Source organism: Panthera pardus, unplaced genomic scaffold, assembly GCF_024362965.1.
Source record: "Panthera pardus isolate Hobbes unplaced genomic scaffold, ASM2436296v1 HiC_scaffold_20, whole genome shotgun sequence".
Classification (NCBI taxonomy): domain Eukaryota; kingdom Metazoa; phylum Chordata; class Mammalia; order Carnivora; family Felidae; genus Panthera; species Panthera pardus.
Window position 1 is genome coordinate 2,807,953 of NW_026526766.1, and position 144,179 is coordinate 2,952,131.

The window sequence follows — 144,179 nt, forward strand, 5'->3', positions numbered from 1 at the left end:
CCTTCCTTCACCCTGGGTGGACGTATAGGCCTACGTCCCGTCTGCCCCCCACCACCACGCCCTGCCGCCCCCAGGGAAGGCCTCTGGTGGCCTCGTGGCCCTGTCTCAGGCCTCGCCTGTGGGCCGTCTGGACCAGACTCTGTCCCCGGCCCTGGTACCTGGAAGGCGTCGCCCCACGTGGCTCCGGGCTCACCAGCGAGGCCTCAGGAGCTGGGTGGGCATGCTCCCGGGCTCCATCCTGTGTTCTTGTTGTCCTGAGATGACCCCGTTTCTCCCCCGGTAACTGGGAATCATGGTTTAGCAGCTCCCGCCTGTGGATGAGGCTGGGTGGCCAGCATCCCACATGCCCGGAGAGTCCCCGACGGACGTTTATTTGGGTCTGTGTCATGTTACAAGAGTGAACGACGGGCGCTCAGGCACCGAGTCTCCTTCCAGGCGGCTGCAGATGGCAAGTCGCTGCCCGTGGCCGCCTCTGCCTCCGGGGAGCCCCGGCCAGTCTCACGCTCCCCGCGTTTTTGGTGCCTTCCTCCGACTCTGCCGCTGCCGCTGCTCCCCCTCTTAATCGCTGGGCGCCCCTCTTTTGTCTCTGCAGGCGCCTGCTCTCCATGCCCTGGCCGGGGTCCCGCCCGGGGCCACCTCCGAAGCCTGAGCCGGGGCGGTTTCTCTGGAAATGGACGTGCCCAGGGCGCCCTCTGGTGGCTCCCGGAGCTGAGCCTCGGTGAGTCCCGGTGGCGATGGCGGCCTCGGTCCTCGCGCCGCGCGCCAGGCCCTCCCCCGGGAACGAGACCCTGCACCAGCACTACAACTACGTGGGCAAGCTGGAGGGCAGGCTGAAGGAGGCCCCCGAGGGCAGCACGCTGACCACCGTGCTGTTCCTGGTCATTTGCAGCTTCATCGTGCTGGAGAACCTCATGGTTTTGATCGCCATCTGGAGAAACAATAAGTTCCACAACCGCATGTACTTCTTCATCGGCAACCTGGCCCTCTGTGACCTGCTGGCTGGCATCGCCTACAAGGTCAACATCCTGATGTCGGGCAAGCGGACGCTGAGCCTGTCCCCGACGGTCTGGTTCCTGCGGGAAGGAAGCATGTTTGTGGCCCTCGGGGCGTCCACCTGCAGCTTGCTGGCCATCGCCATCGAGCGGCACCTGACGATGATCAAGATGCGGCCGTACGACGCCAACAAGAAGCACCGCGTGTTTCTTCTGATCGGGATGTGCTGGCTCATCGCGCTCTCGCTGGGCGCCTTGCCCATCCTGGGCTGGAACTGTGTGCACGACCTCCCCGACTGTTCCACCATCCTGCCCCTCTACTCCAAGAAGTACATCGCGTTCTGTATCAGCATCTTCACGGCCATCCTGGTGACCATCGTCATCCTGTACGCCCGCATCTACTTCCTGGTGAAGTCCAGCAGCCGCAGGGTGGCCAGCCCCCACAACTCGGAGCGCTCCATGGCCCTGCTGCGGACCGTGGTCATCGTGGTGAGCGTGTTCATCGCCTGCTGGTCCCCACTCTTCATCCTCTTCCTCGTCGACGTGGCCTGCAGGGTGAAGGAGTGCGCCGTCCTGTTCAAGGCCCAGTGGTTCATCATGCTGGCCGTGCTCAACTCCGCCATGAACCCCGTCATCTACACGCTGGCCAGCAAGGAGATGCGGCGGGCTTTCTTCCGGCTGGTCTGCACCTGCCTGGTCCGGGGCCGTGGCGCCCACTCCTCGCCCACCCAGCCTGCCCTCGATCCCAGCAGAAGCAAGTCCAGCGGCAGCAACAACAGCAGCCCCTCGCCAAAGAGCAAGGAAGACCCTCCCCAGAGAGTCGCCTCGCCCTGCATCACCGACGGAAACAAAACCCTGCAGAACGGGATTCTCTGCAAGTGAGAGCGCCTGCCTCCAGGAGCAGGGGAGGGGAGCCCCGCTCTGTGGCCGCGGCCGTATCTGTTGCACGCCTCGCCCCTGGGAGTTCCAGAGAGGGGACTCGGGAAGTCCACTCGCCAGTGGCTTGCCCGGCGTGGACGTCCCGTGAGGAGGGGGACCCAAGGACCCGCCAGCGTGTGTCACGGCAGACCGTGCGCTCTGTCCGTCTTGGCTCGTCTTCTGAATGCACCACGCTGCGACAGTATCTGCCACCTTCCCCTGAGCTCCCCTGGCTGCTCCCCGCGGGGCCTGGACAGGGAAGGTCTCGGGCCCCACAACGTGCAGGGTGTTTCTCAGAACGTCATGATGATGTTTGGTAACTTCACTCTACACTGTGAGCAGAGTGGATGCCTGTGTGCTCGTCATTTCTGTGTCACGGAGCACTTGTGTCTCTTACGTCTTCAGATGTGTGGGTCTGAAGGATCCTGGGAGATTGGGCGATCTGGTGATCTCTGGGAGCCGTGTCCCTGTTCCTCTGGGGCTCCTGTGTCCCTGCACATCCAAACCCACATTAACCAAATTCCCTGATTGTTTGGGGTTCCTACAGATCACAGAAGAGCCAGGGGCTTCCAGGAGCCCATCCCCAGACCAACCGAGAAAGGGACCCACGAAGGAGCAGCAGATGACAGACGCCCCCCCCCCCCCCCCCCCGGCCTGAAGCCGGAAACAGTGGTCTGTTTCATGCAATGCAACATTTGTACTGAATTAGGAGAGGTTTACAGGGCTGTGTTGAGTCTCTTTCTCTCTGATCAGAAAAGCTCGGAGGTGGCAGCCCCGTGTTGTCTCACTGGTGTAGCTGGGGAGGTCGGCGGTCTCCACCCTCCCCAAAGCTGACCCTGACAGTGACAGCCAGGAGCGTGTCCGCGTGTGCTCTCCAGGGAAACGTAAGGATACTGTAATCTGCCTTTGCAGCCTGGGCTGACCCTGTGTCCCTGATCGCCGTGTAAAGGGATTACTTAGGAGGTGTTTCCGTGCACGCCCTCCCCAAGGACCCCACCCGCAGGACAAACGTGTGTGCATCTGTAGAGATCTCATAACCATAGAGCTGATGGCTTCTTGGTAAAAACAAAACGAGCAGCCTTTAAAAGGACCCTTACTCGGGCGAGCCCACATCGCAGCCCCTGGGGTTTCTCAGGTTGGCTGGGAATTTCTGGCCGAGTCAAGACTCAGTCTCAACACGTTAACGATTTGCAAGAGAAGCTGGCTCCCTTGTGTCATCTGATGCACATTCCCCACACCGAGGAACGTTCCGGTGGGTCCTGGGTGGTTTCCATGTACTGACCAAAGACTAGCCTCGTTTTTGTTGCTGAGGAGAGAAATTGTACTTGTAAGGAGATGTCTTCGGTGGCGTTTTTGGTGGCTTCTTTACGTCACTGAAAAGGGGCTTCTTTCTGAACTCAGATAGCATTTCTAGAAAAGTGAAGCATTGAGGTACTGGGTTGAGAACACAAAGCCGCATTCCAGAGAGCTGGAGTGTTGGGCATCGGTGCTCGCCGGGTGACGACGTGACTTCAGGACCCGGTGCCCTGGCTCTGAGGGGCGTTGTGGCGGGGGGGGGGGGTCTCCTCTCTGGTGCTAATGTTAGTGACACTCGCTCTACAGTCCCGTCGAGAGAACACGGAACTTTCAAGCAGTCTGAATGAAAAATACGCCAAAAAAGGAACGGTGTTTGCTTGCTGTATGCAGAACGTGATCGGCCATCAAGACCGGTGTGCACGGCCCTCGGCAGCTTGCGGGGGCGCGTTTAGGAGTTGAGACGACAGAGCCTGTGCTAGATCTCACTCGGTTAGTAACCTTCACGGTGTCCCATGTGTTTGTTAAAAAAAACCCAAAAACCAAAAGCCTGCATATAAACTGGTCATCGGGGCGCCTGGGTGGCTCAGTCGGTTCAGCGTCCGACTTCGGCTCGGGTCATGATCTCACAGTTCATGGGTTCAAGACCGGCATCAGGCTCTGTGCTGACAGTGCACAGAGATTCTCTCTCTCCCATTCTCTTTGCCTCTTCCCTCCCTGGCTCTCTCTCTCTCTTTCAAAATAAATAAATAAACTTAAAAAAAAATAAAAAATGAAAAAACAAACCTGTGGCTGGGGGTCAGCGTGGGGGCCCGTGTGCAGGGTGGCCACCTGGTTTCCCACCTGGGGCCACTGTCCCTCCAGGACGGAAACGGCTCTAGGAGCCCGTGCCCTCCCCCGCCCAGTCCCCCCTGGGCAGCTGCCCTGGGTCAGGGTTTGGAGGCGGGTCAACCCTTAACCCTTCCACGGGGAGAAAATCACAGGTCCCGGCAGAGCGTGGCCGACAGACGGGCGTCTGGTTCCGCTCTGTTTGCAGCAGGAGAGAGTAGGTCAGAACCCGTCCTTCGCCCCGCGTCACTCCTGACGAAGGGCCACGTCTAGCGCGTGTGTGTGTGCGTGTGTGCACGTGTGCTTGTGCGTGTGTGTCCGCTCTGTGTTAGGCCCGCAGACGGCCTGACTGGGGATGTTCATGCTGATGTTGGTGGAGAAACCTCACTGCACAAGCGAGGACCACCGCGGCTCCCCTAGAGCGGACGCGGCCAGAGACCCCGTCAGGAAGGCCGACGCCAGACCCCGTGTGCACGCCACACCGTCAGGGGCGCGAGGCTGTGCAGGTGCTGCTGTTGGAAGAGGCACGCGCTCCCTTCGGAGAAGCTCCAGCCCCTCTGCCTCGCGAGGCGACGCAAGACCCCCGCCCACGGGAGAGGCTGGCCTCGCAGCCCTCCGTTGTTCACACCTCGGTGACAGTCACTCCAACGGTGAGCTTCGCGGCAGGCGCTGCTCTCTGCCCCGTGACCTGTGCTGCCCAAGAGGCTGTCCTGGGGGTGGAACCCGGCGCGCTTCATAGAAAACCCCTCACTGAATTAGCAAGTGCGGGCTCTTAAATTGTGTCTGTGAGGACAAAGCCTCACCACCCAAACGTTTTGGCGTCTAAGTCGAAATATCAAAGGGTTTGCTGCACAGAAACGCACACACCTGTCTCCCGAAGATGAAGGCACATTTTCCCATGACCAGTGAAGAAGGGCACCATCGCCAACACGGCCGCGACACCCGGTGCCCCGGGCCACGGCGCTGATGCTCGGGGACGCCACGCGGCCCCTCCGCCTGGCCGCCACAGATGCGGCCAGAAGCCACGTCGCTTCCTGGAGGAGGTTAGAAAGCTCGAGGCTGGTTTGAGAATGCCACTCCTCAGAACCCAAAGGCGATTCTGTCCCAGCATCAAAGCAGAAAGTGGCTCATCGGCGACACGCCCAGGCAGAGACTTTCACGGCAATTCTTTCTGGTTCCGCAAAAGTCAATGGAAAACAAAACACAGGATTCTCAAGTGATATTTATCAATATATATAATTTCCCATCCAAATGCTTTTTAAAAAGTAATAAATATCTTATTATTACACATTGGATTTACACGGAGTTCTTTCCTAATCCTTGGACTTCTAACATCCCATGTTTAATTCTTGTTTAATTCTCAGTGCAAAGAAACATTCACATACTTAAAGTTTTTACAATATTTATTCTGGAACAAGTTTTATTCAAAAGGCAAATGAACACAGAACATTGCACTCGCAGCTGACACACAGTCATTACAGAGAAAGGTAACTCAGCGTTCAAAGACAGAGATGCCCACGTATTCCTGCTTTGTTGACCATTTGGTCGGGTAGACAATTTGGTTGTGGTAAGGATGCCCCGGGTGCGTGGGACACTCAGGACCACGCCTGCACTCTCTGTGTGCACGCTTTGCTACCTACGGCGTCTCAAGGTGAAGCAACGACACAGAAATGTAACCTTGTACGAGGTTTCGTGCCTGGCACTTTCTTCCGTGAGAATGGTTCTCCCAGCTTGGGGAGGAGCCCTGGAGAGTCATTTATTCAGGACATCTGGGGAGGCAGGGGGCCTGAGGGGTGCAGACCCCAGTCCCCAGCGCCCATGCCAACACCAGCCGTGGGGCATGCATGAGAAGGGTGCCCCGCAGGCTCTGAATGTCCCCTGTGACCCTCCCGCCCCACCCGCCTCCAGCTCGCACAGCCTTCAGACCCCCGGGCCCAACCGGGAGCCCCAGCCTCCACTGTCCTGTTGAACCTGGCCACGCCGGCCATCAGGCCCGTCTGACCCTCGTGCCCCGGGTGTGTTTGTTTCCTACCGGATGACAGATTCCCGTCTCTCCCGGGAGCCCAGCACAGAGCCTGCCGCACAGGAACCTGTGCACAGACGGGGCCAAGACGAATGCCCGCCAGCTGTGGGGTGCACAGCTGTGCCCAGGCAGACCGCTCGCCCCCGAGCGCACCTGTCCCTTCCTGCCCGTCGTCTCTGACCTCGGAAAGACACTGCCGGATGCAAGCAGCGCGTAAGACTGGACTTGCTCGTCCCCGATCGCTTCTTCTTCCCTTCAGCCTCCTGCGCTGTCTCCCTCCTTCCTGGTCTTCCCTGCTGGCCTCCCTTCCCTCCTGCCCCTCGGTCACTTCCACAGTGCCCACCCCCGCCCTCCTGTCTGTTCGCGCTCCCCCTTGCACTTGGGTCCCACCTCCTGCAGCATCCAGGACGCTCCTCCACGAGTCTGCAGAGGCCAGGACCTGTCAGCCCCCAAACTCTTCACGTCTGCTTAACTTCCTCCCTGTCCCTGTTGCTTAAAATACCAGAGCCCGGGGAGGGGGGCCGAGGTGCCCGTCCCACCGCCCGCCTGCGCACGCGCACATACACGGGTGTGCATCCGCCGTGATCAGCGCAGGTACGTGCGCGCGCGCAACTGACATTCAGAGTCCTCGTACAAAATCGCAGTTTTTCTGGCTGCTATAAAATGTGCCAGTTTTAAAACTGTGCATTTGTTGCTTGAAAACTTATAAATATTTATAAGCCCCATTATAAATAAATTGTGGCTGGCAGACGGCACTCTATCCGCCAGCAGCGATTGCTCGAGTTCTCGATGCTTATCAATCCTCCACTTTTAAAACTCAGAGCACGGGCTCTGGGATCTAGAACACGAAGTGGTAGGAAAACCTACTCGTAAATCGGAGGGGAGCCCTCAGTAGGGGAGGGCTGGCAGCTCACACCCGATGGTGGTCCACACTCCCTGTTTACCAGAAATACACATTCCTGGGCCCGCGCAGCCCTCCTGGGGTGGGGCCTGGGGCCTCCTCGCTGCCCCTCGTCTCCAGATCTGCTTGGCCCCGAGGACTGTGTGTCTCCGCCTGGGATTCCCGGCCCGGGGAGTGTGCACAGGGCCCGCTTTCCACCTGCGCCCGGCTGGCAGCCAAGCACAGCTGGGTACGTGCTGAGTTGTGTCCACCCTGCCTCCTGCCGCCCCTCACTCTGCCACACCAGGGTGACTGGGCCGATCGTGCCCTCCTCCTCCTCCTCGACTTCCTTCCCTTCCCCACCCCTGGGGCATCGCCGGGAGAAACGACAGCCAGTCAGACCCTCTCGGGGTCTGCGGCTGAAGGGCCCCAAACAGAAACACCTCCTCGTCCCGGAAGGGGCACGAATGCAAACCCAAGCGGGAAGAGCTGTTTGCCATTTCCCATCGGGGGCTGAGCGTTACACACACTGTCAAGGACCCTCATGAGTCCTGCGCTCTGTCCTACGTTCGGCCACTGACTGTCCCCGCGCTGCGGCAAGTCCCCTGGCCCCAGTCCCCCTCACTGAAGAGCCGGGTCTGGAGCTGCAGGATCCTGATCCCATAGCCCTCCCTTGCTTGTGACCCTCGGGGGGCGGGGCACGGCACATCCGGGTTCGTAGCACGTGCCGGCAGAGTGGTTTTTCCGCTTCATCTTTCCCAGGACCATTTTTAAACTTTCACTACACAGCCTGGTATTCTGAGACACGTGACCCAGATTTGTCTGCGACACGCGGTGACCGAAGCGCAGTATTTCCACAATCCCCCTCCCCCCTTCCCCACCGCCACAGAAAGGCGAAGGGGGGGAGCGTGCACGCAGGGGGGCGGGGGGGGGGGGGGGGGGACGCACGCATATGCTACTCCGCCAGCCATAGAGCCCGTCACACGTGTGCACGAAGCATCCCAGGGATCAGCTGTCCTTCCTCTTCACGTATATTCACCACCACCTCCCATCTCATGGCGGGGACACCGCACAGCACTGTGGTGCAGGTGGCACGCGGACCAGCGCTCAGAGAAGCCCCAGCAACCAGTGTGAGGCCTCGTGGCTCTGGGCCGCCGCCCGGGGAGGCCTGGGACCTCGTGGGAACTGCCTCCACCCGGTGACCAATTCCCGGAAATAAGGACCAGGGCCTCAGGTTTCAGGTGTCACTTATGAGAAGGACGCCTCCCCCCACCTCCACCAGGCATCTGATGCCACCTGAAAGGAACTGTCCATCTCAGGAGCCCAGGACGGGCAGGGCCAGCAGACACGCGGCCACAGTGTCCAAGCACAGGGCCCTTTCCGGGGCTGCACTAACTGCCGCCCTGACCCTCCCCCCGCCTCCCGCTGCTGCCCCTCCTTGGAAGTCAGGCCTCCCTCTTCCTCTGCAGGCGGCTTGTCACTTTCTGTCTTCCCTGGAAATTACCCCGGTGCCTTCCTCCCTGCGAGACCCTCAGGACACCGTATGTCCTGCAGCTGGGCCTCTGTCCATCCTTCCACCCCAACAGCCGAGACAGCGATAAGCAATCCTTGTTCAAACGAAACGGGGGGGGGGGGGGGGCAGCAGAGTGGCCAGCGGGTCCTTGGGCCGTCGAGTATAGGAAGCCCAAGAGTGGTGGCCCAGGCACAGGGGTGGGTCGGGAGATGCTCACATGCGTCAGCCATCAGTCCGCTGAGCGCCCAGGGCCTCAGGCATCAGAGCTCAGTGAAACCACTGGCCAGCAGCCCCACAGGGACCCTGTGGGTGCTTCAGAGGGACAAACGAGGATGTCATTTGAAAGTACCGCTGATTCACACACATGGAGGTGTTGGGGGGGGGGGTCTCCAGGGCTGCCGCACCGGTGCGGCATCAGAGGCCCTCCGGGCCTGCCTTGTACACCCAGCACAGCCAGGGGCAGGGGCCCAGCAGGGGGGCGCAGGCCTGGTGCCACCATGCACCCCAGGGGCAGCCAGGCACAGCGCACAGAGAACATACCCGGGGTGCAGAGACCCTGGGACACACAGCCCTGCCCTGGGAGAGGTGCAGGCTGGGAACTGGGCGACGGGGACCCAGGCTGGCCCGGGGAATCCTGAGTCCCAGGCACAGCAGAACCCGGTAACACCAACGGAGCAGGACAGCTCGGCCGGCTGCCCGCCCACTGCGTAGCTTTGAAGGTGGGGTACCCACCCCGCCTCAGTTTCCCCGCCTGTGAATGAGGCCCTTCACATGGCCTTGAAGGGGAGCTGAGATGACATGCTTCACAGGGGAGGGCCAAGGAAGAGAGACTCGAAGGCACCCCTGGGTCTCCAGGTTGCTCCGGTGGCTACGAAGGGGCACGATTTCCCACTGGCACTGTTCCTTTGTAAGCAAACCCTGGAATCTGAGCTTAAAAATACATGTTTTGAATTAATATTGAAACAAGAATTTGATCTCCCGCCAATACTTCTAATTTTCTAAATTGATTCTCATGCAAAGAAAACATGATATATATATATATATATATATACACATATATATATATATATATTGCTTATCACCACTGAGACAGACATTGACTTCACAGCAGAGAGCTCCCGCACCTGCAGATTACCATGTGTCACATCCTCAAGAGGGAAAAGAAAGCAGGTCACGTGTTCAGGGCTTCGGGGTCCCCAACCAGCCCTTCCTACTTTGCCCTGAAACATTAGCATTTGGGAGGTGCCCTTAACACGACACAGTGGGGCACTAAAAAGTCAGTTTACCCATCTTTATATGTGTGGACGCTCCCACACCGGGGTGGGACCTCCGGTACGTCTGCAGGGCTGCAGGCCTCTGGGGTACGGGGCACAGGGCGGTTCCCACCCCCGCCCCGTCTGCGTCGTCACAGGGCAGGAGCCTGAACAATGCCACCCCAACCCCCTTCAGCTCCCACTGCTTCCGAGTGACCTGGGGCAGAGTATCCGCACCGTGACTGAAACCAGAACTGTTCTTTCCAGGAAGAGGCGGATGGTCCTATGTTAGTTCCAATCCACGGCAGAACATTCTAGAAGACTGAAGCCACCATCATCTTGGACCCACTGGACCCTCAAAGGACAAAAACTCCTAAGAAGCCCCACACACATCTGTGGAGCTGCCCGACTCCCCCGCCACCCACAAGCTTCACCCCATCTTCCATCCTGGACACACACACCCCAAGAACAGAAATGGGGTTCATTTAGCATTAGAACTTCACAGATTCACTCAACAGAATTTTTTAAATCCATCCTTAACGCCTCACTCTTGAAGCATCGAATTTATTACCGTCCCACTCTAAGCGCGCGGAAAGTCCTTCTGTTGCTCTGACCCAGGGTGCCTCGCCCCGTGGGGCCGCACGGGACGGGGGCCTGTGCCGTGGCACCAATTAGAAGGGGCCGGCCGACGAATGGATCCTTCTATCTTTTAAAAGACAGCATCTGTTAAAATCACACGGTAACGTCAACACGGGCGTTTTTTAAAAGTTACAGGCACTGTTGACCTCCTGACACCGAATGACCCCGTAAGAAATCCCAGTACTTCAGCTCGAAGGAAGGGGCCGAGACAAAGAGCTCCGTGGGGCACGGGCCCTTTCCACGGAGCAACTGGGAAATCTGCTGCAGAGACAACCAGCCACCTAACCCACCGACCACTCGAGAAGCAGGAAACCTCCGACCGATCCCGCGGGCCCGAGTCACCAACCTCAGGCAAACGTGGGGCAAGAGCCACGGCCACGCACACGTCTCCGGGACGGAGCACACGTGTCAGATCTGCCTTCGACACAGCTCGTACCGGTGCGTTTTTCGCGGTCGGATTCAGGGCAGGGACGGTTTTCTAGCAGCTACTGCGGCGGCCTGCCATCATCGATTGGCTGGAAGGACACAGAAGCCAAGACTTCGCCCCAGCCAGCCCCCCCTCCCCCGACCCCGCCCCACACAGTAACACAGATGGGAGCAATGGAAGAGTTTGCCAGTGAAGATGTTGGTCACCGAGGCTCCTCTGGTGCCACATCCGGCAGTAAGATCTTTGAGACCCTGGACAACTGAGGTCAAGGGGGACGGGATTCCCGTGCTCAGGCACCACCAACACGGCCGGGTTGACAGTTCGGCGGCCCCAGGTGTCAGGTGTGGGAGCCGGGAGCTCACGGTGCAGTGCAGACGGCCCGGGGGGCGACGGGGGGCGTCATCGCGGAGGGAGGGGGCGCCAACACCCCGCGGGGCGGCCCCCGGGACCAGAGCTAGGCCCTTTCGGGTGGCAGCCCGCCTTCTTCTGCGCCGACTCCATATTTTTAAAACCCTCCTGCCTGCTTCTAGTCCCCGTGTTGTGCTTATCGGGTAAAACTGCAGGTCATATCTTCCTAGGGGAATTTCTCAGGAGAACGGGTCGGTTGAATTAAATTTTTTGCCCGGACAACTAGAGTCAAACTGTTTTTTCCATTAAAAACATACAGCACAGAACATTAGTCTTACATCTTTCTTAGTCTTAAAAAATATAAATATAGAGGGCTAATTTGTACAGGATGTATAGGTATGTACACCTTTAATATGCACACGAGAAAATCAGGACAAGTTTATGAAACTTGCACTTTTCGGACACCTTCCTCCTGGGGCATTTGGACAAGGCTCGGAGCCCGTGGGCGGCTGCCCGAGTTTCCATAGCCCCTGTACCCATCTCCCGGGAAGAACCAGGTCTCCTGACCACCGGTGCAGGGTCAGGACGGGGTGGCCGGCCGGTCACAGGGGCTTCTCCACCGGCTGCTGGAGACAGAGCTCGCTTCCAGCAGAGACGATGGGCAGGCTGTTCTCCAGGTGGTGGTTGATGAGGTGGCTGATGCTGTCGAAGACCCTGTCCTTCGTCCGGACCTGGGAGGGACACAGAGGGCAGGATGCATGACCCACGGGCAGAGAAAAGAGAACGCACGTGCTTGGAGCCAGCCCCAGACCACGGGAGCCGGAGCGGCGGCCTCCCTGGGGCCCCCGCGCTCTCTCAGGGACACGTCTTCGAAGTCCCCAGTGATCGTCACTGGCCGGTCATTCAGCCTGTCACCTGCCATGTGCCTTCAGCAACCACCCTGCCCTCTGCTGCCAGCCTTTTCTCTCCTGCTCCTCTCCTGCCCTCGAAAGACCCGTCTGGCCGTCCTGCACTCGCACCCAGAGGGGGTCCACGTAGCCCTTCCGTCTCCCGCACTGGGGGCGAGCCTGTCTGGGACGCAGGGGCGGCACAGCACGCTCCTGGTTTCTTGGTGCAATGCCCGCCTGCCAGCCTCCGAGCAAGTGAACTCTGGGGGTGGGGTGGGGGTGTGGGGGAGGGTCACCACTTCCCGCTGCTCACCGGGCCTGCGCCTTGGTCCCTGAGCTGCTACACTCCCAGTGTAGACCACACTTGAAGAAGGCAGAGGACGCCTGGCCAGAAACAGTCTCCCGGCTGCTGTGGACACAGCCCCCGTGGCCTCCTTTGAGGGGATGGGAGACAGGCCAGGGAGAAGGTGCCTGGCTACACCTGATGGCCCTCCAGCCCTTAGATGGTCCTCATGATGGCTTTTGGACGCCCTGGGTGTCTGACCTCTCTCTCCAGCCTTATTTCTGGAGATCCCCCCTTCCCTGGGCCACAGCTCTCCCCCACCTGTCTCTCAGGGACTCTGAGGGCACATCTAGTTTCTTCCTCCTTACCTGTCCCGTATTCTCTCCTTTCCTCTAATCCCATCCTCACCCCTGATGTGGCCACTCTTGTCTCTCCCTTCCACCAACCTACCAATGGGATGTCCTATTCTGAACCTTCAGCCTTGATCTCATTCTCACCCCAAATCTATAGTCCAGGTGTGCCCATTAAAGCCCCCCCCCACCCCGGCCATCTGCTCTAGGATCTACAAGATAGCAGCCACAGGCAACAGTAGAAACTTAGAAATGAGGGTTCTCTGTTCTCCTGGGGTCCCACACTGAGGTAGGCCCCCTTCCCCACAGGTGTCTGTAAGCATGGAGGGACAGGGACCCACTGGGCCATGGGGTTCCTGACCCTTGGGCACTGAGCCTCACCAAGGATGTGACCCAATGGGCACATTAGGAAAGGAATCTCTTTGCAAGAAATTTTGGCATCTTTTCATCAAGGCTGTTTAATCCTCCTGAGTTCTGTAGAATCCCCACCCCAGAAAGACCCTGAGGTGACATGGGCAGGCCCCTTTCTGGGAGGTGAGGGGCACCCAGGACTCAGCCTGAGACTACTGTTGGCTGCTGCCTTGACGCTGACTTCTTATTCCCACTTCTTAGTGATGAACACTCATCGAAGTTCTGGGGCAGCAGGGGTGAATGAAAGAGGGTTTATGACAGGGCAGTGTCTGGGATAGCAGTCTTAGCATGGACTCACGTCCAAATCACCAGACAGTGTTCAGTAACCCCGTGCCCAGGCCAACCCCACCAGGAGCTTGGGGTGGGGCTCGGCCAACCGGCGTGTCTCTCGATCCCCCCCCATGATTCCAACATATTGCCCAAGCTGCCCCCTGGTGGGCATCTTTGGGGTATGAAGGCTGGGCCACAATGAACACACACATACAAACAAAACCATGAAGAGTCATATGATATAAATTTAGTGCCTAAATAGGCCAGTTCACTCCATTCACATCAATGCTTGCTGAAACTCCAGTCTGGCTTCTTCCCAGAGAACCTGCAGTCCACAGAGCTATCTGTATGGACCCACTTGCTATGTGGGTCAGAAAAGAAGAAAGAGCTGAAATCAGTATTCTAAGCTTTTACCTTAGGAAACTAGAAAAAAGAACAAATTAAATCCACAGGAAGCATAAGGAAAGAAATAATGAAAAAATTAGAGCAGAAACCAATGACATTAGAAACAGGAAATCAATACAGAAATCAATGATCCCCAAAGCTGGTCCTTCAAAAAGATACATAACAATTGATAAGCCTCTACCCAGGCTAAGAAAAAAAATGAGAGAAGACACTTACTAATATCGGAAATGAAAGAAGGGTCATCACTACAGATCTCATGGAATTTAAAAGGATAATGAAGGAATACTATAAATAACTCTATGCCCACAAATTTGATAACTCCTTAAAAACGGATCCATTTCTTGAAAGACACAGCTTCACAAAACTCTTACAAGAAGAAATAGATGGTTTGAATAAACCTGTGGCTATTTAAAAATTGAATCAATAGTGAATAATCTGCCAACATAGAAAGCACCAGGCCCAGATAGGTTCACTGGTGAACTCTACCAAACACTTAAAGACAAAATTTACCAAGTCCCCACAATCTCATTCAGAAGACAGAAGCAGAAATAATATCACTTAACTCACTCTATGAGGCTAGTACGACTCTAACATCAAAAGCAAACAAAGACGTTACAGGAAAAGAAAACTACAGACCAGCACCTCTTATGAACACACATGCAAAAATCCTCAACAAAACACTAACGGATTGAATCCAACAATGTATAAGAAGAACTATACACCATGACCAAGGGGGATTTATCCTGGGTCTGCAAGGCTGCTTCCCCATTCAGAAATCAACACAATCCATCACACCATTAGGGTGAAGACAAAAACTCCATGATCTTATCAATGGAAACAGAAAATTCAACCAATTCTTGGTAAAAGCTCTCAGTAAACTAGGAATATGGGTGAAACTTCCTCCACTTGATAAAGACATCCACAAAAATCCTACCACTAACATCCTACTTAATGATCAGAAACTTGAACAAGGCCAGGATGTCCCGCCTCACACTCCTCAACACCATCATGGAAGTCCTCGTTAATGCAGTAAGACAAAAAAGGAAATAAAAGGCAAAGACAGCATTTTCAGTGAACGATGCTGCAGCACTGGGATGTCCACATATATTTTACAGAAAGCCTAGATCAGAACTTACACCCTTCAAAAAATTAACTCAGAATGGATCACAGACTTAAATGTAAAATGCAGAATTATTAAACTTTTAAAAGAAAACACAGGGAGAACTTTAGCGACCATGGGTTTGGTGATGACTTTCTAGATAAGACATCAAAGGCCTGATTCGTGAATGAAAGAAACGATAAGCTGGACATCAAGATTAAAAACGTCCGATCCACAAGTGACACCTTCAAGACAGTGAGAAGAGCAGCCACGGACTGGGAGAAGGTATTTGCAAAAGACACATCTGGTAATGAACCGGTCTCTGAAATATACAAACAGCTCTTAATACCAACATTAAGAAAACCACATTTTAAAAATGGGGCAAAGACCTTAACAAACACCTCAGCAAAGAGGATGCACAGGTGGCAAACAAGTACGTGAAAAGATGCCCTACAGCACAAGTCATCAGGGAAACACAAGTTACAACACTGAGATGCCACCACACACCTATCAGAATGGCCAAAATCCACAACACCGACAACTGCCAATGCTGGTGAGGATGTGTGCAATGAGAACTCTCGTCACTGCTGGTGGATTGAAAAACGGGACAGATAGTTTAGAAGATAGTTTGGTGGTTCCTTTTCTTTTTAATGTTTGTTTATTTTGAGAGAGAGAGAGGGATAGAGAGTGAGCAGGGAGGAGCAAAGAGAGAGGAGAGAGAGAGAATCCCAAGCACACTCCACACTGTCAGCATGGAGCCCGATGAGAGGCTCGAACCTGAACCCTGAGATCACAACCTGAGCCGAAACCAAGAGTTGGATGCTTAATCGACTGAGCTATGCAGGTCTTGTAAAACTAAACACATGTGATGAAGGAGGTGCTGGTAGCTGAGGTTTGGGGGCAGGGCGAGCTGCAGGAAGGAATCCATGGGGCAGTTGGGCAAGGGGGTGGGGGCCGTACCTTCTGCTTTAGGTATTGTGGGTTCAAGTTGTCTAGGGAACATTTAAATTAGGTGCCCAGTAGTCAGAAATACCATTTAGAGATATTGTACGTTAACAAGTATACTCAACCAATGACAGAATGATTACATCCGTCCCCTTCCAAAAGGTCACACTAGCTGTGGCAAAACCATCAGACAAGATAGTTCCTGATTAAAATCTGGTTCCATTGGAACGGGTTGCACACTCAGACCTGCTGCTCTTTAATGTCTCAGCTTGGGCTGGATCCACTGGCGGACCCTCCACTCCCAGAGGCTCAAGCCCAAATACAACCTAACCCAAGCGGGATGTAGACCCACCCACCCACATTGCTTGGCCTCTCCCAGGTTTGAAATTAACGTGAGGCTCAGGTCCTTCTTAGACCCAACGGACACAGTGCCAGGTTCACATCAGCCCTCTGGGGCTGCAACACCAAGAGTCAGGCTTGGGACTGTGAGTGCCAGCTGCTTACATCCTTCCAATCAACACCTTGCCCACATGGGCACTCCTTTTCCCCAACAGCAGGAGGAAAATTTAGAGACTCACAAATAACCTAACGTCCCACCTGAAGACACTAAAAACCCTGAACTGACCAGGAGAAAGGACAGCATAAAGATTAAAGCAGAGATAAAATAGAGAATGGGAAAATAATAGAGAAAATCAATGAAACCAAAAGCAGCTTCTTTGAAAAGACCAACACAACAAATTTGACGAAGTTGGAGGACTCACACTTCTGGATTTCAAAACTAATTACAAAGCTACAGTAATCAAAACAGTGTGGTACTGATATAAAGACAGGCATATAAGGCAGTGGAAAAGAACAGAGGGCCTAGAAATGAGCCCCTGCATATGTGGTCAAGTGATTTTTGACTAGGGTGCTATGACCATTCAACAGGAAAGGGACAATTTTTTCAACAAATGCTGCTGGGGAAACTGGGTGTCCACATACAAAAGAATAGAGTGCCTGTAGCTGATGCCACATACAAAAATTAACTCAAAATGGATCCAAGATCTCAATGTAAGGCCTAAAATTCTTAGAAGAAAACTCAGGGCAAAAGCTTCGAGGCACTGAATCTGCAATGGTTTCTTGGGTATGGTACCAAATTCCCAGGCAACAAAAGAAAAACCAGACAATTTGGATGTCATGAAAATTGTAAAGTTTTGTGCATGAAAGACACTATCAACAGAGTAAAAAAGCAACCTACAGGATGGGGGGGATAAATTTGGAATTTGTGTATCTAATAAGTGATGAATATCCAGAATATATAAAGTACTCTTAAAACTCAATAATAAAAAATAGACAACCTGATTCAAAAATGGGCAAAGAACTTGAACTGCCATTTCCTCAAAGACGACACATAAATGACCATGTGACCAAATGACATGGCCAATAAGTACATGAAAAGATGCTCCACAACCCTCATCATCAGAGAAATGCAAATTGAGATACCACCTCACGCTCATGAGAATGACCACCATCCCCAAACCAGAAAATAGCAGGTGTTGACCAGGAGGAAGAGACATTAGAGCCCTTGTGCACTATTGGCAGGAATGTGAAATAGTGCAGCCGCTGTGGGCTGTGTGATGGCTTCTCAAAAACATTTTGTTAATGAATTCTCATATGACTCAGCAATTCCCCTTCTAGACGTGTACCCAAGAAACTCAAAGGAGGGTCTCAAAGAGATACCTGTGCATTGTATTAAAAGCAGCGTTTCCTGCAATAGTTAAAATGTGGAAGCAACAAGTCCATCCACACATGAATGGATGGGCAAAATATGGTCTATCCACACAATGGAATATTGTGCAGCCTTAGGAAGGAAGGAGATCCTGACACGTGCTCCAGCGTGGATGAACCCTAAGGACAGCATGAAACAGGCCAGTCACAGAAGGACAAATGCGCTGTGACTCCGCTTACATGACGTCCGTAGAGGAGTCAAATTCATAGAGACAGAAAGTGGAATGGTGGATGCCAGGGGCTGGGGGTGGAGGGGACAGGGAATTATTTAATGGGGACAGAGTTTCAGATTTGCAAGACAAAAAGAGTTCTGGGGATGGATATTGGTTGTACAACTACACACACACCACCCACACCACTGAACTGTACCCTTACAGCTGGCTTAGATGGTAAATTTTATGTTCTGTGTATTTTACCACAACAAAAAAAAAAAATGAAGAAAAAGAAGAAAAACATGGACAAAGGATTCGAACAGACGTTAGTCCAAAGAAGTAAACAGCCAATAAGTATCTAAAGAGATGCTTGACCTTATTAGTCACGAGGGAAATGCAAATCAAAATCACAGTGGTCTGTCACTGCCCGCCCACACGGATGGCCAGAATCCAAACGCCAGATAATAACAAGGGTGGGAGACGGCACGGAGAAATCGGGGCCCTCGCACACTGTTAGTTGGAATGTAAAATGGTGCGGCTGCTTTGAAAAAAAACTGTGTGACGGTCCCTCGGGTGGCAGATTACAGAGCCACCACACGACCTAACAAATCCACTCCTGGGTATATGTCCAAGAGAAATGAAAACACACGTCCACACAGGAACTTGGACGTCATGTTAGCGGCAATGTTCGTAACAGCCAAATGTCCATCACGAATAAAGCATGGGCTGTCCGTGAGCGGAATGTTCCTCGGCCACAGAAAAGAATGAGGCGCTGACACCCGCCACAACGTGGATGACCCTTGAAAACACTGCACTCAGTAAAAAAGGCTAGTCACAAAGGACTAGGTATTTATAGGATTCCATTCAGAGGGAGCTCCAGAAGGGAGAAACCCACGGAGACTAGGCGACGGGAGGCTGGTGGGTGACAGCTGAACGCAGAGGCATTTCTCTTGTAGGTGGTAAACATGTTCCAGACGGACTGTGGTCATGGATGCACACGTCTGTGAATACACTAAAACCCACTGGATCGTACTCCTGAAACGGGCCTGTATGTAAGGTATATCCTGCTAAGGCTGCCTTTAAAGTCTCTGTGTCTACCAGTTTACAGAAGAGCCAGGGGTCAGGGCACAAGTGACACAGGGACACCACAACCCAAATCACAGTGTGGGATATTCTACAGACAAGTTATCTAGTCGTTCAAGGAAACCACTGGAGTCCACGGAGATGGAGGGAAAACAGAGTAAGAGTCTTCAGAGACCTCACAAAATGAACCACGTGGACCACGCTTGAATTCTGATTCCAACAAACGTACTATACACACAACATCTTTGAGATAATCAGGGAAATTTGAATATGTTGAACGACTATCTTTAGTTTTGTTGGATATAACAACTATGTCGTGTCGTTGTTGCCTTCATACCCTTATTGGTGGAAATGATGCTGAGATATTTACAAGAGGAGTGCACTGCAGGATGCCTGGATATGCGATCAAATGTTTCAGAAAGCCCCTCCCTCCCCTTCTCTCCAGTCCCTTCCTTCCTGACTGAACGGTTGGTCCAAATGCCAAGGAAGACAAGTGCTGTGCTCTGGGGGTGGGGGGGGGCAGCCACGGTGGTCCCCAGTGGGAGACTGGAGTCCAGGGGCAGCGAGGAGTGTACCACAGGACAGGTGACAGGAGGACACAGGACAGGAGGTGGGTGGCCCGCGTGGGCATCAGAGCCAAGAGGGGTGGTCAGAGCGAGCTCAGGGGGAAGGGAGCCCCCGGGGAATGGCTGGGCGGGGAACCGGCGCCCCCGCAGGGCGGGGGCAGGGGCGGCCGCTGTGATGGGGGTGCACCTCACACGTGGGGGGTTAACCAAGTCGGTGAAAATACGAAGGTAAGGGGTCAGGCTTCTCATCGCTGGAGGAGAGACTTAGAAATGCAGGAAAAGACAAACGGATGAACCCTGTGATATCAGACTGGAATCGGAAGAATTACCACGAGCGTACCGCTTGTAACATCCAGAGATGGACACGCAAATGGACACAGACACGAGCGTGCGCGTGTGCGTGCGTGTGCATCTGTCGGCACCAATCCGTCCATCTCGAGGACACGGGAGAGGCAGCACCCCCACTTGAAGACCCTGGTCTCCCCGTGAAAAACAAGCAGGCCAGGCCTCCAACGGCAGTGGAGGAAGACGGTCCCGTGACGTCCGTGTGTATTTGAAGCAAAGACAAAGAAGAGCGTCGAAGGGACGCGGTGAGAAGCCACCGAACAGTCAGGCAGCTGTGAATCCACATGGATGAAAACAAATTACTTAACATCTAGAAAGGTGGATTCATGTAGTTTCAGGGTACCTCCTCCCAAATATGTAATAATTACAAGGGAAGGCGAGAGTGTGCAGGGGCGAAGCCTGCCAGATGCCCCCTTCGTCCGGCATCCAGGAGAACACTCACGGACACCACTCCCAGCGAGGTGTCTCCGTGACGGCGTGACCCAGACGCATAATCTGACCCTGCCTCGGAGGACAGGTCAGAAAACCGGACTGAGCAGGAGCCTGCGGTGAGGGGGACTGAAGACACAGGACAGCCCAAGGCGGTGAGGGATTCTGAACGGATCCTTTCCAGTAAAGGCCGTTCCAGGAGCGGCCAGGGGACAGGAAGGGGGTCGGCAGGAGCAGGCCGCAGTGGCGCCATCAGGGCGAAGGCGCGATTCTGTGTGCACCACACTCACACTCGGGGGCCGGGGGCGACGGAGACTTTGGGCAGGGTACTCGCAAATCATTCCGTGGGAGAACGCTGTCCTCTACTTCCAAACGCTACCGTCCCCTCTAAAATAACGGACGGGTGAATCGAGATCGGAACAATATTGGTAAACTGTGCAGCGAATACCGGGACCGCGGGAGTTCATTACGCTTCTGTCTCTATTTTGTGCATTCAGAAAACACTAAAAGTGCTGTTGACAGAGACAGAGGGTAAGACAGGGAGGTCGCACAGACGCGACGAGCGCTGCTGGGGAGAGACAGGCTTGATGTATTTACAGGCGCAGAGACAACCTGGGAAATGAAAACACTTGTCAAAAATCGAAAAATGGGCTATGCTTTAGTTTCCAGGGAGAATCAAGAAAGGACACCTGTTGGGGCACCCGGGGGGCTCAGTAGGTTGAGCTTCCGACTTCGGCTCAGGTCATGATCTCACGGTTTGTGAGTTCGAGCCCCTCGTCGGGCTCTGTGCTGCCAGCTCGGAGCCTAGAACCTGCTTCGGATTCTGCGTCTCCCTCTCTCTCTGCCTCTCCTCTGCTTGTTCTCTCTCTCTCTCTCTCTCTCTCAAAATAAATAAACGTTAAAAAAGAAGAAGACATGACACCACCGAGAGCAGTTTGAGCACCAGGAAAGGACTCCGAGAGGGAGCCTGAGCCTGGCCGTGAGCACCACCCCGCTCCCCCGGGATTGGGTTGGGCTGTCACTTCTCATCAAAGACCGCAGGTAACATCCGCTTGGTCACACTTTCCAGGTGTTACGCTGGTAAGAAGTGAAAAGACACGACGGCCTTACCCGCCAGCGGCCAGTGGCCCTGCTCGTACATCCCTAGTCTATCCTGCACTCGGACCGGTAAGGCAGCCCGAGTGTGGCTTCTCCCACGAGGCCACTGACCGTCCCCACCGTCTCCATCCCCTTCTTCTCCATGGAGCCCCCGGGTTGAAGGGACAGGCCTGGAAGATGGGGGCCCCGGGATGTGAGTCGCCGACCCAAGGACCCGAGGGGCAAGAGTGGGTGAGTGGGCACCGAGCTCCCTTGGCTCAGACCAGTGAGGCTTCCCAGGTCATTCAGCACCGCCTAGTCTGCCGGAGACAAAGGAAAACTTAAAATAACAACAAGGCTTGTTTGACTGGAGGGATGGAGGGGGATTATTTTCTTAGTTACTCTCAGAATAAAATAAAATCCCAATAAGTGTGGGGTGTTGGCCGGTTGCTGTTTTCCGATGTCCTGAATGCAAAGCCCCAGCACGTGCTCTCAATGCGCCACGTTCCCGAGACCGCGGTCAGGAAGCCCATGGAACACCCAGCCACGGAACAAGCGCAGGTGAGGTGCAGGTGCGGGTGCGGGTGTGGGTGTGGGTGCAGCAAGCGGCTCATTCTAAAGCAAGCACAGCACCCGGCCCACCCTGCTGGCCCTACCGGCCAAGGGGATGGACCAAGGACAGGTGCCTCCGGGCATCATCTTAGACTCAAGAGGGCTAACTCACCGTGAGGACGTTCCAGACGCCACCTCTGGCACTGTTTCTGCAGAGACCGTCGGTGGGGTCAGAGCAGCCGCTGCCCCACACCTGCCTGGGAGCTCAGGAGCCCCGCCTCCACGCTCCTCGGTCACCCGTGTTTCCAGCGACCCCGGGAGCCCTCGTCTTGCACGATCAGTGTGCAGTGGGAAGGCACGCAGGTTCGTACACGCTGCAGTAAATATAGCCTCAGAACTGTTTTGCATCCTTATTTCTCCGAGTAATCTGTTCTGCCAAGTTTCCCCCTTTATAGTCAGAGACCAACCAATTACCATGAAAATCAGATGAATAAATATTGAAGAGAATGTGTTCATCGTCTATTTTGGTGTCCTAACAGCAAGGAAGTGACATTACGTTCGTAATTAAGTCTTTCTCAGCTGAAGCTCTCCTCCACTGGATCAATTAAATTCGATCATCAGATCCAGCAAAAAGCCTCCCCAAAGAACACTTATTAGTTGGTGCGACTGATTTTCTCTGAGGTGCCAGATTTCCCCTCAGAAATTAAAGTCTTGTAGACGGCACAGCTGGGGTCGTGGCTTACAAGAACACCTGCTTCAACCACATTCCTTCAGCTTCCTTCCCTCCCACCTTCCAAATTATCTTAAAAAAAAAAAAAATGTTTGTAAGTAGGCTCCACACCCAAGGTGGGGCTTGAACTCACAGCCCTGAGATGAAGCGACAGGTGGTCCATCAACTGAGCCACCCAAGTGCCCCTACACGTTACCTCGGTACTGGTTTGGGAATGCGGAATATATTAGTAGTAATACTACATGTCCTTTTTTGAGAGAGAGAGAGAGAGAGAGAGAGAGAGAGATGCAAGGGGAGGGACAGAGAGAGAAAGAGAGAATCCCAAGCGGGCTTCATGCTCAGTGCTGAGCCTGATGTGGGGCTCGATCCCTTGACTATGAGATCATGACTGGAACAAGAGTCAGATGCTTAACCGACCGCGCCCCCCAGACACCCCAATACGTGTCGTTTCGTAATCATCAATCAATCCTTTGTCTACAAGGACTGAGTATATGACCCATTAACCATCTTTGCTCTATGAGATGGTGTAATGTAGCTAAACTGTTAACTTCTCTTTTCTCAACAATACCTAAATGTTGCAACTGAAATGTTCGCATTCTCTTAGCCTTGCTCAGATGTTTTCTTTCCTATTTTGTCTCAGAAAACAACAGACGGATTGGTAGCAGCCCTTGCAAAGGGAAACCTCTCTGGGCTGATTCTGTTTAGAGACGCCTATCTGTGATGAGGCATCTGTAGCAGCAGGGGACCCTCAGCTCCCACGTGGCCTGCGGGGGCCCTCGGCTCCCGTAAAAGCCCGAGGTCGATCGGTGCCATCACGTGCTCGTTAAACACCTACTATGTGCCTGGCACTATTCTACGTACTGGGCGTAATGCAGTGACTAAGGCTGCCACTCTCACAGGGGTGACAGGGCAGTGGGGGGAACCAGTCAGCGAACCAATGAACAAATAAATGAGTGCTTGTGTGTGACAAGGCCTTGAAGGTCACAACGAATCGTGGTGCAGAAACAGGGGCTCTCCAGGACACTCTATGTGACATACGAAGAGGGACGGCCTCTCTGATTTGCAGCCGCCCTAGCTTGTTATAAGGTGACTATACCCCTGGCCCCCAAACCAGACCAGCATACACAAGCAAAAGGCAGCCAAGGCAACAAAGACCGACCTCACGGGTGAAGGGCAGCCAGAAACACCCAAGAGGAAGTGTCGGGTGCCCAAATCCCGCAACGCGGCCCGTGACGGCTGCGTCAGGACCAAGCAGGGCATATGCCAGGACGCAGCGTCAGAAGGATCTGCCTGTGTAACTGCCCCCTCCCCACGTTAACAGACTCCAGAAAAAAACCCCCCATGATTATTGTCATGATGCTGAAGCAGCATTTGACAAAATCCAATACCTATACGTGACAAAAGCAATCCGGTAACTAATTTCTATGAATTCCACACAAGCAGAAACTGTCCTCTTAAACCTGCTCACGGACGTATCCCAGGTGTCAAAAGCAGCGTCCAGATTTAGCAGTCACTTGGTGCACAGCTGTTGAGCGACTGAATGAATCAGAGAATGAAGTCCTTTCTTCGGCTGACGAAGACAACCCTCCAGAGCTTACGTCACCCTCAGTAGAACAAAACCCGCCAACATCCCCTTTCAGGCGGGGGACGAGACGAGGGCGCCCTCTCCTGGTGAACGCTCCAGGGCGCCCCGGTGAGCGTGCCACGGGGTCAGAAACCGGAAGGCAGGAGACGTGACTGTCCACGTATGCCACGGCCTGACCGCCGTTCCGGTAAAACCGCTGCCATCGGCAAGATTTCTGGGCACAAGATCATACCACATTCCTCTCCCTGCAGCAGTCACTGTTGAGAAAACGTGGCCAAAATCACATACCGCTTGTGCCAAGAATTCAAACCAGACACTCCAGCGAGTAACCAAAGGAAACACAAGAACTTTCCGGAGAGAGTTTTTAAATTCTAACAAGGGACAGCTTAAAACTAAATAAGTAGAGACTCATGCCATGTTCGTGGATGTGATGATTTAATGCTGAAAACCGTCAGCTCTCCCTGAAATTAATCCGTGAACTCAACACCGGTCCTACCAAAATCCCAGCACGCGTTCTCGGTGGGGGCATAAACGGACTCCAAAACCACAGCAAAGAGGGATAGAGGTCCGAGAACAGCTTAAAAAGAGAATGCTAATAGGAGTTTCAAGAGGAAGGACTTACACTGCCACATGTTAAGACCGTTTCAAAGCCAGAGTGACCACGCGATGTGGTACTCATATCAGGACTAAACAGTCCGCTCAACAGGACAGGACAGACTCTCGAGAAAAACAAGGGACACAGAGCACCGAGAACGTTAACTCAAGGCGTATCCATAGGACAGAAGCCTGGCTCACCACCTGGAGATTTAAGGAATGCTGGGTCCCTGTCTTATGTCACTGTCAAAGTAACTCTAGTCAGAATTAGAACCTAATTGTGAAAAATAAGCAAACACAGAAGTCACAGAGGAACAACGTGCATCTACGACTGCAGGTCAGGAAATCTTTTATGTTTACTTTTTAAATGTTTCTAATGTTTATTTATTTATTTTGAGAGAGAGAGAGTATGAACAAGGAGGGGCAGAGAGAGAGGGAGAGACAGAATCCCAAGCAGGCTCCGCACGGTCAGTGCAGAGAGCCCGATGTGGGGGCTCGAACTCACAAACCGTGAGATCGTGACCTGAGCCGAAATCAAGAGTCAGATGCTCAACCGACTGAGCCACCCAGGTGCCCCATGAGGAAATCTTTTAAAACTCAAGACCACAGGGGCACCTGGGTGGCTTAGTCGGTTAAACATCTGACTCTTGATTTCGGCTCGGGTCATGATTTCATGGTTCATGGGTTTGAGCCTTGTGTCAGGATCTGTGCTAACTGTGGAACCTGCTTGGGATTCTCTCTCTCCCTCTGCCCCTCTCCCCTGCTCTCCTTCTCTCTCTCTCTCTCTCTCTCTCTCTCTCAAGTCAAAACAAAACAAAACAAAACTCAAGGCCATAAACCATAAAAGGGAAACTTCCATTTGATGAAGAACATCACAGACAAAATGATCAGATTCGGGGGGAAAAAATGGGAGGGTTCATGTGGAAATTCTATGGCTGAGAAACTCAGGAAGTGAGCTGGGTGAGAAGATCAGAAGAGAAGCAGGGGGGAGGTGGGCGCATAACATTTACTGGAAGAACCTGTGGACGCGCGGTCGTAGGGCGACACTGGGACATGCTCTTCCCCGGAGTCTTGGACTCGCCCCGCAGGGAGGATGATGTCAAGGAGGCTGAGGGAACCCTGGTGCATGGCCGCCGTGCCCCCTGGTAGTCCAGCCGTTCTGGAAGCAAATGCACAGCCCTGGTGAAACCAAGTGTGTGCACGTCCTATGACCAAAACCCCGGTCCCGGGATGTGCCCCAGAAAGACCATCGTGGGCGCAGGGAAGACGCACGGAGACTTCGTAGCACCTTCAGCCCTGCGTGAGAATGTTCCACAAGTAACGTGTGGCTGTGGATGGGGGCCGCTGGGCCGCCCACCCAAGCGACGATCCCGTGTACAGAAAGCACCACAGACGGATCTCAAAAACACATGCAGAGTTTGACATGGGATTTGAGGGGCAGGACCGTGTTAGCAGCTTCCTGAAATGCACAAACACACAGTGTATCTTCTCCCTGATGTGCCTCCGTGGGAAAAACCACACAACCGAAGAAGGTGGGTTGGAAGGATTCACACTACGTTCCTAGGGAGGGGGTTGCCCAGGTGGAGAGGGGAGAGGGGCACGGAGTCGATGTCCGGAGAGCCAAGGTGCAGACGCCCTGGAGCAGCAGATCAGGTGACGTAACAACTCTCCCCTCCCCCACCAAACACGGTTAAACTGTGTTCAAGTCCAACCAAAGACAGAGGCTTTGTCCCTACCCATCGATCAGGACAGGCCATGTTCTAATCTACTGTTCGGATAACTACCTGCTTCTGTGTTTTCACTGGATAAAAGGTTTTACACAACAATCTTGGAACTTATTTAATGGTTCAGTTAATGTAATTATGTTTATTAAACTTAGCAGTTCTTAGACTGTGCCAAGATCAAATCCAATCTATCTACTGGAAGACGGGAAATTCAGTCAGACCCACACGGTTCGTCAGACACAACTGTACCACCGAGAATGGCCACACACACTGTCCCCGAGTGGGAAAGGGGGAAGCTAATTAAGAGGGGGTCTGTTTACTGCTTCATCACGTCTTCCACTCTAGGAACTCTTGGAGACACTTGAGATCAATATTAGAAGCCCAGGAACCCTGCACTTCCTCATCCACTATGAATGGATTGGACAGGAAAACTTTCCGTTTTTGTACTTATTGTAAAGGACGTCAGAGTTAAAGCTTTTGCCCTGGGCCCTCATGAGGTTTCCAAGCGCGAGCCAAGTGCAGGCCTGTGTGCCTGGGTGGCCGGGTCCCCGAGGAGTGGCCGTCAGGACGTCAGCAGGTGCCCACAGGCAGCAGAGGGAAAGTGTGGTCACCCAGCACAGAGGCCAAGGGGAGACTGCTCTAAGGAGGCAGGTCATGTCCCGCCCGCGCTCACCGTGCCCTCTGGGTCCACGAGCAGCAGGTGCTTGGCCTGGCCGTTGTGCATGCCGGTGAGGACGAAGGAGCCCGGGTTGGTGGCGCTCTTCCTGACCAGGAAGTCCCCGTCGTTCTTCAGCAGCCCCTCGGCCTCCTTCCGGCTCATCTCCCCTTGGTACCAAGGCTCCCCTTCCAGCTCCGCCAGCATCTTGGCATCGGGGGCTCTGGGCGTGACAGGGCTGATGCACTCCACGGAGGCCGCCTTGCTCAGCACAGGCCCCGAGGACTGGTTCCTGAGAGCGTCTTCAAAGGGTTCTGTCAACAGCAATTGCCAGCAACAAGTCAACCCCACGAAGAGCAAATGATAACATGCACAATGCGATCTCGATGGAAAAGCCGAGGCAACTTCCACCGGAAACAAACCTACAGAAAGGCGACTGGCTGGTACTATTGACCGTGTTTGGAGGCACAGGCCGAACCCCGGCACGACTCTTTCTGACGAGCCTGTGTTCCCAGGACGGCTGGGCGCTGCACCTGTGCCAAGGACTCAAGCACACCTTCTGTCTAGCCGGTCAGAATGACTTCACTTTTGCATGCTGCGAGAGCCCGTGCATATCGCCCTCCATCTACCTTTTCTGGGACATCGGCTAGCCTCTTAGTAAACCTGTTTTCTTCTGAATGGAAACCTGCCATTGCTCCTGGAAATACGCAGAGAAAAGGATAATCTGCAAAGTTAGAGTCACTGCAAAACCTATACCCAGCCCATCACACGTTTGTTTCAAAACCTTGGCATCAAGGTAAATTTTTCAAAGAGAAGAAAAGTGACATTTATTGGGTGCCTTTTGTGTGACGCGGCCCGGGTTAGGAGCCCCACCTCTCCTTGGCCTTCACTCGTTTCTCTGTGGAAAAAAGCTCCTGTGTGGGCATCTGAGACCCGGCATGACCACAAGCCCCCCAAGGACACACTTCCCACCCGGGGGTCAGTGAACGGTAGGTCCGCTGCTCTAACAGGGACAGACACAGCAGCACAAGAAGTCGCCAGGAACATCGAATTAAACCTCAAAATGAGGCAATATGTACGAAAGTGCTGAAGAGGCCCACGGCACCACACAAGTGTCAGGTGTGAGGATGAGCACATGGGACCACGTGGCCAAAGCAGCACAGTGCAAGCACCACAAGAACAGGAACAGTTCTCTCCTGGGCACAACGACGTCCCCACGCTCCAACATCGTCCCTGGGATGTAGTTCGCGCCCTACACGTATTCAACAAATGCTGCAGAATAAGACCAATTATGAGTAGAGGGTGGGCAAAAGCGAGGTGAATAAATGAAACCCAAGTCGGGGTGCTTTAATACTTATTAAATCATTTACAGATCTGAGCATACAAACAGGTTAAAACTATTGTGTAAAATTAGATTTTCTGTTTTTATCCTTTTTCTTCCTGATTACCTGGAGTAGTTGAAAGTTGTATTATACCATTTCTGCACCATCACCACCACCATTATCACTATCAAGACCATCACTACTGTCACCACCATCATTAACCTCATCATCACCATCATCACCACCATTATCACCATTGCCACATCAGCACTATAACCATCATCACCACCATCACCATCACTACCATCACCACCATCACCTCCATCACCACCATCATCACCACCACCACCGTCAACATCACCACCATCATCACCACCACCACCATCATCACCACCATCAACATCACCACCATCACCATCATCACCACCACCACCATCATCATCATCACCATCACCATCATCACCATAATCACCATCATCACCACCACCACCATCATCACCATCACCATCATCACCATCATCACCACCATCACCAATAATCACCATCAATGTCACCATCACCATCATCTCCATCACCACCATAATCACCATCACCACCACCACATGACCATCAACATCACCATCATCATCACCACCATCACCATCATCACCATCACCACCACCACCATCATCACCATCACCATCACCATCATCACCATAATCACCACCATCACTAATCATCACCATCACCACCATCAACGTCACCATCACCATCATCACCATCACCACCATCAACATCACCATCACCACCATCAACATCACCACTACCACATGACCATCATCATCACCACCACCACCATCATCACCACCACCATCAACATCACCACCATCATCACCATCACCATCATCACCATCACCATCACCACCACCACATGACCATCAACATCACCATCAACATCATCACCATCACCATCGTCACCATCACCATCATCATCACCATCACCATCACCATCATCACCACCACCACCATCAACATCACCATCATCACCACCACCATCAACATCACCATCACCATCATCATCACCATCACCACCATCATCACCACCATCACCAATCATCACCACCATAATCATCACCATCACCATCACCATCACCATCGTCACCATCACCATCACCATCATCAACATCATCACCATCACCATCATCATCATCACCATCACCATCATCAATATCATCACCATCATCACCATCATCAACATCATCACCATCATCACCATCACCATCATCACCACCATCACCATGACCACCATCACCATCATCACCATCATCACCATCACCATCATCAACATCATCACCATCACCATCGTCACCATCACCATCATCATCACCATCACCATCACCATCATCACCACCACCACCATCAACATCACCATCATCACCACCACCATCAACATCACCATCACCATCACCACCATCATCACCATCACCACCATCATCACCACCATCACCAATCATCACCACCATAATCATCACCATCACCATCACCATCACCATCATCACCATCACCACCATCATCATCACCACCACCACCATCACCACCATCATCACCATCACCATCATCACCACCACCACCATCATCACCATTACCATCACATCATCACCACCATCACCATCATCACCATCATCACCATCATCACCATCACCACCATCATCACCATCACCACCATCACCACCATCATCACCACCACCACCATCAACATCACCACCATCATCACCACCACCACCGTCATCACCACCATCAACATCACCACCATCACCATCATCACCACCACCACCACCACCATCATCACCACCACCACCATCATCATCATCACCACCACCACCAACATCACCACCATCATCACCGTCACCATCATCACCATCACCACCACCACATGACCATCAACATCACCATCATCATCACCACCATCACCATCACCACCATCATCACCACCACCACCATCATCACCACCATCACCAGTCATCACCACCACCATCATCACCATCACCATCACCATCATCACCATCACCATCATCATCATCACCACCACCAACATCACCACCATCATCACCATCACCATCATCACCATCACCATCATCACCATAATCACCACCATAACCAATCATCACCATTACCACCATCAACATCACCATCACCATCATCACCATCACCACCATCAACATCACTATCACCATCATCACCATCACCACCACCACATGACCATCAACATCACCATCATCATCACCACCATCATCACCACCATCATCACCACCACCACCATCACCATCAATATCACCACCATCATTACCATCACCATCATCACCATCACCACCTCCACATGACCATCAACATCACCATCATCATCACCACCATCATCACCACCATCATCACCACCACCACCATCAATATCACCACCATCATTACCATCACCATCATCACCATCACCACCACCACATGACCATCAACATCACCATCATCATCACCACCATCACCATCATCACCATCATCACCATCATCATCACCACCACCATCAACATCACCACCATCATCATCACCATCATCACCATCACCACCACCACATGACCATCATCATCACCATCACCACCATCATCACCACCACCATCATCACCATCATCATCACCACCACCACCATCATCACCATCACCATCATCACCATCATCACCATCATCACCAATCATCACCACCACCACCATCAATATCACCACCACCATCAACATCACCACCATCATCACCATCACCACCCTCATCACCACCACCACCATCATCACCACCACCATCAACATTATCATCATCATCACCACTACCACCACCATCATCACCATCACCATCCATTATCACCATCATCACCACCACCACCAGTCATCACCATCACCATCATCACTATCACCACCACCATCACCATCACCACCACCATCATGACCATCAACATCACCATCATCATCATTACCATCATAACCACCACCACCATTATCATCACCACCACCATCATCACCATCACCACCATCATCACCAGCACCATCATCACCATCACCATCATCACCACCACCACTACCATCACCATCACCACCATCATCACCACCATCACCATCACCACCATCAACATCACCATCACCATCATCACCATCACCACCACCACATGACCATCAACATCACCATCATCATCACCACCATCATCACCATCATCACCACCATCACCAATCATCACCACCACCACCATCACCACCACCATCAATATCACCACCATCATCACCATCACCACCCTCATCACCACCACCACCATCATCACCACCATCATCATCATCGTCATCATCACCACCACCACCACCATCATCACCATCACCATCAATCATCACCATCACCATAAACAGCACACGTCAAACCAGTAAGGCTGCCTTGACCAAGTGGTAAAGTTACTGAACCTCTAGGATTCTCCATTTTCTCCTCTGTAAAATCGTGATAATAACGGAATGGTAAAAATAATAATGGCAGGGACCTGCAGGACTGTTGCGAAAATTAAACAGAACAACGAATGCCCAGCACTTGTTAAATTATCAAGGCATTTCCTCCCCTGTGAAGTTCTCAGCGAACCGCCAAAGCCACATGGGGATGTAAAGCTCTCTGTGAACTCGGAAGCCTCTCTCAAAATGCCTTAGCAACGACTTCCACTCTCGTTACTCAGTTCACAGATGATTTAGCTGTCCCAGTCTACATGACAAACAGAAGGTCCAGGGCGCACGTTACTACGCTGCTAAGTAGCTTCCCATCACACTCCTCATCCTGGTTTGTTTTTCTTCAGGGCGCTTGCTGCTACCAGTTACAGCACAGGGGTTATTCAAGCTCCAGGAGAGTAGGGATTCTGTTTTGTCTTCCTGTAGACCCCAGTAAGTAGATGGGTATAGACACACACTAGGTGCTCACTGGACAGGAATACGAGAGAGTGTGTGTGCATGCGTGCGTGCACGCGAGAGGGCGTATCGCCATTTCTTGCTTCTATGTTGGTCATTTTCAACAGACCACAGGCCCTGTGATATGCCATTTCACACTGGCATCCATAGCAACTGATACAGTATTTGGCACGTAATGGCTGATTGACATTTAAGTAAATAAACGAATGAGGACGTTTTTGTGTGTATCATTTATCTCGAGATATGTGCAGACAGATCTTCAAGAGGAAAGTCAGTTCCACACAGAGGGGGAAACTGCTTTGTCTCTGGACTTCAGAGAGAGCTATCATCCCAAAGCAGAGGTCGGCCAAGTGCAAAGCCTTGAAAAGCCCAAGCATAACCCAGAAAAGTGAGGTGGAGCCATGGCCATGCGGTGGCTTCTGCGGGCCTTACGCGGTGCTGACCGGCCACCACACACTGGTGGTCCTCTTTCAGCTGGGGTGGTAATTCACATCACCGTTAATCAAAACCCTGCCAGCAGAAAGTGCGGTCGCGGCAAAGATTTCAGACAGCGGAAAGCAACCCCGGAAGACAAGAAAACCACACGCGAAAAGAAACCCACTCATGTCGAAGAGGTCTTTCCGTGGGCTGCTCTCCGCGCTGCTGCCGGAGGCCGGCGTGGCCTGCGGCGGGATGTGCTGGGCGTTCACGTAGGTGGGGGCTTCTCCGGGGCCCGCGTGAGCTCTCCCTTCCGGCAGGCTGTAGGTGTCCAAGGACCCTGCAACGAGAAAACCAGCGCTCTTTTCTCTTACGAGGGGAAGGCCATTCGCGCATCTATCCGTAAGCCACCCAACATTTCACGGAGGCGTTCCTACGGGCTATCTGGTAGCTAATTCTTCTTGTGGGTCCCCACTGGCTAAATCCCCCTCTTCTGACCCTGTCACCACTGTTGTGTTTGGCCGGGACCATTTCCCCACCTTCATGTCAAGATGCCAGCCCCCGAGGATGGACACCCTGACGGCACGGGCCTGCCCGAGACTCCGGCCCCGACCGGGGTCGGTGAGCGGAGCAGATGCGCCACGGTGGAAGCTGCCTGGGTCCCTCGTCCTTTACAAAGCCCCCTGAGCAAGTAGCAGCGGCAGAACCATGAGCCTCATTAAATCGCCTTGTTCTCCCTTTCGGTGTAAGCGGACGCCTCGTAAGTCAACTCCGTTCTAGCCACGCGATGCCCGGCCCCTTCCTTACAAAACGAAGCATCTCGTCATGCCCCAGGCTCCACGCAGGAGGCCCAGGGTGGGCGTGTGATGGAGGACCCCACCCAGGGGCAGCGCCCCCACGGGACTTCTCAGCTGTGCCACGAGAGTGCCAAGGCTGGTCTGGGGCCCGAGGGGTGATGGTGGTGCCTGATCCCACTTGCTCGGGTCGCCAAGGGAGCCCCGTCTGTGACGCACTTACACAGACAGACTCTCAGGACCACCGCCCTCTGGCAGCGCTGTCTCTGGAGAGAAGTCACCTTTCACACCCCACGGGCGGCTCAATCCAGTTGGCAAGAGGGCTTCTTAAGCTTTCCCCAGAGCCTGTTGTTGGGCTTGGGCAGCACAGCACTGCGAGAGGACGCAGGTGTCCTGTTAAAAGTCCTTCGTGTGTCTACACCTGTTCCTGAGTATGACTTCATGTTTCATGGGACACTCCTGTGTTACATGTCTTGGCAACACAGTGGCTCCTTGCCGCTCACGTGTGTATGTGTGTGTGCGTGTGCATGCGTGCACGTGGCGAGCAAATCAGTCTGTACGAAGGATTTTACAAACTAAGTTTGTTGTTTGTTTTTTTTTTTTTTTTACAAACTAAGTTTTAAAAGGAGAAGATCAAAAGCCCAACAAGTAACTTTCCTGACGATGGCCCTTTCCCACTGGGACCATGGCAGGTGCAGAGCTGGGGACAGGGGGGCATTCACACCACGATGGGGTCACCGAGTGTTAATTTTCGGTAAGGGACAACGGCTGCCAGCAAATTAACAGAGGATATTCTTACCCGATGGAAAAAAGATATTTATTGCTTTCAACTTAGAACTTGAAATTCATTGAGACATATGACCCTCAGGTGGATTTCTACCTTGGAGTCTCTTACGTTGTCTGATCCTGATCTGGCCGGGGTGGGGGGAGGGGGTGGAATGGGAACACACAAGGAGAGACTCATTTTCAAGTGAACCTGACATACTTTTCAATAACAGCCAGCATCTGCTGTAAACGACGTGTCTCCGTTGGTCCTTAGCAGTTGTTAATGTGGTCAAGCACACACGTGTTATAGAAATACTTTTAAATTTTCTTTTAAAGCTTATTTATTTTTGAGAGAGACAGAGACAGAATGCGAGTGGGTTAGGGTCAGAGAGACAGGGAGGCACAGAATCCAAAGCGGGCTCCAGGCTCCGAGCTGTCGGCACAGAGCCTGACACGGGGCTCGAACCCACGAGCCGCGAGATCATGACCTGAGCCGAAGTTGGACGTTCCACCGACTGAGCCCCCGGGCGCCCCTAGAAATGCTTTTTAAATGTCTGTAGAACAGAGGTAAGAACATAGAAAAAAGGTGCTCCTGGCACAGCTCAGACTCTGGTTTGCTACGTGTTTCCTACTGGGAGCTGGAGCTGCGTGGCCGCCTCCACCAGGCCCTACGCTGTACTGAGGGCCCCACACACGGGTCCTCCCTTAGCTCGGGCAGGTGAGGCCGGAAACGGCCTCACGAGGGGGCAGTTCCAGAAATGTATTGTCATCTATTCCCCGGCGGGGACGGCCTCGACATGAAGCCAAAATATGGTCACACATACATACGTGGACGCGTTAATCAGAAATCAGAGCTTAATTCCCCGTTGCTGCTTCTCCTTCAGACCCTGAGGGGTCAGCAGCCAGGGGTCAGGACCCCCGAGCTACTGAGGGAGTTCAGGAAGAAGCTGAACGTCGAAAGAACCCTTTAGAACACACACACGGACACGCTCGGGTGTACAGAGCCTACTGTTAGCTCCTGGTCACGGCCGAACTGTGGCAAGTGGGGACACGTCAGTCGACGTGACACGATGGGGAAGCGCCCCTGAAAGCGCCCAGGGCCCGCGTGGGACTTGATTATCCACGCCACCTCTAGTGCGTGTGGGCTCCGTCCCTCCCGAAGCTGACCCTGGACGGGGCGGGCGGGGGCCGGGCAAGGAAAGGAAAGCTACCAGTTCCTGTTAGGAGTCGTGGGGCACAGCCCCGCTGGAGCGCTGAGGGACAGCGCAAAACACACGTCAGAGGGCCCCAGCCACCAGCCACCCGAACGGGTGCGGGCCCGTGGGGAGGCCCGAGCCTCAGCCCCCTGGTAGGCAGGCCATCCTGCCGGAAGGACAAGGACGCGTCCAGGGTGCACGCGAACGGGGAGCGCTGGGACAAAGGGGAGGCACCAGAGGACGAGCGGCGCCCCCACAGCCCTCCTTCCGGTGTCCGCGACGGGTGGAGGGGCCTCAGTCTCGCCAGGACACACACGTGCGCCGCCAGCCCCCGGACGAAGTCCCCGCCGGGAGCGCGTGCTCCCGTGTCTTCTTCCCTCCCGCCTGGCCGTGCCCCTCACCTTGCCGGACAGGTGCTTGCTTCCAGTCTTCGCCGAACGGCTCTCCCAGGTGTCTCCCTTGGTAGTACGTCTGCTCTTTGCCTGCAAACTACAGACGTGTGTAAATGCCCAGAGGAAAAGCTGCCTCTTCCCCTTTCTCCATCCCCCAAAGCCACAGCCCAGTAGAAGGGACCCCAACGGCGGGTCCGCCACATCCCCAATCACACCCACCTTTTCCTTCCTGCCTCGCGGTTGGCATTAGGGTTCGGGAAACGCGTTTGCACGGGTGTGGGGAAGAGGCTGCGTCTCATCAAAACCACACGCGCCCCTCCTTGTTTTCATTTCATGCCACCAGCCCTCCCTAAGTGTGACCGAAAATGGGGCTCTCCTACACATTCACGGCCACATCACCGACGCGCCCTCGGGTAAAGCTCAGGTACGTCGGAACGCACCTCCCTCAGCCATTCACACCCGGACAAGTCCGCCCCGTCCATCTCTCCGCGTTAGAGCTGCGGACGCTTGATTTCCGTGTTGTTTTGCCACTTTCGTCAGTGTCATTATTATTTGCATAAGGTGGGTGACCTCACAAAATTCTCTGTCACGAAATAGAGACGCGGTAACTCTAAAAAGCAATCGCCTTACTGGAACGGTGTTGATTTGGAGGAAAACTCAGGGAAATGAAGAAAAGGGAAGGCTCATAAAACGCTCATCATTTTAAGGGCCCGCACCCACTGTCTTCTGGGGGAAAGAAAGCACCCCGAGCCTTTGAAAAGTCCTGAACTCTCGTCTCCTCGCGAAGCTCCCAGGATAATGGCATTCGCCCCGGGATGGAGAGGAGACCCCCCAGACTTGCACCTCCGGAATCACAACCTAGTCCCCAGACATGTGATTAACACCTTAGGACGTTAAAGCAAAAGCCTCCCCTATGTGTCTGCGTGTGTAATCCAAGGGGAGGGAGCAGGTGAGTTATTGCACCAGAGACCGGACAGAATGCCAGCCTGTGAGCACAGTGGAAGAAAATGGAAGGAAGTGCTCGAGGGGCCAGACCCAGGCAGGGGTGTGGGACTTACCTGGGCCGCGTCAGGGGCATGGGGTCTGGCTTGCAGCCGCACGTCCACAAAGCCCCCCGGAGGGGGCGCCTTGCTTGGGATGCTGTTGTAGTACGGGTGGTCTGAGCCATCCCCCTCCTCTTCAGTCCAAGGCTCGTCCAGACTCTGCATTCTGTTAGAAGAGGGGTTTTCCAGGGCTTTAGCCAAAAGTGGAGTTTTTTTTGTCAAAACCAACAAATCTAATGTTAGGACCTGCTACCCCAGAAAAGAGAGTTCAGTCACTGCCTCCTCACTATCTAGATCTCAGCTATGAAAAGCAGATGAATGGGCTGGCCAGATACTTCTGCCTTCATCGCTGTCCTACCTTCTGGAAAATTCCACTCATCTTTGAAACAGGGAAGAAGTTTAAAATGTTAATAACTGGAGGCGCCTGGGTGGCTCAGTCGGTTGAGCGTCCTACTTGGCTCAGGTCATGATCTTGTGGTTTGTGAGTTCGAGCCCCGCCTCGGGCTCTGTGCTGACAGCTCAGAGCCTGGAGCCTGCTTCGGATTCTGTGTCTCCCCCTCTCTCTGCCCCTCCCATGCTCATGCTCTTTCTCTGTCTCTTAATAATAAATAAACGTTAAAAAAATATTTTTTAAAGAAATTTTATGTCCATACCTGCATTTGGAGCTGAAATTCTTCTCAACAGATTAAGATCCTGCCTGCTTCATTTTCTTTCCCCAAAACTTTGGCGAACTTGATGATATAAAAAACTACACAGAAAATTCTGACCTTAAGTGTATTCTCAGAGGAGCACGGCAACTCAGTGAGCTCCCCACCCATTTTTGTGCATATAATTTTTATAGATTTATCTGGCTTTTATGTAAATTTCAGAAGTACAGAAAAGCATAATAATTAACATAAAAGATACGCATCCACCATGGACAGTAAGTGTGAACATTTTGCTCTATTGGCTTTTTCTACTTTAAAAAAATTTTTTTTTATAATTTTTTTTTAATCTTTACTTATTTTTGAGAGAGAGACAGCGTGTGAGCAGGGGAGGAGCAGAGGGAGAGGGAGACACAGAACCTGAAACAGGCTCCAGGCTCCGAGCTATCAGCAGAGCCCAGCGCGAGGCTCAAACTCATGAACCGTGAGATCATGACCTGAGCCAAAGTCGGACGCTTAATTGACTGAGCCACCCGGGCGCCCCTACTTAAAAAAAATTTTTTTTAAGTTTATTTATTTTTTGGGAGAGAGAGAGACAGAGTGTGAATGGGAAAGGGGGAGAGAGAGACACACACAGAAGTCTGAAACAGGCTCCAGGCTCTGAGCTGTCAGCACAGAGCCCGACACGGGGCTCAAACCCCTGAACTACGAGGTCATGACCCGAGCCAAAGTCGGACCCTCAACTGACTGAGCCACCCAGGAGCCCCACTTTTTTTTTTTAAGAAATAAAATTCATCATGGGTGTACAGATTCATCATATTAGCAGTAAAATGTGAGCAGTGGCATGTAGGTGTGTGTGCAGGGGCTCACCGTCTGTTGGAATGTTTTCATTATGAAATGTCAGACTCACCCACCAATACAGTTAAATCCCACCCACCACCGCCTGGTCCCCGGATACTCCAGAGATGGTGTGGGATATCCTGACGTGTTATACACGCGTCGTACACGTGCGTGTTATATGCAAACTACACCTATGTTGTTTGTTTGGTTTTAAAGTTTCCGTGTTTCATATCCTTTTTCACTGCACTTCAGATTTTTGAGGTTTATTCCGGGAGCACAGATGTACCGGTCTCCTTTTTTTAATGGCTAGGTCCCATTATACACGAAATTGACAAGTAGCAGGAGAACGAGTGAACTTTAAAATTTTATACACAGTATACACAGTTTATGGATAGTGGGTGTGTATATGGGGTAGGAACTGACACTTTCTAACTGCTCCTCCCACACACAGGCCCGTCTGAGCGCAGGGAAGCTTGACAACGGGGAAAAGTGGGGTCCTCACAGGCACCTCCCAAATGAATCGCCTTAAAAGCAATCTCTCTGGGGCGTCTGGGGTGCTCAGTCGGTTAAGCGTCCAACTCTCGATTTTGGCTCAGGTCATGATCTCACGATCATGAGATCGAGCCCCGTGTCAGGGTCCTCGCTGGGCATGGAGTCTGCTCGGGATTCTCTCTCTCCCTCTGTCTCTGCCCCTCCCCACCAAAAACAACCTAAACAAAAAGGCAATTTCCCACCAAAAACAACCAAAAAAAAAAATAAAAAAGGCCACTTCCCAGTAGGTGAGAAAATGACTGAGAATGACCCAGTCAGGAAAGGGGCAGAGCTCAGAGGTGTGAACGAGGCCTTCGTGCCTGAGTCACATAACGGGGCTGCAGACTTTAGAGCAACAGTGAAAAAGCGAATTTTGGAGAAATAAAGGTTTGTTTGCAGTGAACACACCTTTAGAAGAGGCTTTCATTATGCAAGTCCGATCAAGGACGGACTATTGATACGCCCCCACATGGCTTTCTTTTAACGCTTTATGCTGCATGGAATATTCTTATGTCTGAAGGAAACTCAATGCTAGATCCTGAAGGTTGTTTTACAATTCGTATTTGTATGAACTATTTCACCGAACACGTAAAACAACAACCGTCCATTGGGTGGCTCAGTCGGTTAAGCATCCAACTTCAGCTTAGGTCACGATCTCACGGTTTGTGAGTTCGAGCCCTGTGTTGAGCTCTGCACTAACAGTGCGGTGGCTGCTTGGGATTCTGTGCCTCTCTCTCACTCTCTGCCCCTCCCTCTTCTTTCTCTCTGTCAAAATAAGTAAATAAAAATTAAAAAAAATTTTTTTAAACGTTTGTTTATTTTTGAGACAGAGAGAGACAGAGCATGAACGGGGGAGGGTCAGAGAGAGAGAGGGAGACACAGAATCGGAAACAGGCTCCAGGCTCTGAGCTGTCAGCACAGAGCCCGACGCGGGGCTTGAACTCACGGACCATGAGATCATGACCTGAGCCGAAGTCGGACGCTTAACCGACTGAGCCACCGAGGCGCCCCTAAAAATTTAAAAAAAAAAAAGTGAGAATGCTGTTCCCTTTTTACAGAGAATGCTGCTGATTCATCCTGGCCAAGGGGCAGGCGTGCCCAGGGCCACAGGAGGCTTTGGGTCCTCAGGCTACCCAGCTCAGGGCTTCACGGAAGGGCCCAGAGTTAGGACCGCGCTGACCACAGTGGCACGGACGGGGGACATATCCCACCTGTGAGAAGAGGACTCACGGAGGCGACACGTGGAAATCTCACCTGGTTGCAGAGGACACGGCAGGAAGGTATTACAGTGTGTTTCCGTGACCTTGGCTACTGTCTCTACAGTTTCTAGAAAATGTTTTCCCCAACGTTCGGGGCCTCAGCCATCCGTGGGCTTCCTTCCGACGGTGGGTCTCCCAAGCCCCGGCCCAGACCCGCCAGGTGCATCTGAGCCAGGAGCCCCGTGACCGACCACGTCTGTCCAGACCACACTTCACGGAGGCCGTCTCGTGGTTTCTCCTTTGAGACATTCTCAGACGAAAGCCCATAGAACGCGGGAAGGCCCGTGCACAGGGGGTCACAGCGCTACTCACCGGTCATGGAAAGCGGGGACCTTGGAAGGACACTGCAAATACTGCTTAAAGCGGAGTTCAAAGGCCTGTCCGATGGAGCCGATGACATCCTGGGCCAGCCCGTCGCAGCACTCCAGAATGTGACACGCTGGGAGAGCAAACGTACAGGCCTGTTAGAGACGCTGGGCCGCCAGGCTCCCACTGGGGAGGTGCCCCCGTCCCCCACTCCCTGTCCCGGCAGCTCCACCCACAGCCCGATCCCTGGGCCACGGCCACGAAGCGTCACCGCGGGGATGCATTTCTTAAGGGCTCTGCTCTCTAACACCAAAGGTCCTCTTTGCAAGTACATTTAAAATTTTTAAATTTCAAAATGGTTAACAATTTCTTAACCGTCTACGAAATACCAACTCAGAGCTCAACAGAGAAACAGGGTTTGGAAGGAAACGTCGTGATAAAGAAGGTGGCAGTAAGAAGGAACGGGTCCCCCTCCGGCCCCCTGAGCCTGGACAACGGTCCCAACCCGGCTCCTGCTGAGGGACGCCTGAGCCACTCCGTGGCTGTCCGCTCACTTCCTCGTGGGAGTCAAGCGGCCTCACCGAATGCGGCAACTCGGAACAGTAAGAACCCCTCAAAAGAGGAGTTTCAGGGGATGTTAATTCACGGGGACCCCCCGCCACATGCCAGGGCGCCTCTCGAATGTGGGGCTGGCTGTTGGCACAGGTTCTCAGACAAGCAGCTTGTGCTAAAGAGCAGATCACAGCTGGGCTCCTGTGGCCCGATGTGGGGGGGAGGGCAGGCCTCGGGGGGCCTGGAGCAGCTCCCAGCGGCTTTGCGACAGGCACTCACTGTCCCACGAGGGCAGGCCGTCCCGGAGGCCAAGCTGCGGCACAATCCGTGTGGAGCCGCCAGAGAAGAGGCTGCAGGGGCACAGGGCCCGCTCTGCTCCCCGAGAAATACGAGGTCTCCTCCCAGATCCATGTCTGTGCGCCCCCGGGAACCCCAGGCCTCCCTGTGTGACCCGCGCTGCCCCATCCTGTTACTAACGACGGGGAAAGAAACCCTCGGGGGAGGCACACCAAACCGCCCTCCTGCCGCACGAAGCCAGCAGGGCACCGTGGAGCCCACGCGGACGGCGGCCACCAGCCCCGGGGTCCGCGGGCTTCCTGTCCCCCGGGCTGCAGGGGAGCACCCTGGGGACCCAGGGAAAAGCACGTCCTGAGGCTCTGGATCGCAGCGCGAGCCCTTGGGAGCACTGGGGATGGCCAAGAGGTTTGTCCCAAGGAGACAGATGCCCGGCTGTGTTTTTATTACTGATTATCGATATTATTTTAGTTTATTAAACACCAGCCCGGGAGGCACAGGGCGAGCCCACATGACACAGCTGTTAGAGCTGCAGGGTCGTGCATTAAGCAGTACGGGTGGCAGTGTCCCTCCAGCTAGTAAGGAGGCGGGAGTCTAGGCAGGAGGGAGGGGAAGAACCCCAGCCCCCCCCCTGCCTGTTTGCAGCCACGCACGCCCACCCCCAAGGGGGACCAGCCGAGGGCTGCCTGGTCGGTGCTTCGGGGAAGAGTAGAGACGGGAAGGGCCAACAGTGTGCAGCTCACTGTTCTTCTGAAAAGAGATACAGCAGCCGCAGTGAAGGAAGAACGGGTTTCGGCAGGGGGCTGCCCGATTGCTCCTGTTTACACAGCAGGGAGCTGGAAGCCTGCTTCCTGAGAACTGGAAGACGCAGGGCCGCAGCAGAAGCAGGCACCCTGTCCCGCCGAGGGTCGAGTCCTGGCTGTCAGAAACCGGGGGCGGCAGAGGCTGTAGCCGCAGAATTAAATCACGTCTCCCTCCCGGCTCTGGCACCTGCAGTCCTTGGTGGCCTGAGAAAACACTGTCTGAGGGCTGGGGTCCGAGGGTCTGTCCCAGGGCCTCTCTGTTCCAAACTGCACTCGAAATCCAAAACGAACTCTGGGGTGAGGGTCTCCGGGGCTGCTGTTTTCTCTGAGAGCATCGCAACAGTCTTTTCCCCTCACCCCCTCACCGGCATGACTGGGCACATACAGGAACGGTGAGGCCCTCGCCAACGGTGACCGCCCCTGAGGAGGGGGCAGAGCTGGGGGCGTCACTCAGGGGCCACGAAGGAGCAGACCACTGAGGCACGTACAGAGCTGTGGTGCCGTGAAGACTCAAATACGTCGTAAAACCTAAAATGTGGCCCAAAACGGACGTGAGGGCCACAAAACGGGACCGTTCTTCGTTCCGTCCCTTCTGGGGGAAACTGGCCCTCCTGTTACAGGGTGGGCGGTCTTGGGGTGGGGCTCGTGTGCCCACGTCGTCTCCCCCACCCCTCAGACCAATAAACAAGGTCGCTCTAAGGAGAACCGCTCACGCCTCTGAGCTGCTGGCCTCACGAGGGAGGAGACGTCCTCGGGCCGCGTCACGGAGGGCACTCGGGAGCAACACGCACTATGGCCCCCGTAATCATACAGGCGGGGGGGGCGGGGGGACGGCATGTTCCCTCAGACGGGCCAGCCCCACGTGTCTTCCACACACAGCAAATGCTGCTGGTCAGAAGTCACCATCGGGACCCCAGCTCGCGGTTTCCCCATTGGCTCCAAACACGTCCAGAGCCTGCACCATAGCCCAGCCCTCTGACAGCTGCGGGCTGCGGGCTGGGGTCTCCGTCCACCTGATGCTGTCCCCACGGCGTCTGCGGGACACCTGCTCCGCCAGCACAGGCGAGCGATGCCCCCACGGCACGCGGCCGCCGTCTCCGCCAACCGGGGACTGGTAGGGGCCCCTTGGACATCTGGGGTCTTACCCAACTAGAAAATGCCCCAGGAACAGCGACCACGGTCCCTTCTTCACGGCAAACCGACAATCCTCACCCCTTGGGAGGAAGGCTGAACAGTCATGGCCTCCTAGGAGGGAGGCACAGACCCCCTGAACTCAAGCATGGTTTCCAGCCAACACTGGTCTGTCATCTGGGGAATCCATCGGAGTGGCAGGAACTTAACCACGGTTGACGTGAGGCCGGGCTGGCGGACGGCAGGCCCTAACCCCGGATAATCGCACACCTTATAAGAAGGTGCCCACGTGAAGACACAGCCATGCTCGGAGCAGAAGGTGGCATGAAGATGGGCCACTGGAGCCACATGGCCACAAGCCAGGACGCCCAGACGGCCAGAGCACCTCCAGGAGCTGGGAGAGGCAGGCGGGGTCCCTGCCCCAGGCTTCAGATGCAGCGCGGCCCTGGCAGTGTCTTGCTCTCAGGTCTCCCAGCCTCCAGAACCGTGAGACAACAGCTTCTGTCATTTTCAGCCACCGCCGTGCAGAGTTCTGTATGGGAGCCCTCGTGGACCGATCAAACTGCCTCCCACTGGAAGGACGGGCTTGCGTGGAACGGCCAGCCTGCCGCCCTCACCCGGCCGAGCGCTGGTTATCCACAGTCATCACATGAAAGTCGCTGCAAGGTCAAGACGGGGTGGGCTCCACGTGTTAGCCAGGGGTTTCAGGGACAGTCCTTGGCTCAAGACTACCCATGCCCCCTTCCCGTCTACCCTCAGAAGTCTGTGAACACCCCCACTCTGGCTCAGGAGTGACAACGTGGCAGTCATAATCCAGGACATGGCGCTTCATTTGCGGGGTCCCCCTCGCCCCCCAGACACCCACGCATCTGGGGGAGAATAAGTGCTAACACTGTATGATGTCATCGTCTGTGACTCTGAGGAAGGAAAGCGGTCCCGCCACGCCACCGAGTACCAGCGTGGGGCAGGAGGCGGCCGTGGGGAGGACCAAATCTTTACAGCCAGACTGGTTTCTGATTTGCAAGGTTCACTGACCTATCAACCATCTAACCTCTCTGCAAACGCCTCCAGGTCGGGCCGCACAACAGTGAAAGCGTCTGTACGCGGACCCCGGGGGGGGTCGGTGCACCTGGGGGACAAGTCTCACCACATGGCGCCACCTCGCGGACAGTCAACCCGTTCTCTGTGTCCAAGACACAGCACCGGGGGGAGGGCACGATAGCATGCTAAGATCTCACATGCACTGACATTTTAAAAGAAAAGAATATACGTGTACGTATGTGGATAAAAAGTCCCGTAAAGCAAACTAGAAAATCTTAACAGTCGGTACCTGGGGTGGAGGGTGGGAGGAGAGGGGAGCCAGTGCTTTGTATTGCTATCAACACCCCCTGGCGATCTTCGTCAGTGAGTTCTAAGCTGGGGTCACGGGGTGCGTCAGTATCCAAGGGTAGCACTCACCTGTGGTCAGCCCACCCGCCCGGGCTGTCGGCGCCCATGGTGGGGCTTCGGTTTTGTACGTGATAAAAGGAACAGGGTGGTGAGTGTGGAGGTCTAGGAATAAAGGGCCCTTTTCCATAAAGGAAAGCTCGTGAATGCCCCACATCCCCCATTTCCAGCCTCGTCTGAGGCCCTGGCAGCTTTGTGGGGTGCGAGTGGATGGCACGTGAGCGTGGACTGCTCAGGGCAGCGTAGGCTTCTCGGGGTGACGTGGTTGGCGGTGGGGCTGGGGCCGGGCGGGGGGGGGGGGGGACACAGCGTTCCAGGTGTGGCCGAGGCCGCTTTCAGGGCACAAACGGGAGCCACAGGTGCAGGTCAGGTGCTCCAAGCCGCACTCCCTGCGTGCAGGTGGGTGTCTCAGGCCCCCGGCCGCCCGGTGTCTCCTGCCCCCACCGAGAAGGCGGGCAGCCCTCAATTCCCGTTAACGGCACGGCAGGACACACGGGTCGTGCTGGCGGAGGGGGTGGGACCAGGGGGAGCACCTGGCGTCCAGTGTTCAGCCTGACCGCGCACGAGTGAGAGACTGTAGGAGTCGAGCATTGCTTACCTCTGCGGTTAACAGGGTCCTTAGCTACGTACGCAACGTAGTCGGTTGTGTCCTGTCAGAGAAAAACGAGGCATCCACGTCACTAACCACGAGCAAGACAGCACAGCCAGACATACACTACGCAACCCAGCCCAGGAATCTAACGCTCCCAAGGGACAGCCCAGAAGGACGGTATTTCTCACACTACAGCGGCCAGGAGTCTCCGGACCTTGTGAAGTGCAGGTTCTGACTCGGCGGGTCCAGGGTGGGGCCTGAGGCTCTGGTGCAGACACCGCCTGTCTGTGCCCACGCTCTGGGCCACGGCCGTGTGACGGGCACCCCGTTCTCTGCACGGCGGATCCCCCCAGGAGCTCTGAACGCACTGCTGCCCGAGTCCCAGCTCCCGGATAATCCGCCCTTGCTGGACCGGAGGCCGTGAGGCCTCAGGACGGTTTGAAGCTCTCCAGAAGGTTCTACTGTGAGTCAAGGCTGACAGCCACTGTCCCGAGCTCTGCCTGAATCAGCGGTCGTCAGTCCAAGCTGGCGTCAGAGTCCCACAACGGGCTTGTGGAGACACAGGCTGCTGGGTGTCGCCTTGGGGCTTCGGATTCTGTGGGTCTGAGGGGAGGCCCCAAAATGTCCATTTCTGACAAGTTTCCAGCCAGTGCTGGTGCTGCTGGTCTAGTAGCCAGGAGGAAACCAGAAGCGGACGTTCAAAGGTTGGTTGGGAACACCTTCCTGGGTGGATGGCATGTGATGGTTCTTTTCTTCTCGGAAATAAGTAGTAACTTTAATCTTTTAAGATGTTTCACACATATGAGCTCTGAGTAGTAGCCTGGCTGTTCCGGGTGAAATCCGAGTCTGCGTGGCGGCCTCATCTGATCCGTGCACGGAGGAGGCTCTGTCCTCAGACGTAGGCTGGGCCGCCTCTAAACAGGCAGAGGAACCAATCATTCTCTTCATTCTGGAAAGCAGAACAGACGTTCCCTGCAAAGCTGACATTCTCAACATTTGTAAAGTCTCAGGGGGGGCGACCGGTAAAGGCTCACCCCGTCGTTGCAGATTTCTCCCAAATGTCGTTGCTTCGAAGGGCTCCAACATTACAGATGAGCTCCAGGTTTTCAGCATCCAGAAGATTCTGTGTCGTGACTGCCTTCATTACTACTCTCCGTGGGCAGGGGATGACCCCTTCTCTCTCTGCCGTGCTCCAGGAAAACCCTCCGATGGGAGAGGGGACGACTGGGAGCCTGGGGACATGCAATGATTACTGAGCGCCCCAGCAGGCAGCACCAGGCACAGGGTGCTTTTCCATACGTGGTACATGGTTTCCCAGAACTCACAGCGACCCGCTGGGTCTGAGGAGGGGAGGAGGGCCCTCCAGCGGGTTTTGACGTGACTGGTTGCCACCAAGGGTCCCTCCAGTATGCTGCCCGTCTACGCCGTTCCAGGCTCCTCCTTAGGCACTGTCTGCTGGTATATTCCCTGAGCTGGGAAGGGGGGTGAAAAACAGACCATCAACCCAGTTTCCAGTCATTTCCATCAAGGAAGATCTGGTCAGAATATGAAGCTAACAGCCAAGTAAGGACTCCAGCTCGTAGTCACGGACGCTTTCTGTGGACTCAGGAGATGACAGCATTGGAAGGGTCCTAGGACAGCACCGGCGTCTCTCCGTCCGAGCTCCGTGGAATTCTAGGGCTGGTCAGGAATATTCTCCAGTGTTTGAGATGTGACCAGACTTTCTTTCTAACTTCGTGTTTTAGTTGCCATAATAATCTTACAAATTAATACAAGAATATCCGGGACCATCTGAATGACCACTGCGTCATCGGTTCTGCGTTGCAATGTCAGCGACAAGGTTGTCACTTGGGTTTCCAACATTACAGATGCCAGGTTTTTAAAGAATTCGAGAAAAAAGAACACTCAGACTAGATGCTTTTGCCCCAACTCAAGCAATTAACGTCACATTTGCACACAACGATGCATCACTGAAGTGCTTACTTCAACAGAATAAATTAGTGGAAGGACTGAGTCACCCAGGCGCCTGACGTAGTAAAGAGATGCTGACCTTGAAGGATTCCGCACCGTGGCGGCCGGTTCGAGAGTCCCTCTGAGAGCAGAGATCTGGGTGGCGTCAGCAAAACCACCCATCCCGGTAAATTCCTGTCACTTCGAATGTTTCTGGCTTTACTGTGTTTATCAGGATTAAACTTTCAAACATGATCAGGGCTTACAGTTCAATAGGACGTATGAACCCAAGGAGTGTATACTTGATTTATTTTTGTGCATGTTTGGGTGACAAAATTAATTTGAGTCAACACTAGTGGCATACGCAAAGAAATTCTTCTTCTTAAATTCTTACTCCAGTCTGAGAAACGCTGCTCTGGGGAAGGAAGGCCAGGAAAGAGACATGACATGTGTCCCGTCCCTCAGATGGTTTAGGGTCAAGCCAGGACAGAACTCTTCTAAAGCCAATGTTGATCATTGTCTGGCACGCTGGGGGAGTGTATTGGTGTTCAGAACGTTGTTCCAGACATCATCCAGTCACACTGAACACCAAGTTCCACAGATGGGGCTGCCTGCTGCCCGTCCTGCGCCCCTGTTGCCACCCCCCAAAACTTTCTGAGCCTGGCCGGCACCCTGACCCCCTTCTAGTGGCCTGTGAACACTGGTAATCACAGCAGATTATGATGACAGGGCATATTTTGGGGGGATTTTGGATTAACAGTGTTTTTCAGCCTGTCTTAGTTGATACTTCAAAACACCATTTTCTTACTGGGTCAACTAGAGCACAAAGCAGTGAGTAGTTACACACTGAGCACCAGAACAAGGGATCGAACCTGGGATTACTAGTTTTATTGAAACATCTTCCAATTATAATGGTTACAAGCCAGTGCGGAACGGGAACCCACGCACAATGCGAACACGCATTTGGGCTTGGTTAAAATAGGAACTGACCAGGTTTCCTGTCCCCTGGTATCGTGACGTTTTATGCATCAGAAACAAATAAGAAAAAAATATAAAAAGGTTAAAAGCACCCAGTGCTTCCTTTTTCTTTTTTAAAAGCAAGGAGGTGAGGAAATTTGAGGCTCGCAGACCTGTGTGCACCCTGGAGAACAGGACAATTTGAACAGAAGCCTGTGTCCTTGGCTTCCTGAGCCTTCCGTCTCTGTAGGTCCGCTCATAGCATCATTAAGTTGAGGTTTGAGACAAGTTCTTGGAAGAATCTGTCACTGCGGGTACGTACTGTTTCTTCCTTTTATTTTGCAAGCTGGGTTACCTCCCAAATTTCGGAAACTATGGCTACGAGCATCACACGGGGCCAGCGGTGAGACGCCTCTGCGAGTTGACTGGAGCCACGTGCAGACACAGGTGGAGGCGTGAGGACAGGTGCACGTGCAGGTACACAGCAGGTGCACCTGTCCCTCGAGATACAATCTCTAGTGGCAGACTCCCACTTGCTAAATGTATGTCTCAGTGAGGTCTTTCGCTTTATGATAAAATGTAAGAGATTAAGGGATTGGAGGGAAAGTAAAGGAGGGGAGGGGAAGGAAAAGAGGAAACCACGGGGAGAGATTTTGAGGACTAGACCCTAAAGGAAGAGAGCGTGAGTCAGTGGAGGTGCTGAGGGTGGTCCAAGGGTGCTTTGCCATATTCTCTTGGTCAGGCGGGGGTATAAGGGCAAGGAACCACGTGCAGGGTGGCCGAATCCCTCTCCTGCCAGTGCCCTTGGCCCAAGGGTCTGGCTGGGCTTGACGCCTCCTTGGGGGAGGGAGGGGCGGCTGCAGGAACTGGGGCAGAGGCGGGGGGCGTGGGCTGTCTGCAGCCGAGACACCGGGGGCCGTGACTCCACCAGCCTTTAGAGATGTCGAGATGAGAGCCAGCAGTGGAAAGCGCCCACCCGCTCGACTTGCTGTTCATGAGCCAGCAGCAAGCAAAAGCAGTTCCCCAGGTAGAGGGAGCAGGCCGGGAAAGACACACGAAGTCCTCACAGCCTGGGAAATACCCCCTTCCCGGCCAGACCAGGACGGGATCTCTGCACCACACCGGCTACTCCGGCTGCCCTGGACCCGGAAACTTGCACATAACGAAACAGCAATAACAACAAAAACACCACTTCTAAGCCTCATTGTTTTATTATAAAAGACTTATTTGACAGCAAAAGGACATCATGCCAGGATATAGAACAATTTTTCTTTTTGAGTAAATGTAGCTTCAAGAAACACTCACTCGGTCGTCCTAATTTTTAAATACTTCCCCAGACTGGTGAAAACGTGGCCCGGACCAATGAGAAATGGTATGAGGGCGGTCTTGGGGGCGGGTGTTTTCTCCCTCACGGCTCCAAGGGCTGACTGGCTCTTCTTCCCTGGAGATAGTTTCCTGCCTGCAAGCTGTTTCCAAGGGCTGGCCAGCAACAGTGAGCAGCAGTTAGTGTGTGTGGGTCTGGCTCTGCTGGGGGAGGGGGTGGGGTGGGGGGGGTGGGGGAGGAGGAGGGGGAAGAGCGGGAAGAGCAGAAAGGGAAGAGGGGGAGGAGAGGAGGAGGGGAGGAGAGGAGAAGGAGGGGGGAGGAGGAGAATGGAAAGGGAGGAGGAGGAGGGGGAGGAGGGAGGTGAGGAGGGGGAGGGGGAGCAAGGGGTTTGTGGGTCCTGCCTCTCATGACGCCGAAAATGAGCACTGACACCATCTTGACCAAACGTGAGGAGTGAATTACCTTGTGACCTTCTTAATAAAAGCAGCAATGCAAAAATAGAACATTCCCATTCTGCCTTGCCCCCTCTCTCTCCCTCTCTCTCTCTCTCCCTGCACTCCCTCCCTGCTGGCAAAGCAAACCAGTAAGACTACAACATTAAATGTGGGTAGAAAAATTCCAATTTCAAACATCTATGAATAAACCAGACTAAGTCAACTCACAGGCTTCGCGTAGACTTCAACCGCGAAACCGAAGGGCCCTGCCGGAGCCCAAGAGAAAAAAGGAACCAAGCAGGACCCACAGTGACCCACGGTCATCAGACGGGGGCGCCTGACGGCTGACACTGGGGCGCGGTCCCAGGACCTCTTCAGAAAGCCAGTACTTGGAGGACTTTTGACCGCTTTGGGCTAATGGAACGAGAACTAATGGTGGTCGAGAAGGGCTTACGGAACCAGGTGGGGGGAGAGCTGTCATCACAGTTACCTTTCCCGATCGTGCCCTAGCACGCACCCCTGGGAGGAAGGCCCCTTCTGGAAAAGTCCCAACGAGAGCAAGGGAAAGCAGCCCCGGGCACTTACCGGGTCTCCCCCGGAGGCGAACGAGATGGACTGCATGTGGTGGTTGGCGATGATCTGCAGGCCCAGGACAAGAAAGGAGACACGTCGTTAGTGCCCGCCCCACGTCCTGGAAAAGCCACCGTCTGTCGGCAGGCGATACGACGAGGTTTCCTGAGAATCCGCAAAACTGGTACCCGGCGCAAATAAAGGGATGGAAGTCGTCACACCAGCTGACCGCCGGTGGGCTTTCCCCACACTTGAGCTGCTCACTCGATGAGCTCCCTTGAGGCAACCCTTGAGGGAGGAACCACGGCTGCCGCCCGTTTCACAGATGGGAAGCCCGAGGCTGAAGGACCACAGCTAACGGGGGTCCTAACGACCTTCCCTCTCAGAGAAGGAAAGGGTCTCACCCCCACACGGAAACAGGCCACTGGTGCTATTTCTGCTGTGTCCCAGGCACTCTTGCGACCGGTTCCATCGAGGCAAAGGCCAGGGAGGACATTCCAAGTCAGTATTAAACCCGGAAATTTCCATTAGCTTTACAAACGGCAGCGGAATTCAGTAGACAGTAAATTAGAAGCTGCCCTAAATTTAAGCTGCGACGTAAGTTTCCCATGCTATTTTTATAATGTCAAAGACAATGGAATGACCTTGAATTGAATTCCGGGGTGGAAACAGTGGCCCCATCTCCATCACACCATCACCAGGTTTATTCCCGCACAGCCCCTCAGGCCTTTGGTGGCGGGCAGTCGGAAATTAACGGAGGTGAAATCCCACCGTGCGAGGAGCTTCCCGACTGTGCTCCCGAGACGCTCGAAGCAAACCTGTGTCTGAACTGGGAGAAAACCATTCGTTCTAAAATGCCAAAATGGCATGTGCAAAACCACTCACGATCTAGAAAGACCTGAGCATATAAATGGATGGAAACAAGGAAGCCGCTCTGGAGCCTGTACCAACCTGGCCGGATCCAGCTGCCAGCGGCCGCTTGCAGCCTTCTGGAAGCTTCCTGCCTCCAGCCCCGGGGCAGGGCGCTCCCAGGAGGGCAGCAAAGCACCAGCAATCCCCACATGAGGATAAACTTCGAAAAGGTGTTGATTTCTGCTTAGTTTTTGCTTATAAGTCAGCCCTCATACTGGAGTTTGGAAACTGAAGCAGGTATTATAATTGAGGAGAAAAAGCAGAAATCCTTTTGGTCACGACGTGTGGCTGTTGCTGTATCATTGTATCTCAGACCTTCGGAAAAGATGGGAGATTAAATGGAGTTTTGAGCCGGTGAATCTCGAGCAGGTGTTTTTGGCCAAGGGAGGTTCGAGGAACGCTCGGCAGAGGAGAGCGGCCGGGACTTTCACGGTTGCTCTGCACGGGGGAGGGCAGTGTCCGGCCAGGACTCCTCCTAATTTGCAACAGCCAGGCCGCCACGGGACAGCCAGGGGCGTGAGCGGGGGCTGGCGCCCACCGTCCCGGGCCGTGTTCCTATCATCCCAGAGGGTGCCCCCCGCTCCTGAGCCCAGCCCCACACCCATGCTCCACAAACAGTGAGGACACAGCCAACCAGCCCCCAACCCCAGCACGGCCACGTCCCTTCCACTCCTCCTGAGTTTGTTTGTTTTTCTTAAGGGGGGAATGAGGTGTAATAGGCAGGGATCGGGACGTGCATCCCACAGAATTGAGGGCCACGGCCTGAGGATCCCTAGAAACATAACAGCAATGGCCACACTGTGTGACAGTGGATATGGGCATGTGGTGCAGGGCAGAGGGGTCCCGCCTTGCAGCCCGGGGTCACAGGTGCTCAGCCCTGAGAGGGCCCCAGAGAAAGGCAGAGCCTGCTGAACCTTCCTAACCCACCCCCACCCCACCCGTCGGAAGGACCAACGTGAAAAGACAGGGATTATCTGTCGGGCAAGTGAGGAATGGAGTAGGAGGCGGTGCCACTCGCTGACCTGGGGAACACCGAAGTCAATAAATATATTTGGCAACGCAAAGGTAACCCCAGGCAACCCCGGGAACACGGCCAGAATCAGAGGTGTGCGGGTGGCCCATCTCTCTCCCCGTGGGGACGCATCCCATTTCCAGCTCAGGCCACCGGCAACGGAGCCCCGGGCTGCACGGGGAACACGCCCTTTTACGCGTCTGGGCGTCTTCACCTGCTGGTACCCAGGACAGCCACTGAGACACCCACTGTTCCAGCGGACAGAACTGAGGCCCGAGAGACCTAAGACACACGCTGCCGAGAGGCCGGCATCACACACGGAACCCGCCCCAACGATCGCCACCGCCGTGAGGCCTCGGCCGGCGAGCGGCAGACGTCCCGCACCGGGCGGACTCCCTCCCGTATGCCGCGTGCAGCGACCTAGGACGCCGTCAACCGCGAGTGGCTCCAGATGAGGAACCGCTAAGACAGAAAAAATCTGGCCCATTAAACCACGAGGTGCCATCCACTTCAAGGATGACAAAATGAGGAAATGAGACGTGGGCCGCGGAGTCCAAGAAATACGGTGTAAAAGGAAGTGAAAGACGGGCAAGGAGATGAGGCGTCCGTGGCAAACACATGCACCTGCTTCTATACTGCAAGTCCCTCAACGCCTTTAGACGTTACCCTTAAAAAAAAAAACGGCAATTTGCAGCAGATTCCAAGAAAACCAATTCTACCTATCATTCCGTGGGCAACCGTTCAAAGGGGCCAAAGTTTGCAGGCTAGTAAAGATTTTAGACAAATGTTCTCTGCCAGACCCAGCAGAGCAGGCAACCTTGCAAAACACCCAAGGGGGCCCGGGCGCCTACAGACCTGTTTGGAGTCGGGCGTCCGCAGGTTCAGGCTGGCGGTGGACACGGTCAGGGAGATGTTCATGCCCGCAAACTGGAGGTTGCTCTTGCCCAAGATGCTGGACAGCATTTTGCTGGGAGGCTGTGAAATCAAGCGGCCAGATTTTAGCTTCCGATTCCGCAGAGGCCGCGCTGTCACAGCCTGTCTGTTGTTCCCGTCTGCTGCACCCCCAAGCCCCCACCTTCCCGCCCTCACTGGCCACGTGAAGGAGGCTGTGCCACGAAGGAGCCGGTAGGCGGGATCCAACAGGAGCACACGGATTCTGGGACTCACAACAGGCAGCCACAAACACGTCATAACACGTCATGTGCACACGGGGGAGGACCCTCGGGCGTCAGCACCGTCCGCGAGCAGGCAGCTCCCGTGGGGATGGGTCTCCTGTCACTCGTAAGCCCAGGAAAGGGCCACGGGCCAGTGCTCACAGCTTCCAGGCTCAGATACTGGTTCCAGCCCCCCGGGAGCTAAATGGCAGAGCCAGAGGAGCAGGGCGCAGCTCGAGGGGCCGATGAACATCCCGCGGAGTCTCGAGACTGCTCACTGCTGGGGGCCTTGGGCCGGAACGTCCTCCAGGCCGGTGCTCACACGGACGGCCCGGCCCAGGGACGGACCACCGGGCTCAGCTCAGTTAAAGTCCTTGGCACAGGGCCCAAAGGACTGTGTTTCCCCACCAGCCATCCCTGCCCGCCGCCCCCCCAACCCCCAAAGGCCAACACTTGTATCTGGGTCCAGGGCCCCCAAGCCATCTTCCCTGTCAGATTAGAACACGCCCTCTTTTGATACGCTAATTACCGCTGGTTCTTAAGCCGTTTTTAATCTGACAGAGCTGTTTACAAATAGAGAGGCCTGGGCCCCGTCCCCCGAGATTCTGATTAAGTCATACCCCAGGCCATCAGCCTTGTTTCTGCCACCCTCCCCGGGGTCTGAAAGAGGACGCTCCCTAGCTCTGTCCTCAGACCTCCTCCTAGTGACCCTACGTGACAGTCAAGATTCAAAGTTCTCTGCCTGAAACCCAGCTGCCTTACGGCTTCGTGGATGTCCCCGAGCTATAATGACAAAACCCACCCAGGGCAGGGGGTTGTCAACAAGCCGGCCACCTGCCTGCAAACCTCAGCCCCAGGACGGATTCGGGGACATCAGAGGTAACGCCTCACGACAGAGCAATAGAGTCCGGGCACAGACAGTCCTGACAGTGGCTATTTAGTTCTGTACCTGCCAGACTTCTAACCAGAGAGGTTTTCTGAGCTTTCTCTTAATCCACTTTCTCCCTGGCCGTCTAACCATCTCCAGAGTGAAAAAAGTCAAACCCAAGGTTGAATGTATAGTCCCTGGAGCCGGGGTGACATGGGCCTGAGCCCAGCCTACCCCTACCCACATCTCTGTGCCTCAGTTTTCATCACCTGTAAAACGGGGATATCCCGTGGCGCTCTGGAGCTGGTTTGTACTGGCTAATGAGAGACAATTATTAAATTTTTAGGAATTTTGGGAGCTGGCCGTTAAAAAACAGCTGCTATGAAAAGTTAATTTATGTAAACTTACAAACAAATAACTTACATTAAAAAAAAAAAAAAAGACAACAAGTACTCAAAACTCCTCACTTCCCAGCTGCTTTTGCTACGTTACCGGTCACCTGTGCCGCTCAGGCCTTTGTGCCCGCTGCACCTGTGAACCAGGTGGAAACACCGTGAGATGACGTGTCACTGCGCGTCCTCGGGGATGTCGCTAGAGCCTGGAAGGGGCCTGGCGGAAGCACGTATGCCACGGAAACTGGCAAACGGGACAGATGAGCGGCTTCGTACTCTGAACCCTGAGGGCCGCTGGTTAAATTTAGCAGCACGGCACCCAGGTGTTCACCACCAACTGTTCTAGCGAAGAGAACTAACGCCCATAGAGGCTTCGAGGGGCACCAGCCCCGTCTTCTGTGCCGTCTCCTCACCGTCTACAGGTCTGGGGCAATGGGGCACAACTGGGCACTGACATGCCGGCCGTCCTGCCAACCCCAGGGCAGGGGGACCCCGAGCTCCCGTCGCTTGGAAACTGCCGACAGCCAGGCGGTGACAGGGGGCCCTGACGGGCGGGGCGTGACCGCAGGTGCTGCGTGGGGAGGCAACACAGAAGACAGTACCTTTCTCTTCCTGAAGGCTCCCTTGGCGCCAGGGACGGCTTCGCAGACGCGGCTGATGGCTTCCCCTTAAGGGGGCAGGAAGAGAGATCCATTTGTCACATCAGTCAGGATCCTGCAACCAAGAGACCACACGCGCGCGTCCCCAGGGGAGACACCTGCCCGTGCAGTTCAGCGTAGACAGCGCGGCTCCCCATGCGGGGGTCACCCGGTTCCCTCTCTGGCAAATAGAACCGCGCAAAATGCGACCAGGTCGTCCTGAACCTCCCGCTGGCAGTGCCCTAGTGCCTCCTGTTGGCGTGGCTGTATCCTAACAGTGTGACGGGTGCCACAGTCCGTCTTACGCTGGGCTGGGATTCCGTTTAGTGGACCATTACCAGGGCACGTGGTCTCCCAGATGTTCCCTTCAAGGCCACGGTCCCGGCCCTGACCAAGCACCGCTACGGGTCACCACCCTTCCAAGGTGAATCAGAATGTTATCAGAAGAAATTTGGCGTTCTGAGTATTGTCTCCAGCATCTGCAGTTAGTAAATATCACAAAACCAAGAGGGTTCTGAAGGCGGAGAGGCGCTCGGGTGATAGACAAATGAGCAAGAAATAAGGTCTGTGCCGGGCAGTCCCCGGAGCACCCGTTTATTGAGCAGGTACCACGTACAGGTGCTGCCCTGAGGAAAGGAGGCAAGGAGGGCCCTAGGCCTAGGGGCACCTGGCTGCAGAGGGTTCGCCCGGGCAGGACACCTCGGGACGTGGGGAGGGTGCGAGATGGACCGGCTGGAGGCCGCTGGGGTCCAGATGCTGGGCCTCCAGGCGGGGAGGACGTGCTGGTAGCAGGTGCTTGAAAGCAAATGGCTCAACTCCGGGAGCGGGCCTCAGTGGGTAATGACAGGGATACGCCAGAGGGGGCTCCAAAGTCAGGAGCCCAGAAAGGGGATGGGTGAACGTGTCAGCCCCCTCGTGGGGACGGACACAATCGTAAGAGAGCACAGGAAGAAATAAGCGGGGATTTGGACACACCACCGGACAAACAGGGTAACGGGTCCTCAGAAACATTCTGCAAGCTTTCTACGTGAAATACTTGAAATCATTTTCTATCGTCTAGAAATCTAATCCCCACCACAAGATAATGCTCTTAAGAGAGATCTGTCCTTGTCAAATTACCATTCAGGTGAGGCTCACATTTGCCATTGAATTCACTGCAGAGAGTGGGGAGAGACTATTCTAGAAACTCAAATACCGTGAAGGCTGTAGCCTGAATCACCATGACTCAGACAAAGTTCCTTTAAAAGGCATGAATGTTTTCAATGTTTATCCTTAGCCATTTGTTTTATAATAATGTTCCAACTGTGGTTCTATCAAAATGATCACCCAAGTACCTTTTAAAAGGCAGTTCCTATTGAGGAAGGTCAAGCTGTCTCTTTATGGAACTATATAAACCCCAGCATCTCTATTTTCTCTGTCTAATTTAAAAACAAGAAGCAGCAGCAGCTCGGCCCATCTCTGCACCGTGCTTGTTATGACACATTCGGCTGAGCAAAGCGCCAAAATCCGCGATGGTCCCAGCAGGCCGGGAAGATACCCCACGGCAGGAAGCTTTCTGTAGGTCTCTCCTAAAATATCCGTAACAAACATCGGATTTCTTTCCCGATCCACCAACGCGGGCGATGAGAGAAAGAAATCAGCCTTGGGCGACAGCCTCCCAAGAGGATAGCTGTCAGCGGGGTCACCTGTACAGCATGTGTCTGAGCCAGTGGGCCACGCGGGTCGGGCCACAGGCCTCCCTGGCTGCCCGTGTGCCACTTCTGTGGGGGAGGCGGACACAGCCCAAGAAGTCCATTCCGTCGAGCAAATCCTCCCCAAGAGACTCCGGCGGCATCCCAGGGCACATTCAGAGACTCCATCTTCTGTCCTTAAGATGTGCAAATGTCAGAAATTCCAGAAAGTTCTCTGGGCTCCACCACCCAAAAAAGTCCTAAGGATCCCCTGTGTGAGATTTACAATCCCCCAACGTGGTTGCAAATCAAGCTACTCTTCAGAAAAAAATGTCCTCTGTCCATCAGTTTGCTTCTAATGCTCCCACGATAACCTGCGTGCGTGTGAATTCTCACCACACGGAGGCTGATGGCGTCCGTCTCCCTTTGAAATAAGAATGTGGCGGAACGTAGTAACTGCCACACTTAGATGCCTGATGCTGACACAAGAAACTTTAACTCCACCGTCTGACTGCAAGGGTAACCATTCTCATCGTCCCTCTTTACCACCTAGCACAGCACGTTTTGGTGAACGGTACTGTCTCAACTTTTCATTCAGCAAAAATGATTTGGCTTTCTGTAATTCCACTGAGTCCTCGGGTCAGTCTCGGGTGGCGGTGCACCTCTGTTTTTAATGGAGATCGCTCAACCGCCTGTTCAGCATGACCCCACTGGGGCGAGCCAAACCGTGACCTGAGAGCTCAGCTAACGGGAATGTGGACTCTCTGGCACGACCCCAGTCACCTGGGAGTAACTGAGCCTCACTCCATCCGGGTCCCACCATCTCTCCCATTCAGTATGAAGTTCTCATCATGAGAGCCAGCTCCTCCCACACGTCATACCTGTCACGCTGGAGGGCGGGATTTGAGAACTGGGTCCTTTGGAATCATGTAGCCCCACTTTTGTCCCCACTCAGCCATCTCAGCCTGCCCACCCCACCTCCCCAAACACACACACATTTCACAGACTAAAACAATAAATAGTAGGTGTCCCAAGTGGTGATTTCTGCCATCAGGGGTTTATGTTCTAGCAGGCGGAGGGGCAATAAATAAACACGTGGAACGACAAAGTGCGATCCACTTCATGAAGAACCAAAAAGGAGAGACATACACGGTGAAGGGTAGCCGAAGACGCCACCCCACACAGGCCATGCCGGCAGACGGAGTATTCTGAGCTGAAGGCCACGGAGAAGTAGCAGGCCCCAGAAGAGCTCTCTGCCCTCCCGCCATTTGCCCAAAAGCAGGTCATAAATCTGTACACACAGCCTGTGCCCCTCTCCACAGGGAGGAACGGAGGTGAGCCACAGCAGCCCTGAGACACAGCAAAGGAACTTGGGCTGCAGCTAGCTCCCTCTTCCCATCAATTCCCCCCACCCCACCCCACCCCTGTCCACGCACTTGCCTCCCCACATGTCAACAAGGGGTTCTCCAACAGGGTCCCCCCTAGAAACCCCAAATTCTTTTCCTGGGTTTTGTCACTTCCCTATGGATTTCTTGTTCTTTGGTAAGATGTGAGATAAGCCCAAGTTCTAACCACTTCTTTGAGTTACTCATCACTGAGTTTCCCTGCCTGCATGTGTACTGTATACATTCATCACCTGCTTCCCTCCTGTTAGTCTGTCTTTTGCCTGCCTTATTTGCAGAACCCTAGCCAGAGAACACAGGAGGGCAGAGTGAAAAAGTGTCTTCCTCCCGTGGAGTGACAAATACGGTAATACATACATACCCAAGGGGGACAGAATGACCAGTGAGTGGTGTTTCAGTGTCTGGGCAGCATTCAGGAAAAAAATCACACTGGGTTTCCATCTTGCACCTTATATGCAAATAAATCCTAAATGGATTGCAAACTTAACTTCAAGGTAACAAAACCATAAAAGTACTTAAAAAAAAGGAAAAAACCTGGGAGGAATTTTTTTATATTAACTTTGAGTGGAAGGATGATACAAATCTTGAACATAAAAGGAAATATTGACACACTCCAGAGCATAAAAATAAAATTTTATGCAGAAAAAAAAACTGTAACATTTCATAGTCAACAAGTTAATTACCTTAATATAACCTAATAAGGAAAATATCAAAAACCCGATGCAAAATGTTAAAAGATACAGAGTTCACAGCAAAGGACATACAAACAGCTCTTGGAAATAGGAACAAATTTCTTGGCTTTACTCAAAATAAGATTATAAACTAAAGCCTATGCTAACATGCCACTTAAACAGCCAAAGGTTCGAGCTTGAGACATTATAAGAAAGCCCCGCATGTGGGTAAGAAGCAGTTCAGCACAGCCTCTGTGGGGCAGACTGGCCTCATCCTAGACGAACGGGACTCGCACAGACCCTCCATCCAGCAGACCCACTCCCGGGAACCTACAGTCTAACACCTCGGAGGCGGGCCAGAGGCCCTGGGCATACCACTACTGACTGCAGCCAGGTTGTTAATAGGATGGAAAGAAAGCACTTGGGGGCTGTCACAAGAGCCAGTTCGATAAATGACAGCAACTCCTCCAAAGAGACCACCAACACGGTGCTGGTGATAGTGCCCTCTGTGCCCTTAACCCTCTCCCTCCAAGCCAGGTCTTGTTCCCACAATCTGCCCTGCAAATTCCAACACCCGCCACGGCCCCAAATGCAGTGGGCAATGTGCCACCCTCAGCTGACGCTCCTCTGACGTCTTCTGCCCTCCTGGGTGCTCTTTGCCAGTTTCTCGCCTTCCTGTGATGTGGCCACAGGACTCCATCCTGCCCACCTCTTCTCTGTCCTCTGTGCAACTCGGACAAGTGGACAAACAGGGTACAGTCCGAGAACCAGTTCAGTGCCCCCAACTCCTGTCTCCGTGCACGCAGGGGCCCAGCTCCTCCTGGCCCTGGATGAAGCCCCAGACACAACCCGTATCTAACGCACCCACTTTCGGACAAGAAAATGTCCCCAGTCACTTATAAGTTACTCTATTTTCAGTAATAAAGATATCCAGCCCAGCATAACAGTAAAAACTCTGAACGTCATTTAAAAGCAGAGCCCTCCTCCCCCGCAGCCAAGGAAAGAAGGCTCCTCCAACCTTCTAGCTGCAGCGTCTGACCCCTTGGCTGGGTGGGGCGCGGGGTTACATGAAGAGAGGTCGTCAGGTGCACGCGGCAACCCCACCAGCCCCGGGGCTGGGCCCCCGGCGGGACTGAGGGCTGCATCTGGCTCCTTGATCCTTTGGAAGGCCCTCCCCTGGGAATAAGTGGGTGCCTGTGCTGTGAAATGGACAGTGTTGGTCCTTCACCCACCCACACACCCATCCCCTCCGCCGTCCACACCCATGAGGCAGCTGTAACCCTCTTGCGGCTGACGGGGCCTCAAACTAGCAGGAAACCCTCGGGATGGATCCCGTGGGCTCAGGGCCCACATGAGGTGCCCCCTGACCTTAGCCCTTTAGCCTGGTCGCCAGCAGGAGGCCGTCAGCAACGCCCACTCCTGGTATGGAGACCATCAGTGCACTGGGCCTCCCGGACTCTAGTGACAGGTGCCAGTCTGTGTCATCTCCATGAAGCCCCTCACTCTGTCTGAAGTGAGAAGGAACCACCTCGCCTCTCTCTGGTGGGGGACAGGGGTGGGATCACAGGGCTCTATGCCTGCCAGGCAGAAACTGCCTCCTTATCAGGCCCCTTGTCCTGCGGTTCCTCTGTGCTGGGTGCTGGGCAAACAGCAGCAAAACACATTTCCACCGCCATCTTGTCTTCCCAGGCCCTGTCGGGTGACCCCACGCCTCAGCCTGTCAGGACTGCTGGAGCTGAGCCCTGGGGCCTCTGCGGTTCCCCGGCCTGCACTCGCCGTAAGGGGTCCTACCGTCTGCTCCAAATACCTCGCTCATCTTTACGTCCAGCCCCCACGTCTCCTCCAGTGCCTGGACTGTGGAGACCATTCCCACACCCAAGTGACGACTCCACCGTGTTGTTTCAAGCCTTCTCAGATGTCACGCTTCAAACCAAGCCTCGACTGCCCCCCCCCAAGAACTTCCTGCCCCCCCTTGTCTTCCCTGGGGCAACTCCTCGGGACCACGGTCCACAGGGCTCCCCCCATCCCACACTAAGGAGCCGTCTATGATCCTGGAGGACCACCCCACACCAAACCCATCCCCTCCCGACCACCGAGGACCAGGCAAGACAGTGTGTGTTCTCAAGAAACGTGTGGAGGAGAGCAAGGGTACGTGGGAGAGTCTAGAAGGAGACGACAGCTGTTGTGCGCTGTGCACTGTTTACTACTCGAGCACAGACCCGTCGTTCAGAGAAAGAAGGCAAGGGCACCTGCCAGCAAGGAAGCCTCCATGCAAAGCGGGCTGGAGGCCAAGTGAGGGGAGAGCAAGATACCATGAGAAAACGCACGCTGGATCCAGGCCCAGAGAGGAGCGCGACGCACAGTGGACGCGTGAGGTGCGGCCACACAGAGGGGTGTGCCGGGAGGCGACAGACCGTCAGATCTGCAGAGCCGTGCAGGGCGGGGGGTTCTGACCCGGAGGTGGCTGAGGACTGACAAACCACAGAGGCCCTTCAAGCAGGCTGACGAGACAGACACAGAGTTGAATGGACATTAGCCACTGTGTGTGGGACAAGGCAGTGGCTGAGAAATGGCGGGCAGGGAGGCCAGCGAGATGTCAATGGCAGAAGCGACAGAGCAGACCCTTGGGGAAGACACCCGGAGGCCTGCCTAGCTGTGGCGAGTGACGCCCAGGTGGTCCTGTCAGGGGACGGCGGCCTCTCTGCCTTCCAGATGACCATCTCCATCCCGCAGCCATGAGACACGGGTGGGCGACGCAGAGCCACACAGCCGGCCACGCAGCGAGGACGGAGTCGGGAGGAAGCGGCGTCCCCTCATGCCGTCCACGGGCACCGCCGGCCACCCAGAGCCTCCATCCGGCACACGCAGAGTTACACGTGAATCTCAGACACCGGAGACACTTCAACCTTAACTTCTCGAAAGTAATTTCCCCGCGATGGGTTGAAACTGCCTAAATCTTCCAAAGTTAAGCATGTCGCACGTAGGTCGCAAGCGTAAGAGGAGCCGTGAACCCGGAGATCTGTGCGGCACTCGAGAAACCGGGGCGCAGCCAACCCAACCTCGCCGATGCCTCACAACCTGCGGAGTCACCCGAGACCTCATAACCCCGACGGTCTCAAGTGTGTGCTTTGCCTCCCACACACGTACACAGCAGGCGCCAATACCTGCCGGCTGATGATGACCAAACGTGCAGAAGCAACAGACCCTGTAAGTTCTCATCAAACCCAAGAGGAAACCAGGAATGAGGCTCCTTAAGGAGCGAGCCCCGTGGGCGAGCATCTCACGAAGATGAGCCCGCGGGAATGAGGGGAACGTATGGACGCAAGAGTAATGCCCACCTGTGGCAACACTGAGGCTGATATTCCTTTTGGTTAGAAGAATGAAGCTTAGGGATGCCTGGGTGGCTCAGTCGGTTAAGCGTCTGACTTCGGCTCAGGTCACGATCTCACAGTTCGTGGGTTCGAGCCCCGCGTCAGGCTCTGTGCTGACAGCTCAGAGCCTGGAGCCTGCTTCGGATTCTGTGTCTCTCTCTCTCTGCCCCTCCCTTGTTTGCACCTGCCTCTTTCTCTCTCTCTTTCAAAAATTAAAAAATAAAATAAACATTAAAAAAAATTTTTAAAAGAATGAAGTTTAAAGTTGGCTTGAGGTCACGAGGAGTGTCACAGACATCCTTGACAGATTGTGGGGGGGGGGCTTGCTTTTGCCTCACAAACACGTTCCCTGATTTCCTCTTCCCTTTAAAATTCCCACTGTTGGGTTAGAAAAAGCCTGCTTCCAGCCCACGGCTTCAAGATGCTGATGAGCCGAAGGCAGGACCGACGCATGCCCTGGAACTGCTCACCTAGACAGACACAGTTTCGTAAGGCGGACGAGTCCGCACGCGGTCGGGGTGGGGCCAGAGAGTGTCACTGCCTTCAGGGCGCCACAGGGTGTGGCTGCCCCACAAGCGAGGAGTCCACAGGCCCGCAGAAACCCTGCACTTCGGCCCCTGCTACCAGATTTAAGAGCCCCTGATCTTTCTGCAGAGATGCGTTTTCTGAGATCAAGAGTCACAGGTACAGAACCCGACTCCATTGACAACTGCTCCCTGCTGGCAAGGCAGGAGTCCAGGAGAGACAGGCGCACAGGACCCCAAGGCCTCTGGCCCTCCGGATGCACCTGCGAAAACAGAAGGGTCGCTGCAGGGTCTCTTCCATGAGCTCTCAAGGTACAGCCTATCATGCACACACACCTGGAAGGCAGGACCGTTCGTACTGGCATCATAGTTGGGGAAATGGAGGCAGGAGAGTTCAGCCAGATGCCCTGGGCCACACAATTAGCAAGCGCCTGCTCCTCGGAGCCCAGGGAGCGGGACACTGGACCACAAATCCCCGGCTACAAAGCCCGGCCGCGTGGGAGGGGCACAGACGACTGCTAGCCTGTGGACTCCGGGGCCCTTGCACCTGCTCCCCAGCAAGGCCATGCACAACGGGACTTAGGCTCCGTGGTCCTCACAGAATCACGAGACCCTGGACGTCCTAGGTGCCGTTAGAAGCCACCGGGAGCTTGAGGGGTGTGCCCCACGGCTGCCGTGGGGGCCAGAAACCAGGGCCGTCGTGTCCAAGAACGTGCCTCGGGGGATACAGAAACCGCGTTAACCTGTGCTCCGCGGATGCACCCAATGACTCGCACGAATCCTAGCGTGATCGTGCCACAAGAGAGGTCAGATGGAAGGGTAGGTGCTGTGTGCTCCCAGTTATACGTGAAATGCCGGGAAACGCAAGTAATCTGTAGAGACGCAGCCGTGGTGGCCGGGGCTGGGTGCGGGGGGTGGGGGGGTTGCTGCGGGGTCCCCTGAGGCTCGGGGCAGGTCTCCATCACAGTCCTAAGCCATCACCTGGGGGCGCCTGTCCTGTCCCGTGCTGGAGCCCAGGAGCCTGAGGGCCACCCCCACACAAGCGCCCCCCCCCCCGTGAGCTCCGCAGGTGGGAGGGTGCAGGTCTCAGCCAGCAGCTCAAACCAGGTACACACAACAGGAGAATCTCACGTGCGACCCTGTTCAGCAGTCGTGTGCCACGCAGACGTGGCCTCTGGGATTACTTTCCATACATTATGACATTTTGACCCCTTAAAAAACCCTTCCTGGCTGGGGAGAGATGTCCCCCCGCCCCCACCGCCTGGGACCGGCCAATTCTTAGCAAAGGGCCCAGCCCAGAGCTCGCCTGTGATGGGCAAACCCACCCTCCCGGAGCCAGGCCTCCCGTGGCTGGCCGTGCGCCCAGGAGGCACCATCCCTCTGCCTAAATTGTCCCAGGGGCCAGGGCCAGGCAACTGGGGACACCCCGCAGCTCAGAGCCCACTGAGATTGTCCAAACTGGCCGACCCCGTGCCAGTCGCCCTGCCCTGCCCCGTCTTTCCCACAGAAGCTCCGTGAAGCCTCTGGCTGGGCTCTCCTCTCCTCCCGTCCTCTCCTCCTGCCCATCCTGGCCTCCCGCGCGGCCCCGCTGAGTGCTGTCCCTCCTGTCTCTGCATTTTCCTAGCTTCTTCCGGGTAGGTTCTGGCGGCCGCACCTGACTGACCACCAGATATCAGCAAAGAACAGGCGCCCAGTGAGTTCCCATCAAGCTTTAGGGAATGAAAACAAGAGTATGATCTTCCCATGATTAGCCATGTGTTGGGGAACATTCCTGAAATGCCATCAAAAGTCTTCAGAGAAAAAAGCAAGACCCTCCCTCTGTCACTGTCCCCAAGCTCCAGACTCTGGGCTTGCTCGGAATGGAAGCCCTCTTTCCCATGAGCGGGGACGGAGGGGACACGCTTAGGGTTCATCTTCCCTTGTCTGTTGCCGATGAGGGCCACCAGGACAGGCAGGGTGCCGCGGGGAGGGGGTGCAGAGGGCTGTCCCCTCTCTCCGCAAATCACTCTTCGGTTCTTGCAGATCCAAGCTGGAAATTATGAATCCAGAACTCAGGTGACAATTCGCCTTGCAAGTGACTATGTGTGGTGACATTTCAGCGCCCACCGGGAACGTGGCACAAGTTCAGGATTGGGAGGTTCAGTACGTGCGGGAAGATCCCATCACACGGACTCCTCCTCAGGGCCAATGCTGTCTTCCTGTATCTGACACTGAGAGGTTCTCGATCACTGCACCAAACAGCCCCTTCTGACTTCCATTAAGAGAAAATGTGAGGCACTGTGTGGCAGCAGGCTGGCCAGGGGCCCCGGCCACCCCGCGGCACACTGCGGTGGAGATGGGCTGGGGGCCGGCGGGCAGGCGACTGCTCATGCTCCGCTCCGACCAGCTTCACAAGCCCACAGAAGGTACGCAGAACCCAGTCCCAAAGAGGCACATTGACTTTCCAAAAGAGGGGCGCAAGGCTCCACCCTCCCCCCAGGGTGTGAGCTATAGAAATGCCCCTCAAATCCCTGCACCGTCCGCCCCGGCAAGGAACAGACACACGCTGCTTTGCCAGTAAGACCTTGTGGATCCCGGCACGCACGGAGGTTCACAGGGGGTGGCTAGGGCACAACGTGAATGCTGCCCCCGCCGCCCAGCTCTGTGTGAGGCACTGTCTCGTGGTCTCTGAGGACCCAGTGGCACCATCCGTGAACCCACAGAGCGTCTTAACATTCACGGGGTGTGGCTCGGGGCAAACGCACGATAATGATCCATGTTCCCATCCGCAATATTCTAATCAAAGCCACGAAGACGCATCTTCCTTCACAGCCGAGAGAGGAGCTTGAACCGACGGAGGCGTAGGAAATGATCCTCAAATTGATTATTCAGCGCACCCCCGAACAACACAGGTGTGAGTTGCAGGCATCCGCCTGGATGTGGATTTTCTTTTACAAATACCGTACAGTCCTGTAAATGTATTTCCTCTTCCTTCTGATCGTCTTAATGCCGTTTTCTTATCTCTAGCTTACTTTTTTTTTTAATTTTTTTTTTAACGTTTATTTTTGAGACAGGGAGAGACAGCATGAACGGGGGAGGGTCAGAGAGAGAGGGAGACACAGAATCTGAAACAGGCTCCCGGCTCTGAGCCGTCAGCACAGAGCCCGACGCGGGGCTCGAACTCACGGACCGCGAGATCGTGACCTGAGCCGAAGTAGGACGCTTAACCGACTGAGCCACCCAGGCGCCCCTCTAGCTTACTTTGTCGTAAGAACATAGCACATGATACGCATGACATAAAATGCACGTTAGTTAACTGTTTCTGTTTTCAGGGAGGCTTCAGGTCAACAGACCACGAGCAGGGAAGTTTTTGAGAAGTCCACGTTACACATGGACTTTTGAGTCTGTGCGGGTCAGTGGCCCTAATCCCGCGCGCTGTTCAAGGGTGAACCGTAAATGCGTAATTACATATGTGCACATATATACACGTATATACATAGAAACGGCGTCAGAGACAGAGAGAGCAGAGAACTGTAGACTCCCGGCGGCTAATTCTGGCTCGAGACATGACACACACTCACATTGACCATAATCAGATTCATTTACAGACATATGGTCCCTAGAAACATATGGTCCCTAGAAAATGATAGGAAAATAAATAGATCCGTGTGTAAGCACCAGCTACTGGAAAGCCCACTCTCGGACGTGTATTAACGGTATTATCCTTGGTCTTATCTGCCGAGACCGCGTGGAGGGCGGCCGGGGGGTCGCGGGTCCTCAGCCACCAGGGGCCCGCTGTGCACGTGCACACCCCTGCATGCACACGGACACGTGTGCACGCATCCGGTGGCCCCAGACATTCTTGCCTGAGGGGCACAAATCCTCAGGAAGTCAACAATGCAAGCACAAATGAAACGAATGTTCCCGTTTTCCAGTCAAGGAGACTTCGGCACACAAAGTGAAGGAGTTGTCAGCCAGTGCAGAGGCTCTGTCCCCAAAGGAAGGAATTCGTGTCTCCCTGAGTCCTGAGGGAAAAGACCACTATCTCCCAGCACCGGCCCCTCGCATCTGGAGGAAATACGTGCAGATCCCCTGAGGCGAAGCAGAACCGATATGCTGCCCACAGCAAACTCACTCGTGCCTCCCAGCAACTTAGGGGGCCATCCCAGCCAGTTTCCCTCCTGATCCTGGGGGGCCGTCCCAGCCACCTCCCCGCTCAGGACACCTGGGAGTCGAGACACCCAGGAGTCAGAGGCTGGGAGAGCCAGGCCGCACCCCACGCTCCTGCCCCTTTCGGGGATGCTCCTGGCCGCCAGATTACCGACAAGGACAACTCCAGATTATCACGCAAGCTAGCTCTGGAAGACGGGAGACGTGAAATACAAGAAGCCAAAGAAGAAACCCCTAGAAATAAGCACTCCACGGACACCATTGTTCTTTTTCCAAAAATGTGTTTAATATCAGGCAAAGAGTTACAGCGCCATCGGCCAAAAGGACGACGGTCGGGCAAAGCCAGCCCGAGGTGCAAGGTGGGGACGAGAGCGGTGGGGGGTGGGGGGCACGGAGAACGGCAGGATTCGTCAGGCGGCCCTGGCTCCTGGAGGTGCCTGCCCGAGGCCGAGGGAAGGGCCTCTGGGGAGAGCCCATCTGCAAGGCAGGAGAGGAAGGCTGGTCTGACTCTTCCTCATCCAGCACCTTGTGACTCGCTCCCCTCGTGCGGGAGGCACACGCTCTGGAGAATTTACTGGGATGAGACGCGTTTCCCTTTCCTGATGGCACAGTATGTTCACTGCAGACCGGGGGCATCTGCTCTGCTTGGACGGGGCATCGACTTTCCGTCCACATCCTTCTGCTCCCATGTACATGTGGAGACGAAGTCCCTCTGATTGACTCTGGTGGGGAGAACGGGCACGAGAGAACGAGGTCAACCTGGGTCAACCTTCAGGGAGCATGTCTGGCACTCGCTGGGCGTAAGGTGTCTTGATTTAAGGGGCGGAACCTGAGGGGACCTGGGGGGCGATGCGGCCGGGAGGGCGGCATCCGGACTCACAAAGACGGACTCCGCCGTGTAGGAGGGTGGCTCGCACATGCACACATGCACACGTACACACGTGTCATGGAGAGCCAGCACGCCCAGCAAGGGGGACAGCTGACCTCTGTCTTCACGCCCCTCGTCTCTCTGAGCCACTCCCCCTCAGATGTCAAGGCCATTCTTCCCATTTGGAAAAAAAATAACGAGGACAAAAGGAATTAAGTTCAGAGAAGGTGTCTAACTCTTCCCAGAATCACACCGTATTAGAGGAGTCAAACTCCGAGTTAGATCCTCCGGGCTCCAAAGCCAAGCTTTGCCACGCGTGGTCTCCTCTAAGACTCATGTAATGCACACAGTGACCCGGGGCCACACTGCCGTCAGCCCCACAAGAGTGAGCAGACATGCACCCCAGGTCTCACAGGAACGAGGGGTGCCCCCCACCAGGTCAGCGCAGCACTGGGCACGGCCCCTGTGCCCTGTGTCTTTGTCTCTCATGAGAACGCAGCATGCCGGCCTTGTCCTGGAAAGCTCCCCAAGGACACCGTCATGAACATACACCAAGGGCCGGCACCCAGGCTGGTTGAGCCAGGCCAGGAGGGACTAGGACGCGCATCGCATGCAGAGGACAAGGCACAGGTGAGCACAGATACATCACTGTCCATTTTGCTCTCCACCCACAGCCATGGCCACGGAGCCAGCACTGGGGCCAGCCCTTCTTTCCCTCAGGCCGGAGTGTGTGCACAGCAACCCAGACCCACGGGCGGTGGGACGAACAAGGAGAAGAGCCAGTCCCACTGCGTGGGCCCAGAGCTGATGAGAGAGGGCGACACCAGTCACATGGAGTGAGGAGGAGGAGGGAGGTCCACATCCAGCCCTTGTGACATGGTGAAGGCCTGGAGAAAGACAGGATCTCCGCTCAGGTGCAGGGCCAGAGGGGGATGCCATTTGTTCCTAAGCACAAGCTGACGCCCTGGTATTCCGGGGGCACAGTGGACAGAGGGTGACCCAGAGCATGACCCAGGACGGGGAGCCAGGAAAACAGGCCAGAAGCCACACGGCTGGTGCCTTAAATCCTGCAGGGGTTATGTTGTTGAAGAGACGCGAGGAGAAGATGTCTGGGGCAGATATGAGGCTTTGTGACACAGACAGACACGGAAGAATCTCTCAGGAGCAGCGCGTCAACAGAGAGACGCAGGGTGAAGGGGGATCCCATGCGTGTGGACGCCAAAACCGCGGCCGCAGCGACAAACGAGGCGTGCTCGCGTGAAGACAGCAGAAAGCGTCGCTGGAGGACAGAAGCAGGACCCGCACAGGCAGAAACTCGTGCCACGTCCTGGACATAAAGTCGTGGTATCATTCAGTATAATTCTCCCCAAAACAGTTATGATCACTTCGATCATAACTGCAATCCTGATGAGATCGTTCTGTGCTGAACGCTACGACGTCAGAACACAGAAGAAAGTTCGAAAATGATGAAGAATTCTTTTTAGTCGACAAGAAAGCACAGCAAAGGGTGGCGGGTCCCACCAGGGCGGATGTGTCTATGGATCAGAACCGCACACGTATCGGTGTCCAGGAGCACAGCCAAGTGTCCAAGGGAATTGAGGGGACGAGACGGAGGCATCTCAAGTCCACGGGGGAATCCGGGCTGGGCACAGTGGCTATCTTGTCACAGGTGGCATGAAAATCCAAATGTGAAAAGTAAATACAAATATTAGAAGATCATCAGCGTAATCTCCCCACGAGGGAGACATTCAAGAGAGGAACACGAGCCTTGATAAACACACTCTAATTTAAAAGTTTCACTGTAATGCAAAATATTTCCAGCACACGCCCAGCGTGCAAAACACTGCCACGAATTACTAAGAAAACGGAGGGGAGCCCAGCAGAAAAGTGGACAAGGGATGTCAACAGGGAATTCATTACAAAGGACTCAAAGCCGGCACGTAGGTAAGAAGGACACGCTTCCGGCACGTGAAACCCTCAAAGTCCAGCAACAGCAGCGTCGTCTGACCGTAAACCTGGTTAAAATGAACGATGTAAAAGGGGCAACAGAGCCACAACCAGGGCTTATCGCGTGTCCGCTAAGTGGCCACTGTGAGGGCATCAATATCCCAGCGTGGACATCCAACAGTGGGCCCAGTGCCCACTGACCAGGCGGATGGGTAGAGCAAATGTGGCCCATCCATCCAGGGAAATACCACTCAGCCTTGGAAAGGGAAGTCTGACACCTGCTCCAACATGGATGAACCTTGAGGACATTGTGCTAAAGGAAATAAGCTAGTCACAAAAAGACAAATACGCTTGGCCCTTGCACAACCCAGGGGTTAGGGGTGCTGACCCCCCACAGTTGAAAATCCATGTGTAACCTCTGACTCCCCAAAATCATAACCAGTAACAGCCCAGTGTTGACCGGAAGGCTTACTGATCACGTCAACGGTGGATTAACACGTATGTGATATCCCGCCTGTATTCTCTCTACAAAGTAAGCCAGAGGAAAGAAAATGTTAAGATCATAAGGCAGAGAGAGTACATTTAAGCGCTGGACTGGATTCATCGAAAAAAATCCACGTCTAAGCAAACCCGTGCGGCTCAAACCGATGTCGTTCAAGAGGCACTCCACTTCCACGCGGTGCCTGGAGTCATCAAATTCACAGGCACGGAACGTGGGTGGAGGGCGCCGGGGGCTGGGGAGGAGGCCTGGGGGGTTGGTTTTTACGGGGACAGGGTTTCAGTGTGGAGGAGACGGGTGGTGGGGACGGCGGCACAACACTGAGACCACACCTAATGCCACTAAACTGCACACTTAAAAATGATTCAAGTGGTAAAATTTAAAAAAAAATAATGTTTATTGTTGAGAGCTAGAGAAAGAGAGAGACAGAACACGAGCAGGGGAGGGGCAGAGAGAGAGGGAGACACAGAACCCGAAGCAGGCTCCAGGCCTGCTTCAGCACAGAGCCCGATGGGGGGCTCGAACCCACGGACCGTGAGATCGTGACCTGAGCCGAAGTCGGACACTCAACCGACTGAGCCACCCAGGCGCCCCAAAGTGGAAAAATTTTTTAAAGCAGCAACTAAGGAGAAGCCAGAAACCAACCACCGTGGACCATGTGCTGCGCTCATGGGGTCGGGGCTTCCGCGGGGGCTCCCAACCACAGCCCGACCACCGGGCCCACGCAGCCCACTGAGATTCATACGAATTTTAACGTCTTCTTCCATTCTGAGCGTAATTAAATCTTCAGTATTTCCTGTCAAACGCATCATCATTTTCCGACGCACTTTTAGGCCCATAATGATAGAATCCCTGGCTCAGACTATAAATAATTGAGCTGAGGCCCTTACAGACGTGATAACAGCTTCCGTGGGACGTCCTTCAGCACATCCTGTGCTCCGCTGCTATTAAAAGGCTCTGTGGGCGTCTGGCCACATGTCGGAAAGCACTGCCTCACATGTAAACAAACCACAGCTAAGGAATAATAAATAACATATATTTAGGCACGTATGTCTCAGAGGGTCAGGTCCTACCCCACTCCACGCGCTAACGTCGAAGACGGAGGGAGGACAGTCGCACTCAGATGAAACAAGAATGTCGCCAAACAGACAAAATGGTGCCCACTGATGAGCGGGCGTAAGATGACTCTTGATTCCCCGAGAACCGATACCGTTTTACTTGCCTGTGTCCTAGACTCGGCGAGCCGGGGGGAGACCAGGACGCTGGCCCCAGCCTACCCACTCCTAAGCAAGGTCTGTGCTGGACTCCATTCCCCCGGATGTGAAGGGCCAAGTTCATCCCCATCACTGGCCGGGCATGCCGTCTGGAGATCACATGTGCACCCGGCATAAAATTAAATTACTACATGAGCCTCATCACTTACTCTACCTCTGAGGGTATGGGGGACACAAAACCGCACACAGTGTGCTCGCAAAGTTGTGGAAGAAAACTCACCCTTCCGTTTTTCTGGTACTTTTGTTTTCGAAACGTTCTCTAGTGGACGGGCACGTGCCATGTTCATAATGAAACAGAATTGAGGCTGGGGGCATGAAGGTTAGCGGAGTGTGGCGGTTTTAACCCGGGACACTGGGAAAAGTCTGAAGGCTCTCAGTCGTCCAAGTGTTGGGGCACATCTAGTGGGTGGAGGTCAGGGGTGCTGCGGGATGTCCTAAAATGCCCAAAAGAGCCCCCACAACAAGGCATGACCTGGCCCCAGATGTCAGTGATGCCGAGGCCAGGGAAGCCCTGGTCTGGAGTCTATTTTTCATCTCCTGTTCAGGCCCCTGGCCCGCCATGCTGGGCTCCCACGCCATCGGCACCAATAGGAACCTTCCACGGATGCTCCGTTCACACAAGAGAAGGGCGTCCCTGGAAGGTAGGCTCAGTGTTAAAATCGCTGACGGGAACAAGCTGTAGGGACAGTCCCCCCTTTGCTGTCACCTCCCTGTCCTGCAGGTCCCAGGGCTCTGGACAGAGTGCGGGTGGGACAGGGGGTCTGGCGGTCACCTGTGCGAGGCTGATACCGCCAGACCCGGGGCCTGAGAAGGGGAAGAGGCTTTGCTGAAGCAGAGGAGAGTGCCAGGAGGGAGCCGCACAGGGCCACGGGGAGCAGGGCAGCCCCCCTGGGGCAAGTGCCCCTACCAGTGGGACAGGCAGAGCCAGAAGCTCCACCAGAGCGTGCACCGCAGGGACCCTGGGTCCTGGGGAGGTGTCCCAGAACCAGGACACCCGCCCACCCCTCCGGGTACCAGCGGGCAGCCCAGGGAGCAGGGTTCACTGCCTTAAAAGAACACCAGCCATAAACCACATCCTCTGAAGGAAGCAGGGTCAGACCCACTGCTCGCCTACACGTCTCTCTTACCTGATATTTTGGTGCGCTTAAATAAATTATAACAACTTATAGACTGGCCACTAGAATTTGCTCTCCAGCACTTAAAGTCTGTACTTCAAAAGGAGTTATAAATTGCCGATCTCGAAATTCTCCAAGTCTTCATAAGCAGTAAATAAAAACTTGAAGATAAAGGCCACTATGCCACCACATTATCCTCAAAGAAAGCGGTGTTTTCTAAAATAAATGACTTTCAACGTGCTCAGCACACACAACCGTGCTAATTTTCATGGAAAAGGCCCTGGGGGCAGAAAGGAAGGAGAAGTGCTTTAATATCACCTTTTCCACACAGTTTGTCTCACTAATCACATCCTCTGGGCCACCACTATTAACCATTTGCTTTTCCCGATGTTCCACCTTCAGCCATTTCCCTCGACTCCTGAAAATTTAAGATTTTGACGAGTATTATTTGACTACCTACTGTGCTGGGCTCTGAGATTCTGGAGGGCCCTTCTGGGATGCCCCGTTGCCTTGATGGGCTCTGAGAACTCCTCACTCGGAACGCATCAAGGCAACTCAGACTGTGCATTTAGAAGGCCATGTGGTCCCATCTCCCTGCCCCGCCGCATTCAGACACTTTAGACTTTGTTCTTTCCCAATAATGACCAACAATATGAATAGATTTTGATGAGGGGGAAATGCTTATGATTCTAAGGGAGGATCCGTGAACATAACCTTTTGTGTACAGTCTGAACATTATTATATCAAGCGTGCATGTAAAAAATACACCTTCACTAAGTCATCAAAACTGACATCGCTATGGAGACAAAGTGACCTCACACGCCTACTAACGCGCACTGAGAAGGACACAATTTCTGTTGTTTACTGCCAGAAACACATAAGCTAATGGAAACAGACAGTTAAAATTAAGGCAAATTCTACAAAATACCTGGTGTGTACTTCCAATAAATGTCCAGAGAGACAAAGAAAGGCTGGGCAGTCGATGCAGTGGAAGGGAGCCCAGAGCCGCGACAACCACATACAGTGCGTGGTCCTGGCTGGAGCATTGCCCTGATACCAAAGCCAGACAAGGACACCACAAGAAAATTATAGGCCAACACCCCTGGTGAACAGATGCAAAAATCGTCAACAAGACAGCAGCAAATCAAACTGAACAGTACATTAGAAGGATCATTCACCATCATCAAACGGGATTTAGTCCAGGGATGCAAGGATGGTCTGCAAATCAAGGAACATGATACACCACAATTTACAAAATGAAGGATGAAAACCACACTATCACCTCAGTTGATTCAGAAGAAGCATTTGACAGAATTCAACATCCACTCGTGATAAAAACTCTCAGCAAACTGGGTATACCGGGACTGTATTTCAGCCTCATAAAGATCATGTAGGACGAGCCCTATATTACACTCGACGGGGAAACAGTGTGAGCTTTTTCCCTGAGATCAGGAGCAAGACAAGGATGTCCACTCTCTCCACTTTTATTCAACATAGCATTGCTTTTCCAGAATTATTTTGGCTATTCTAGCTCTTGACTGCTCTATATACATTGAAGAACTAGCTTATTGATTTCTACAAAAAGCTCAATGGGACTTTGATTAGAATTGTATTACATCGCTAGATAATTTTTAAAGATTTTTATGTTTTAACAAGGCAGTTTTTTAACCCATGAATGTAGTCTATAACTCCATTTATTTAGATCCTTCTCTCATCAATGTTTAGTATTTTGTTGCATATAAATCTAGGATGTGCTTTGTTAAAATTAACACTAATTCATGTTTTTGTGCTATTGTATATGGTCCTTTCAAATTTCCATTCTTCAGTTAATTTCTGCAACCTTGCTAAACTCCCTTATTAGTTCTAGAAGCTTTTATATAGTTTCTTCAGGATTTTCTGTGTAGATGACTGTGTCATATGCAAATAGAGATTGTTTCATTTTTCCCTGTCCGATTTGTATGCCTCTTACATTTTTCTTGTCTTATCACACTAAGATCTCTAGTACAGTGTTAAATAAAAGCTGCTAACTATGAGGTTGCCTGCAGGGTTTTGTGGATGTCCTGCCATCAGGTTAAGGGAGAATTCTTCTATTCCCAGTGTGTTGAGAGTTTTTATCATAAATGTATGTTGAATTCTTTCAAAATCTTTTCTTTACATATTGAGATTTATATTTTTTTCTTTTTTAGTCCGCTGATACGGGAAATTACATTGTTTAAATTTTTAATGTTGAGCCAACTTTACAATCTCGGGATAACCCTTCCAGTATATGTTGTATTATTTTTTGATAAATTGTTGGATCCAACTTGCTACCATATTGTTAAGGTTCTGTGTCTAAGTTCACAAGGTTTTGGGTTTTTTTCTTGTAATGCCTTTGTCTGGTTTTGGTACCCAGATAATGCTGGCCCCATAAAACAAACTGGGAAACGTTCCTTTCTGTTTTCTGGAAAAGATCGTGAAGAATAAATCTTATTTCTTCCTAAGTGTTTGGTAGAATCTATCAGTGGTACCATGTGGCTTTAGAGTTTTCTCCATGGGAAGATTTGTTTGTTTGTTTTTACTATGGATTTTATTTCTTTAACAGATATAGGCCAATTCAGATTATCTATTTTTTTCTTTAAGCCACTCTGGTAGTTTTATCTTTCAAGGAATTTGTCCATTTCGTCTAAATTATTCAATTTATTGGCATAAAGTTGTTCATAATATTTCCTTGCAGTGTCTGTGGTATCTGTGGTAATGTCCCCTCATTCATTCCTGCTCTTGGTAGTCTGAATTTTCTCTCTCTTCATGATTGATCTAATAGTTTACCAATGTTAGTGTTTTTTCCTTAAAAAAAACCTACCTTTTGGTTTCAAATATTTTCTCTAATCTTTTTCTGATTCCAATTCCATTGATTTCCAATGCTCTTGAAATGGCCTAAAGAACAATAAAACTTAGAGAAAACACAGCAATGATTCTGAACCAAGAAATGGTTCACTATATTCAGACTCCGAACTGGAAAAGAGTTTCAGGGATATCTTTTTCACATTGCTTATATTTTCCTTTTAACAGATGTACAGGTGTTATGATGATATAAATCTGTGCCTGCAAACACCCGAATTGATTCTAAGTGATATTAAAGCATTGTGTTATATTTTAACAGGCAGTGCTTTTCTTCTAATGGTTATAAAATAATTAGTTGGGTTTTTTTTTAATAGGAGATGGTATTTTATAGTAGACGAAATGTGGTGTCTTCAAGACTTCCAGTGAGGAATGAGCCTGTAGAGCAATTCACACAATGTGGGCCTATAGCTCAGGACACACATGGACACTTCTATGGCTGAATGTTTGGCCTTGAGGCATGGACAGCGGGCCAGGAGAGTGAGGCGGTACGCAGATCAGCGTGGCTGTGCAAAGGAAGAGTGATAGGGTGTCATGAGGAATAGATTTAGAAAGGTATGCTGAGGCAGGTCAAATAGAACACTGGCTGCTAAATTAAGAATTTTCCATTGAATTCTGCAAGTAATGGATAAATAGGGAGTAATATGTCTCAGGCACACTAACCCATGAGCCGGTGCCCAGGGAACTGAAGGAGAGAGCAGAAGGAAGGAAAGTACTCAAGGGGCTGCCCAGGGAGAGCCAACAAGCCCCAGCGGTTGAACAAGGGAGAAGATGAGGCAGGACAGTCCCGGTTTCTACTCTGGGAGAAGGTGTGGGTTGTCGTTACAAGCATCCAGGAGATGTGAGCTGGCCCGACAGTGGTGTTGGAGGTGAGGTGGTGGGAGGTGAGAACAGGAGGCAGAGATACGATGCTCGGGATCTGGCAACTGACTGAGCAGCTGTGTCCAGGAAGATATACCAGTACAGGGCCGGACTCAGAAGAAGATTCAGAGGTGCGGACACAGATCTGTGGCTTATGCACCCGGAAGTGTTATGTAAACCAATGAGATGACCAACACGGACAAAACATCATGAACACGAAAATGTCGAAATCCGCGAACATGTCTCGAGCTCTCCCACGCACTAGACAGCATGTTAAGTGCTTTTGAGATATTAACTCGATCATCGCTCGACCCTGTCAGGAGGTACCATAATGATTCCCATTCTAAAGATGGAGACACAGAGACACAGAGAATTTAAGTCACTTGCACAATCACACAGCTGGAACGTGGTTCAGCACACACAGAAGCCCAGGTCACCTGACTCTAGAACCTGTAACATTTGACCGATGTCTGCAAAGGGAAGGAGGTCCTTACGGAATGATATAGCTGGGGGGCAAGTGAACTCAGAGAAAGAGACAGAAAAGGAGCAATCAAAGAGGTGCGTCCTGACACAAATGTGCTTCTGGCATGGGGATTATAAATACACACCATGCCAGATGGTCCTTAAGGAGAGTATGGAGTGAATGCCACGTATTCATCTCATGGATTCTATTTAAACCATTGTGAGCCACCGAGTCAACTATGCTCTCCATTTTTAAAATTTCTGGATGAGTGGGATCACTTGAAAAAAAAAAATGGACTCATTTTCAAAGCGGTGGTTTCATAGATGGGAGTTGCAAACAGTTCAGAAGTTAAAGATAAAATCTGGAGCACCGCGTCTCCAAGGGTGGTACCTGGGCCGGGTCAGAAGCTTCTTCTGAAGACTTGTTGCAAATGCAAATTCTCAGCTCCCACTCCAGACCCACCGAATCAGAAACTCTGGGGGCGGGTCCCAGCCGTCTGCTGTCACAAGCTGTCCACATGACTCTGAAGTGTCAAAGTTTGAGAACCACTGCTCTAGAAAATAAAATGATCTGTTCATGTGCATCAAATCTCTGGAGTCCCCGCCCCAGGTCAGAGCGCTGACAGAGCACAGATCAGCCCTGTGGCCCCTCTGTGCCCAGCCTTCTGGGTTCTGAAAGGAATCCAGACTTTGGGGGAGCCCAGGTCAGGTTGGGGGGGGGTCCTCTCCTTCTGGTGCAAAATGGCAGAGAAAACACGAAGATCTGTGCACGCTGCCTTCATCCAGAGATCTTAGCAGGGTCACCTCGGGGGGTCACCTGGCCTTGCCCCAACCCACCGCGGCAGAATCCCACAGGAGGGCATCACGGCATTTAACAAAGTTTCTCCATCCTTAAACTGCAAAGTGAGATGTGCCCTTCCTGAGCAGAAAGTTCCACCAGGAGACAGCTGAATAAGCTGTCAAAGAAGTAGACAGACAGACAGATCCTGAGGCTTTGTGTGGGAGGCTCTGCCCGCTCCTCAGCCTGCTTTGCTGGAACTTGTAGACACCGTGTCTAACCCCCTCTCTGCATCTCAGTGACAGCCGGGCTTGCCCTGGCCAGCTGCCCTTCCTTGCCAACCCTGCACCTTGTGAGAGCCTGGCTCACCTGTGCAGTCCAGTGGCTACCCACGCCCATCCATACCTGCCCAACCCCCACGCCCCACCCAGGAGACTGTCCCTAGGACCATCTCCCCACCCTGGCTCCCACGGACAGGCCCCCGGCTGGATGTTCTCATGCCCACGGGCGGTGACAGCCCTCAGTGGCAGACGGCTACATCACTTGCCCCTGTGCTCAGAAAGTTGTAACGACAAGGCCATCCTGACGTGGTGTTAACCAGGCCTTGAAAGGAAAGGGGAGAATGGAAACAGAAGGGCGTCCAGATTTTCCAGGTGGGGAGAAATTGGGAACCAGACTGGTTTACTCGGGTGTTCCGGGCCAGAAGAGGAGGAAGCATTTCCCCCCGACGGCTTGGAGAAAAACATGGTGCCTTCCCCTTCACCGGCCCACCCACCTGGCTCGTCCTTCCTCACCTCCCTCATCCCTGAACCCCGTCCCACCCCACCCCACCGTGCCCCATTCTGTCCCCCACTCACGTCAAGCTGGCTGACTCGGTGAGGGTCTCATCCTTTCTATAAACCACCCGCGTGAAATTTTTTGTTAAGAACGCTTTAATTACATTTCCTCCTATTCTTTGGAGGAATTTAACGGGCAGTTGTGGAAGCACAGGAGACCAGTCCCAGGATGAGCGAAAGAAGCAGGACAGGGGCAGAGTCCTCACGGACCGCGAGGGCCTCACGCAGACCCTGCTCTCGAGTTCCCTCCCCCTGTGGCTGCTCAGACCACTGCTCCACTGTGGTCAGGAAGGGCGTCTGCAGTGAGCCCCCTCCTCCAGCAGGGCCTCCGAGGTTTGCCTGGCTCATGCTTCCTGAAGCCGCACCCCTCCCTCATCCCCAACGTGGCTACGGTGCCGCTCCAGAGCCCGTCTGACACCCACCGCTCTGGCTCGGGCCTCTGCAGCCGCGTCCCAGCCTGCGAGGTCTTGGTGGCGTGAACTTGCCCATCCTGTTGGCTCACGTCTGTCTGGGAAGCTCACGGCCAGGCTCGGGGCTCCTCAGAAAAGCCCTGCACGTGGCCGTCCCTCCTTCAGATCACTCTGCCGGGGGGGCACGAAACTGCCCACATCTGACCGTGTTCACCTTCTGCATCCCCAAAAATGTCAAGGTCGTGTGGTTTCTCACACCCTACTCGTGTCTACGTCTGTGTTGATCTTCTCTCTCCCCGCAAGAGAAGGCGAGCTCTTACTCCGGGCTTTCTGACATCTCAACAGTGGCCGGATGTGCCATGCGATAGACACGTATTCGGTGACCAAAGGACCAGCGCGCTGAGCCTGGAACACGGTAGGTGCTCAACGCCGGGGTCCTATTCGCGATTATTATTACTACTATCAGCAGCTGGCAAAGCAGGGACACAGAATGAAATACTAGACAATACTGCTCGAGCGAAGGCGATGCCATCGTACTAAATATTTTACCCTTCTCAGTAACTTACAGTCTTTCTCTTCAGCTGGAAAAAATACCCTGGACCGAACTGGTATTGATCATTAGTAATAGTATCAATCAGCAAATAATATTACAGATTAAGCCTTATATCGGTTATTATTATAATATTATTAATTATAATTATACCATTATAATTAAATATGTAATACATAACATGATAAGTTTTAACATATACCATATAATATATATGAAATATATATTTATAAGGTATAATCGATATAATTAAATATTATATTTATTAATATTTATATGATATGCAATTGAATATAATCAAATATCACTTATTAATGTATAATTAAGTTTAAATTTAACTCAATTAAATTAAACATAATATTAAATTAAATGTAATATCAAATGCTAATATTAATATTAAATTAATGCTAATTTAATATTTATATCAAATTTAATATCAAATGCTAACATTAATATTTATATCTAATATATAATATTAAACGTATATAAATACAATAAGTGATTATAAACATAATTATCGGGAGGGCATGAATAGCACAATTAAACACATCGCACAGACCCCGTCAGGTGTGCTGAGCACAGGCCAGGGCAGCCCCAGAACTTCGTGGGTCCCGTTGCCAAGACCCTCGACACGTCTCCCAGATGGTTCCATTCGCACCCGCGGGTGAGGATCCCGAGCCCACAGAGGTCATGAGTGGCTGGGAAGTGGTGCTGGGCTGGTGCCCAAGGGTCCCTGGATGCACCCCGTGCACACCGGGTTCTGCCACGAGGGGTCGGGACCAGGACAGCTGCTCAGGCGGGCAGAGACTGAAAAATCTGATTCAGATGGACGGGCCAGGAGCCGTCACCCCACTGCTCCAAGCCCACTCTGGCTCACAGGGTGATGCCCGTGACCCCGCCATGCCGTCCCGGGGCCCTGAGCCCGGCACAGGCCGCTCCGATGGAGGCTCGTCCGGCATCCTCAGCCAGGCCAGGGTGCCCCCACATTGTGGGCCTCTGTCCTCTGCCCGGGGCAATCCTCGGTTTAACTCAACTTAGTGGGAGGCAGACAGTGGGTAAATGCACCGGTGCCCCATTCCCTCCATGGGAGAACGAGGCCGGCCAGTGACGGGGTCTCTGTCAGCGACCCCTTCCTGCTCCCCAGCCCAGTCTCCCTAAACACCCTCCAAAATACCTCAGGTCTGCTCAGGGCCCAGAATCAGGCACGAGTGCATGCGGGTCCGGTCAAGGGAACAATCCTGGACACCCTCACCGTGCATGGCCTGTGCCGGCTGTTTCCAGAAGTACTCTTCTTTGATGCTCCCCAAGTGAGTGAATCTGTCAGCGTGCCTTACGGAAGCAGAGACTGGACACAGAAACGAGGCCTGTAGGAAAGTAGACCCCGCCTCCCTTTGCCCCCGGGGCCGGCCTGGCGTCCTAACTGCAGCCAGCCAGCGGGAGGCGGGACCTCAACTGGGTGCACACAGCCCCCCCGTTCCCTCTCCACTCGGGCTCCATACCCTGTGGCGCACACCAGAATCACGGCAGAGTCCGAAAGACAGAACCCCGTGTGGGGCCGGCGGAAAGGATTTCAGGGGTAACCGCCCACACCCCAGACACCCTCGTGGTCTGGCTTCAGAGCCCAGCCCTGTGAAAGCAACGGCCTCGGTCCTATGCTTCCTTTGGATCTGCCTTATAGTCGGGGGAGGAATCCACTGGCTTAAATGTTCCCTCCTCCAGGAAGTCTTCCCAGACTAGCTCAGGCCCTCGGGATGCTCTCCTGAGTTTCTGTGGTACTTCAGCATGCCTGCACCGAACGCCTGCCCGACTGCCTTGTGACTCGGGGCCTCCAATGAGGTGTGGACCTGTGCCTGGTACATCCTCACACGCAGATGCAGACGAAGGAGACACTAGGCACAAGGTTATCCTGGGGGTGGTAAGACTGAGACGTGATGGACCGCGAGGCAGGAGGACTCAGCTTTACTCCAGAGCCGGGTGTGCGTGCACGCAGGGAGCTGGCGTTTTCAAAAAAGACTCCTAAACGGAGAACACGCTAGCTCCCCCCCCCCCCCCGCCAGGCCTCACCCCGGGGGTACGGGGCTGCCAGAGGCTCGGCCCGTGAAACACGTTCGGAATGAGTAAATTTAGAATGAAGCAGTCAGGCTAAAGTCACAGAGAGCGGCTGCGCGCTCCCCGCGTAGCAGGGACGGGTGGGCAGACTGTTCACACCGTCGTCTCCTTTCTATTTCTGACAGTCAACCCGCCCCGGGGAAGATTTTTACAGATTTGCTCCTCTTCCGGCCCGCCGAACTTCCACCGACGTTAGAGGTGTTTACTTTGCGGCGGGAGGGGAGCCCCGCAACACCATAACCGAGTGTTCTCGCTGCAGCGATCGGGCAGCACCGGGCCCCCCCCACCCCGTGCCACGTGTAAAGCACGCGTCTTAAATCCACGGATCGGGTGGATGTTCAAAGACAGGACTTTCCGGATTGCTTCCTCTGGGTCTGCAAACTGAGAAATTAACAGAACCAAGCCCTGCCCGCGTGGGGGGGGGGGGGGCGTGTGGAGCCCCCACCGCTGTTCTCAGATCTGTGCAGAACATGCCTGAGCCCACCGTCCTGTGTCTCCGTCACTGTCCCGGGCAGGGTGATGCAGGCGGACCACTCTGCCAGCCGCTGGGAGCCCCAACGCCTTATCTGCCCTTCTTCCTCCGTGTCTGTCTCTGGCCACAGCAGCTGCCCAGAGCCTGGGCATTGCCCCGAGCCCGGCACGGCCTCTGTAAGCACAGATACCTTGTCAGCAAATGCGGCCTGTCCCCACACCACACAGCACACACTTGCCACGGTGGCCACGCCACACCGCCGTGTGGGAGGCGTGACAGGAAGGGTTCCGGGGGCCACCGGTGCAGGTGGGGGGGGCCTCTCGCTTGCAGGACGTCTGACCAGGGCACACGCAGCCTCAGGAAGGCTGCCACACACACGAGAGGAAACGCAGCGGACTGGGGTGGAATGCACACGGATGACGGACCGTGTGGTGGAATTCTGACCTCAGACTTTGTCTTCTTTAAGGGCTCGTAGAAAACCCTGGGAGCCAGCAGTGACCGGAGAGGAGGGAGCATTGCGACTCAGAGAAGAGGGGGTGGACAGAGTCTCAAGGCCACGCCGAGGCTGAAGATGGGCCCCTCCAAGCACAGGACGGGAGAGAGACCACTCTGGAAGCCAGGCCACATCCTCTGCTATCACGAGCCCCCACGATCACAGCGCCACATCCCCGGGCCTCTGTCCCCGGGTTGTCATATCGCCAGTGCGTGCTTGCTAGTTTGCTCAGGCTCAAGACCCTGCAGCCACCAACTAACTGCCCGGCACTTTCAGACCAAGGTCACGCCTTCTGAACACAGTCCACGCGTGAAACATCAGACAGAAAACACGGCAATGTCACAGCGTTCCCACCGGCGGGCCGACGGCTACTTCCACTTTCACTGCCCTCTGCCCCGTGCTGACGACGTGAACAGGTTGTGGCCACGCGGCAGTGAACCGACCCCGACAGACGGCATGAGCCGTGAACGTCTCCCGAGACCCCACCGATAGGCTGGAACAGAACAAAAGGGAAATACCTTCCCAAAAAGCACAGGTTTTGATTTTGATTTTCAGGCTAAATAGACTTGGTGCCTTTTTATAGAGATTTTTCCAAGCATGCTGATTCTGGGTGTGTGCACCAGACAGAATACTGGGGGGCAGGTCACATCCGCAGGGTGGTGCTGGTGGAGCTCTGGGCCTAACCAGGCTTTTTGGGGTCCACTGAAACTACAACAGCTTTTAAAATGAAAACAAACAGGCCACCTGAGTGGCTCAGTCGGTTAAGCATCCGACTTCGGCTCAGGTCATGATCTCACAGTTCTTGAGTTCGAGCCCCACGTCGGGCTCTGTGCTGACGGCTTAGAGCCTGGAGCCTGCTTCCGATTCCGTGTCTCCTTCTCTCTCTGCCCCTTCCCTGCTCACGCTCTGTCTCTCTCTGTCTCTCAAAAGTAAATAACATTAAAAAAATTTTTTTTACATAAACAAAATGAGGAAAACAAACAAACAAAACCCCACAGAACTAGATTCCGTTATTGATGGACTCTCCACAATTCGGAAGAATGAGTTTATGTTAGGGCAACGTGCTGAACCTGAGCTCATCCAGAAGTGGAGCAAAGTCACATGTGGCTGAGTCCACATGCCTACGTGACCTTTAACTGGGGAGTCCAAGCGGTACAGGAGGTCAGCCGGGGTCAATGAGACCCAACAACACACGTCAGATGTTTGCATTTGTGGCTGAAGACAGGTCACGTCCCTGAGTGCTCTGGGCCTAAGTGTGTATATTTATAGCCTTCCGTGTCCTAAAAATGGCTTAAGATGACCCCCAATAATAGGTAAAATTTAACACGATAAATAAGATAAAAATGAGCAGATGAGGAAATCAGAGGAAAGGAGGAAGGACAGGGCCTGTCCAGTGACCAAAGGCACATGGGGAGCTTCCTATCCATGTGCAGGGCGGGCCTGACGGGCACAGAACACATTCTCCCCCGTGACCTCCCTGTCTGACATGGTTCGTCCCTCTGTAACACCATTCAACACCCCCGTCCCCCACGCTGTGACAGGTGGGAGCATCTTGGGAGAGGACGTTTCAGGGAGGCACACGATGTGGTCCCCTTGCACGGTCATCTGAAGGTCGGGCTCAGGCCAGGCAGGCAACTCGCTGGGACAGTGGGTGCCCACCACCGTTGGCCACCATAACCTCGTTTGGAAACCAGTGGCAGACGAAAGCAGAGGTCTCTGATTGACGCCCAGCCGGGGAGCTGGGTCCTCCCTGCTTGGGATCCCCCACTCAACTGTCCGCCTCGGTGACACCAACTGGAGACCCTCACTGACGCCCCTCAGGGGCTGTGCGGTACACTTTGTAGGCCCCGCCCACTGGGCACCCGATTTCCCACAACAGCCACTGATGTGGGCATTATGCCTGCATGCCTTTCCGCACAAGTGGAAAATGGCAGAGGGGGGCTCCATGTACAGGACAGGACGTCCCTCCACGCGGTGGGCAGTCCCCAAGGCTCTGCCCAAAGCATTAGGGGTACTAGGTGATTAACAGCCACCACTGCAACTCAGAGTCGATGGCAACTTCTGGGATAGTTGTAGAAGTAATCTTCCAGGAAGAGGTCGGGAACCCACGGGTGACTCTACCGAAGGCATGACGATCCACCTCAACTCAGACGGAACAGCACAAAACTACATTGACCCCAACAAAAGGACGCGCGGTTTGGCCGCCAGAGCCTCCAAAGATGCTTACGTCCAAAACTTGAAACAGTGGAACAGAGGCGTAGTGAGTGACTGGTTACTTGCTTAAGAAAATTTTGGGGCACCTGGGTGGCTCAGTCGGTTAAGCATCTGACTGTTGATTTTGTCTCAGGTCGTGATCTTGCCAATTGTGAGATCGAGCCCACATCGGGCTCCGTGCTGACAGCTTGGAGCCCGCTTGGGATCCTCTCTGTCTCTCTCTCTTCCCCTCCCCAGCTCATGCTCGCACACTCTGTCTCAAAAGAAATAAATAAGCTTTATATATATATATACACACACACACACATATATGTATATAGATAGACAAATATTTTTTCATGATGTCTGGGGAGCCTTTGGAAACACAACTTCCTAGAGCCTATTTAATAAAACCTAAGCACAACCTCACATTTTCTGGCAACCTTCCGAGACTGCCTTTAGTATTAAGAGAAAACCATGGCGGGAGAGAGCAGTCACTGGCCTGGTGAGCACTCAAAGACCCCAGGGGCCTCAGCAGCACCACCGTGTGCCCACCTATAGGACACTGCTGGGCATTCCTCTCCGGGAGGCAAAGGCTTCTTTCTGACATCGATTCGTCAGTTTCCTTCAAGGGGTCTCCAGCTATTACCTAAAATAAGGACCGTGTCATGTGATATAAAAGCAAGGCAAGAGGCAGAAAGCATCGTGTAGACAAGCACACATAGTTTTCAAAAAGCCTAATAAAGCCGAGGCTGTTCTGGTGCAACCAGAATTCACCAAGTTTCCTGAGTCCCAGCACGGCACCCCCCTCAGCCCATTACGCCGCCAGCCTTTGCCAGTGTCTAAATGGAACGGGATCGAGAAAGACACCTACTCGTCCAAATCCACCCATATCTGTTCTCCAGTTTCCTCCCGCAGTGTCCTCACTACCTCCGCCCCAGAGAGTGCCGGGACCCCGGTCAAGGGCACACGGGGACTGTTCACCCCCCTCCACCACCCACCGCTGGTCCCCAGGTCTGCGTCCCCACACCGGGAGGCCAGGAAGGACAGCCCACGGCGGCCGGCATGCTGCACGTGCAGAGCTCAATAAATACATCCAGAGAATTTAAACGATACGAAAGCATCCCAGAAGGGGCAGGATCTGTTACAGGAATTCGGCAGAAATAGCCAACAGTTCTCTCTAACGAAACCGCCACCACCACGAGAAGGTGAACAGTCGTGTGTCCCCGTGGCCCAGACGCGGCCAGAGCGCCCTGCCCAGCGTGCCGCCTGCACCTGACACTTGGTGCGTGGGACAGACGGTTCGCTCCGCAAATGCTCCCGCTGGTTTCCGGAACGCTCCCACTGCACGGTACCGCCCCTCTGCCTCGGCAAGGCCCGTAGACCATCCTGTGCAGATCGATGGACACGATTCTTCCCTGAGTGCAGTTTACAATGCTGGTGTGTCCCCACCACGCGTGTCTTGAGCCGCTTCAGGAGGGACAGAAACGTCCCTTCTTTTGAACACAGATTTCTTCCGTGAGGAAGACATATCACTGCGGTATTTGCCACAATTAAAGCGTGTGCATCATTTACAGCTATTACTCCAAATAATTACTTTCTAAAGCTCGAACGTTAGACTTTGGCTTGCTAACCCAAAGACAGACAATACAGTGACTTGACTGCCATAAACATGAGGCATTTTCTGAGGTCACTATGTAGATCAAATAATTCTACAAATACCAAAGCAAGCTAAGGTCACCCACGGAAATGTGCCATTTCATGAACCCTCCTGACTTTCCAGTTTTCCTCTTCCAGGTGACTCCAAACCAACATGTTTTAGAGGTATAAGCTCTAAAAGGTTACGATTTCATTAAAAACAATGCTTAAATACAGAACTGGCTCTCAGAAAGCTTAGAATCTAGTTTACGGTAGAGGATACATACCCCTGCTCAAAATCGCTGACCCCCTCAAACAACCAACTGCTTCTTAAACTTCTACCGCCATGAATATGTCTGCCTCCAATCCACGCATTTTATTCCCTGTGTATACAGTTGAAAATTCTCTCCTGATACATTTTTCGCTTTGGAAAGAAATAACACAGTTGAGTACACTTTAAAATATCAAGCTTGTATTAGGGCTTCGTGTGTAAAGAAACAATCACAAGCACCACGCATGTCTGAAGCTTCGTTATAAAGAGAGCTTGGAAGGAGCAGAGAGGGTCCCCGAGGGTGCTCATGTCAGAGACATGCATCACAGGCGGGGACCAACACTTGGAAATCCTGAATACCCTCCCTGTCACCGTCACCGGCACTCAAGGGGCAGACTTTCCCTCGGAAATTTCTAGGCTGCAAACTCTGAAATCATCCCTTTCCAAAGTCAAATCACAGGAGTCCACATTCGAGAGGGCTTACCTGGTAATCTGTGTTCTTGTACTGAAGTCAAGAGACCTCATTGAGCGGAGAACTTCAATGCACCCCAAGTACTGGAAGGGGAAAAAAACGTAAATCATGAGCCCTGGGGACTGAGACGAAGAGACAGTTCTTAACTGTGTAAAGGGCGTTTTGGAAAGCCATATATATTTCTTAGATCTCATTTTATGTACATCATGAGGCTCTGTTATCTTCCGTAAAAGCAATAACCCACACCCTTACGAAACTAACCTCAGTGCCTATGTCGGTACTAGATTTGACTCTTCTGAGTTCCATTAGTATTTTCATTTTAGTTAGAGGTACATTTTTAAAAAGTTGTGTTGAGTTGTAACATGTACCGTAAACCACAGAAGTCTTAAATGCAGAATTCAATTATTGCCGAAACACGTACCTGCGTGTAACCACCACTCAGAGCCCAACATCCCAACATCGTATTTCTAGTCCTTTACAAGGGCCTAGAGGCTTATCATTTTTAAAGAAGTAATGAAAACGCTATTATACCAACATTTCAACCAATGGTAAACTTCATTATTTAATAAATATACTTTGGGTTCCATGAACAAACTATACATTACCCTCATAGTTGCTTTCTTTTGGTTTACCAGAAAGCCCTCTCCTGCATTATATAACACAAACTTTCAGAAGTTGTAATTTACACATCTAAATTTGTAGCTAAATTTTTAATCAGTTTCACACATGTCAGTGCATGTGTGTACGTAAATATATGGACATAACGAAAGCTGTAGATAAACAACTAGCATAGTAGAGATACAATATTTGTGTTCCAAAGCCCTGGGGAGTTTGAAGGACAGATGTTTTATACCAATGCCTTTAAAATTAGACTTCGCAGGAAGAGACCTCATGGTGTATCACAGAAAAGACTGCATTTGAATTATTCAGAAAACCTGAATTGGAGCCTGACTCTGTCATGTCTTGTTATGTAACTTGAAGCGAAACTTTAAAATTCTCTGAGCCTGAGCCTCTGTACCCACAAAATGTAACTACTGTTCCAAGCATTGTGTGGCTCTGTGATGTCACCACCACCACCACCACATCACACGGTTGTTGGGACACCACCATCACGGTGGTCAGGAGGATACCATGAACAACGTCATAGAGCCACACGAATCAGATGACCACCAGCACTGCAGAGGCATGTGACTGACCAACATCACAGACCTACCTGTGGACCAGGACTAACACCATGGGACTACATGACTCTTACCACCACCAAAGCACAGAGTTACACGAATACCACGTCCCATCACAGGGCCGCGTGAATACCGCAGTGATGTCCCAAGTTACGTGAGAAGCAGGAACCACACTGCAGGGTTGTGGGAGCACCACCACTGCTGTTATGCTTGTGTGAACGCCACCGCCACCACGGCAGGGTTATGTGAATATTGCTATCACCGTCGCTCAAATGTGTGAAGACCACAACCCACTTTGCTGAGTTGCAGGACTGCCACATCCATCACTGTCACAGCACGGGGACACCACAACAGTGTCCCAGATATCCCAGGGTTATGTGAATACCACCATCAGCAATGTTACAAAGTGAAGTCATTAATATGACCAAAGTGGCAGAACGGTGTCAGTAACAACACCACTACCTCTCGAAGATGCAGAGTTACACAATTTCACACCCACAACTGCAGACTCATGGGAAGACCCCATGACCATCGTTGCAGATGTGTGACTGTGACAAGAACCACTGCAGATAGCTGAATATCATGCCCACCGTCAAGAGCTATTAAATACCACAACCACCATTGTAGTTATGTGACTACTACACCACCACCACCACCACCACCACCACCACCGAGAAATGGGAATACCGTGAACACCATCACAGTTATGTGAATACCACCAGCAACATCGTGGTGATATATAAATGCCGTGATCACAAACATCACAGAATTATCTGAATGCCACATCCAGTCTCATAGTTATGTGTTCCTGGGACGAAACTTGCAGAGCTACGTGTATACCAAATCCACCGACATCACAGAGTTACATCAGTACTACGATGATCATCACAGAGTTATATGGATAGCACGCCTGGCTTTGCGGCAATACATGTATGCCCACACCACCACTGCAGCTCTGTAAATATACAGACCACCACCACTACAGAATTATGCAAATACCACCAACACCACAAATGCCCCCCCAAGCACCACTGCAGTTATCTGAACACCCCACCAATAGCATCTCAGATTTATGGGAAGATGATCAAATTTATTGAAGAGGTCTGTGAATACTGTCACCAACATCACAGAGTTATATGACTACAACTAACAGCCTCACAGTTATATGGATACCAGAACCACCATCACAGGGTTATGTGAAGCCAGCCCTGAAAGATTGTGTGAACACATGACCACCATTTCTGAGTTACAAGAAGGCCATGATGGACTTTGCAGAGTTACAGGATTAGCACACCCAACACCATCTCAGCGCTTTGTGAAGATCACTACTACTGCCGTGTAGAATTATCTGAATCCCACAGCCACCAAGGCAGAGCTAGGAGAATACTACCACCATGGCCATCACAGAGATACATGAACACCACGACCACTGTCACAGAGCCATGCAAACACTGCCACCACCACTGTTGCAGAGCCTTGTGAATACCATGGCCACCAACCAGGAGAGTTATGTGATTCTCCTAACTAAAGTTGCAGATTTACATGAATATCCCTAGCATGATCTCAGAGTGATGTGCTAATGCCAACACCACCATCGTCATAGAGTTATGCAGACACCACGACCAAGTCACAGGGTTGTCTGAGTTATACCATCACCACCGTCACAAGATGCAATGACTGTCACCATCAACTCTGTGCAGTCGCGCTAATGCCATGACAAATGAGTGTTGCAGGGTTGTAGGAACACCATGCTGAGCTTCACAGACCATGTGCACATAACCTCCACCACCATCACGGTGGTATGTGAATACCACGACCCACATCACAGAGTCAAAGCAACAACACCAGCAATGTCACAGAGTCACAGAAATGGAAGTACCACAGTTGCAGGTTATGTGCACACGAACACCAGCACCATGAAAGAGCCACGTGGACACCATGACCGGCTTCTAGAGCTATGTGACTAGCCAGCCAAGATGCGGCTAAGGGAAGACTACCAGAAATATGATCATAAAGTTATGTACTACCGTGACAACACCACAGGGTTATGGAGATGCCACGACCGACACCACAGTGACATCTGAATGCCATCACCACCACCCCACTGCAGGTATGGAATATCATGACCACCACAGTAGGCATATGTGACCACCATGACAAATACCACCACCACGGTAGGAGAACTATATGAACACCACTACCACCAATGTTGTGGTTTTGTGGATACCACCGCTGCGCTGCACTGCACAATTATGTCAACACCGTGACGAACGTGCATCCCTCCACTAACACAGTTGTGTGGAAACCGCAATGTCGTCGATTTACGTGAATACCTCCAACACCGTCACAGTTACACATGGACCACAACCAACAATATGGAATTCTGTGAGCACCATGACCATCGCATTTACGGAACCACAACCCCCACCCCTGCAGTCGTGTGTAATGTAAGTACCGCCACCACCACCAGCCACGTCACTGCCCCTACCGCTGTCAGCATTGTGTGAATACAACCACGGCAGCTGTCCCGAAGTTACACGAAGACCATGACCAACTCCAGGAAGTCACAGGATTACCACCACCACTGCCACCCTGGAGTGCTAGGTGAGGGTCACTACGAGTGTCACAGACCTGAATCATGCCCCCCAGGTCTGAAGCAATCTGCCCTCTTACCATCAATATTTAAGGAAACTTATTTCTACCCCTCATAACACGATACAGCATCAATCTCCGAATCTCTGCCTATCACGCGCAAAAGTATCCCATCCTCGTTCCGATGTGCATTTCCCTGATGTCTATAAGGCAATGTGATTCATCTCGCATGTGTGTTGGCCATTTTCACCCCTTTTTCCATTAACTAACTGCTTTGATCTTGGGCCCAGTTTCCTATTATATTCCTTATCTTTCTATTATAGACTAAGGGGATGATAATCTCCCATTCGGTCATTTCTCATTTGATGGTGTCTGCATTTTACCTAACACAAACTGTTCCTGCAGTTAAACACTGTACCAATTCCTGTAACCACATGTCTGTCATTTTCTGTATGGCTCTGGAGGGTCCTGTCTTGCACGAGAAGGGCACAATATTCTCCTAAATGGTATTTCACAACATTGATTTATGATTTATCTACGCATTCACTTCTTTAAGTGTTTTCGGTAATGTTTTCCATTTGGCTTTTTAACCTATTTGGAATTCACTTGTCTGTACAGGACGCGGCGTGAGTCAATAAAGTTGGCCTCCAGAGGGACTGTGATTTACACCAGTACCACTGACCTAGTAGTTCACCCAAGTCTTTCTGCAGTGATGTGCCAACTTCGTGGTATATTACATTCTTATTTTCGGTGTGGACCTCTACCTGAGCTCTATTCTGCTATACTTCGTGTGTCAATCCCACATCTTTTGTGTATATTTTTCCTGAAGAACTTTAAAATCATGTTCTGAAATCCCTCCACCACTCAAAAACTGGCTTCTGTTTGAGATTTCATATTACCTTGAGAAGAACTTATATTTGCCGTTAAGCTTTTTATCCATGATCGTTGGAGTGTCTCCATTTTAGATATTATTTATTGCCTTTGGGAAGACTTTGTGGGTTTTATGGCATTTACCCTGTACTTTTCTTCTCCAACGTATTCCAACACATTTTTTTTTTTAATTTTGGTTACCAGTGAGGGTGACATTTTGATTTTTCCATTGTACTTCTAATCTGGTTTTCACCAGCAGAGAGAAAGTCTATCGAATTGCAGGTATAAACAGAAAACTCAATCACTGGGCTCCAGAGATGCACAAAGAATTACGAAAACTGAACAATGGGACTCAGAAAACCTCCCCAAACCAGAGAAAACCTCCCAGTGGGACTGAAAGATGGGCTCACAAAAGAAAGTGCAAGTCTTGGAGTCTGGATCGGAAAGTTCCTGCATCTGCATCATAGGAGTTCCAGTAAAAGGAGAGACAAAAACAGGGGGGGAAGAAATAATTCAAGAACAAAGAGAATGAAATGTTCAGTGTTGGAGGGAGACGGGAGTGTCTATATTTTCAAGGCTCATAGAAGAAAGATGAAAAGACCCACTCGTGGATGCACGGAAGCCACGTTTCAGGACAAAAGGACCCAGACAGAGATATCCTGTGAGTGCTCCGTGAGGGGAAGAGACACCAGCTACTTACAGAGAGTTCTCCTGCCCGCTCGGGAAGTCAGAAGAGAAGTATTGAGCTGAGAATCTTACATCCACCCAAACTGGCATTCAAGTGGGAAGACAAAGCCAGGACTCAGAAAGCTAACCACCCCCAGACACTCCCTGAAAGAATTATTCCAGAAGAACAATGAATACAAAACACAGGAGGACGTGGGCTAGGAGAAAAAGAATAAGGAAAGAATCAACAAGAGTCACAGGTACATCTGATGCTTAATAATTATTGACGCGTAACTTTAAACATCTATTTTACAGTGACAGGGAACGAAATCTCAGAAGACCCCGACTCAGCTGGCCAGGGCAGACACAGAGGCTGGAGCCAGCGAGAAGAAGGGGGAAATCAGAAAATGCACGCTGGGCACACTGGGCACGTTGGGCACCACTGTGTGTTGTGGAGGCAGCACAGAACTGATTAACCGTAGCGGCAAAAACAATGTACGTTTACATGCGTGCAAAAAATTGTAAAACCCTGGGGCGCCTGGGTGGCTCGGTCAGTTAAGCATCTGATTTCAGTTCAGGTCATGATCTCATGGTTCCTGAGCTTGAGCCTGGAGTCGGGTGAGCCCTGCTTCTCTCTCTCTCTCTCTCTCTCTCTCTCTCTCTCTCTCTGCCCCTCGCTCACTTGTGCCCTCTCTCTCTCTCAAAAAAAATTGTAAAACACTGTAAAAAACAGGATGACTGGCCCCCTCCCCGCCAAAACTGCTAGAGAACAGAAGGAGGAAACAAGTAAAATCATTCCAGCCAGCAGAAAGAAGGAGGAAATCAGAAAATGCACAGATAAAAGACAGAGAAAAATATAAACTGAAACATCAGCAATGGGCCCAAACATCTCAGTAATCGTAATAATCATGATTGACTGAACCCACCAATTAAAAGTCAAAGCTTTCACACTGGTTAAGAATAAGTTGTGTAAGTCACGTGAGGTCACAAAGACAACACTGAAAAGACAGAGCAGATTCTCTCCCAGGCAAAGGCCAGCAAAATAAACCAGGGATATAACCAGGAGAGTAACTCACTCACAATCGTAGGAAACAAAACACGAAATAAGCTTAAGAAACGTGCAAGACCAAATTGAAGAAAACCTTTCATGAAGGATGAATAAATAAAAGAAGGCCCTCATGAAGGATGAATAAATATGTGAGCAGACGTATCATGGTTTTGGGCTGCAAGATTCCATACTAAAAGCATGCCAATTCTCCCCCAAATTAATCTACAATCTTAGTGGGATGCCACATGAAGTCTCAACAGGATTTTTTTCCCACTGCATGAAAAGTTAATTCCAACGTGTAATCATAAAGGAAGACTTTGAAGAACGCAAATAAATTTCCGAGGAAGATGAAAATGACAAAGAACCAGTGATAACTCCATGAAGCTGACTTGGGAACAATCCTGCACGGAGTGTGGTGATGCGGGAGAGGCCGGGGACCCCGAGGGGCTCCCACGGGACCAGCCAAGAGGGCCCTGGGCTGCACAAAGGATGGAAATCAAACGCAAGCCAGCAGGAAGTGAGAGCTGAGTTTAGTGAACACGTATAGAGAGATACAGACGGAGCATCCAGGAGACTCAGAAGGGAAATGAGGGAGTCTCGTCTTTATTCTGGATCTGGGGGTTTCTACTAGATGGTGGCCTGGTGCACATGTCCCCTCAGGCATCCAGGAACAAGTGAGAACAAAGACAAGGGCCCAGGTGTTATTCCTTGGAGCAGGGGGCCTTGGTGTCAAAGTGTCTAGCTTGGAGGTCTGGAATACGTGTGCGATGGTTTCTAGTCGGTCGCACATGGCCCTTGCTCAGATGTGATCTGCTCTAGAGAAATCACTAACTCCTTGTCCCTTACAAGGAGGACAATCACCGTCTGCATCACAAGGCATATGGACAGTGGGGTGGGGGTACAGGTCCTAGCAAGATACAAGCCGGAAAAGAAGCAAAGTTAAAAAAACCAGCTTTTTCTCTCATGGGAGAGCTTCCCCGTCTCAAAGGGGTGGAGAAGAAAAGGGCAGATGTATCTGTGGGAACCACTGATGAACAGATAAGGGGCCAATAAACGTTGAGTACGTGATGGGCTCACAAGAGCCCATGCTGCTCAGTAAGGTCGGGTACGCCGTGTGCTGTTCACACGCGGCAGGCTCTCCTTACCCCATCCCCGAAAATAAATCTCGGAAGGATTAACGAGCTCAAGCTAAGGAACAAACTTACAAAAGCATTATAAGAAAACCCAGAATACTATTTCTGTAACACGACCTAAAACTCAAAGGCCATACGGTAAACCCAAGAAAACTGATAAATTATTTGTAAGAAAAGACTAGCGACATAAACATCATGATTAGGAAAAATGCAATAAATTTAACCGGGGGAAAAAATTAATGACCAGACTACCCAAAGAGTTTCTATGAGTCATTAAGGAAGCGCATCCACTCAAGAGAAAAAAAAAATGGGCAAGGAAACGAACCGGAAATTCACGGAGGAAGACAAACAGCTGACCAACGTGTCCGTAAAGACTAGCGATCACAGCAATTAAAATAAATGCCAAACAAAAAGATAATTTTCCACCCAGCTGAGCAGTCACACTGGGTGAGGGCCCTCCCTCATGTTCCTCTAGCGTGTGTAATTTGGTGAAACCTTTCTGGAAGACTCTTTGGAAGTATCTATGGAAATGGAAAATGTGTTTCCCTTTGACCCAGCAACTTCATTTGTAGAGCTTTATTCACGCGTCAGTGTGTGAAATTGTATGTACAAAACATTCATTGCCTCGCTGCCAGCACAGAATGACAATGTGAGCCCCCTTCTCGAATGTTTACCAATAAACCCACGGCTAAACACTTAGGGCACATCCAGACTAAGATTCTGAATGGGGCCGTTTTATGAATGATTTAAGCTCAGAGTCTCCAGGAGACACCCCTACTTCCTCCACATCGCCCCCTTTGGGGCAGAACACTGGTTAACTGCAGACATCAGAGCTAGTGTAGAAAAATACTAGTTCAGGGGCGCCTGGGTGGCGCAGTCGGTTAAGCGTCCGACTTCAGCCAGGTCACGATCTCGCGGTCCGTGAGTTCGAGCCCCGCGTCAGGCTCTGGGCTGATGGCTCGGAGCCTGGAGCCTGTTTCCGATTCTGTGTCTCCCTCTTTCTCTGCCCCTCCCCCGTTCATGCTCTGTCTCTCTCTGTCCCAAAAATAAAAATAAAAAAATAAAAAAAAAAAACATTGAAAAAAAAAATTAAAAAAAAAAAGAAAAATACTAGTTCAAATTGCACATTATTGCACATTACGCTTTAAGGTAATTTCAAGTGGCGGATACACAGGAAAGCCGACTGATGTCATCGATGGCAGGGTAAATGCACGTGCTGGCAGGAGTGACGACTGGGGCAAACTCGTGCGGCGTTTTCTCCCGAAGCTGGACGTGTGCATTCCCCATGAGCCAGCATCTCCGCTGAGAAGAGAGAGATGGACCCATCTGCCCGCCACATAAATGCACAAACGTACTCACGGTAGCACTGTGCATGAAACCCCTAAACTGGAAAGAAAACCAAGTGTCCACCAGCAGTGTGATGGATAAATAGCAGTGGAGTCGCTTCACCTGCCAACTCCCCACCCCCACCCGTGCCACGTGTCCCACGGCCTGTGGGAAATATGTGATCTCCCTTGCCTGCAAGCCCCCCTTCCCTCCCAACTCCTTCCCTCCTCCCCTTCCCGAACCATGCCAATCGTCAGTGATCCCCATCGAAGATCAGACTCGGAGAAAGGGCCCCTCCCTGCCTAAGGCAATAGCGTTCCTTATCCCGTGAGAGCACGTTCTGTGTTCTGCGTCCACGGAACCCACGCCTGTGTGCACGGTGCCCCTTCACTGTTATACCGGACGCTCGGTACTTACCGGGTAAGAAAGTCACGCTGCCGGGATTCGAAACAGGGGAAATTTAAACCTTTAAAGGCTCTCTCTCACTGCCATCCCTCCCTGACTGTCAACGCCTGAGACCCCAGCGCCCCCTCCAAAGTGCTGAGCTAGTGCTCTGTGCCATCGTCCCCAAATCTGCACCCGTCTGTATGCCGTCACCGAGAAGACTGCAGGGCCGGGCCTTTCTCCCTCTCCGCTTTCCAAGCGTCTCACACGTGATGGGTACAAAATAAATGTGTGTTGGGCGCATTCACCAAGGCTAACGAGGTTAGAGATGCTTTCCGGTCCCTCCAGTGATCAGAAGCAGACAGTGTATAACACTTCATTTGATCACGCAGGAGGCTCACGAACCATAATTTTCTATTAACTTTTTATTTCACTTATTAGCACCCATTTGTGCTGGTTTCTGATACGTAATATATTTCAACATTCTCTGTGTTTCCCTGAAATTATTCTGGAATACAGATAGGACTGTTCTACAGGCCTTTCCCCGTAGCTGAATTAGTACAAGTGACTGGGAGAGAGTGCGCACGGACAGCTCAGGAGCAGTGTGGGAAAGGGGGGGACACTCACCCCAGCAAAGGAAGAGAGGAGCAAAACTACATTCTATCTGCAACGGGCATGTCTGTCATTATCTCAAAAAAAAAAATTCTTTTCAGGGAATAACACGTATCCTATAACCCTACAGCTATAAATTTCAACATCTGCTCTCAGTTTACCTGGAGGCCAATTCTTCCCCATCTAGGGCAGCGTCCTGGACACAGGTACAGGTCACCTGCGGCTGGGGCTACAGGTGCATTTCCTACAAGGTCAATGGGTTGACATTTTCCCCATTTAACCACATGCTTAGAGTTTCCCAATGATTATTTATAATTCTAAGATGAATATGTATTCTGTGAGTTAACTACCTAATCTCTGAGCCTGAATGCTACCAACTGGCATGCACCCTTTTAAGGCAAGGATACCATAATTCCACAATTCAACCCTTGGCGCTTGGATGCGTCAAGCACTGGTATAAAAGTGAGTAAGACAAACCACTGGCTTCCAATTTCACTCCTCTGTCTTCTGTCCGTGGAAAAGCATGAGACCATAGTTGCTGGTCGGGCCAAAAACAAGGCCCTGAAAAACGTGCACAGATTTCTGCATTTCGCTCGCTAGCCAGGCGAGAGTGGACTTGGGACCCACACAGCCCTAGGTTACAGACTCACTTCGTGGCTGACCACCGGGGCGAGCCTCAGCAAATCACTGGACACTCTGAGTGCCTGTTTCTTCGAGCGTAGGGTGAGATTACCGTGAGAAACACAGGAGACCGCGTGGGGTTTAAGCAAGCAGCATTACGCTAACGCATCACCTCCACGAGTGATAGATACTGTACTCCGAACACTGACTATACATCCTCAGCACGGTCCTGCAAAAGGCATTTCCAATCGGCTTTTCATAAAACTTGTTCCAACTGACACATCGGCTCACGGTGTGGGAGAGCATCTTTCCCCTCCCTCTTTGCCAGCTCTCAGGATGCCGTTACGGGTGATTCATTTGCATTTTGTAATTCATCCGAGTATCATAATTTTTACAATGAACTTTACTCCTCATAAATGACGTGTTACTGACAATTCAATGCCCTGTCTCTTCCACCCAATCCAGGGAAACGATGTACAATCGGAATAGGTCCTGCCCCCACCCCCATCCCTCCGAGACCCTTCTCACTGTGCCCTGTTATCCAGAGCACCTTCCTCCCACCCCATCCAGACAACTGCCGCTCACCTTCGGACTTTAGACCCTCCATGAAGTCACGTACCTCTGGCTCATTTCATTCAGCATGACCGCGCTTTTTTGTGGCTAAGTTTCTCATTTTCATAAAGTTCCATTTATCTATTTTCCTTCTGCTCCCTGTGCTTGTGGGGCCATATTTAAGAAACCCCTGCCTAATCCAAAGTCACAAATATTAATCCTTGTGTGTTTTCTATGAGTTTTGTGCTTGTAGCTCTGACATTCAGGACTTTGATCCATTTTGAGTTCACGGTCCTATACGATGCAAGAAAGACTCCAACTTCATTCTTCTGCATGCGAACATCCCCTTGTCCCGCACCATCTGCTGAAAAGACAATTCTCCACTGGCACTCTTCTCAAGAATCAACGGACCACAAATGTATGGGCTTACTCCTGGTCTCTCAATTCTGTTCCACTGATCTAAGTGTCTACACTTTGGTCCGTAAAATGTGAGTCCCCCAAATTTCGTGCTTCTTCATCAATTCAGTTTTGGCTATTTGGGGGCATTGATGCATTTTTAAATTACTTGATGAGTTATTTAATTAAGCCCGTTTGACTAGTTTATTTGGTTAGTTGCTGACTTCTTCACCACCACCACATCAATTCCAGGAGAGAAGAGACCACCTCTCTTTTTTTATTCCTGATTGTATTGAGAACGAGACACACAGTGTAAATCAGTGCGATTTGTTGAATGAATGAATGAATGAATGAGTGACTGAATTCTCAATTTTGATAACGGTAAATAAAAACAGCCTCAATGTTCAAAAATAGGACAATGTTTAAGGAAGTTATAATACATTAATAGCATAGAGTATCATGCAACTGTTAAAAAACATACCTTCTGATAATATTTAATGATTTGGAGAATCGCTGAGGCTGATCTCAATTTTGCATAAATGAAAATAAAGGGTGGAAAAAAATGAGGGAAATTTTAATAAAAGTCATCATGGAAGGCTGTGATTACGCTTGAGTTTAATTTCTTCTTTTCCTTTTCTCTATTTTCTACTCTTTCTGCAATCAGCAGGTGTCACTTCCATAAAAGAAAGCCAAACACTATTAACTAAAAGTACACAAAGGCATCCAGTTGTGCACAGACTTGTGGATTTGCAGTCACAGTCGATGATCGCCCTGCTAGGATTCTGTTGCTTGTGGAGTCGACCCCCAGTGACTTAGACGGATTCAGATTCTACTGGGGAGGTGGCCACATGGGAGGAACTGTGCCCTGGGCAGCCAGGGTTGAAGATAGGATATGGGGTATAAAATTAATATAAATATGCCCCTACCCCAGTCTCATTTCTGACATGGTAGAACATCCCTTAACCACCTGTGAGAACCCAGGGCCGGGGCGGGTTTGTGAACCTCACCTCTTCCAAATCCCCAGTGGGGACCAGAGGGGACCAGAGCTCCTGAACCCATGCAGGTGCTGCTACCCACGCAGTCAGGGTTCAAATGTCATCAACTAAAATAGCTTGGAATTTATTGGAAAGTTACTATCCACACTGAAGGAACGGCCATACCTAACGGCACTAACATGACCAATATTGGTAAGGATTTTTTCATTTAAAAGGTCATGGATGTAAACTCATCGATGGTGGCAAAGGTCAGAATGCTGGACACCCTACTGACTGTTCGGGCTTGAGGGAGCCTGGAGGGGCTTGGGAATCTGCTTTAGGTCTTAGGCAGGTGCCCGGGTGGACGTCCCGTGCATGTAAATGTGCTCACTGATCTGAACATTTAAGCTTGCATGGTTTATTCAGCACTGACTAAAAAATTAAAAAATAAAAAAGGTCATTGCTTTTAAGACAGCCCTTGAAATTATTTTTAATGCTCATCTTTTTCTGGCAAATAACGTGTGTTCATCGTACAAAACTTTGGAAAATACCAAGGGCATCAAAACATGAAGATCATTTATAATCAATCCTCTGGCACAACTTGGCATTATGATAAATGCCACGGGAAGCCCTCTAACAGCTCGGCTCTGTTCTCTGGCTTCTGGGGCTGCTGGCAAGCTCTTTACCAATGCCCACAGCTGCGGCCGCACAGACCCACCCGCCCTGATCACGTCTGCTCCCACCATTCAGCCGGCTTCCTCCCGAAGCCTTCAACGCCAGCTGCGGGTTCCTACAGAATCATTCACTCCCCTCCAAGACGGGCCTGTGCCGCCACTGCTGTGGCCCCAAAGCAGGGGCCAGGAAGGGGGCTCATCCCCTGCGCCTTTCTTGACTCGCTGCCTTGTGGGGCAGAGGCACCTGCATCAGGAGGCACGGTGACCAGGGCTGCCGTCAGGGCCCTGTCCCATGACAGAACTCTTTCTCGGATAAAGGGACCTCTGACCTCTCCCACAGAAGGCAGAGGCCGGTCCTGACCCCTGGAGCTCTGGGCAACTGAGCCGCACTCCAGGACGAGGGCCGCGGCCGGCCCGAACAGGAAACACTCATCTGCCACCTGGCAGGCCCGGGGCCGGCCACCTGCAAATGCTCACTCGTCTCACTGCCCTGGGGCCCTCGTGGACAACCGCCGTGCTCACCCCCACTTTAGATGAGGGACCTGAGGCTCACATGCACCCTGGGGGAGCAGCAGGTGAAAGGCGGCCCTCGTGCCCAGAGCCCTGGGGACCTGCTGTAGCGGCCGAGCAGCCATGTGCCTGCATGGCGGGCACGTGGGCGGGCGCCCGGGACAGCCTGTGGGGACAAGCGGGCACTGACACAGGTGACCACCTGCTTTCCGCTTTCCTGTTTCCCTTGTCCGGTTTCTTTTCACTGCCCGACAGGGAGGACGTCAGCCACCTGGGTACAGCGAACCCTCACGTCTAGGCTTCCTCCTCTCTTCACCTTTCATCTCACAGGGCAAATTATACTAACACAAGTGCCATATAGGCTTCTATCAAAGGAGCCAGGAAGCCCTTGTAAATGCTGGCTGCAGGCATGTGTCACCCGTCTCGCGCACGCCGAGGACGCTGAGTCACAGGGAGGAAGTATGACCGGGGCTCGCTTCAAAGGAAACCACTGTGCTCAGTCTCGTCTGAAAATCACAGCAGTGCGATTGGCCGTCTCTGCTTTTCAAAGCCGAAGGGAAAGGGGGAAGAAATACTCCAGAAATACATGCTGGTGTTGCAGCTAAAGCCGCGTCACAGCTGCTGTGTGAAGGAGGCAAAGCTGACCAGCCCTTTTTATTCAAGCGTGTCCTCATTTACCGCCGCTGTCCTCACCCTGACACTGAGCTAGCCGCTTGGTCCCAGAACATGCCATGTCTCCCCTGGGGCCCCGGTTCTCTTCACCCATCCCCCACAAAATAAACAAACAGATTATGGGACAGGATGGTCCCGGAGGGTCCGCTCAGCTCCCTGTGTGCGCCGGGGGCCAAGAGCCTTCTTTCCTGCAGACCCACCGGGCCACAGGTCTCAGTCCTGGGCCTCTGGTGCACTGGACAGCACTGTGTGTGGGGGCCTGGCTTTGCGTCCACGCAGCGCCACAGGCCCTTTGCCCGGAGCTGCCCAGCTCTCCTTGCTCCTAGGACGCAGCCGTCAGCTGCGTCTGCCCTGGAAAGGCTGCGAACAGGGCCGGGCCGGCTCGGAAGGCGTCTTGGGATCTGTCCAGACAGCCCCGTTTCGTGCCCGCCGGTGGTGACCTGGGTCTTCTCTCTTTTTATCTTGGTCAGTCTCGCTGGGCTTATCCATCTCATTGATTTTCTTTTTCACAGAATCAGATTTATGTTTCATTGATTTTTTTTTTCCTATTGACTTCCTGTTTTTCACTTCATTGATTTCTGCCTTTACCTGTGTTCTTTCTTTCCTGAGGCTTTCTTTCCGTTTGTTTTGTTCTTCTTTCTCAGTGACCCTTAGATTATTGGTTGGAGACGTTTCCTCTTTTCCAGCGTAAGCATTTGGCGCCATAAATGCCCCTCCCTGCTCCGTCGGAACGCGCAGCGCACAAACTTTCATACGCTGTGCCTTCATCTGTATTCAATTCTGTATATTGTTCCATCTCCTTTGAAATGTCTCCTTTGTCCTTTGTTATTTATAGGCCTGTTGCCTAATTTCCAAGTGTTGGGAGGTTTTCCCGTTGCCTTTCTTTATGAATTTCTAATTTGAATCCATTCTGGATTTCGATTACTTTAAATTTGCTTAGATGTGTCCTACAGCTCCAGGTAGGGTCTGCCTTGTCAGCTGTTCCGCGGGCCCTTGACAAAAACGTTTATTCTGCTGTGGCTGCACGAGTGGTCCGTGGGCAACCGCTAGACCCTGCTGTTGACTGTTGCTCGGTTTTGTGTATCCTTGCTGATTTTCTGCACGAAGCCCACGAACGGCTCGGGTGGGCTGCTGGAGGCTCCCACTATGACCGTGGGCACGTACAGGCATTTTTGTACTTGTCTCTGTCCCGAGAATGGGCTCACGTCGCACACACATTGCTACATCATGCTCTTCTTCCTGTTTCTCGTGAAAATCTTTTCCAGTCAACCATAACAGGACTCGAATTCTCTGTTTTAAATGGCTGCATGTTGGGGCACTTAGGTGGCTAAGTCAGTTAAGCATCTGACTTCGGCACAGGTCATGATCTCCCACGGTTCATGGGTTTGAGCCCCGCATCAGGCTCTGTGCTCACAGCTCAGAGCCTGGAGCCTGCTTCAGATTCTGTCTCCCTCTCACTCTAACCCTCCCCTGCCCATGTTCTATTTCTCTTTCTCAAAAATAAATAATAAACATTAAAAAATATGTTAATTGGGACACCTGGGTGGCTCAGTCAGTTGAGCATCCGCCTTTGGCTCAGGTCATGATCTCATGGACCGTGGGTTCAAGCCCCATGTCAGGCTCTGTGCTAAAAGCACAGAGCCTGGAGCCTGCTTCAGATTCTGTGTCCCCCTCTCTCTCTGCCCTTCCCTGCTCATGCTCTGACTCTCTCTCTCTCTCTCAAAAATAAACATTTAAAAAACATACTTATTTTTTAAAATTTTTTTAAATATAATTTATTGTCAAACTGGTTTCCATACAACACCCAGTGCTCATCCCAAAAAATTAATAAAGATAAAAAAATTAAAAAATAAACGTCTGCACGTTTTCGCCTGGTGTGAACGCACCACAATCCACGCCCCACCCCCGTCCGTTATGGGAAGTTGTGTGAGGGGTGGCATAACTCCCAGGGACAGTTCCGCTGGCTTCTCAACCACGATTCTGACAGAGGCTGATGCTGCTGGAGACACTCGGGGGTGGCCTGTGGGAGGCAGTGGGGGGAGGGTGGGTGGCACAGGTGAGTCTCCGTTGAGCCCTTTAATAAAAGGAAGTGTGGCTCGGGCCACAGCGGACGAGCCGTAGGAAAGCCCTACCCACCTTCTCGAGACAAGGAGCAGCTGTGTCTTGGGCAGAGACGGACGAACCCGCCATTGCAGGTGCATGCGAACCAAGGCCCCAAATGTCCGCAGGACAGGACAGAACTCTAAAAATAGAATATGCACCGAGCCACGCTCGAACGCAATTCCACCACGTTCCGTCTGTGAGCCGAGTCTCTCCCTCGTCGTCCACAGCTAGAATGTGAGCGGCTCAGACAACGCAGGAAGTAGCGAGGAAGACGCGTCAGCTTAGAGAAAAGGAGGAGGGGGCCACACACCCTCGGGACTGTCACCTGGTAAGGAAGGAGATCAGCTCTGCAGGCACCAGCGAGCCACCGAGGGACAGAAGGGACAGCGTCCGACCGGCCCCTCCAGTAGATGGGGAGCATCCCAATTCCAAGGGGTCGCAGCCCCGGCCACCAACAGGAGGTGGCTGATGTTCGTGTCCCTCTGACCCGGGCCAGTCTGAGTGGAACGTCTTCCCCCTCTCTGGGCTGACGCCAGGCCCACTGTCACCTCCGAGGCATTTCTTGCTCCGACTCTCCCTCCTTGAGCATCCCCCGCCCCCTCCTGCACACATCTGGTCAGTCTCTGGGGCCCTGGACACACCCCTGCCCTCCATGAAGCCTTTCCTGCTAGTTCCAGGCCCGCTCGCCCCTCCCCAGGCCACCAGCACCTTACTGAACACAAAACTTTGTCTTTTTAATTTTTTTAGGTTTCTTTTTTTTTTAATTTCTTTTCATGTTTATTTATTTTTGAGAGAATGTGAGCAGGGGAGGGGGAGAGAGAGAGGGAGACACAGAATCCATAAGCCGGCTCCAGACTCTGAGCTGTCAGCACAGAGCCCAACTCGGGGCTCAAACCCATGGACCGTGAGATCATGAACTGAGCCGAAGTCGGACGCTTACCCACAGGAGCCACCCAGGCGCCCCTGAAATTTTGTCTTGTTAAAATGCAGCAACTTCTCCTGCTCGAGGGGATCATACATTCCTTCTGGAAAATAGCCCCGAACCTCCTTCGAAGTGACGATCCCCTCACAAGGCGAGGGACGAAGGGAGCCGCGGAAACACTCACTGCGTCTACTTCCCCCGCTCTGTTTCCTAAGTCCGGCTCTCCCGGGAGGTGGGGGCGCATGGACGTGCTCAGTTTAGCCCTCTGTGTGGACACGCCCTGCTGACGTCAAGCTATACAATATTTAACCTCCATAACGACCACTCACGCTCTCATTAAAGCTGCTTCTCTTACCGAACCCTTCCTGTAATTAGCTTTAAAGAGAAGCCTCGGGTCTGCTAATAACGCTGCCCATCCGCAGAGCAGCTCCAGCGGACTCTGGGTGGGCGTTCCCTTCGTGCCAGTTCACAGAAAGAATAATTACCCAGGAATTTTTTTTACCAGAACAGAGTCCAAAATGTGCCTCTTTGGACTTACATTCTTAATAGCCAATTACGCATAAAGAGGCCCCGGGTCACCCTCCTGACCTTCTGCTCTGACCGTCCTGACCCTCCTGACCTTTTGCTCCCTCACGTTCCGTGGCGCCCCACAGCCACCTGACCCCCGTCTCCACTGTTCCCTGCTGATCAGAGGCTCTGTCCCCAGGGAGGTCCTGGGAAGAGCTGGCGGCTCACTGTCCCCGCAGCTGTGGCTGGTGGCCTTGTCACATGCGGAACCCCCCTCAGGAGTGACTTCCTTGACAGCAGGTGCCTTTTGACTTCTCTTGGGTCCTCAGGGGCCCCAGGGGCGGGTTCATTCTGTGGAGGCACAGAGCCCTGGGGCCCTCACGGAGAGCTCCTTAGCCCTGGGTCCTGAAGGCTGCCAGAGCATCATTAGAATAAAGGCCAAGGCGGGGTGGAGAGCAGGGCCCAGACGGGAAGAACTGAGCGAAGGCCAGAGGGGCCGCTGGTTTGGGGGGAAACCAGCGGTTTCCTGCGGCTGCAGTATTGGGGCCTGGGGGGCAAGAGACGAGCTCGAGGGCCGATCGGGAACGTATGTGTCTCCTGACGAGGCGCCGGGTGGACCTCTGTACACAAAAGCCGGTGGCAGAGAGCGCTCAGTCGGGAAGCCGAGACACGTATGTTACAGAGATAAATGATTCACCCCATTTAACAGAAAAAGGGTGAAAATATATATTTACCTCACTAGATGCTGAAAAAGCCCCGGGGAAAATACAACGACCATTTCAGAATTTTTTTTTTTTTTTTTTTGAAAACTAGGGTTATAGGAGATATTTCTTAATGTGGGCTCCAGCAGCCCTGGTGGGGGAGGCATAGACGGGGCACATCCCGGCCACTGTCCCGGCCCTGGTGGGGGGAGGCACGAACAGTTTGTGGTGATTCTGCCTCAACTGGAAGTCAGTACTTACGCACGTGCGGGACCAGCGGTCAGGTGCTCGCACCCCACGGGGGACCTCCAGCCGCTCGGTAGGCCATCCCTGTACTTAAGCCCCCTCCCTCCCCAGAAGATATTCCTTATTCACTGCATACTGCAGAACGTTTACGCTGAAATTCAAATTTTTCTTTTTGTTCTTTACTCAGGAAATACGCACAACTGGTCTTTTCCCTCCATTTCATCCGAAGCCATCGGACTTCTGAACGAAATCATTCCATCTAACGTCATTGGTCCTTGACGGTTTTCACTTAAAGGGCTGAGTCCTCACCGTACTTCCTCGGAAGCCACCAGACCTCCGGGGCAGCGGCGCTCTGGGGTCTGGGCCCGGCTGTGTCCACCCCAAGGAGTGAGGCCCGGACACCGAGGTGCAGGCCGCTCACTGGGGGCGCAGGGACGGGGGATGCCGCGACAGCAGCGGCTCCCACGGGGGCCGGGCCTCCACACATGCCCTCTGCCTCCCGTGGGGGCACGGGGAGGTCTGGAGCCCCACCGCGGAGGGGCCCGAGGGGGCTCGGGGTCCGGGCTTCCGGGCTCCACCCAGGCCGTGTCCCCGTGCGGAGGCGGTGTGTCCAGGTGAGGCTGCGGGAGCCACACGCCCTGGGGACGAGCTCCCGGCTCGAAAGCCAGACTGTCCGTGGGCTTGCACAGTCCCCCCCGCCCCCCGGCATCCTCCATTACCAGGACTGTGTGCACACAACACGTGGCTCGTGTTCCTCACAAACAAGACAGACACGCAGGGATGAAATGCAGTGGAGACGAGGGGAAGACACACGTCTACTCCTTACAGGATTCCAGCGTGAGCAACAGCTCATCTTCCCCAGAACCATTCTCTCTTAGACGCGAATACAAAACGAGTGAAGTGATCAGGTATTTCTGGAAACCTGACATTTACTGTTTTCTAACAAGAAAGAAAACAGCCCCTGTCCAAAGTCATCACAAGTCATCTGATGTATGTCTGTGTGTGTTGTGTGTGTGTAAATGGTGTGTGGTAAGTTCGTGTATGGGGTGTGGTGTGAGTGTGGTGTATGCTGTGTGTATAGTGTGTGTGGGTGTGCGGGGCACACGCACATTACACACTGGCTATACTTGTGTCACATAAAAAGAGAGATGGTACGCTTTGTAGATTAAACTAATAATTTTGCCTCTTAATCTCAAAATAATTTCTTAAACTGTTTTTCAAACCACTTGGATGATATTTACATGGAAGCCACATATTATGAGATTTTCAACAATTTAAAAAAAATTCAACTTTCAGGGCACCTGGGTGGCTCAGTCGGTTGAGCGTCCAACTTCAGCTCAGGTCGCGATCTCACACTCCGTGAGTTCGAGCCCCACGTGGGGCTCTGTGCTAACAGCTCGGAGCCTGGAGCCTGCTCCAGACTCTGTGTCTCCCTCTCTCTCTGCCCCTCCCCTGCTCATGCTCTGTCTCTCTCTGTCTCAAATATAAACAAAAAAACATTTAAAAAAAATCAACTTTCAAGTTTCCACTGCACATCAGACAACAATTTGTTAATCTAGAATTAAAACGGAATCCAATCAGTCGCACGGCGATCATGTGCCGCGGCCGTGCTGAAGGAGCTCTGCGATGCCCTTGCTCGTGGTGTCACAGGAGGAGAGCACTGAGACGAAGCAGATTTAAGGTATTTTTTAAATATTTTTTTAATATTTATTGATTTGGGGGGAGAGCGCAAGCAGGGGAGGGTCAGAGGACAAAGGGGGACAGAGGATCCGAAGCGGGCTCTGCGTTGACGGGCTGACAGCAACGAGCCCTATGTGAGGCTCCAACCCACAAACTGCAAGATCCTGACCTGAGCTGAAGTCTCAACCGTCTGAGCCACCCAGGTGCCCCAGATTTAAGGTATTTTTATAGACACTGAGGCAAGTGGAAAAAATAACAGTTTAGAAGATTCAGAGAAAGTGAAGTTTCTAAAGACCATCAATAAAGAGCAATAGAACATTTATAAATAAAACAAATCATTTCTACCGCCCTGAATATCATCAGATTCACAAATGGGAGAAACAAAATAATTTTTTAAAGAGCTCTTGTAAAAACAAGGCTTCATTCCGAGAGAAGCACAGCCCCGCACAGGAGGAGAAAAGTCAGTAGCTCTTGGGCTGTTGGACTCTCCTGCAAACAGCCGGTAACTCGGACTGTCAGGAAGAGCGGACGGGAATCTGGCCACCCGAGGGACCCGGTACACAATTCCTGTCTCGGTGTTCAGGTGAGCCCCCGAGGTGAGCTCCTCACCTGGGCTCCCCAATCCTTGCCGTGGGCACTGGGGTTGGTCCTAAATGTGCTCACTTCTTTCCCTGTTTTGAGTCTGCGGTGTAATGTGCTACAGGGAGGGCCCGTCTCTTGGGGACCCTGGGGCGTGTCGCTAGCCCACAGGGTGCAGCTGTCCCTCAGGCAGGGTCAGGGCTAACCTCCGGGCCGTGCTGGCCTTTAGAAGGCTCCTCTTGGCGCCCAGCGGCTCTCCTTAGCAACAGACTCCCCCATGCAAACTGGTGCAGCCACTGTGGAAAACAATGTGGAGCTTCCTCAAAAAACTAAAAATAGAACTACTCTAAGACCCACCAATTGCACTGCTAGGTATTTATCCAAAGGGTACAAAAATGTTGATTCGAAGGGGCACATGCACCCCAACGTTTATAGCAGTGCTATCAACAATAGCCAAAGTATGGAAAGAGCCCAAATATCCATCAACTGACGAACAGATAAAGAAGATGTGGTATACACACACACACACACACACACACACACACACACACACACACACTGGAATACTACTCAGCAATGAAAAAGAATGAAATCTTGCCATTTACAACAGTGTAGGTGGAACTGGAGGGTATTATGCTAAGCAAGATAAGTCAGAGAAAGATATCATATGATTTCACTTATATGTGGAATTCAAGGAACAAAACAGATGAACATAAGGGAAGGGAAGGAAAAATAAGATAAAAACAGAGAGGGAGGCAAACCGTAAGACACTCTTAAATACAGAGAACAAACTGAGGGTTGATGGGGTGGGCGAAATGGGTGACAGGCATTGAGGAGGGCATCTGTGGGGAGGAGGACTGGGTGTCGTATGTAATTGGTGAATTACTGGGTTCTACTCCTGAAGCCAAGACTGCCCTGTATGTTAACTAATTTGAATTAAAAAAAAAAAAAAGGAAGCAACCCCCCTCCCGTTCACGCCTATCTCTCCCTCCTAAGCTGCTCACTCTGTGGGCCCGTGCGTGAAGCATGCAAACATCGCCTCAGAACCCGCCAAAGACCCGTGGCAGCCCCCAGGCGCACTCAGGCGAAGCCGGCTTGGACTTTCAGACAGTAGAACTTTAAGGTGGGCAGCAGCATAAGCGACACAATTTCTATGGGCCTTTCTCGTCCAAATTTAAAGTAGTTTCAAAATGGAACTGTCACAAAAAAAAAAAAAAAAAAAAAAAAAAAAAGTTTAAAAAAAAAAAAAGAAAAGGGGCGCCTGGGTGGCGCAGTCGGTTAAGCGGCCGACTTCAGCCAGGTCACGATCTCGCGGTCCGTGAGTTCGAGCCCCGCGTCAGGCTCTGGGCTGATGGCTCGGAGCCTGCAGCCTGTTTCCGATTCTGTGTCTCCCTCTCTCTCTGCCCCTCCCCCGTTCATGCTCTGTCTCTCTCTGTCCCAAAAATAAATTAAAAACGTTGAAAAAAAAAAAGTTTAAAAAAAAAACAAAATGGAACTGTCACGAAAATATCCATTGTCCTTTGCTGCTGTGTGACCAAAAGAGAAAGCCAAGGGTTGGGCACCCTGAGGTGGGTATCCGAGCACTGCCAGGAGGCCTCCCAGCGTAAACCCAGACCCGGGGGGCTTCGTGTGCAGGAGCCTCCCTGCTCTGTGTGGCCGGGACCCATATCAGCAGCAGGCTTGGTGGTGACATGTGCAGGACTAACTCAACATGCTACGCTCTGAAAGCTCCTGTTCCCAGGCACCTTCTCCGTCTTTCAATCCCACACCCTTCATTAATTAACACTACAACTGCTGTTCACACAGTTTGATGTTTCCTAGGCGAGTCAAACCCACCCGGCTCCTGCCCTTCCAGGCTCTCCTCCCAGGTAACTAGATGGAGTTGAAATATCTTTAAACAACAAACCTCGTATATGATATCCTCAAGCGTCGTAGCAGGTGTCTCTACCAGGGGGCAACACCTATTGTTATATAGCAAATGAATTTTCCAGAACTTAGGAAAACTTGGGGGGGGGTTCCTTAATTTAGAAATAAATTTAAATTGGGACGCTTGGGTGGCTGTCGGTTGGGCGTCCAACTTCAGCTCAGGTCATGATCTCGCGATCCATGGGTTCGAGCCCCACGTCCGGCTCTGTGCTGACAGCTCGGAGCCTGGAGCCTGCTTCAGATTCTGTGTCTCCCTCTCTCTCTGGCCCTATGCTACTTGCTCTCTCTCTCTCTCTCTCTCTCTCAAAAATATACAAACATTAAAAAAAAATTTAAGAAGTAAATTTAAATCAAACCCTCCCCCAAACCCACAGCCTTTAGATTTACAAGCAATGTACAGTCATGTACTAGAGATTACCTCTCTCTCTCCCCAAGATCTTGTAAAGCCAAGAGACTGATAAAACTATTCACAAATCAGCAAACGATATCACGTTACGATTGTTTTTTTTCAGTTTTGTGATTTTTCAAGAAAATAAGTCCATGATGTTCAACTCAACAACACGGGCAATGAGGAAGCGTGCACCAACAGAGGGCCACGTGATAACGTAAGTCAAACGTGTGCACGAGAAATTGTCCTTAGCATCTGACCTCCTTGCTACGTGGTTCCAAACTTCTCCGGGGAAGCCTGAGCTTAAGTTCACACGACCACCGTTCACGGTGAACCAGGCGATGGCACCAAGCACCGGGTGCCCCCAGGGCACTGCTGCCATTTACTGGAGGCACAATAAAGTGACCCCTGAACCCAGAGGCTGGGGCAGACCCAGCCTTCCATCCACCTGAGTTCAGCTGATGCTGGAGTTGTCGCAGCCGTAAGACGGCCCGGCAGAGCTGACCTGGTGGGCTATGTTCATCTGAGTCCAGTCATGACTGACCTTTAGAACTAGATGTCTGCCTTCGTTCTCCAAAAAGCAAGAGCAAAGCCCCAAGCAAAGGGAATGATGTTTTTGAAGGAAAACTTTAAAGGCAGAAGTTTGAGAATTCTCCCTCCATTTGAAAACGATCTTCTCTGTTCCACACGATAGGTACCTTGGCTTTGCCAAGGTCTGTCTGTTTTAAACATAAGCTCTTTTCTTTCTTTCTTTCTTTCTTTTTTTGTTTGTTTGTTTGTTTGCTTGCTTCTTAGATAGCAATTATATTAACACACTAGAAGACATATTCTCCAGTGCTTGCTAGTTCACCTCAAAGTGGTCAGGGTTTTTTGTTTCTTTTTGTTTGTTTCTTTCTTTTTGTTTTGGCTCCTGGCTGTGTAATTTAAAGAGGGACTACAAGAAGAAAAACCATTGTCTTTTATCATAGACTCAAGAAGACATGCATATTTTAAGGTGATCGGCATCCCTCAACATATATTACTCCTTTTTCATATGGTGAGATGAAGATTCGATTTAAAAGCAGCCTCGAGGGGATGAGGGGGCCCCATTTTTAACACCGGGGACAACAGCCCTTTGTCAGTACTTTTTAGGCAGTTAACTGCAGTCCACAGTTAACTGCTTCCTGTAATATTTTGGTTCCCAAACTGCCGAGACACAACATTTTATCGAGAACGTGTCTGCTGGCTTGTTAAACTGAATCTGTAGCCTGTATGTGCAGGCCAGACGCCCTGCGGGTCTCTCGGTGTGCTGGACAACACCGTGGAGACAGTGTGTGTCTCGTTCCCTTCCAAACAAGCAGCCATGCTTCCGAGTGGCCTGCCTGCTCAGCCCTCCCCGGCTGGAGGACGTGGCCCAGCTGTAGAGCGCAGTGATGGCTCCCCACCACCGTCCAACAGGCTGGAGGCCCGGAGCCTGTGGCAGGCCGACCGACAGGTGCTGGGTATTCGTTCTTTTAACAGCATAAAATACTTGCATAAAGGAGGAATTTTATGGACCACACTGGGCACGACTGTATAATTCTTTGTGTCGAAGGAAAAATCTGGAGCTGCTAGCTCCAAGGCCCACGCTCAGCCCCTTTTGGCCTATTTAAATGGAAGACTACGGCCCCAGGGAAAAAGAGTCCCCAATTCTCTGCTGCTGTAAATCAGAACCCTCAGGTATGGAAGGCGAGGCAGACCTTGCTGGGGAAGGGAGCACCAGCGGCTTACATAAAGCAAGCCAGCATTTGGCCTGCACTGCTGGGAGCTGGGGGGGAGCCAGAGCACCCAGCCTGCCTCTTGGGGCAGACACAGCAGAAGTAGTCCCGCCGCCCGTATCTCCCAGGGCAGGGCGGTCGGCGCTCCCAAGTGTGCTCACTGCCCGGGGCCTGATGCCCACGTCCCCGGGACAGGAGCCCGTGCCCACAGGGGCACTGGCCGGACACATGGCGCAGCGAGTGGGCAGAGGAGCGGACCCCAGGAGAAAGCAGGCCAGAGCGAGGTCCCCCATGGCGAACCTTCTCCCCACGGGTACGCAGCTGGCGCGCCCGCAGCGCCCCGTCCCCGCGGCCCCGAGAGCTAGCCCAGGAGCGCGCGCCTGCCGGCCTCCGCGGCCACCCACCCCGCGGCCCGCGCGCCCGCACCCACCTTGACGACGTAGGTGACTCCGGCCCCCAGCACCTGGTCGCTGGCGTGCGGGGCGCGCGGCGGCGGCTGGTCGCCGGGCCGGCCCTTCCTGGCGGCGCGCATGGCCGGGGCGCCGGGGCCGGGGGGCGCGCTGCCGTCCGGGGCGGCCAGGCTGGGCGCGCTGCAGCTGCCCGAGAGCCGCGCGCCCGCCCGCGCCCTGGCCGCCGAGCGGCCGCGGAGGCCCGAGCTGGAGAGTTTCAGGTGGGACACCTTGTGGAGCAGGTGGCCCAGGCTGCCCGGCCCATCGTCGGGCGCCCTGCGCAGCGCGTCTCCGGACACGAGGTAGGGGGCCGCCGCCGGGGCCGCGCGCGCCGCCGAGACCTTGCCGCCGCCGCTCACCGACAGGTTGTGCAGAAGGTCGTCGACCGATGTCACCGAGTCATTCCTGAAGCGGTTGTACTTGGTGCGTGGAAGCATGCCCCTCCGTGGGCCGGCCGCATCCGCCCGGGCGCTGCAGGGGCGAGCGCGGCCCGGCGGGACGCGGCGGCCGGGACAGCGGCGGCGGCGGCGGCGGCGGCGGCGGGGGGGGGCGGGGGGGGGGAGGGGGAACAGCGGCGCCGCCTCCCCGCTAGCGGCCCGCGCCGCCGCGTCCGCGCAGCCCCGGCCCCGCGCTCGGCTGCGGAGGGCGGCACGCTCGCGCTGCTCCAGTCATCGCTTCCGAAGGGGAGCGCCCCGCGGCTCGGGCTGCGCACTGTGAGAGCGTGACTCACTCCAGAGGAGACCCTTCTCAACAAAGGCCCAGGGAACGCTGCAAATCACTTCCTGTAGCACAAAATAATAATAATAATAAGAAGAAGAAGAAGAAGAAGAAGAAGTAAAAAGAAAGAAAGAAAAAGAAAAAGGAGAGAAAGAAAAAAAGAAGGGAAAAAAAACACACATACACCCACTGAGAGCACACTAGAGCCAATCAATTCTCAGATTGCCTTTTCTACATTCCCAGACATTTCCTTCCAACCTTTGCTTGTTGGCCTCCCCATCCCCTCCCCCCGCCACCCCCCACCCCCACCCCGTCCGGTCTCAGCATCTGTGCCAGAGGTCAGTGCAGCCCCTTCAGACGGTCAGGGGAACTTTCTGAAATCCCTTCTTCTGAGCCCGGGGCTTCCTCTCCTCCCCACCTTCCCCCACCTCCCCCCCCCCCAGCCCCCCCGCAGTTCAGCCCTCGGTGTGAGCCCCTAAGGATCTGACAGCCATGCGTTAAAATGTGACGAAGCCTTTTTAAGAATAAGATCTTCAGCGGATCCTCATGAATTCTGATTTGGAAAGCAGCAGAAATTGGTAAATAGCCAAAAAAAATTTTAAAAATTTTAAAAAGGCAGAAAAGAAAAGAATATTCACTCCCAGGTGAACACAAAATACCGATTTCCTGGGTTTTTCTTTTTTCTTTTCAAGTCAACAGAGCAGCCATGACAAGTGCCTTTGTGGCAATGCAGTGCCTCCGGAAAAAAAAAAAAAGGAAAGAAAAAGAAAGAAAGACAAATCTGCGCAGGGACTTCTGCACAGAGCAGGATGCCTTCCCTGCTAATGACCAGAGCCCTTCTCAGCTGGGGTTAGGTTGGAAACCTACTTCCAGAAAAGAAGAGGGCTTCTCAGGAATGGCAGCCGGCTCCAGAAATCCATTCCAGAAAGGGGGCTGGGCTTGACGCTTTATCCCAACTGAATGCGCTCAAGGTCTGGAAAAATGTCTACCAAACGCTACAGATACATTTCAGTATGTCTTCTGTTGCTGCTTTGCAACCCTGCAGTAAGGAAGAAAAAAATATACAGCTGCTCTGGTTACACAGCAAATCCGTTTCAGGAGTCAGACTCAGCTGCAACGGACAGGCGCAGGCCTCCTTCCTGTCAGCTAGGAGAACAGGGCGTTGGCGGCCCCACAGAAGGTCGGCGAGCCTCACGCCCGCTGAGCCCTGTCACCGTGGGCCCTGCCGGTCTCTGTCATGCATTGAGATAACCCACCTGACACAGCGGAACCTCCCTGTCCAAATTTCCAGGCAACTCTGTGCAAGCAAATGAATCCACCTGCCTTCTCTAGCGCCCTGCCTTCTCACACCCACGACTAGGCATGTGCCACACGAGGCACCCAGCCTTGCAGAGCTTTATGGAGCAGGTGCAGGTGGGGCGGCTCCTGGCAGGCAGGTGAGGCCGGCCGCTGGGATGCAGGCACGCAGGGCGGCCGCCGCTTCCCTCCCTGGGCGCGGGCACTCATTCTTGCCCTTCCCCTGGTTCGCTTAGCAACGGCAAGTGCACACCCCATCGCCGATGGTGGTGGTCAGCAGAGCCCCCCCAAATCTGAAGCAAAAGCGCCCTATCATTCCCAAACCCCGCTCTTCATTAGAAGCAGACAAAAACAGCAAAATGTGAATGAGATGCTGTTTGTGTGAATGGAAAGGCTAGCAGCGAGCCAGTGATTCTGTGAATGAAGCCGGGCCCTGCAGCCGGTGCCAGGCAATCCCCTGGCTCCAGCGGCCTCAGCCAATGAGCAGCCGCCCCGATGACTCATTCAACAAAGGCTTGCTCAATAGTGGAAGATTCCATTTCAATCAAAGGCGGGATCTTTATTCCAACGGCAGTGTGGGAAAAAAAAAAAAAGAAGAAGAAGAAGAAAGAAAGAAAGAAAAGCCAGCCTGATTACAAAATGCATGGAGGAAGGCACCGCTGTCACGGACAGAGGAAAAACTAGTTTTTCAAGAAAATTCAAGAACTGTTGGTTCAGGTACCGGTGTGAACAGGGACCGCTCTCTTGGAGGTGAGCTGAGTCCCAAAACTTTCATTCAGCAGTTCATTTACAAGCAAGAAGCAGCCATGAATGTGCCATGCGGTTCGGCATTTATTATGAATGTACAGCAAACGCACATTCAAACCCCAGGCATCTCGCCCTTGATTCTTTTTGTGAAAGGATCATCCAACACGCTGCACGTTGGGAGTCTCCAAGTCGGGGGGGAAAAAAAAAATCCAAAGCTACACGGTTAACCCTTTAGCCAACAGGAGATTTTTATTTCTTTTATTATGATGAGCCATGTGGAGGGAAATTGGCCATTTCAAAATATAATAGTAATATACATTTACTGCATATATGAACATTTATAATCAAAGAGGGTGATTACTATTCCAAGGACACACTGGTACAATAAAACCTCACTGGCCGGGAAGATGATGGCCAAGGGGGTGGGGGTGGGGGTGGGGGTGCACCAAGAGAGAAGCCCGTACCCCTCCCCCCTGGCGGTGCCCGGGGCCCTCACCAGGGCTGGTGCAGCCTATTTCAGGCGCCATCAGCCTGTGACAATGTAGAGATGGGCAGTCGATGAAATTTTTCATAGCCTGGCAACACAGAAGGGAACCAAAAACGGGAAACCACTAGAAAATCAGCCTTCAGACTCAAGACTGCCTGGGGTCATTGACGGTAGCCTTTCCAAGATCTTGTGGTTTGCAGAATGTTGTGGTTTCTCTTTTTAAATGTATTAATTTAAAAGTGTATTGGTTTTCTATGGATGCCATAATCACACGATTAGTGGTTTAAAATGATCCAACTGTATTACCTGCCAGGGCTGTAGATCAGAAGTCCAGGATGGGTCACAAGGGGATAAACTCAAGGGTGGGCGGCAGTGGGCTTTTCTGGGGTTTCTAGGGGGAAACCCCTCTCCTTGCCTTTTCCCGCTTCTGAGGCAGCCCTCGTGTTCCTGAAGATGTACATGAGCTGGGCCTGTGGGGAGGATGGCTCTGCTCCCGAGATGGTTTTATTCTGGCCAGAGGCAAAAAAATCTAACGTGAACGTTATCACCCAGTGTGCTATAAAAATGTTTAAATACGCGTGAGGTACAGAGGCCATCCAGAGGGGAGCAGGCTGAGTTTGGCCTGTGACTCTGAGGCAGGGATTTCTGGGATCTTCCAGGTCAATGGAGGTGAAGAGACGCCTCAGGAAGAGAGGCTCTGTGGGAGGCATCCCGAGGCCTGCGGGACTCGGCGTTTCCAAAGCCCTGTGTAGATGGTGGGGCTAGAGCAAGGTTGGGAGGCCAGGCCACTAAGACAGCTGGACCCGGAGGGGGTGGGATGACCCGCGTCACCCTCACGATGTGCGTGCGCTAAGACAGCGCAGGGCAGTCAGATTTGTATTTGATGTGGACACCTTGAGCAGTCAGTGATGGGTGCTCTGGGGAGTTGAGAGGGGTGCTGATAACAATACAAGTAAACAGTGAAGTGGTCTTGAGGGAGGGCAAGAGGGGGGAGCTGGAAGGGAGGAGATGGGCTCAGGATACGGTGAGAAGGTACAGTGATCTCCATGTCAGGGGTGGATGCGGGCAAGGGATCAGGTTGGCTTGTCTGGAGGCAGAGCTGAGACAGGGTTTGGGGTACCAGATGCTCCGTGGAAAGCAAGGAAGGCCACAAGAGTGGGCAGAGGGAAGTGGTCCTGCAGAACACCCCCCTCCCTACCTCCCCAATCCTGGATTCCACCCACTTTCCATCCCCAGAAGCCAGAAGCTTGACCCTCCAGCCGAGCTGGCGCCTTTGTAGCTGAGTTCCCGAGGGAGTGGGCGGTGGAGACGGCCTGCCCCACTCACCCCAGCGGAGGAGAGGAACCCTGCTGTGCAGGAGTCTTGGCAAGGTCTTCTGCATCTCCCAAGGAGGGGGATGTAGAACAAAGGCCACGCTTCTGTCTTGGATGACGAAGCTGAGTGAGTCTCATCCATCAGGACACAGAGCTCAGGTGGCAGGGGGTAGGCGATGTCTGGGTCCTGGATGCATGGGGGTGGTGACACATCCATGGAGAGCCGCCCAGTGCCAAGGAGTGGCCAGGGCTGGAGGCCCGAACTTGAAGGCCATTGGCGTGCAGGCGACATTGAGCTCTTCGGTGGCCGAAGCATACTCAGGAAGGAAGAGGGATGAGGAAGGATCCCAAGAAACTCCACACTTCCAGGATGGGAGCTGAGGAAAAAATGACCAGGAGTTGGAGGCGCATGTGGAAGCCTGGTCAGATAGACGCCCAGCATCTTAGCTCAGTTGCTATAACAAAACGCTAGAGACCAGGCGGCTCTAACAACAGACTATTCCTCGTGGGGGCTGGAAGTCCAAGATCAAGGTACCAGCAGATTCGGCGTCTGGTGAGAGCCCACTTCTGGTTCCTACATGGCTGTCTTTCCCCTTGTTTTCCTGGTTGGGGGGTGGGGGGGTGAGGGAGCTGCCTGAGGCCTCTTTTATAAGGGCACTAGCCTCTTTCCTGGGGCTCCACCCTCATGACCGACTCACCTCCCAAAAGCCCTGGTCCAAACACCATCACCTTGGGAGCTAGACTTCAACATATGAATTGGGGGGTGAGGGGATCAACATTGGTTTCAAGAGAAAATCAGTGATGGCTAGCAAGAGCGCTAGTGACAATCGTAACTCCTGAGAACATCCCGCCTATCAATAGTGATATGCACCTGTCATACGCTTCAGCTCCTGTGGCCTGTGAGATAGCATTTACACCCCATTCTACACAAAGAGACATGAGGGATCAGAGGGGTTTATGAAGTGGGACAGGGCCACAGAGTTAGGAAGTGGCCAGTGTACCTGACTCTAAATCCATGTTTATGGTCACAACCTCACCCAATTCAGAGAGTTCGAGTCAGGTGTGTACTGAGAGTCATGACACCTTAGCAAGGAGAATGGAGGGGCCACTACTTAGGTCACAGGATGGTGCCATCCAAATAAGAGATGAGAAAATGGATGGAAAAAGTCACGATCTCCAGAAGACAGTGAAATCCAAGGGAAGAACTGAGGCAATGGCCAGAGGTACAGCCCAGAGTGTAGAGCGGTGATGGAAGAATGAAGGAATATGTTTAGGGGGAGGCTAGAGTAGGAAATGGAGACATGGGGAAGGGGGGAGGGCCAGGAGGATGGCCCTATAGCAGGTAGGGGAGGAGAGGCAGGAACTGGGGAGCTGATCGTTGGGGTTGAGTAGGAAACAGGTGTTCCAAGGAAGAGACCTGGGTAAACAGAACATTTCAGAGATGGGGTTAAGAGAGTCCAAAGATGATGACACACCAGGGATTCCTTACCTCTACCTTACTGTCTCACTCATGGTTCTTACCAGAAGCCATTCCCACCTTTGCAGATGAAGGAAGACAACAGGATCTCTGGAGCCAGTGGAAATCCAGCTGGAATTTTGGGGGAGGGGCTGCCGGAGGGAACAATAGAAAGGCAGAGCCAGTGATGGGAGGGGAGTGAGGAAGAGATACCCAGTCTCTGTCTCCCACTCTCCCATCTCCTGTTGGTGCCTTCCACTTGCCAAACCCACGGGAAGCCAGTGGTGCAGGTGCCTGGAAATGGCAATGGATGGAGACCGAGCTGGGCAGGGCAAGAGGAGTTGGACCAGAGGTCAATCTCTCTGTGGCCATGGCAAGAAGCCAGAAGATTTTTAAGCCTGATTTGGATATCACACCTGATTTTCTCTACAACATGAAAGCGAAGTTTGTGCTTAAAAAGGGAGAAGCGTCCATCTCAGTAAGGACCTTGAGTTGAGGGGGAGCACAGAGGATGTGGCCAACAATGAGGAAGAGGGAGGGGTCGCTGCAGTCATCACGTGCCCACCGTGACTCTGTGGTGTCCCTCAAGGAAGAGGGCTGGTTTTCTCTAACAGCGTACCTCTGGCTACATATGAGCTGGGTCTTGAACATGCGGGGAGGTGACAGCCTGGATTCTCAGGGACACACACCCCAAGGAAGTGAATGGAAGCAAAAGGTCCCCAGTGGTGCCCCTGAAGCACAGGTGTGGAGAGGGAGCAGCCACACCAGAGAACAGGGGTAGGAGGGAGGGGTCTCAGATTCACAAAAGCCAGAGATTGGGGTCATCCTGTGAGGAGGGAATGGAAGGGAGTTTATTGTCGATGACAGTGTGAGAAGGGGTGGATAGCTGGGCACTAGGAGAAGACAGAATGAGTGCACAGAAAGTTCACTTCACGAGCCACAGCTAAAACTAGCAGAAGGGTTGGGTTCCGGGACTGGGGGAGGGTCCCTGAGGTGGCAGACGTGCTCTCTGCAGGGACCCTCAAGTGTGTGCCCCCCACCTCCTAGGTGTAGGAATGTCTGTGGTATGGGAATACTCACTTCAGCACTACGGACAGTTCCTCTGAGCCTGGACCCAGACCAGGCTCGGATCCCAGAGGCAGACCTGCGCCCTGGCCAGCTTCATGGAAAGCTCTCCGGGTATCAGTGCCCCTCCACAGGTGCTCTTTCTTTGTGTCGCCCCTCCATCCAGGCCGTCAGCGGCCCACACCCATGTGAGCGACAGGGGGAGGGCCCACCGCTCCACAGCTCCTTGTCCAGCAGGCTTTGGGCTGAGCCCTGTATGTAGGCCTGTTCAATCCTTGTGACACTATTCTGTAGGTCCTACTATTACCCAGCTTTACAGGTGGGGGACACTGAGGCTGGGACAGGTTGAGTGGCTCTACAAGGGGACCTGGCTAGCAGGTGGCCGAGCAGGGATTCACTCTACAGCCAGTCTGACTCCAGCATCCCACAAAAACAACCACACGATGAGGCGGGGGGATCCTCACTCCAGACCTGCTCGGTCCCCCTCTGGGCAAGGAGAACAGTAGCACACAACTACTGCCTCCTTGAGCCATTGCCATGGTGACCAGGCAGCAAACCGAAAGTGCCATGCAGGCCTAGCACAAAGGGTTTTTATTACTGCTGAGTTAAGACCCACAGGTTACCCATCTACTGTAAGAAAAAGCCGTCAAAGTGCTGGCCCAGGTGGAGTAGATGGAGACGGAAGGGCAAAGCTTCAGTGCACCCCAAAAAACAGACACAGCAGAAAGCAAACCAGTTCTCATTTCAGAGAGGGGTCCGCGGGACACACCTCAGAAAAAGGGGGAGAGAACTGCCTTGCGCTCGAGGAATGGCCAGGAGGCCACCACATGCTGGAGAGAGTTGCTCGATTAAAATATGTGAGGGTCTTACTTCATGTGTAGAATAAATTGCATAGTTTTTCTTGAAGAATTAATTCATTCAGAAAAAGTTTAGCGGCTTCTGTATTCCCACCAGTTCCTTGAGCATACGCACATCAAGTTTTACTTGGAAACCGCTTCGTGCTCGTTTTCCCTCAAAAGAATCTATTGTTAGAGACATGGCATTTTATAACATAACATTCCCCAAGTGTGTTTCATGGCTGAGTACTATTCCATGGAGTTGAGAAAATGTAAGTCCTTCAGCCTCCACCCCCCGTCAGTGGACACTTTGGTGGTTTCTAACTTGTGAATGTTGTAAACAATGCCATCACGAGAGCCTTTGGACACCCAGCTCCTTTGGTTTCACTGAATTATTTCTTAGTATAAATCACAAGGGAATGCAGACTTCCTAGCTCTTACTTGGTCTTGCTAAGTGGCTTTCTGGAGGTCCCCCATGGGTTTTCAGTGCCGGCAGTGATCAAGAGAAGCAAACCAGTCTCACTGCAACCTTCCCAGCTCTGGATTTTGTGACTTTTGCAGTTTTCATAGTTGCAAATGGTTCCTGATACTTAACAGTTGCAAGATGGTTCCCCAAGGATCTGGGTCCAGATTGGTGGAGAGTGTGCTGGACTTTTGCCCTCATTCTGACTGGTTGGCTCCAAAGTATTGAGATTTGCTCGACGGGGATGGTCTGCCTGTGGACCTGAGCCTGTGTAAACCCTTGCCCACACCTCTCCCTCCTCAGAGACTCCACTTGGAACCTCACACTCATCCTTCAGGACTCACAGTATTGTGTTCACTGTTTTCAATTCAGATTTTTTTTTCTGCCAGACTCTGTGTGGGTTTCACTATACTAGTCAAATGTTTACCATCTTATTCGTTTTCAAAAAATATTTTAGCATATATAAAATTACACATAATATTAGTCACCTTATGTTATGTAACTATTTACATACTATCTGATATATTATGCATTGTGATGTACACATAGTTATATATACTAATAATATACTTATATGACCCATACTGATATAATGTTGATATATATTAATTATAAGTACTATTCCTTTCATATGGATATGTGTTATGATTTATACATAATCATTTTTACCCATATACTTATATAGCCCATAGTTGTATGTTTATATGTTAATTATATGCATTGCTGTGTTTTCACATGGATGCATTATGTCTTATGACTTGTGTGTGAGTAGATACACTGACATACAAGCTATGTTGGTGTAGTATTGATGCATATGAATTCTTTGTATTACTCATCCTTCATGTGGAGACTCAACACAGGGGCATCACCATGAAGACAGCTGGAATCCTGGAATGGCCTCCATTGTCTCAAGGCTAAGAGGCAAAACCACCAGCGATCACACTGTATCCAGGAGTCTCGGACTCGAGGATCCTCCGGCAGACTTGTCACCACGCAGGGGGCTGGCCCACCTGAAGTTTCTGCTCCAGTGAGTGCGGGGTGGCTCCCCAGGGAGCTCGGTGCTGCCCTGTCAGGACGGAGCTGAGGTCACAGGAAGGGAGAGACGGGGGGAGAGGAGGTTCTGGGGGAAGTCTCTGGGTTCCAACACAACAGGAGCCTCATGGAGAAGTCGTGGAGGCAGCTGGGTGGGTGTGAGTCTGGACTGAATGGACAGGTGTGGAAAAGATGAATGAATGTAGAAGTCAGGACAGTTCAATGTCCTTAAAGCCACAACACCGATGAGGTCAGCAAGGTGATGAGCTGCTGGGCAAGGAAGGTTGTCCCTCTGCCAAATTCTGGGCCAAAATTGATGGTGGGTTTGGGAGAAGAACAGAAACCAGCAACGGGGACAGAGGAGGAGAGGCCACTGGGGACAGAAGAGCACACACCGAAAACCACAGAAAGACGTAACCGTGAAAATTCTAGGATGGACTTTTCTAGAAATGGATTGATGGACGCATTTCAAAGAGAGACAGGAAGGCTGTGTCCAATGAAGGCAACATAGCAAAGACTGAGAGATCTTTTCACTATGATGGAATTGTTATAAGATGGGATTGTGGCTGATATATAACTGTACGTTTTCACACAAACAAAGAATGTAGATTGAGTACGTGGATGGATGACATAAGTCATACCTCAAGAACTCAGTTTCAAATTAAAAGAGAATCTAGCACACATCCACCAGTATTTCTATCCCAAGACATTCTTCACCTGGGGCAAATGAAGACAGATTTATTTGTAAAAAAAAGACATGTACATAAATATTTACAATGTCTTCATTCATAAAGGATACTTGAGCTAACCCAAATGTCCATAATTAAGAGAATGGATAACTATTATGTGATATAGTCTTACAAGGACAAATTATTCAGCCTTCATGTTTATTTATTTGCGGGGGGAGGGGCAGAGAGAGAAGGAGACACAGAATCCGAAGCAGGCTCCAGGCTCCAGGCTCTGAGCTGTCAGCACAGTTCGATGTGGGGCTTGAACCCACAAACCGTCAAGATCGTGACCTGAGCCGAAGTCGGAGGCTTAACGGACTGAGCCACCCAGGCGCCCCTGTTCAGCCTTAAAAAAACAGGGTGTACCGCTCATTCAGATAAAAACATGTGGCACGCCTGGGCGGCTCAGTCGGTTGAGCCTCCGACTCTTGATTTCTGCTCAGGTCATGATCCCAGGGTCATGGGATCGAGCCCCATGTCAGACTCTGGGCTGACCATGTAGAGCCTGCTTGGGATTCTCTCTCTTTCCCTCTGCCCCTCTTGCCCACTCATGCTCTCTCTCTTTCTAAAAATGAAAACCCCAAAACATGAGGATTTCAAAAACATTACTTTGAGCAAGAGACAGGCATCAAAGTGCACACTGTGATTTACCTCATTGTTCTGACTTTCAGCAACCGCAAACCAGAGCCCTTTCATCGACTTTAGAACAGGCTGCCAGTGCCGAGGCTGGTAGCGTTTCAACTGAAACGTTACAGTGGTGTATTTTCTTGTTTATGAACGTAGTTTGCCCATTGATAGAGTGTCTGGATACTGTAGGGGGTTATACATTTTTAAAAATTCGTCAACTCATACACTTAAGTTCGGTGTTCTCACTACATTTTAATTTTATATTGATACAACCGCATAAACAAAGAGGTGAAGAAGGGTCATTAGGTAGGAATGGAGACGAGCATGTTTTACTTGTGGATCTCTGCCCACTGCCCACTGGATGACTGACCAATCCGCGATGCCAGTGGCTGGTTGGGTTCTGGGGGGAACGTAGGGGGTTTCTTGAGGGTTCCACGGTGACGGGGACACCCTGCGTGCAGCAGGGCCCCGGAGGGGCGGCCGTCCCCCCTGGGGCGTGGCTTGGGGCTGCTCCGGGGGCAGCTGGGTGATGTGGTCGTGGAGCGGCTGCCCAGTGACCTGGGGCTACACCTCACTTTCCACAGCCTCCAGCGGGAGACCGAGGCATGTCTGCCTGCCATTGGCTTGGCGGTGGCTCTCTTATTTACGTTCGGACTCATTCAGTCCGTTTGAAGTCAGCTTTACACAAGACGTGAAGAGCAGCTCACAAAAGTAGATCGAGAGGAGATGCCAACTCACGGACACGCTTTGTGCGGCCAAGAAGGAGTCTGAGCTGGAGGCATCTTTAGAGAATGCCAGACCAGAGAAAGCGTCCTTAAGTATACTCAGGATACTTGCAGACGCCTTCAGGAAGGTGGTGAGGGCCAACTCGGTGCTGGTGGAGGAATTCACCTCCCTGGTTCAAGAACTGAACCAAGAGAGCCAAACGCTCGCAGCCAGAGGAGGTGATGGCAAAGATGGCAAAAGTGTTCAAGTTCCTGGAAGAGGTCGTGAGAATCGCCATAACCCAGGGAGCTCCTCGTAACCTTCCCGGAGGCCAGGAGCCAAGCCTTGGTGGTCTCCTCCCTCCGGAGACGGCCTGGGTCTTGGAGCAGCGTTGTCCCCTCCCCTCCCCTGGGCCTCCAGCTGCCAGGCTGCCTTGACCACCCCCACCCCCACCTGACCATCACTCAGGCCAGTGGGTGTAGGAAACCCCCTCTCTGAGCTGGAGATCCTTGGCCTCCACGTACTGGGCTCCACCATGAGCTCCTTCATGGACCACTTCTTCAAATCCAGAGATGAGATTGCCCAGAACACACCAAGAAATGGGAGATTTCCCTTATGTGCACAGAATGTTTGGATTCTCCCATATTAGCAGTGAAAGAAACGTGCTTAAGAGACAAATCTCTTACTGAATTTGACTCGTTACACCACATCTCTCAAGGCAGTTTTGGTAAACGTTACTTACATATTAACCTTACAAGTGAACTATTTATATTTTCTTCTCTGTATAAACGTTGCGTTACAATTTGAAAACACATGCAGCTTATCGATAAGGACTTTGAGGTGGCAACAGCGGTATTTTTTCTAGAGCGTCATTCCCAACAGACGTGAGCCACAAGTCAAAGCGACCTTTTGCCTGAGCGTGCATCGCTGAAAAAGAAAACAGAACTGGTCTCTTTTGATGTGGAGTTAAGTGGTACACTCAGAGAGAAATCTTTACCACTTAATATTGAGGCTCAAATACAACAATGGCTAAATTTCTTCAATACATTTGATAAATTGCATACGGATTGTTTCCTTTCCCTGCAAGAATGCTGCAGTCTACATTCTCTGACCTGGAAAAAACCCAGATGGACAATTTGGGGGAACCTGCACACTTCTGTGTCTCATCCCTGTCTCCCTCACCAGCTAACGCGCCCCTGGAGAGCAAGGGGAGTCTGAAGGAACTTTTCCCATATAATTAAGCCTGAGCCCCACTGTTAGTGTCATTATCGCCATGGCCATGGGGTAAGGATCTGAGTCACAGTAGAGTCTAAGAAGCTCCAACAGCCTTTCCTTGTGCAAGACTGTCCTGGAATCTGGGTGCTTACTGAACCTGGGGCTGGGGGTTCGGCGGGAAGAGCCTGGAAGGCAGACAGGACAGGGGCTGAATCTCGTGTCTGCTACTGGTCATGGGTCAGGGGAGGGCAGGCCACCTCCATTCCAGGCTCAGGACCGCAGGGTGAGAGCCTGTGTCAGGACCCGGCGGGGATCGGCGGGGTGGGGCGGGGGGGGCGGTGTTGAATGCAGGATTAGAGGTGACGGATCCACAGACCCCCCGCAGCAGGAGGGGAGCATTTCTGGCAAGGACAGGACTTTGTTCCAGGTTCGGGGGTGAGGGTGCTGCTCCCAGAGTTCCCCATCTTCATGGGAGCTGGTGAGGGGCAAAGAAGAGGTCTGTTACACAGGCTCCACGAGGCAGGGGGAGCAGCAGAGGCAGCAAGCCTTGAGAGACGTGCCAGAGGAGGGCCCCCACCACCCCCGGGCACAGCGGGGCCCGCGGGAGGGAAATGGAGAGGCAGGCCATCCGGCGAAACTTCTCACATGAAATGGGAATGGGATCGAAACAAAGAGGGAAAAGCAACTTGGAGGCAGTAGACTCTGCAGAGAGAAGAAAACATTTTTTAAAACCTATTAAAAATATCCTCAAAGAGGGGTGCCTGGGGGGCTCGGTTGGGCGTCCAACTTCAGCTCAGGTCTTGATCTCGCGGTTCGTGGGTTCAAGCCCCCCGTCGGTCTTTATGCTGACAGCTTGGAGCCTGGAGCCTGCTTCCGATTCTGGGTCTCCCTCTCTCTCTGCCCCTTCCTGGCTCATGCTCTCTCTCTCTCTCTCTCTCTCTCAAAAATAAATACATTTTTTAAAAAGTTAAAAAAAAAAGAAGTTTAAAAAAATATGTCCTCAAGGAGGTAAGGTTTGCATCTGTGAAATAAGACAAGATAAAGGAAGGAAGGGAGGGGGGTGGAGGGGACCCTCATCACTACTGAGGTGCAGGAAGTAGAAGGACGGAGCAGGGCCACGTCTCCTGAGGTGCCTCCCGGAGCTTCGTGCCCAAATAGCTTCTGCCCAGAGGTTTGTGGATCAAGTGTTGTCACCAGAAAGCCCAGCAGGAAAAAATGAATTCTCCCTTAAGCCTCTGAGTTTTGTGGTGCTGCTGAGAGGCTCTGGCTGAAAATAGGTCTCCAGTTACTGAAGTGAATGTCCTACGGGATGAAATTTCCTGTGACTGTCGGTCCGCACGGTGAGCGTCGCCCAAAGCGGATGGCTGGCCTCGGGGCGCTGACAACCAAGGGGTTCTGCCAGGCTCCGTGTTGGCTCATCTGTGGGCCGCTCCTGGGGCAGGCATTCCAATGCCCACCCATCATCAGGACAGGGCAGTACCATTTGCTAAGGCAGGAGGGCACACAGCCCACTCCTATAGAAATTTCACCAGGCAAGAGCAGAAGCAGGTGCGGCCACCGCCGGGCGGTTTCTTATGAGGTTACACATCGTTTACGCGCCCACCCAGTAGGCCACCTCCTCGGAATCTTCCCCAGAGAGAAATGAAACTATACATCTACGAATGTTCACGGCATCTTTATTCATAACCGCCGCACAGTGGCTATCTAGCAAAAGAAAGGATCTGCAATGTTAGCAAAAGAGAATTATTGCCAGATTTTAAAATGGGGCATACCATACACTGAGTCTCCTCCGAGGAGTCATGCCCATGACATTAAGTTTTGCGACGGAAAGTCTCAGGGCACTCTGCACATCAGAGGTCAGTCGAGGGCAGTGATACGGAGTCCCATCTGGAGGGGTGCTGGAGCCCACAAACGTGGAGCCATATTCACAAAGAGATACATCGGAGACAAGTAATTTGCTCCACAATTAATAGAAACCGGTGGCCATCATCTATCTACCATGACCTACTAAAAAGTTGCTCTTAGGAATTTGCTTAAAAAGCTGGATCGTTTTTGTGTGAACACGTCAGAATCACAAACGGGTTGTATTTGGCTTTCCTCCTGGACTTCATCAAACCAACAAAGCATCCTGTGTTTAGAGAAGGTGGCCGATGGGGGGATGGGAGGCCACAAGCTTCCTCAGACCAGCAACTGTCAACCCCTCTCCCCCCACCCAGGGAGCACAGTACCCAGCAGATGTGACAGCTGGTCCCGTGAGTTGACTCAGAATTTACTATGATAATCTCACGAATTATCAGAATTCCGAGTTTACTCAGAATTTACTATGATAATCTCACGATTCCGCTTCTGGGTTTGTGCCCCCAAAGAATTGGAAGCAGGGACCCCAACAGGTATTTGCATGTTGGTGTGCACAGCAGCCAGAGGGCAGAAGCCCCCCACGTGTGTATCACGGAGGCACGTAAGCAAGCTGAGGCATGTCCACACAGTGGAACGTTATGCTGCCTCAGAGAGGGAGGAAATTCTGCCACCTGCTACAACGTGGCTGAACCTTAAGGACGTTGTGCTCAGCGAAAGAAGCCAGACACAAAAGGATAAGCATTCTAACATTCCAGCTACATGAGGGCCCCAGGGTCGTCCAATTCATAGAGACAGAGACCCGGATGGTGGATGCCAGGGGCTGTGGGAGGGGAGTGAGGACTTAGGTTTAAGGGGTTGGGGGTTATGTTTGGGATGATAAAAGTCTTCTGGAAATGGATGGTCTGATGGATACACGTCATGGGTACACTTACTGCCATTTCATTGTACACTTAAAAAAAGTTAGTGTTTATTTTTGAGAGAGACAGAGACAGAGCGCAAGCAGGGGAGGGGCAGAGAGAGAGGGAGACACAGAATCCAAAGCAGGCTCCAGGCTCTGAGCCATCAGCACAGAGCCCGATGCAGGACTCAAACTCACGGGCTACAAGATCATGACCTGACCCAAAGTCGGACGCTTAACCGACTGAGCCACCCAGGAGCCCCTATGGTACACTTAAAAATGGTTGGGGGCACCTGGGTGGCTCGGTCGGTTGAGCGTCTGACTTCGGCTCACGTCATGATCTCGCGGTCCATGAGTTCAAGCCCCGCATCGGGCTCTGTGCTGACAGCTCAGAGCCTGGAGCCTGTTTCGGATTCTGTGTCTCCCTCTCCCTCTGACCCTCCCCTGTTCATGCTCTGCCTCTCTCTGTCTCAAAAATAAATAAACGTTAAAAAAAATTTTTTTTAGTGTTTATTTTTGAGAGTGAGACACAGTGCAAGCAGGGGAGGGGCAGAGAGAGGGGGAAACACAGAATCCAAAGCAGGCTCCAGGCTCTGAGCCATCAGCACAGAGCCCGATGCAGGACTCGAACTCACGGGCTACAAGATCATGACCTGAACCAAAGTCGGACGCTTAACCGACTGAGCCACCCAGGCGCCCCTATGGTACACTTAAAAATGGTGAAAATGACAAATTCTGTGTTATGTATACTTTACCACAATAAACAGATACATATTTTAGTTCCTCACTTGTCCTGTTACTGGTAGGATGGGGTAAGAATGAATTGCCTGAAGCATTTGTTTGCAGCCTACGTAGCCATGTTTATGTGACTTTCTTCAATAAAATGTCCACAGTAATGCAACCAGCTTCCAAAGTTTCTTCAAAGAAGAAGGAACCCATCTAGAGACGGTTCTATCACTACCCGATCTGCAGGGCTCCATCCTAGGCCTCGGTTTTTAGATTGGGGTCCCCGTGTTTTGTGTTCTGAGGTCTGTATTCTGATGACAGAACCCATAGAAGCTCCCAGAAGCCGGTGGACATGGTACCCTCGGCCTCCAGTGTCCCTGCTCTCGGAACCCTCAGCAAATTAGCCGTGCTATGGTTAATGCAAAGAACAAAAACCCCACACCCAGGATCCTTGGATGTGGGACGATTTAGACCCAGTCGTATTTTCTGCACAGTGTGTATATGACGCTGTTATTAGAGGAGTTCTGTTGTTAGATGTTTGACTCGTTACCGTCTTAATGAGTTCTAAGATGGTTCTAAGATCCTATGCCTTAGAAAAATCTGGACATTTTTACATCGAAATAGATGAAAATTACAAAACTCAATCAACAAGCACAGAGATGTGTCAGGGCTCCAGGTTCAATGCCGACCCAGGCGCAGGGCCCCTGGAAAATCACCTTCTGAAGTTAATATGACAGCCAGCATCAATTTTAAAATAGTGTTTCCATAGTGAACATTTTAATTAATTTCTCCACGGAGTACCGTCTCCCTCCAGTTAAGAATTAACCTCTGTGTGTGTCAGATAACCTGCATGGTTTATGCTTTGGTTTCTCTTCTTAGCTGAAGAACTTGGCTTTTTTTTTTTTTTTGCTTTGTAGTTGAACACACGTCTCCTAAATGCTGTCCTGACCCTGATCACTAAACTGAAAAACAACCCCAATGCCTAAAAATAAAGGCTTTGAGGAAGGATGCCAAGCTCGATGATGAGTATCTCTCAGAGGCGAGATTTCTGGGGAATCTTTATACTTGTCTTCATGCTTTTCCATAATTTCTAACAGTTCTATCACGAACACATGTGTATTTTTCACCAGAATAAAAGGCTGCTTTTAAAAATAAAAGTCAGGTCCCCAATACAAAGATTCTTTAAGAACAATTGACTAGTTCTGATTCAGAGAAACACATAATGTGTCCTAAATGGAAATAAAATCTCTCTTAGCAGCCCTAGAAACTTCCCAAAAGAACAGACATGTGGAAGGCTCGGTACTTATTACAGAACCGATACGATCCAACCCCCTAAATGATAATTCGTTATAAATACTGTCGGACAAAAGCATGCAGGGCACACAATCAGTTAGCACAAGATCGTGTCAAATCTGTAGCGGCCCTGTTATGAAAACGGGTTGTGCCCACGTCCTTTCTGCCTCTCACATGTATGAGCAGGATCATGGGATCTCCTCCACAGGAGTTTCATGTCTGGACAAGCTTCTAAATGCACGTAGAATCCTGTGTCCCAAAGCAGATAATGGACCGCCGAGGGCTTCCCAAACATGGCTTTTAAAATATATAGACAATATCGGTAAGATTTAAAATCTCAAGCGGAACTCTTTGGACGCAAGACTTGTCACAAACAGGCTCTGCAAAGGGAAATGAAGAAAGAGGTCGTGGTGCACTCATTTCTTAAACACACTGAGAACAGCTGCAATTATTTCAATGAGAAATGCCGGCAAACTCCCCCAGCTTCTGCCCGCTCCCTCTCAGCGAGTCACAATGTGTTTCCATGGCAACCCAGTTGCTAAGGGGGACCCGTGAGCATCAGCGAGTTATCTGCACTTTGAGATGCTGTTAGCCTGAGCAGTGGGGCTGGCTGGAATATTGAGATTTAATTTAGGGCCATTTCCCTCCTATCCTCACAATGAATTCGGCAGAGACTGTTAGAGGCCGTCCCCGTGTGAGGGAGAAGGGTGGCCTCCGAGCTTTTATGTCCCCTGGATCACACTGGCCTTCATTTTCGCCAGCCTCCTGTGACTTAAACCCCAGAATTCTAGGAAGGAAAAAAAAAAAAAAAAAGACAGTGATAGCAATTACCAACATTACCAAATGCCACATAAGACTGGTTTTGTTGAGTGTTTATAAATGCCAAATATAAACCAAACATAAGTTGTAGGAAATAAACATCATTTTGAATCAATAATCTGAAAGATTTTAAACATTAAATATTTAGAAAGCCCCAAATGAAGCAAATCAAAATATTTTTGAAGTTTCCTTTTCAATGTCTGCAAAATCATATTCTGGCAGATTGTAACATTTCATCAGAATCCTGATCGGAATCCAGAACCTTCCATCAAGCCAACTCTGACTGCATGTTTCACTTGTGGGGATAAGTTTTATTGTCGTAAGTGACCATCCCTTAAAGTGGTCCAAGTTTCTTGTTCCTTTTTCTTTAGCTTTTGAGCTCCGCGTATGGAAGGAGGACCTTCCTGATGGCATGATGGCACCAAGGCAGCTGTCCTTGGCTAAAACAGGGACCGAGAACCTCATGCAGCAGGTGGCCCAGCCCAGCTGGAAGATTCCAGAGGCCAGTCCTGGCGGCCCGGCCCTCGCCACCCAGAAGGGCCACGCTGAATCTCAGCCTCTACCTCCCCACCAGCTGCTCCAGGTACAACGCTCAACCCCCAGGCAAGCCCCCCTAGGCCGGGCCGGTGGAGCCCCGGAGAGGCGGCCTCACTGGTCGGGGAAGCCCGAGCGGCTGAGGGAGGGCCCGCAGGGCTGAGTCCTGGGTCTCCGGGGGGCCCACGGGAGCCCCCTCCTTCGCAGCCACTTCCAGACCTCTCGGTCAGCTCGGCCACGGGCACTCATGGCCGTGGAGGCCAGCGTGGGGGACCTGGTGAGGGCCCTCCAGCAGGCAGATGGAGCCCTCGCGCATGTCCTCACATGGTGGAGGGGGGAGAGCGGGCTCTCGTGTCTCTACTTCTGAGGGCATCGATCCCATCCTGGGCCCGAGACTCGTGACCTCGTCTTACCCTGATCACCTCCAGAGCCCCCTCCAGACACCATCCCACCAGGAATGGGTTTGGGGGGACAGCGTTCAGCCCACAGCAGGACCACGCCTGCTGCTCCCTCAGCTTGGCCACATAAGGAAGGTTTGGAGAACAGAAGGCTTTGGCCCTTCGGGTGACCAGCCACCCCCGTCTGCCCGAGAGCCTCTGTCACAGGACCCCTCTGCTCCTCCTGGGGGGCCGGTGACGTGTGCCTGGTGATGCTGACACCCTGAGGTCGGCCACCTCCTGTCTCACCCTGTCTGTGCTCCGCCCCCCACCGTGCACTCGGTCCCCTGTTCCACTCAGACGTCATCTCAGGACGCACATCGAACATAAGAAACTCATGCTTTGCAAAGGAAGGAGCCAGGGACGTGTGACGCTGACCTGCCGTGTGCTTCCCTTGTAATTCGGGGCTTTTCCATGTGTGAGAGGAGAAGAGTGCCAGCTCCCCATTTTACAGCCGAGGACACCTGGCTTAACACGGCCGAGGATCGTGGGGCAGGCGCGTGACCTCCGGCCTCTGACGCTCGGAGACAGGCCGGTGCTCTCCGTGCCAGCAGGTCAACCAGCTCTGGCCATTCTACAGCTCCTCGTTCATTACTCTGCTTTCAAACTTCCTTGTATTTTATTTAAACATGTTAATTGCAGTTACTCTGTATCCTGTGTCTAAAATATTTGAAGACTTCAGGGACCTATTTCTTTAAATTTTTAAAATTTTTTAATGTTTATTTTTGAGAGAGAGAGAGAGAGAGAGACAGCGTGAGCAGGGGAGGGGCAGAGAGAGAGGGAGACACAGAACCGAAGCAGGCTCCAGGCTCTGAGCTGTCAGCACAGAGCCTGACACGAGGCTCAAACTCATGAACTGCACGACCATGACCTGAGCCACAATCGGATGCTTAACCGACTGAGCCACCCAGGCACCCCAGAATATTTCTTATTATTAATCGTCACGTTTAACTGTTTTCACTGACAGGATCAGGGAGCCTTTCTGGGTTACCATATTGTCACACACAGCCGTCCGTCCTATCCTTTATCCAAGGAGTGGAGAAGCTGTTGCTCTCAGGCCAAAATCAGCTCACCGTCTCTTTTTGTACATCCGTAAGCTAAAAATGCTTGTTGTTGTTCTTTAATAAACTTTATGTTTTAAAATAGTTTTTAACGTACAAAAGAGATTGGCAAGACAAGACCACACGGCCCCCACCCGCTCCTGTGATTAACGTCTCTCATTCGAAGGGCACATTTGTCACAGTCAACGAACCTGCTACTTTATTGGTAACCAGAGCCCACACCTTATTCGGATTGCCTCGGTTTTCCGCTAACATCCTTTGCTGTCCCGGGATCCCATCCAGGCTGCCACGCTCTTGTCTCCTTGGGCTCCTCCTGATGTCACATTTTTAAATGATTGGGGGGGGGGGGGCGGGAATCAAAAGAATAATACCATATAATAACGCATAAAAGTGAAATTAAATCCAAATGTCATTGGCCATAAATAAAGTTTTCCTTTTTTTTAATGTTTATTTTTGAGAGAGAGAGAGAGACAGAGACAGTGTGAGCAGGAGCAGGGGAGGGGCAGAGAGAGGGAGACACAGAATCCGAAGCAGACTCCAGGCTCTGAGCCATCAGCACAGAGCCCAACACGGGGCTCGAACCCATGAACCGTGAGATCATGACCTGAGCCGAAGTCGGACGCTTAACCGACTGAGCCCCCCAGGCGCCCCCTGACCATAAAGTTTTACTGGAACTTGGCCGTGCCCATCTGCTGACGTGTTGCCTGCTCTGCTTACCCACGGCGGGCAGAGCGAGTGGCCGTGTGGCCCGCGACACCTACAATACCTCCTATCTGGCCCTTCGCGGAGAAAGCTTGCCACCATGTGCTCGACACCCAGCAAACGCGGTGGACAGTTTGCGTGTTGCTAACAGGGAGACGTCTTCACGGAGACTTAGGAGGAAAGCCGATCAACTGTCTGTACCCCCCTCAGTGGCCACGGGGACGCGGTGGACGTGGTGCTGTGGGGCGAAGGCAGAGGTTCCGGAAGGCGGAGGAGGAAGAGCATTCCCGCACGGCTGCTCCGCCTCTCCTACGGGGACATCAGTCAGTGGGAGTCGCGGACGCTGGGATCCCAACGCCTCCTCCCTCTGCAGGGTCGGGCTGCTCCTCTGCCCCCCATGGCGCCAGCTCCTGCTCTGACCGCTCTCTCCTCAAGAACGAAGACACAAGGCAGACTGGGTGAGAGGCGGCGGTCGGGGGAAAGGCCGAAGGAGTAGCAGCTCACCCCATGGCGCACAGTTAGCATTTCCTCCCCGGGGAGCCTCCCTCTGCAGGGCAGGGGCTATGCCTCCCTAGTGAAGAGTTGTGTGCATTGAGGGTCTGTGAGGCCAGTTCCCGCTGTGGGGACCCCGCTAAGCCCCCATGGGCGCTGGCTCGGGCCGCCTCAGCACAGAGGGGTGGCCTCCACACCGCACCATTTCCCCCATGGTTCTGGCGGCTGGCGGCCTGGGAGGGAGCCTCGGGTGGGAGCCCTCTTCCTGGCTTGTGGACGGCTGCCTTCCCTCTGCGTGCTCACAGTCGGAGGGAGAAAGAGGGCAGGCCCTCCGGGCTCTTGTTGTTAGGGCACTAATCCTAATGGGGACCCGCACTCGAGACCTAATCGCCTCCTGATCCCATCACGGGCAGGATTCGGGCTTTCACTAGGAATTTTGGGGACACAGTTCAGCCCACAGCACCCCCTATGCAGGCAGTGGCCCTGGTGCCGTCAGCGATGGGAGCCATCACGACGCCGGCCAGTCAGCCACACTGCTATTGAGAGCAGCATAGGGCCTTCGTGAAAGGGTGATTGTGCGTTTAGTTGGCTAATGGAATCGCTTTAAGAACAACCAGCTGAGAACCCCACCCCTCTGGCACAACGGTTGTGTTCTACCCTGACGACATTCATCAGGACTTGCTCAGTTGAACCCAATTCAAATAAGACTTTTTTTTTTTTTTTTTTTTTTTTTTTTGGGACAGAGAGAGACAGAGCATGAACGGGGGAGGGGCAGAGAGAGAGGGAGACACAGAATCGGAAACAGGCTCCAGGCTCCGAGCCATCAGCCCAGAGCCCGACGCGGGGCTTGAACTCACGGACCGCGAGATCGTGACCTGGCTGAAGTCGGACGCTTAACCGACTGCGCCACCCAGGCGCCCCATCAAATAAGACTTTTTAAAAATAGAGGAATGTGTTGGCTCGTGTGACTGGGAAGTCCTTAGCATCCGGTGAGGTTGAATCCAGGTGTTCAAATGGTATCACCATTCTCTCTCTCTCTCTCTCTCTCTGTTGCTCTTGGCCTTATTCTGGGGCAGACTTTCTCCACGTGGAAGCAAGATGGCCCCCCTTTGACTCCCACCTCAAGGGGTCCTTTCAACCGTCTTCCTCCAGAAAGAGAGAGGGGTTTTCCGGCTCACCTTCCAGAGAAGATGATGATTGGGCTGGTACGAACGATGGCCAGACTCCCAGCCAATCACTGTGGCCAGAGGGCGGGCAATCTGCCCATCAGGGCCAGTGCCGCACAAACCACACGGATGGGGAGGAATGGTGATAGAAGGGCAAGGAAGGACTCCCCACAAAAGTCACCCCGAGTGCTGCACTCCCAGCACGCTGTAGGGACGGTTGTGTCCGTAAGGACAAGTCCACATTCTCACATGAACTGGACGTTCTTGATAGCTTCCTGGGAACTTTCTGCTATAGGTTCTCATCATATTTTCAGCAGAAAATGGACCCTCCTTTCATGTATCCAGAAAAAGCCATACAATGCGGGCCGGTGGATGTTTCAGGTGTAAAATCATGGCCTCGTCTACTCTGTCCTCTATCTCTGCGGATGCCGATCTTTCTGAGATCTATCAAGGAGCAAATTGTCCTCTGTCACAGTATGGAGAAGGTGCTGCACGCACCCCTCGAGGCCGCGGTAATTTACAAGCTACGTGCACACATTCTCCCCGTGTTTCTAATCCTCTGCCTTCCACCTGTCGGGACCTGCCTCCCCCTCGTCCTCACTTCCAATCCAGCAGCCTGAGACCCTGTAAATCGCCAGCCCGGACTTCTCTGCATGTTGAACCCACAGGCTCAAAAGGAAGACCAGGGCGCCTGGGGGGCTCAGTCGGTTAATCATCCCACTTCGGCTCAGGTCACGATCTCACAGTTCGTGGGTTCGGGCCCCGCGGCGAACTCTGTGCTGACAGCTCAGACCCTGGAACCTTCTTTGGATTCTGTGTCTCCCTCTCTCTGCCCCTCCCCTGCCCTAAAAAGAATAAATAAACACTTAAAAACAAAAGAGAGAGAGAGAGACCAACGGGCTGTCCCTACAGAATGGAACACAGAGGAGAGTTTAGGCATGTTATTTCTGTCTTCCCGACAGGCCCATGGGTCTGGAAGGGCCCTGCCCCCGCTGCTGGCTGGCTGGGTGGTCGTGTGCAGGTGACCCGCCCGGGCTAATTCCACATCCATAATGAGGAGGCAGGTCCACCTTGCCGGGGGGAGTCGGCAGCTCAAGGGGGCACACACACAAAATGAGGGGACAGACTCCCAGCCTGTCCCCCGCGCTTGCTTCCGCGCAAGAGACAAGGGAACCAGGATGGCTTCCTGTAGTCTCAGTCTGACACCTGCACCCACGTGCCCGACACCAGACAACATGACAGGTGTGCACCAGCTGGGCCAACAGCTCCCTGTCCCCTTACCCCCGAGGCTCCCGCGTCATCGCCTCCCTGTAGGGCTGCTTCCCAGCCCTTCTCTGCGGGGCTTAGAACCAGCATGCTCTTCTCCTGTTATCACACACTTCATCTGCTTGGAGTTTATCAAATCCTAAGACTCTCAGTATGGGGGGGGGAGTGAGGGGCGTCTGTTGCCAGGGAAACCATGCGGATGCCTGCTCAACCAGCCCCCGGCTCAGCTCCGGCTCTCACCATCCCTGCGGCTGTGAAGGTCGACCCTTCCACCTCCTCCCCTGCCGTGTGCCTCTGTTCCTCTCCAAAGCCTGCTGACCCGTGGGCCTTTCTCTGGGTCCTGCTGAGTGACCCTTTCCGAGTTAACTCAAGGACGCTCCTCCCTCGGTCAGCACAGTGAATCCCCTTCTGATACACCCCGCCTGGCTGGACGGGCCCAGAATCTCTCACCGGGTAGAGTCCAGTCAATTTAGTCCCCTGCCTTCCCAACTAATGAAAGTTACTGAAGTCTGACCTCTCAACACACAGGCTGTTCCTGGAAAAGTCAAAGACTGCCGATGACAGAAGGGAAAAGTTAAAAGTAAGACAGCTCCCAGTGCATCTACACGCTTGATGCCTCTTTTGCTTGAGATGAGAAGCTTTTCCGCTCTGTGTCATCAGAGCGTCGGAAAATAGGGGAGTGCCAGCTTCCAGAAGGAGAGCCCCGCGTCCACGGGGCGGGGGTGGTGGAGGGGGGCACGGCCGGGGACTCCAGGCGCTACGCCAACCTGCCCTCTGGCCTTGAGCCTAAGGGTCAGCTCGGGAAGTCATTCGGAGAAATCCACTCCTTTTGAAAGTTGCTTCTCCCCAAGGGGGGAGAAAATCCCCAACTCATTAAATGGAAACGCGCGGTAGACGCATTATGCAAATTAGTAATCCAGGTTTGAAAAACGTCAGCTGCCGACTTTTAGTTCTGGAACAAGATGACACTGCTCCCCTTCTCTAAATGCAGCTAAAATTCCGGAAACGACTTAACGGACGATGGAAAGAACAAAGGACACAGCTGAGTGTGAGCGGGGGTGGCCCCGGGAGCTCCGTGGATGCCCTTGTGTCTCCCACGGGGCCCGGAAGGGGGGCCAGGACAGACGCCAGGAAATCCCACTCTGTGGCCAAAGGACCAGGAAAGGAGAAGCCCACCGGACCGAGTGGGGACCCCAACAGGGACCCGTGGAAGGACGACGTGCAATTTCATGAATCGTTCCGTATTAACGACAACAACAAAAATTAGGAGAGCTCTCCAAACAGGAGGGAACCGGCAACGGAAGCGAGCTGGGACCTTCCTTCAGAAATGAAAAAAAGAGCAACAGAAGGGCTAAAAATAGAGGTGTGCATAATAGACCGCCGTTCACCTCACGAGTTCTGTAATTATATTTTGTGCTGAAGTAAAGCACCATCTGATGTGGTGCTCGGTGCGGGCGGAGGGAACAGTCGAGACAGTTATACTTAGAGACCGTGTTGGGCGGGAAACACCTGTCGTGCCCCCGCTCACAGCCGCCACCCCCAGTGCCGCCTGGGCCCTCCACTCTCATCCCGAGCATGCCCGCCGGGCCTTCCTTCCTATCCGTAGGTGGCGGGGAGGGCGGGGTGTGGTGGACGTGATGGGGTGAGGAGCTCCCACGGCCAGCTCAGGGGGCCACACAGGGAGCTCCCTGTGACTCATGACTCGGGGGGGGGGGGAGGCATCATTACCCTGGGCCAAGGCCCTTCCTGAAATGCGACCCTCTCAGTGGCCAGGGCACGGCACGCAGTCAGTCCCCACCTCCCCTTCAGCCGGGTGCCCTGGTGCAATGAACAACCCACCTGACAGCCCAGGGTGGCTCCGTCCTGAGGAAGATCCAGGCTCTGGCCCACCTCATCACTTGATGTCCAGAGAAACCGCAGCTAAAGCTTGCATCCCGAGGCGCGCGCGGCCCCTGCTGCCCGTCTCCTCGACTCTTCTTCTCCAGAAGACGGGCTTTGCAAAGCCCTGGGCACTGCCGACACCTGCCTGCCAGGCCACCTGCATCTCCTGGGCTCTAAGCCCCTCGGTGACTGCATCAGCCCCTGCTGTCTCTGAAATTTCAGGGAAAGAAGCCCTTTGCGCACAAAGTCCCCAGGATGGACCCTGTTCTCACTTCGTTGGATCCGTGGCTAGATTGTCCTTTCTTCACTGTGCTCATAAGATTACTAAGCACTTGAGCAGTGCCTGGGGCTCAGTCGGTTAAGCATCCGACTCTTGATTTCGGCTCAGGTCATGATCTCACGGTTCGTGGGTTCAAGCCCCGCGTCGAGCTCTGTGCTGACATCTCAGAGCCTGGAGCCTGCTTTGGATTCTGTGTCTCCCTCTCTCTCTGCCCCTCCCCTGCTATGCTCAGTCTCTCTCTCTCTCTCTCTCTCTCTTTCTCAAAATAAATAAATAAATAAATATTAAACATTTTTTTAATTAGTTGAATATTTGTTTTCCATATTGCTAAAGGGTACGTATACCCGTGTGTGAAACGTTGCCAGAACAGGGACAGAGGGCAAAGAAGAAACGGGCACCCTCAGCAACCTGTAGACTAGGTGCCCACAGTCCACAGCCCCTTCTCGGGGAGCAGAAACAAATCACGCCCCCTCACACAGGCTCTGCTCTCGGCAGGTGCCGGGACACCTGAGCCCCGGCCCCTGGAGGGATGGAAATGCCTCGACATCTCCCTGAGGGAACAGAGTTTTCCAAAATCACTAGAATGAAAATATAATCCAACCTCAGGAAGGCAAGGGTTGGATTTCAAGAATCTGTACTTATTTTTTAATAAACAACCTTGTAAAAACTGTGCTTTGTCTCTGTGTTTAATGACGTGTGCCCACGCAAAGGTGGACGGCAAAGAAAACCGGCAACTTGGGAAAGGCTAGTGCAGGGGAGCGGTGGGAGTTAGAGGGGGCTGCAGTGAAACACTGCCTCAACATCACACTTGAAGGTGTTCGAAATGGTTTTCTCCAAACTTTAGGAGACGATCTTTTGTCTTATTTACAAGGTGGCTTAGCTGGTTAAGCATCCAACTCTCGATCTCACCTCGGGTCATCGTCTCCCAGTTTGTGAGTTCGAGCCCCGTGTTGGGCTCTGTGCTGATAGTGCACAGACAGTGCTTGGGATTCTCTCTCCCTCTCTCTCTTTCTCTGGCCCTCTTCTGCCCCCCCCCCCAATAAATAAACATTTAAAAGAAAAGATTTTTGTGATACAAAGAATTTTTAATTCATCATCTCACCTTGTGAATGAACGGGGCGGGGGGGAGGGGGGAACCATCACGGAAATGAAGAGGAAAGAAGGAACATTTCCACCCCGTGGGGACAAGTCCTAACCACGGATTCAGGGACCAAGCAAGGAAAGTCACATGTCTGTTATATGCTACCTACACAGGATGAATTTTATGTGGATTACGCTTATTTTTAACATTCGCTTCTTTTTTCCCAAACCACACGCTAACCTCGGGCTTAAAATGAGAATGTTTTTTCGAAGTACAAATCATTCAGAAAGCTATTTGCTGCAACTATTCTAAGGCTGTTACATGGCGCCTGTTTTCGAAATACATCGAGAAAACCATTTGTTTTATATTTTTAAAGCATTGTTGAGAATGGTTTTACTAACGTTCTCATTACGAGGGGGAAAAAAACAACAAAACCTGCAAAGTAGTGCGATTACTGGCGAGAAATGTGGACTGTTTGGCCTGCTTGGAGCAGCATTGCACCTGTGTCCAAATGCACGTTGATTTTAGGCCGCCAATTACATTTTGGTAGAAGCAGCAGCGGTGGGGGAAGAGCCCCTTCTTACATCTCTGCTGCTGTTTCTTTTTTTTAATTTTTTTTAACGTTTATTTATTTTTGAGACAGAGAGAGACAGAGCATGAACGGGGGAGGGTCAGAGAGTGAGGGAGACACAGAACCTGAAACAGGCTCCAGGCTCCGAGCTGTCAGCACAGAGCCCGACGCGGGGCTCGAACTCACGGACCGCGAGATCATGACCTGAGCCGAAGTCCGCCGCTTAACCGACTGAGCCACCCAGGTGCCCCTCTGCTGCTGTTTCTAAGCCTCAGTGCACGCCGCCCACCCACAGCCGATTAAGGCCGTATTTCCCCGAGATCTGACTGCCCGTTTCTTCCCTTAGAGCACCTTCATCTTGAAACGTCACCGCTCCCGTCACCGGACAGAGCGGCCTGGGAAACGTGCTGGCGGCAGACCCCTTCTGCAGGTGCGACAGGCTCGCGGCCCTCGGTCCCCCCCAGGAGACGGACGGCACAGCCCACGCTGCTTTCCCACCCCACGCGCCTTCCTAGCAGCTGTGACGTCGTGGGGTTCGTTCATTCAAACGCCGCACGGCCGCACGGACGGCTGGAATGAAATAACGGCTCCCAGGTGGTCGTCACACGCCTGGGCACACGGACGCTTCAGTGGTGCCGAAGCCGAGGGGGGCTGCTCCCTGGCTCCCTTGGGGGAATCCGGCTCCGGTCCGCCACCACGCTTGGCTCCCTCCCAGCCGACCGCCCACAACGGGGGAGACTAAAATGCAAACTCCCCGCCGGAGTCTTCCTTCCATGGCGACACGGGGTCTGCACGCTCGCTCATCAGGGACGTCATTCGAGACCCTGGGGTGCCGTTACACCCCCACAGGACTGTTCACGGCGGCCGCAGGCCGCACAACACCACGTCGCAGCCCGGCTGGTGGTGTTCCCGTTGCAGAGCCTCCACTTGCCCGTCCGTGTGGCCTGACGTGGGCTCAGTCTTCCTGTCCTTCCGCGTCTGCTGGAAGTGCAGCTGCCCCGGCAGAGGTTAGTACAGGGGCTGGTGACCTACAGCCCACAGGCCACAGGCCATCACCTGCCTGATCCTTGCAAATAAACGTTTATTTAACACAGTCCTGTCCCTCGTGTGCATACTATACTGTCTATTTCACTCCATGACAGCGGAGTTGAATGGCTGGGACAGATGAGACCCAGCAGATTCCCTGCCTGGCCCTTTACAGCAGAAGTTTGCCAGCCCCTGAGTGATCCGGCTCCCCTTCGCCTCAGTTTCCCGTGTTCTGAGTTAGCCGGAGTCAGTCACGCCAAGCTCTCACGATGCCGCCTGGCACGCAGTAAAACCCTCCACAAGTGACCGTGGAAGGAACCGGGGAGAGGGAATCTGGGACGTTTCCCATTTCTTACAACTGAATGTGAATCTACGACGATCTCGACGTGGATGTTTTGGTAATGCCCCCGTGTTCGTAGCGGTGTCATTCACGGCAGCCAAGAGGACAGTTCACAGGGTCCACGGACGGATGGGCGGACAAATGAAACATGCTGGGCACACAGATGGAATACTATTCAGCCTGTGAAGGAAGCAGATCCCGACACCGGCTGCCGCGCGGACGAACCCTGAGGACAGCACGCTGCACGGGACAGGCCAGTCACAGAAGGACAAGTACTATGCGACCCCCCTGGTCCGAGGTCCCCAGAGTCATCAAACTCATAGAGACGGGGAGTGGATGGTTTCCAGAGATGAAGAAGTTCTGTGGATGGACGGTGGCTGCCCAGCCGCGTGCAGAGACGTGAGGCTGCCGAACTGTATGCTTAAAGGCGGCCGAAATGATAGATGTTATGGTATGCGCATCTCGCCACAATGTGACTTCGTTAAGCTTCATCAAAAAGCCAACGAGACCACTAGCTTACACGAAGGACAACGGGAAATGACTCAGGGGCTCACACAGCTGGGAAGCCACAGGGCGGGTCTGCGTTCCCAGCGTGGCTGGTCCAGGGCTTCAGGGCTTCAGGCGGGGCGTACCCGCTCCCTCCTGGGTCTGCCGCCCTCCCTGGAGTCACATCTGTGTGTCTGTCTCAGGTCCACCCGCCTGCTCCCTGCACTCGGGAGCGAAGACGCCCAGCGCCATGTCCGGAGAGAAGTGTGGCACGCCATCTCCCCCAGTCCGGGCGACGGCGTTGGTTGGCCAGTCTGGACTCGGGCCGCACGTCGGCCAGGGGGCGTGGGGCTGGCCGGCGATGCCCAGGATCACGGGGAAGGGACCGGGATCCGCGTCCGGAAGGAAGGGCTGCCGGCACCTCCACCCCAGTGACATCAGAATCGTACTTGTCTGTGATGGCATCTTAGTCGCAAGGGGCTTCTCCCGGAACAGATGAATCCTGGGGTGTGTGCACCCGAAAAGGAGCAAAGCCGTATGCATTTATGGAAACAATGCTTTGGTGATAACTAAATCAGTAAGACTGTGTAGTATTAAGATGATGTATGAGGAGGAAGATGAGAACTTGTAATCAGTGGAGGTTAAGAAAGTGGCTTGGAATTAGGAACAAAATCTTTCTGTGCTTTAATAGCATATATTTCTGCTGCGTTTGGGCAGGAAGCTTCGTTTCTGGGTTTGTTTGTTTTTTCATATTTATTTATTCTTGACGCTGGGGCAGGGAGGGGGCAGAGAGAGAGACACAAAATCCAAAGCAGGCTCCAGGCTCTGAACTGTCAGCACAGAGCCCGACGTGGGGCTTGAACCCATGAACCGCGAGATCATGACCTGAGCTAAAGCTGGATGCTTAACCGACTGAGCCACCTCTTCATTTCCATTAAGATTCTCCCCATAGCTATTCTAGAAGGCCTCCCTGAAACAGTCTGTGGGGAGGGATGGGCTAGGACACTTGTGTGCACGGAGCACTTCCCAAGCGCGGCGAAGGGTGGAGGGCGGCGGCCTTGGCGGGCTCTGAGTTAGAAGGAGCCCGTGTGGTTCACACGTCATCCAGAGCGAGGGTGTGCGCAGGTGAGGGCGGTGTGTCCAGAAGGTCCCCGGGCAGCTGGGGTGTGCGTCCTGGTACCGAGGGCCCCGGGCAGAGTCCGGAACCGACCCTTGGCACCCTCCTGGCTGTGCTGCTCTGTGCCCACTGCTCCTCCCCAGAACTCTGCCTAATACCTTGAAACACACTGGCTCGCGTGGCTTCCTTGTCTGCAAGACGAGACAGACCCTTGAGGGCCCGATTCCCGGCCTGGTTGCAAACAGCAGCGTCAGGAGAGCGGTCCCAGGGGCAACTATTACCTCAGTCACCATTAGCCATATGGGCAGGTGAACCTAGAATCATCTAGACTCGGGGCACTTCTGCTCCCCAGCTGTAATCCTGACCTTCCTGGGGCAGAGGGTACAGGCGCCTCACGGGCCTCCTTCTTTTGGAACGAGCCTGGGCGATTCGGGGACAGTCACCACGCGGTTCCCCGCCAGCAGACTCGACCTGGTGACACGTGCCATCCCGCCAGCTCCCAACCCCCACCGCAAAGGTTTTTGAAACCCAGTGTTCTCCCCCTGGGGCCGTGTGCCTGTGCCAGTCCGGGAGCTTCACTGCCTACGTGCCGG

The 144,179-nt window shown here is 52.7% G+C and overlaps 2 protein-coding genes across 6 annotated transcripts; one reads left to right on the forward strand and one right to left on the reverse strand.

The window, feature by feature from the left end:
- The first annotated feature begins 608 nt into the window (after positions 1-608).
- On the forward strand, positions 609-6,836 carry S1PR3 (sphingosine-1-phosphate receptor 3). The gene has a single exon (XM_019463789.2). It carries the CDS (start codon positions 735-737, stop codon positions 1,872-1,874), a length of 1,140 nt encoding a protein of 379 aa, XP_019319334.1. The 5' UTR covers positions 609-734; the 3' UTR covers positions 1,875-6,836.
- Positions 6,837-11,260: 4,424 nt separating this feature from the next.
- Positions 11,261-115,292, reverse strand: SHC3 (SHC adaptor protein 3). Of its 5 annotated transcripts, none has more exons than XM_053907718.1 (14): positions 114,903-115,292; positions 114,451-114,622; positions 112,848-113,648; positions 87,430-87,501; positions 55,470-55,532; positions 53,309-53,428; positions 50,545-50,598; positions 45,301-45,352; positions 40,483-40,609; positions 36,912-37,062; positions 35,863-35,950; positions 32,891-33,046; positions 27,042-27,337; positions 11,261-11,845 (listed from the first exon to the last, which is right to left on the reverse strand). In XM_053907718.1, exons 3-14 carry the CDS (start codon positions 113,301-113,303, stop codon positions 11,717-11,719), a joined length of 1,764 nt encoding a protein of 587 aa, XP_053763693.1. In that variant the 5' UTR covers positions 113,304-113,648; positions 114,451-114,622; positions 114,903-115,292; the 3' UTR covers positions 11,261-11,716. The 5 variants fall into 5 exon arrangements, with proteins under 5 accessions (XP_053763693.1, XP_053763692.1, XP_053763694.1 ...); XM_053907717.1 differs by having other exon boundaries at positions 114,840-115,292; XM_053907719.1 differs by lacking the exon at positions 114,451-114,622 and having other exon boundaries at positions 114,840-115,292.
- Between the last annotated feature and the right edge of the window lie 28,887 nt (positions 115,293-144,179).

Bases quoted from the DNA above. Each gene is read 5' to 3' on its own strand.
- S1PR3 (XM_019463789.2), top strand. From the start codon at position 735: ATGGCGGCCTCGGTCCTCGCGCCGCGCGCCAGGCCCTCCCCCGGGAAC.
- SHC3 (XM_053907718.1), bottom strand. From the start codon at position 113,303: ATGCTTCCACGCACCAAGTACAACCGCTTCAGGAATGACTCGGTGACA. The intron at 33,047-35,862 runs GTGAGGGGCACG...TTCTCGTTGCAG, and splicing joins GCAAGCACCTGTCCGGCAAG to GGTCCTTGGACACCTACAGC. The intron at 11,846-27,041 runs GTGAGCGCGGGC...TGTCCCTCCCAG, and splicing joins TCGTGGACCCAGAGGGCACG to GTCCGGACGAAGGACAGGGT.